Raw genomic sequence first — 144,179 nt, forward strand, 5'->3', positions numbered from 1 at the left:
GCAAAATGAAATGTCAGTTTCAGCTCTTGCTACTTGATTCATGACAACAAATCAATGAAATATTGTTACAACTCAGCCAATGAAAAGTCACCATACTTAGACCCTCCAGGTTTTCCCAGTGGACTTTCTGTTTATAAACAGTCCCTTCCAACTTCCCCTTCTCCGCTATAAAAGTTTTCTCTCTTTTGTTTTACTAGACTTACATGTAGTTCACCATAGTTGCATGCCCTGAATTGCAAGTCTTTGCTGCTCCCAATAAACTTGTTTTGTTGATCAAATAAAAAGCTGTTCTATTGTTTGAGGTTAACAAGAGTCAGTAGGGAAGCAGTATTTGTCGAAACCTGTAAGGACTGTATAAAAATGGAAAACTTCATAATTTAGCAATATAAGCCTTTATAAATACAAAACAGAATTTTTTCTATCTTATTCATCATTCCACAAAATGTTCATTTAATCAACGCAGAGTGGATTACTGACAACCAAAAACCTTTAATTATTGACTTTTCTTCTTTTTTTAAATTTTTTTTTTCCCTTTGAGTTTTCTTCTTGGAATGTTCCATTCTTCAATCCCACTGTTTATTTTTTTGACAGAGTGACTTTGCTGTGAGTGTTTATAAAAATTTCTTTCTTCTATTCCTATCATGAAAAACAGTTTAAGAGGCTGGTCATTACAGAATTGAGGCTCCCCTGGTGGCACAGTGATAAAAATCTGCCTGCCAAGCAGGAGACATGGTACATCCCTGACTTGGGAAGATCTCCTGGAGAAGGGAATGGCTACCCACTCCAGCATTCTTGCCTGGAAAATCCCATGGACAGAGGAGCCTAGCAAGCTACCGTCTATGGGATCGGAAAAGATTCAGATGCGACTTAGCAACTAAACAATACCAGCGTTACAGAATACAACATGGAAAGCACAGGTGCTTCTCTGGTTGGTTGGTTGCTTGTGTCCTGGCTTATTCCCAGACATCAGGTTTTCAGGGGTACCTGATGGTTTATCTAACACCGTGAGGTGGGTTGTCTTCCCTCCCCTCTGTGTGTCATTTCTGATTCTCTTCGGGAAGCTCCTGCACACTGAGTTCACAGCAGAGAAAACCCAGAAACACGGGTTTGCATTTCAGGGTTGAGCCAGCCACCTGGCCAGGCACTGGATCTCAATGTTTTTCCGCCTCAGATTATAGTACTATTCTGTCAGCTGCATTTCCTGGCTCTACAGCATGCAGACTGTGGGTAATGAGCCATTGTGCCCACCACGAGGCAGGGAAGAATGCCTCCAGCATGGAGAGTTGGCAGTAAATTATGCTGGAAATTCACTGCAGTACAGTGTGCTGAGATCCCTAAAAAAAGCCACTTCCTCATTGAAACTTTGCTTTCAGGTGTGTTATCTCTTTCCATATACATAGTACGTATTATTCTTAAGCCCCTGCAGATGAGCTTCCTAATTCGTTTTCTTTTTGGGACTTATGATGTCGGTATCTTTTATGATATCTGGCTATGTGTCATAGCAATGTAGCAAATGTTTTCTCTTACAATATTTGTACACACATCTTTCTTTAGTGTTTCAGGATGCTTAGAGCTATGCAACACCCACATTTCTTGGCTGGTGATACAAGTTCTAGACACTGTTAAATTTTATCCTTCACAGGGAGAAAAACAGAGCCCTGAGTCCTATGGATTAAAGCACTGATTCACAAAATTTTGGTGACATTAAGGATCATCTGAGTCCTTCTTTAACTATAAAAAAATTAAAAAAAAAAGAAAAACGCAAAACCCTGCTAACCCTGCATAAATTCCCAGGTCAACCCCGCTAGCCCCCTTAGAGATACTGATTTAGGTCCAGAAATTGGTCTTTTTTTTAAATTAGGGCCCCAGGTGATTTTAAGAAATGCTCACAGATCAGGCTCTGAGAAACCTTGGAATGGAGGAGAGCGGTCATAGGTTTACTCACCTCCTTATTAAGCTCTTATCTGAGGGTTCTCTAAGCTCAGAAAGAAACCCAGGAGGAGCGAAAAAAGTCCTTCTGGGAGTGAACTGCACATTCAACAGTGGGAAGTTTCTGGAGGCCTCGGAAGAGATACAGGCAAATGCTTTGTTTCAAAAAATGGTCTCGTTTCATTGCCTGGTTGCCTTCTTCTCCTTCCTGTTCTCCCCTCCCCCCTCTCCTCCTACTCCCCTTCTTCCTCTTCTCTCTCCTCCTTCTCCCCCACCCTCCTCCCTTTCCTCATCCCCCATTTCTCCTCTCGCTCCTCCTCCCCTTCCTTTTTTGGTGCATTTAGGCACTATATTCTTTTCTTCTTTCACTCTCCAACCCCTTTTCCCACAAGCTATTGCAGTCTGTCAGGTGACTGTTTCTAAGAAGATGGAGTAGGTAGAAATTATCAAATGCTAGCAGAACTGAAGGACTTCTGGGAAGCTAAAGAGCTGCTCTCCGCAGAATCTTGGCATTGGTTGGGAATAAATTACCTTTCTTATTTTTAGGGTGAATCAGATAGGTGTGTAAAGTGGTAGAGAAATTCAGCATCACTCCATTGCTCAGATCCTAGCAAGGGAGAATTCACCACCCCACCCCTCCCTACTCCACACAAACACACCCATTACCAGGAACAGGCAAACACAGAGCCCAAGTTCCTACCAAATTCAAAGCCATCACACAGAGGCACTAAGACTCTGCCACAAAGAAAACCTCCAGGAACTGATTATCAAGATTAGTCACCGGGGTGACTCACGGCCTAAGAATGGGCAGAGCATTTGAAGTAGCCCTTGGGGAATGCGAGGGTAGCAAGGCTAATTTAAGATGTTGCTAACACAGACAAAGCTATTTACAAGCAAGGCCTTTCATTCTTTTATCGGTGAAGCAAACCAGCTGCCCAGTTAGTCTTGACACTGTAATCTGACCAGTAAATGGCAGATGGTGAGCAACATCCTCTCCCACCAGGCCAGGATATGGCAAAAATAAATTGTCTCCATGGACCCTTTTAGGGATAAACAACAGATAATGCTTAATATCTTTTGATCATGTCTCTGTTGGGAAGATAGGCACTGCCAAAATGGGTGAACAATTGCCAGTGGGGTTTGAATGCTGGTGGGTTTGGATCTGTTTTACTTATGGTTGAAGAGCTGGCTCCAAAGACTGAGAGAAAGAGAGAGACAGAGACAGTGGAACTTTAAAAAGCCACTCTTTTTTTCCAAAAGCAGAATAGCTCTGTCCCCTACTGCTCCAACTAGGGGCCAGACCTCTGTCTTGGCTTGGCACATAGAGAATTAAGCCATCTTCCATCTGGGAAGAGAAAGGGGTAGAGAGGGGAAAGGCTGCCCACTTCAGTATTCTCGCCTGGGAAATTTCACGGACACAGGAGCCTAAAGGGGCATAGTCCATGGGGTCGCAAAGAGTTGGACACGACTGAGCATTAGCTCCGTAGCCATTATAGGTCTTACCAACTGCTTGTCTGACACCTTGCTTATCAAGATGAATAATCCGAGTTTGCAGATTTGTTCTGCTCTCATGTACTCACTATTGCCTGAGAATGCAGAAGAATAAACATGCTCTTCTTACTCAACTCTTTCAGTTACTTACCGATGGGCTGGTCTGTTGATATTGGCTCCTGACCAGGAGCTGAAATAGTTAACACAACTATTTTGGTTAATAACACTATGAGAGATCAGTTCTTCCATTGCTTTACCTCCAAGGCCACAAATCTAAATGGCAGGAAGTTCTGCTTTAATATATCTTAAACAAAATAAATTGGTTGAAACCTTTTTTCATCTGACATATTTTAATATTATAGAATGTATATCTTGTGATAAGAAGCTTGACCAAAACCATCATATCCATGTCCTGGAAAAGCATGAAACACTCTGAACAAAACAACAACTGAGCTAACAGGACTTAGAATTATAGAGTCGCGATCTAGAGATCTATCAGCTCTCCCATTATAGTGGGGGAAACAGACCTCATTTCAGTAATTCAGGGATGTGAATTAATTTGCCCAAGGTCACAGTTAGTGGTTGCTGCTGCTGCAAAGTTGCTTCAGTTGTGTCCGACTCTATGCTACCCCATAGACGGCAGCCCACCAGGCTCCCCCATCCCTGGGATTCTCCAGGCAAGAACACTGGAGTGGGTAGTTAGTGGCAGAACCAGGCGAAAATTATAGTCTCTGGACACTAAGCCAAAAGTTTTCATTACTATACCTCCTACATCAGCAATGTCGCTTCTCAAAAAAAATTTGTAAATTGATTACAGGTTGTATATGATGATAAGGCCTTCCCTGGTGGCTCAGATGATAAAGAATCTGTCTGCAATGTAGGAGACCCAGGTTTGATCCCTGGATTGGGAAGATCCCCTAGAGAAGCGAATGGCTACCCACTCTATTATTGCCTAGAAAATTTCAAGGACAGAGGAGCCTGGTGGGCTACAGTCCATGGGGTCATAAAGAGTAGGACATGACTGAGCAACTAATACTTTTACACGATGATGATACTGACCGTCTTTTTTGCCGAGCTAACACCTTTGAGCAACATGAAATGAAGTTAGTATTCCTAGCTCAGTTGGCTAATTCCACCGTGTTTAATTGGAGCTAGAAAAATTTCCCTCCTCCTTTGGTTGGTGGTCATTCCAACCAAAAGGTTTTCATCATCTAAGAGGTTGCTTACCCATTCACATTCATCTCAAAAGGGACTCAAGACTTGCCATCCATCTCTTGATCTGCTTCTTTGTGGGCTGCTAGAGCAAGGACGACCATAGCTGCCAAGTCTTTATCTACGGGGTTTTCCAAGTGTGAGGTCTAATCTCATGTTATACTCTCTCCACAAACCCCTGGATATATCAGTCTGAGGTTTCTCATTCATTCACAGACTTATCGAATAGCTGCTAAGGCCTGTATTTGCCACTGAAGTTTACAGCACATACATGGCATCTGCCACCAACAACGTGCTGAGAAGTACCTGAGTAAATGTTTTGATGATAAAACAAGTGGCTTATAATTAGAGACATTTTGTTTGAACAGAGTGCAAGCTACCACAAAACAATTAGGCCCTTAATATTCCTGTGTAATTTGCCAAATCACTTATTGTCTCCAAGAGTTATTATAAAGAGAAAATAATGAAATACCATAGAGGAGAGAGATTTCATATTGGTTAAGCAGAGGCAAGAAGTATGGCTGGTTAATTATAAAGGAAAAATAATACTATGATGGAGCTGTGTTAAAAGAGAAATAATGGCTTGAGGGAAGAAAGATGCAGGTGGGGGAATGCCATATTAAGGAGATATCCATGTGCTGAGAATATCCTAGTTGAGAAAATTTGGAAAAATACACACTCCAAATCTCAATCAATAATCAAAAACACGGCAGCAGCAGCATAATTTGTAATTTGTAAAGTTATAGAATCTATTATCTTTTTCTGGATCTTGAGTGTGTGTATGTAGTTATAACAGGAAAGGTGAAAAAGACAGGCAGAAACTGAATGTGACCATAAGGCAGGAAAAGGCAAGCATCTGGAGGACCGGTTTTGTAGGGTCACGTTCTGAACCAGCACAAACAAGGCGCTGTCAGCTTGCTGATAAAGCACTGATTACAACTGTGACCAAGTGGAAAAACCTTCCTGCTGCCAAATTAGTCATTGGAAACTTGATAAGAAAGTGACAATTTAGCAGTGGGTGCAAGTTCAGAGAAGCATGAACATTAAAAGGGGAAAACCCTAAAAAGGAGGAAAAGGTGGTAGCTTTGTCAGTCTCCTTAACACAAAAAAAAATGGCCCCCAGTCCCTATTTCCTCATATATTTCTAAGCTTCCCAAGTGAACATCACTCTCGACCTCTTGGCTCTAAATACAATGGCCATTTTTCAGATCTGAACTGAGTGTTCTATTGGCAGCACTTTATGTCGGTGACTCTCAAACCTATTTCTAGCCAAGATCTTCTAGCCCTGGAAAGTCAAATGTTCCCCGACTGCCTTTATGTCCATCAACACCAGGAATCTTCAAGTTGCTCGCTGGTCTCCCTCGCCTATGTTGCCGCTCATGTGATTGCTCAGCAAACAGCAAGGTTACCCAGGTCACCTAGTCAGACTTCTGAGTTCATCCTTGATTCTTTCCTCTTCTTTGCATGCATGCATGCTCAGTGGCTTCAGCTGTGACTCTTTGCAACCCCATGGGTTATAGTCTGCCAGGATCCTGTGTCCACGGGATTCTCCAGGTGAGAATACTGGAGGGGGTTGTCATGCCCTCCTTGATCTTCCCAACCAGGGATCAAACTCATCTCCCCTTTGTCTCCTGCACTGGCAAGCAGATTATTTACCACTGAGCCACTCGCTGCGGAAGTTCTCCTCTTCTTTAGATCACAAATATTCACTGAGCATCGGCATGTACCAGGAACCATGCTAGGTGGTCCCTGGAGTAGTAACAAAGGTCCTTGACCTCACAGAGCTTATAGTCATGAACATGCTTCATTCTCACTGATGCTGCTAACACTATCCTGTTGTTCTTGAGTCAGCCCCCTTCTCTCTAACCCAATCACTCTTTTCCCACTTCAGGGATCCATCATTTCTTGCCTTGATTGCTTCAACTGATTCCTAAATCATTTCTCTGATTCTAGGCTTGCCTCTTCAAATCATTTCCACAATACAGAGAGACAAACCTGCCTGAAGCCAATTTTATCCCAGCTTCTTTGCTTAACACACCCCAGTGGATCCTCACTGCTCTTAGGTAAGGGTAAAACTTCTCAAGAAACGGCTCATTAAGTGGCCTGTAGGACTCATAGGAAGGAAGATAACACGGTGTCTTTTCAAAGCTAAAGTCTTTAAATATTCATTCAACATTGTTAATCAGGAAAAGGTGGATTCTATTAATAAAACTTGAATATCCATTTTTATCTAAAGTCAGGAATTCGCCATATGCATTGACTATAACACAGCATCTTTTTTATGCGTATGTTCTTCATATATATACACACAGAAATAGATCTAGCGCTACATACTGATGTGTTATGCAACCTACTCTTTTTATTTTCATATTTCCCTATTATTAAACATTCTTCTACCACTGTGATGACCATACAGTATTTCATTGATTTGTTTATTTTTAAATTTGGTCTTTTCCAAAGTGATAAATGCACAAGTTAAAAAAATTAAATAGTATTAAAGGCTTTATAATAAAAAAGAAAACAAAACAAAATCAATAGCACCCTGTGCCAACAGTCCACCCTCCAGATCTGGTACCAAGGAGCTACTTAAGAATGTTTCAGCTGTTGCTTTTCCTAACTGATCTCTATATTTCCAAATAATATGGGTATGCCACTTTGTATTGATTTATTTTATCTGTTGTGATCAAGTCAATAATTCAGCTCAAACATGTTACTACTACGTGCCAGATACTGTTGCAGGCAATGAGCAAAACAGACAAGATTATTATATGCGTAAAACTTAATTCTAGGAGAAAGGCAATCAAAAAGCAAATAAGTAGGACTTTCCTGATGGTCCAGTGGTTAAGAATCCACCTGCCAATGCAGGGACATGGGTTCATTCCCTGGTCCAGGAATATCGCATGCATGTTCTATGTGCCGTGGGGGCAACTGAGCCCATGCACCACTGAGGCCTGCACCGGTGCTCTGCAGCAGGAGCAGCCACTGCAATGAGAAGCCCTCTCTCTGCAACGAGTAGCCCCTGCTCACCACAACCAGAGAAAGCCCAAGTACAGCAACAGAGACTCAGCGCAGCAAAACCTAATAATTAAAAATTTTTTTAAAGGAAATGTTCCTCTGAAATGACATTTGAGGTGAGCCTGTATTCTGAAGATCTAGAGTAAGAAAGAATGGTATTAATTAGGATCTGGGTAAGGTGCATGTAACAGGCCCTATGACAACAGTTTAAACATGTGAAGATTAGTTTTTGCCTTATATCGTAGCCTAAGGGTAGGCCAGCCAGTGGTCCAGGCTCCTTCTGTTTTCTTGCTTTTCATCTGTAAGGGCCAAGATATTTTCACTAATTCATGTTGCACACGGCAAGGTGGAAGAAAGAGCAGGGTACATCCTTTCTCTGTAAGAACACAACTCAGAAATTTCCCATCTCTTCTGCTCACACTCTTTTCGCCAGAACTTAGTCACAGAGACACAGCTAGCTTCAAGAGAAACTTGAAATGGGGTTTCTATTCTGGGCAGCCATGTGCTGAGCTAAAATTCTATTCCTGTGGGAGAAGAGAATGGGTAACAGGGATCAACTTATTCGTCAACAAAAGAATATTTTACATACAGGGAAGATCAAGGGCAAAGGCTCTGAGGTGGGAAAGACCTTGACTTGTTTAAGGAAGAGAAAGGCCAATGTCACTGAATGACGGTTCAAGAGCTGGGGAGAGAGGCTGTGGGTTCAGGGAGATAGACAGGGACCAGAGGATGTGAGGATTTTAAAACCACGGTGAGGATTTCACTCTAAGTGCAATTGGAACCCGCGGGAGGCTTTTCAGCAGGGAACTGATTTAACCATTCTCTCTCACATCCTCCTCTGTTCCATTCCTTAATACTGTTATAAAACTGACTTGGATGAAATCATCATCACCGTTCATATCATCATGCCCGTGTGCTTAATTGCTTGGTCATGTCTGACTCTTTGCGCACCTTTGGACTATAGCCCACCAGGCTCTTCTGTCCATGCGATTCTTCAGGCAAGAATACTGGAGGGGTTGCCATTTCCTCCTCCAGGGGATCTTTCTGATCTCCAGGGATTGAACCCACGACTTCTGTGTCTTCTGCATTGCAGGTGGATTCTTTACCCACTGAGCCATTGGTGAAGCCTGTCCTCATGATATACAAATATTGCTCATTGAAGAACCAAGTAGTATAACTGGGCTTCCATTTGATCTCTTGTATAGCTTTTGGTTTGCCTAATGCTAATAATATAATTTGGTTTTAGCTTACTTAATTATACACATATGTACACAAATACACAGTTTCAGCTCATTCCAAAGTATATATCATACCATCTGTCATCTATTCTGTCCAGCTGACTTTTTTCTGTCTGCCGAAAATTTCTTGTTGAAATCTTTCACCCACTGGTGGCATTATTCATTTTTTGTTGTTTTTAACTGGAGTGTGGTTGCACAATGTTGTGTTAGTTTCTGCCGTAGAGCAAAGTAAATCAGCTACATGTATACATAGTATACATATATCCCCATTTGTTTGGATTTCATTCCCATTTAGGTCACCAAGTGAGTAGAGTTCCCTGAACTATACAGTTGATTCTCCTTGGTTATATATTTTTTACATAGTACTGTATATATGTCAATCCCAATCTCCCAGTTGACCTCCACCATGGGATTACTCTTATGTATCTATTTCTTTTTAATACATTTACTACCATGTTAATGAATCTTGGGACAGAGAGGAGGAAAATATCCATCAATTTAACTGACACTCCATTAACATTTTACCTTAAGAATTATCTCCTTTTACAATAACTATTAACTTGGAAATACACATTGAAAATAAGACTCCCCTTTTGACACTTCTGTGAGTCTACAGGAAAGATTCAAAGTCTTCCAATATGTTTTTGTTTAATTGTTCCCTTGACTGTGTCTAGATACCAGGGGCTCAGCTTTAATGGGGCCATACTCCTCCTCTGTCAACCTCCAACTTGGACACTATCTCTGCCCCTACCATCTTATTTCCCAGATAATATATTTTTACTTCCTAAAAGGCAGGTATCTCTCTTTTTGACTGCTTTTGAACTGCTCTGTTTATTGCCTGAACTTTTGTGGACATTTAAATGTTTCTTGGATGTATGAATGCTGTTCACCTCTTCTTTGAGTGGAAACTTTTACTCACAACCAACTTTGATTTTTTTTTCCTTAAGATATAATTGTCACTCTGAGCTTTTATCTATTATCAGTATCCCAATGGTTGTTGTTCAGTTGCTAAGTCATGTCTGACTCCGAGATCCCATGGACTGTAGCACACCAGGCTCCTCTGTCTTCCACTGTCTCCGAGAGTTGGCTCAAATTCATGTCCATTAAGTCAGTGAGCTATCTAACCATCTCATCCTCTGCTGCCTCCTTCTCCTTTTGCCTTCAATCTTTCCAGCGTTAGGGTCTTTACCAATGAGCTGGCTCTTCACATTAGGTGGCCAAAGTATTGGAACTTCAGCTTCAGCATCAGTCCTTCCAATGAATATTCAAAGTTGATTTCCTTTAGGATTAATTGGTTTGATCTCCTTGCCATCCAAGGGACTCTTAAGAGTCTCTTCTAGCACAACAGTTCAAAAGCATCAATTCTTTGGCACTCAGTCTTCTTTATGTTCCAACTCTCACATTCGTACATGACTACTGGAAAAAACATAGCTGTTTAAAATCTACTTTAAATGCTACCTGGTCCCCGAAGACCTCCCTAAGGAATCCAAGCCCCTTCCCTTGCCCAACACAGTGTCTTACATATAATTAACATCCAGTAAATGACTCCTGAATGAATAAACTAAGCCAACCAATGAGGATTCAAATGAACTTTTTCATGCTATGTGTTAAAAAATTTTCAAGTTTCTGCCATTAAATATTGAACAGCTGGAAAAGCCAGCATTGTTAACGTCAAGCACCATTCCTAGCCTAGACACAGACATGTAGCAAAAGGATATTTAACATTTTCCTCAATTGTTTATTTGGCACAGCAAGGGTAATGTAACCAAACCCATCTGTTTCCTCTTGTCTGGGGATTTCATACGGTGACAAAAAGAACTTTATGCTGACCTTCTCATGACTCCTGACTCATCTCACCTGTTCTTTGTCACAAACTTGTTAAAAATTTTAATACATATGAATAAATTACTAGGACATAACCTGGGATAAGTAAAGAGTTCTTATATAAATGTCAACAGCTTCAAAACAAAAAGATAAGTTTCTTGGCTGATTATCTATTCTCATGACAAGTGAATAGCTGAACTGTGTAAAACACTGTGCTTTTATTATGTACTTAAAAAAAACCTGGATGTTAACCAGGAATTATATAATTAGAGGATTTAAGACTAAACAGGACCCAAGTAAGTTGTTTATTTCATTATCTAGCCTTCACAAAATATCTTAAATAGCATGCTGCAATTTTAGAGTTTAAAAATTGGATAAAGATTTACATTTATATATTCACATCAACTTGTTGGCCATTTCTATAAATTGCATTGCTTATTCAATATGATCTGCTGTTATTGACCACAGTATTTGAAAACTTCCTGTCTTCCTATCTCAAGTCTTCCTTTCCAACGTATAATTATGAAGATCATTTTGCTTCCTTTTTGCAAACTGAGGCAGGAAGTCTGTGATACCTGCGTTGCATATAACCACTTTATGGTATTCGGAATGCTGTTATGCATTTTAAATTTGTTATTAATTTAAGTAATTCTCATTGGACCAAAATTTTACACCTGTTTTTACTAAACATCATCATCTTCTAGCAAGTCAAAGCCACAGTCTATAAAACTATTTTACTTAGGCTTAACTAACACATTTTACAACAACCAGTTAAGTAATCTTCCTGAACAGTGTACTCTTTCAAGATAGAGTTAGTGAAAAATTGCTCAATATCATTAGTCATTAGGGAAATACAAATAAAAGGCACTACCAGACACCACTTCATATCTACTGGTAGTTCTCAAAACGGCAGACAATAAGTGTTGGTGAGAATGTTGGAGAGGTTGGAATCCTCATAGATTCCTGGTGGGAATGTAAAATGGTGAAGCACTTTGAAAAACAATTTGGAGTTCTTCAAGCAATGTAAACGGATTTGCCATATGACCCAGCAATTCCCTTCTAGGTACACATCCAAGAGAAAGATATAAAACCTTTCTCACAAAAACTTGGACAAAATGTTAGTTGCAGTTTGTTCATAATAGTCAAAAAGTAGATAACCCACATGTCCACTAGCTGATGATTGGATGAACAAAATGTATTTTCAAACACTGGACTATTATTTGGCCATAAAAAGGAATGGCATACAAATACATGCTATAATATGGATGAACCTTGAAAATATTAAATCAAAAAAGTCAATCACAAAAGACCATGTATTATATTTCATTTATATGAAATGTCCGGAATGGGTAAATCTACAGAGACAGAAAGATTAGCTGTTGCTTAGGAAGACAGGATGGTGGTAATCACTGGGTGGGGGGAGGGGAGCAGAGGCCTAGGGAGTTATTGCTAATGGGCATGGAGTTCTTTGGGGGGTGATAATATAAAATTCATTGGGGCAATGTTTGAACAACACTGTAAGTATACCAAAATCCATTGAATTGTACACTTTAAATGGGTAAATGATATGGTATGTGAATTATAACTCAATAAAGCTATTTAAAAAAAAAAAACAAAATAGAATTCAGCACTCTTTCCATGGATAAAAGACACTAATAAAAAAATTGGCTGATTTAACAAAACAAGGGTATTTGGCCTTTAATCCCCTTCCAGACACTGTTGCTTTTAGTTCATTTACAGTTTTATCTTCTTATCCTGTGTGATATGTAATCAGAGCCCGGAGCCTCGGAAGGAAGTCTACAACAGTTTTTCAAACAAACTTAAAAAAACAGCTTAATAACATTATCTGATAGTGTATTAAAGCATTGCTTTGAGCATTGCTTTATAATTTTAAGCTCCTTGCTTTCTATTTTGAAATAGCAGGAGTTATACAGATAATGTAATTTGACTTTTTGAAATTTCTTTTTTCATTGGAAAAAAATCTATCATATTTAGGACAGAGCAAATAGTGTTCTTAGCTGTTTTTAAATCCCTATGTAATCTACAATAGCTTGATAAGGATTTAAACCACACAATGCAGTCCAAATAGAAGAGCAGTACTTATATAAACCAAATTTGATTTAAATGAGCTTGTTAAGGATCGGTTCAATGGATCACTCATGAACTGTTTACATATTGTTTCTAAATTAGTTTCACGTGTATTCTATTTCATCAGCTAGCTCATATAACTCCAACCTACCCCAATCTCCTTTCTCAAGATATAAAGCTACATAAATTTATCTCTTAATAATTTCACATATGTTAGCTTTCTTTTCCAGCCCCCTGAGGACATGCTAAGCTCCTCAAAGACAGGGATTTTGTCTTAAATGTCAACATCTCAGATACCCCATAATTATAATGGTTCTCAAGATTAACGCTTAGCCCAGTTCTCCTGTCAAGCTGCATATATTATTCATATAGGTATTAATATATGTGTATATATATCAATATCTATCTCACTTTTACTTCATTTCCTACACATTAGTATATGCTGGTGACACCCAAATCCTCAAAAACTTTCAATTTTCTTCAGAATAACCTCCAAATTCCTCAGTAGGGATATCAGAGTTGTTTGCCATCTTCCCCACCTATTCTTTCTAGCCTGAGCTTCACGTGCCAACATACCAATTGCTCAAAGCTCCTCTTCCGCACCTTACATCTGCAGTTCCCAACCGTTTTGGCACCAGGGTTTGGTTTTGTGGAAGAAAATTTTTCCACACACTGAGGCAGGGGGAATGGTTTCAGGATGATTCAAGTGCATTACATTTATTGTATGCTTTATTTCTATTATTATTATATCAGCTCCACCTCGGATCACTGGGTATTTGATCTGGGAGGCTGGAGACCTCTGCCTTACACTGTCATACTTCCAGGATCCCACTGTCTCTTAGTTTTCTCTCCAGCCTGTGAGAACTCTGTTGATCTTTTAAGGGCTGTGTAAAAAGTCACGTTCTCTATGGACTCTTTCTTATCAGAATTAAGTTCTCCCTTTTAAGTGTTTGGTATTACATCAGTTATCACGGCTGGACTTACATGGTGCCTGGAGACATGTCTTTCTCTCCTAATACTATTTTTTGACATTGAAGACTGTTTTATTTATGTATGAGTTTCTGGACAAAGAACATATTTGTATCCCTTTCACCTTATACAAAATAATCGCTCAATAAATCTTTATTCAATTGAATTAGTCTCACTTTCCCCATGACACCAAAAACAGTGTGGGCACAAGCAGTTATCAATCAACAACAAATAATGTTGGTTGATAGAGTATAAGTTCTGGGAGGGAGGATTCAAATACTCAATGACTGATTTTAGTGACAAACTAAAGTGATAGAACTTGACAAAAAAAAAGTGTATTCTTTAAATTGATCATGTACTGAAGTAACAGACATTTTAATATACGAAAAAAAACAATCAACTGAACAGTTTCAATGTATTTTTATTTTTAGTGGTTCTTCTGGAATCAAACTATTTTCACCTGAGGAACGCACATAAAAGAGTTTTGGAAGTCAAATTCTTATAATATAGATGGATTTTTCACTGTTTATTCAAGATTCATTCCAGCATTTACCATCTGTTAGAAATGTCTCTGGACCAGACAAGACACTGAAAAAGGTACTAGATGATAAAATGAGTAAGATATGAGCCCTGCCCTGAAAGTGTTTATAATACCCCAGGTGAAGAATAGCAAACGAATCTGGGTTTTGGTGCTGGTATAATTAGCTCTATATCAGTGAATCTGGAAATTCTTGAAAATATACTCTTCTAAATTCAGATTACAGTATTTACATAGATATTAAAACAGTGTATATAAAAGTATATGTATATATGCTACTGCTAAGTCACTTCAGTCGTGTCCGACTCTGTGCGACCCCATAGACGGCAGCCCACCAGGCTCCCCCGTCCCTGGGATTCTCCAGGCAAGAACACTGGAGTGGGTTGCCATTTCCTTCTCCAATGCAGGAAAGTGAAAAGTGAAAGGGAAGTCGCTCAGTCGTGTCTGACTCTTAGCGACCCCATGGACTGCAGTCTACCAGGCTCCTTCGTACATAGGATTTTCCAGGCAAGAGTACTGGAGTGGGGTGCCATTGCCTTCTCCGATATATATATACATATAAATAGTATATATTAAAAACAAAGCTATAGTGATATGCTATTTAGAAAGCCATTTTGGATTTATCAAAACAGCAAAAAAATAAAAAAAACACAATTAGGGGCTTGCAATTAGGTCAGGAAGCAACAGTTAGAACTGGACATGGAACAACAGACTGGTTCCAAATAGGAAAAGGAGTACGTCAAGGCTGTATATTGTCATCCTGCTTATTTAACTTATATGCAGAGTACATCATGAGAAACGCTGGGCTGGAAGAAGCACAGCTGGAATCAAGATTGCTGGGAGAAATATCAATAACCTCAGATGATACCACCCTTATGGCAGAAAGTGAAGAGGAACTCAAAAGCCTCTTGATGAAAGTGAAAGAGGAGAGTAAAAAAGTTGGCTTAAAGCTCAACATTCAGAAAACGAAGATCATGGCATCTGGTCCCATCACTTCATGGGAAATAGATGGGGAAACAGTGGAAAAAGTGTCAGACTTCATTTTTTGGGCTCCAGAATCACTGTAGATGGTGACTGCAGCCATGAAATTAAAAGATGCTTATTCCTTGGAAGGAAAGTTATGACCAACCTAGATAGCATATTAAAAAGCAGAGATATTACTTTGCCAACAAAGGTCCGTCTAGTCAAGGCTATGGTTTTTCCTGTGGTCATGTATGGATGTGAGAGCTAGACTGGGAAGAAAGCTGAATGCTGAGGAATTGATGCTTTTGAACTGTGGTATTGGAGAAGACTCTTGGGAGTCCCTTGGACTGCAAGGAGATCCAACCAGTCCATCCTAAAGGAGATCAGTCCTGGGTGTTTATTGGAAGGAATGATGCTAAAGCTGAAACTCCAATACTTTGGCCACCTCATGCAAAGAGTTGACTCATTTGAAAAGACTCTGATGCTGGGAGGGATTGGGGGCAGGAGAAGGGGAGGACAGAGGATGAGATGGCTGGATGGCATCACTGACTCGATGCACATGAATTTGGGTGAACTCCGGGAGTTGGTGACGGACAGGGAGGCCTGGTGTGCTGCGATTCATGGGGTTGCAAAGAGTCCGACACGACTGAGTGACTGAACTGAACTGAACTGAATCAAGGCTTAGAACTAGTGTGAGGCAAGAGAGATTTACTAGTGTTGAGTTTAAGAAGATACTCTCAGGGTCATGTGAGCATGAGGACAGCCTTAAAATTAAGACTTTCAACTTTTGCCTTTTTAAATCTTATACCCTAGGCATCTCTCCTGCCTCACCCTAGTTCTGGCCCAGCTATGACTGTTTAACCAAAGAATAATTCTGTGTTATACTCGGTGTTGTATATTTGGTCTACTCCATAACAAGTGTTTTATAAATTATTTGTAGCTTACCAAAAATAGAAATGTGAAATCATGAAGGACTGAGTTCCTAAGAAAAGACAGTATGTCTACTTTCTGGAGAAGGGGTAGATACTAATGGAAAGATGAGATATAATTAGCATATAAAATGATTTCCAAGTTAAAAGCTTCTATCTAATCACATTAGAATGAATTCTCTTACTAGATCTTTCTATTATTATCTATAACCATTAACTTATAATTCTGCTGATTTCAAATAACTGCTTATTTGGAGTTTTTCTAATATCAATACCAAATGAACTGAATGAACAAGAATAAAACCAGCAGAAAAGTTACAAGGCAAAATCAATAGTCTTTCAAGACAGATAATTTTAGATATTAGTACTTGAAGCTCCCTGGTCCAGTATAGGTTGTTGTTGCTGTTGTTCAGTTGCTAAGTTGTGTCCAACTCTTTGCAACCCCATGGACAGCAGCATGCCAGGCCTCCCTGTCCCTCTCTATCTCCTGGAGTACAGATGGTTATTCAGGACCAAATAAGTAAATTCTTCATGTATTTGGTTCACAGGAATATAACTCAATAACTGAAGAAAGCCAATAATTTAGTTTTTCTGAAAACCAGTTTCATATTTAAGGACATTAAAAAATGCAGGGAAAGTGATAAATAACTTGGAAATAAAAGGCTCTGACATCAAGTAGAAAAGGTTTTCCTATTAAATCAAAGTCATGAGAACTTGCAAACAACCTGTCATGTATCACTGTATCTGGTAATTGAATATTCAGTGTCAGAGTATAAAGGAGCTTTCTGAAAAGTCCCAAATACATGAACTTGTAGTAAAGTATTTCCCCCTGCATTGGCTTAATTCTATTTCTCCCTCTCTATTCCTGTTAAAGAGCTGCTGTCCATTTAATTTTTTGCTTCTTTTGTTTTACTCTAAAACTGAAAATTTTTACCTACCAAATTAGGTTGTTAGGCTATTAGAACTAAGAATTTCATATACAGTTCTCAACAGCGCCTTGAAAAGTTTGGTTGTTGTGACTTATTTATAAAATAAATCCCATTTTTGGGATGGTCTCTAAATGAGGTTGTGCATATTCTACAATAATAATAGCAAAACAAAATCATTCTAAGCTGCCATAAATGGACTATTGTGTAGAAATATGTTTCTGCACTAGAAAATGAGACAGCTGAGGCTGCTCTTAAATAACACGCCTGGATTTCCAAAGTAAAACATTCAAAATAATGAAAAAATTTTTTTGCCAATGAAAAATACAATTCTAGGAAAAAACTATTACTCAAATAATAACCTTAAATAACTATACTGTCTCTCCCATGTTAAAAATTCCTTTATTTGTAGACTATAGTCTTTCTAATTATAACTCTTAATAACTTATAACAAGTTTAAAACACCAAGCCCAAACAAGTCAAAATATTTTAAATATGTAACTGAAGTCAACTAAGAACATACTTACACTGGATTTATTACTACTGGGCCCCCAAAGCTTTTCCTCCCTTAATGTGATCCCTGTTAACAATTACCTCCATAACAAAGTAAAATCCAAGCTTATGAAAACAAACTTCATTGGCAGTACCATCCTTCTAGTGACTAAAATTGTTATGGAAAATAATTTTCTATTCAAATATTTATTAAGAAATCCCTAAATTAATTTCATTGTTAGAGGAAATGCAAGAATTGTTGTTGTTGTTGAGTTGCTAACTTGTGTAGAACTGTTATGACCCCATGGACTGTAGCATGCCAGGCTCCTCTATCCATGGGATTTCCCAGGCAAGAATACTGAAGTGGGTTGCCATTTCCTCTTCCAGAGGATTTCCCCACCCAGGGATTGAACCCACGTTTCCTGCATTGGCAGGTGGATTCTTTACTGCTGAGCTACCAGGGAAGCCCAATTCAAAAATATATTTTCTTATTTAAACTCCATTAAAACATTTAAAACATGCATTACCCCAAATTTTCATTTTGGATCAGCTACTTCATCTCTGTTGGGGTGATCAAGATTCATAAATAAATTACATAATCTCACTTAAAAAATTGCAGTCTAAACTTTTAGTTCTCTAATGTCTTGAGCAAACCATCCAGATAAACATTATTCATGCAAGCTTTTCTCCATCCTTTATTGGGTAATTATCTAGGCTCTCTGAGTCATCTTCAGAGTCAAATGTTCAATTACTGTCACTGAAATTTTATAAAATTACATAAACATCAATTATAAATCCTAAAAAACAAATGACACTATAGGATATTTAAGATTAATTTATTTGAGTATGCATATCATATAAACTTATCATAAAAATATGCCCCATATTAAATAATTTTAAAGATATATGATTACTTATATATAATGCTTTCAATATAGTTCATTATCTTGAATTCTTTGGTTCCTGAATCTGCCTGTGTTTCCCCTCCTTCTGCTGGATGCAGAATACAATAGCCCCCAAAAGAAGGGGCAAAAAACAAAGGTACTAGGCTGACCAGTCTCAATTATCATGGACATGCTAAGATGCTCTCCATAGTCAGCACTATGAACATACTACTCAAATGTAAATGAGAGCTTAAGCAGAATGAGTGACCTTCATGAGGTTTCTCACACAAAGTGTACCTCATTATCACTGAAGATGTAACTACTAACAAGTGAGGTCTAAGTTATGTAACTATTTCTGAGCCCTTTGGGGTAATGTCAATATCCAGCTTCCAGTTTCCACTCTTGAAAATATTTTTCCATTGTGCGTCTAGATCTCAAGGTGCCCACATTCACGGTAGGTATGATTTTCTGCGGCTTCAGCCACTGAACAAAACGTTTCATCTCTAGGTAGCTGCTGTGTTCACTGTAAGGAATCCCTGCAACACAAAAGACAGTGCTTACTAAACGAACTACTAAAGAAAACTGCACACACCCAAAATAAAATAAAAGAGAAAAAGAAAGCAATCCAAGTAGTTTTGCCAAAAACTCCTTGGTGCTTTTTTTTTTCTGATAACAAAATTTGCTAGTATTTTTTACAAACTGTTTTTCCTTTGTTCAGTCGTTAAGTCGTGCTAGACTCTGTGCGACCCCATGGACTGTAGCATGCCAGGATCCTCTATTCATAGGATTCTCCAGGTAAGAATACTGCAGCGGGTTGCCATGCCCTGCTCCAGGGTATCTTCCCAGGTTAGGCATCGAACCCAGGTCTCCTGCCTTGGCAGTTGGATTCTTTACCACTGAGCCACCAGGGAAACCGTCTTTTACAAATAATAAAGATTAAAATTATATAAACACTTTTGAACATTAAAAAAATGCTATTACTTTTCTACGTGGGCTTCCCTGGTGGCTCAGATAGTAAAGATTCCGCCTGCCAAGGCAGGAGACCTGGGTTCAATCCCTGGGTCTTTTCTACTTTTCTATGTAGATACTTAATAATATGCATTTCTATAGATTCTTATTTGTAAACAGATTTTTTCTTTTTAAACAATTCTTCCCTTAAGCACTTTGCCCAGCTACTGATTTCACGAAAATTCTAGATGAAATATGAGTAAAACCTGAAGGGTAACAAGCAAAAGATTCTTGATTTCTAGAGCAAGTAAGCAGATTCCATCCCCAAGCTTTGTACACATAAAAAGGGGAAAAAAAAAAGATTAAGTATTCAAAATCTTATTATCTTCTTTACTGAAGATCAAATACCACAGAGAAAGGGTCCTGTTTAGAGTAAACTAGGGTCCAAAAAGCCAGTTATTCATAAGCCAGTTATTCATTGGCCATTATTCATAAGCCAGTTTCTAAGGACAGAAATGGTTAACGTACTCCAAAGATGAAAAAAATTAAAGTCAAGTTTGTAACTCTTGCTGCCACCACATCTGGCACTGTCTTCCTATTCTCAGTGCCACAGCATCATTTAAAACACAGTGGTACCACCCGTCTCTCCTTTCTAGTAGTACATTGGGTTGGCCAGGAAGTTCTACAATCTCCCCGACACGTCACTGATAACACACATGCGTTCCTCTGTATTAGTCATTGTCTACTAGCTGTACTGCTTTATGAGTTTGAAAGTGAAAGTGAAGTCGCTCAGTCATATCCAACTCTTTGCGACCCGTGGACTGTAGCCCACCAGGCTCCTCCGTCCATGGGATTCTCCAGGCAAGAACACTGGAGTGGGTTGCCATCTCCTTCTCCAGGGGATCTTCCCGACCCAGGGATTGAACCCAGGTCTCCCACATTGCAGGCAGACACTTTAACCTCTGCACCATCAGGGAAGCCCAAAGAGTACTGGAGTGGGTTGCCATTTCCTTCTCCAGGGGATCTTCCCGACCCAGAGATCGAACCCAGGTCTCCCGCATTCCAGGCAGACGCTTTAACCTCTGAGCCACCAGGGAAGCCAGGTTTAGAAAGTGAGGAGCAATTTTTACCTGTTAAATTCTTAAAGATACTTTGGTGCCTCTTTTTTGTTGAATCTTAATTTTACTGCTTTAAAAAAAAAAGTAAACTAATTACAAACATTAAGAGTAAAAGCAAAATGAATATACCATATATTGAAATGTTTCCTTTGGTCTGGGGAATAATATCTGCTAGACTAGTTAACTTGTTAGAATGCGTCCAACCTGTAGGTCGAAAAGCCAAAATCTGATTGTATTTCCCACCACATTTCTTCAAGTGATTCTGTAAACCCTGTTTGAAAAAAAAAAAAAAAGATATTTATTTAATGGTTGGTGAAGATGGGTAATGTGGAATAACATAGAATGATTAAAATGTTGCATCAGCACAGTTTGGGGGAGTTTTCAGTTGGTGAGCACTGGAAAACCTAGTGCTGTGCTCCCCACCAGAAAACAAAATAACTGAAAAACAAAAATTTTCCCCTTTGCTTATCTGAAGTTGTGTGTGTATGTGTGTGTGTCAGTAGCTCAGTCGTGTCTGACTTTTTGCAACCCTTATTAGAGGTCTGATACTAACACTGATAAATGTGAGTCCATACTCTCCATGCATTTACACCAACAGAGGACTGACGGGTGGATATAAAGATGGAAATAACTTTATAACAGCATCACACTCAGCACAGACATACATTTTAAGATGCACGGTAGCTCTTTTCAAATGTTCACTCCTTTTCACCCTTTATACATGAACCAGAATAACTGCAAAACTTCTCGGCTGCTTTCATTAGAAATAAAACGCTAATACATTTTGAGTAGAATAGAACTTTCCAAACTAAGGTTGTCACTAGTGAGGACATTGGGTAAGATTCTTAGAAAATCAGTGACCAAGGTTCAACCTTCGAAAGATAAGAAAAACCCAGATAAAGGCAAAATGGCATAAAGGATATGAAAAAAAAAAAAAAAACCAATACTTTTTGGCTAAAGACTAAACCCAGAGTGTCATAAGGCTTAGTGTAAATTTATAATAACATCCTAGTTTTATTTAAAACAATAAAAAAACCTAAATAGTATATAGTATCATCTTGGATTTCCAGAAATCTCCTTTTTCTTCTTTAACCATACATATAAATTACTGAATTTTAAAAAGATGCTGGCAGGAAGTTCTGAAGAAATCATAAAGACAAATCCACTCATCCACCTATTCATTCATTCATTCAGTATCTGTTCCAGGGGCTGATGTTCGAGTGGTCAATGAGACAGAGCCTTCACCTTCTGGAAGCCTACAGCATACTTCTATAAACACCACTTTCTGAATCCTTTTCTTTTTTTTAATGGAAACAATGTGTTCTTTCTTTTTAAAACTCTCATCATCTATTACACCATCAGCACCTCAGAATCTTAGACTGATCTCTTCAGAAAGGACTTATTTTTTTATAAACTCCTAGAAATGGAATAGCTAAGGACTTGCCCCTAATTTCCTTTATAAGTGGATGAAGAGTGCCACTTTCTCTGAATCTCAGCATAGGAATACTACCTTTTTAAAAAGTATGCCTATTTGGTAGAAGACAAACACATCACTGTGTTTCATTAAAAATTTTTTTTCTTCTTATTATCTAGAGGCTGATGATTTTATTGTGTTTATCAGACATTAATATTTCACTGGTGAATTAATAATAATCCTTTGATTTCTCTTTTATATCAAATAATGATCTTTTGCTAATTTGTACACCTACTATTAAACGGCCATATATCTTACCAACTACTATCCCTCCTCCAAAAAAAGAGTTTCAGTTACAGATATATAAGTTTTCATTATCATATCCCTGGCTCTGCAAATTTTCAGGGTTTTGTCTTGCTTAGTCTAGGATCTAGCTAATATAATACTGTTTGCTTAATTACGAATCCTCTTCTTTTCCTGTTCTCACAAAGAAAAGAACATGACAGGAGCCAGGTTGAGAACAATTATACATGTAATATCATAAACTAAGAGCCCAACTTTCAAAAAGAGGTCATCAAATTTATCCATTCTTATGTGTCTCTGTAAAAACACTCGGGAGAACTGAATCGGAAGTAATTTCGGCTTTTCATGAGACAAATTAGAGTTACCACAAAAACATCATTAACTTGTGCCAGAAACAAAAACACAGGACATCATCGCCTAAGCCAAGCACACAAGAAAGACTGCAACCACCGCCAGCCATTCACTAACCACCACTGGAGCACTGCTATCATGAGGGATTTTATTATGATTTAGTCAACAGAAAGTCCCTGATCTATGACTCGTTTCTCTGTTTATTGGTAACTAGCTTGTGATAAAAATGCCTTCAGTAGATGCTACTGAAGTTATTTTTCGGTATGTAAATTAATTATCTACAACTAATGTTTACCACATCCCATCAACAGGTTAAAATCCGGGGTGGTAGTCAATTAAGTTCTTACATATATGAACCTGGGATGTTGAACTAGGTAGCATGAGTGCTATTATTTATAGCAGAGGTCTCCAACCTCTGGGATCTAATGTTTGATGATCTGAGGTAGAGCTGATGTAATAATAATAGAAAGAAAGCACACAAGAAATGTAATGTGCTTGAATCATCCCTGAACCATTCCCCTCCCACCTCCCAATCTGTGGAAAAACTGTCTTCCATGAAACCAGTCTCTGGTGTCAAAAAGGTGGGGGAATCTCTGATTTACAGTCTTCTGTAAAGACTTCTTTCTAAGCCTTTCAAGCCTGCCTCAGAAACCCTGACAATTGTATCATGTTAACATTTTCACAAAAAAGTCATTATCTCTGATGCAATGAAACTATTTTGCCTAGTTTAAAAAATTGGTTTTATATACTAACTAAAGTGTAGCCTTATGGTAACCATCTGCTTCTGCTCCACCTGCATTTCGAAGATATGAAATTGTAAAAAGAATGTCATCATTATCTGGTCACTTTAATGGAAGAAGGGGAAAGGCTACAGAAAAATACCAAAAACATACAACAAATAATGGAAATAAGACAAAGATTTCAGATATTCTTTTTTTTTTTCTTCAAAGCAGGTAACTGACAGTTTTTTTTTAAGCATATAGTTCAGTGGTTGTTGGTATAGTCACAAAGTTGTGTGACTATCACTGCTGTCTAATTCTAGAACATTTTCATCAATACCTCCACCCATCCCCGCAAAGAAAACACTGTTCTCATTAGCAGTTGCTCCCTATTTCCTCTCCCTCAAGTCCTGGAAACCACTAACCTACTTACTCTCTCCAGATTTACCTATTCTGGACATTACATATAAATGAAATCACAAAATATGTAGCCTTTTGTGTCTCTTTCACTTGGCATGTTCTCAAGGCTTATTCATACAATAATGAAACAGTAATTTATTTCTTTTTACAGCTGAATATTTCTGTTTTATGTACATAACAGCTTTTTTTTAATCCATTCATCATTTAACGGACACCGGAGCTGTTTCCAGCTTTATGGCTACTATGAACTATGCTGCCATGAACACGTGTATAGAAGTTTTTGTGTGGACATTATGTTTTAATTCTCCTAGGCATATACCTAGGACTGGAATTACTGATCATATACTCACTCCATGTTTAACTTTTAAAGACATTAACAAATTGTTTTCTAAAGCAGCTGCACCACTTAACAGTCTTATTAGCAATACACGAAGGTCCAGTTTCTCCATATCCTCATCAACAATTGGCACTATCTTTCTTACTACAGCTATCCCTGTGAGTGTAAAGTGGTATCTCACTGTGGTTTTGATTTACAGCTCCCTGATGGCTAACAGTGCTGATCCTCTTTTTTTCATGTGCTTACTGGCTATCTGTATACCTTCTCATTCATTCCTTAGCCCTCTGCTGACTCTGGCTTCCTCCAACATTACTTCACTGAAATAGTCCTTGTGAACGTCATCCTTTCCTTATATGACCTCTCCACAGCACAAGGTACTCATAAACATTCTTTCCTGAAAACTCTAGCCCCTTCACTTCCATAATATTCTGACTCCCCTACCCGTTTTGTCCCCTTAAATGGATCATTTGTTCAAATGAAACAAACTAAGCAAGAAATAAGACAGTAAGATAAAAATCATAAACATATGTTATACCCTCCTCAGGATATCAGTGTTCATTTTTTGATTAAGCAACATTCTCATTAGCCTCCATGCAAACTGGATGCTTCTCAAATTTAACATATGTTTGCAAAGCTGGCTTAAATACTAATGGACAACACTATGACTTGATTATCCTTGATATTTTTATGAATTATACACTCACGGAAATAGGTGCCAAAAGGATTTATCATAATCTCAGGAAAAGAGGAAAATTTTCTTATTCAAGGGATAGAACTAAAATACTAATACTAAAATACACTGTATCAGTGTTCTTATTTATGACAGATATAGTAATCAATACATACTAAGCTATTTCAAAAGGCTCCATAATATTGTTTCATAAATATTATAACAAAATTAAAAATATATTTTTTGGTGTACATCATGTTCTTTATTGCTTTTAACACACAGGTTTGATGTATTCCTTTGCAAGGTGTCAAAATGTTAGAAAAAGGAATGAATCTTAGTATCTGAATAAATCTAACAAACAAACCCCCATAAATTACAGGGAGGTCACATCATACGTATCTTAATTTATACCTCAGAACTAACACTAGAACTTTCTTTTAAAATATACTTATTCTATTTCATTTAATCCTCACATATATATTTTCAACATATATCAATGGTATAGTGGCTTAATATTATACAGAATAGACCTGAAGAAACGTAAGAATGCCTTAGAATTCTTCATTCATTTCCCCACTCATCCAGGAAGAAATGGAAAATAATCTTACAAACAGAAGGTTTGAATGACCAGAGAGATGCATACTTTTTTCTATTTTTGTTTCTTCCTTCCCTAGCTCCTAAACTCCTGGTGAGCATATGAATCACTCTATACAGCTGCATCAGAAAAACTTAAAAACATTTCAAATTCCACTTAAAAGATTTTCTAGGGCAAACTTTGCTTTGACTCCATTGTAAATGAATTCCTCTACCTTAAATGCAAGTAAAACGGCATTCTAGTTTACAATCATCAGATTGCCTTTTCTAGTTCATCCTAAAGACGTATCTCTTGAATGCTTACCTTAAAATTAATTTGCATCATTGGGAGAAGGTGAACCAGTGACTTGCACATGTCTGTAGTGATGAGGGAACTGACTTCTGGTATATTGAAGCACTGTAATGTGTTATATTTTTCTTTGGACATGCCTACTTTTGAACCCAGAACGTCAGCAATGGCTACAGGAAAAGTTCAAAAATAGTAAGCTATAGTTCATGAAAAGATTCAACAACAACTTAATCAACTTTAAAATAAGAATTTACCAAATAGAAATTCAAAACTTTCACACTTTTGCAATAGTCTCAAAAAAGCTGAATAATTTTCTTGGTTAACCATAAGGAATAAATAGTGAGAAATCCAATAACTTATTTTTAAAGAACTAGTCTTTCAAAATTGCAAAAGATGGATGGAAAGGGGTTGAGGGAGGGGGAAAGATAAGTTTGCAGGCGTTAAAACCCTGACTTTATCATTTTACATCTTAGTATTCGACATTATGGGACCATAGTTAAGAAATGGAAAATACTTTGCAAAGTAGTACCATACTATCTAGAAAAATTACAGTTGCATTTCCAGAAATCATTTAGGAACAAACACTAAACCTGTCCTCTAAAATAATTAATTGATAGTTATCATCAAAAAATGCAGTGAAACTATGCTCTAGTCATCTCTCAGTCTGCTAAAATATTAATGTAGCATGGACTTTTGCTCTATCAACACTTTGTAGATATAAAGGCTACCATTAACACACTTATCAAATGTTTCCATTAAGTTTTTCAAAGTTTAAAGGAATTAAACTCTATCAAATTTTTCTTCAACTTCAAAGGTAATACTGAACTGTTTCAGGAAATAAATATCAAGCACAAGAACGATGCCTGAAAGGGCTTTATGCAAAAAGAATTTCGGATCCTTGTAATACAGCAATGTAAATTAGCTATAGCTATCACCCACCTAGGAAGATTTTCTCTTTTCCAATAGAGTAAGTGCCACAGACAACAAGAGCCTGTGGGTTTAGAGTTACAGTCTCAAAGGCAGTGTTGATGGCAAACTGGATAACCTCTTGCTGAGATGGAAACGAGTATTCTGGGCTGCAATATCTGTAATATGTAAATACAGTCTTATTAAAAGAACAACAAGAAAGCCATAGCATTAAGTCGGATGTTATTTTACAAAAGAAGCTTTATCAAAATTATATACAAGAGCAGTATAGTGTATTAACACCACCGCAGTTACCTCACCAGTGCCTGTTGTTAAAATATTTGTTAACAGCTATTGATTATTTATGATGGAATTACACATTTTCAATATACCTTTTTCATTATATTTCTTTTATCACTCTCAAATAAAGAAACTGCATTTTCTTCCTTCAAGAATATTTCTAGCTAGCTATTTTAGCTATGAATTGTAAACCTTAATATCTTCTTTTTTTAACCCCAACCCCTATCAAAGAAAATACTATTGATAGGGATTATTTTTATGGACTAAAGATTCTGCTTTATCAAAAACATATATTTTTAATAATGAAACTGAACATGAATTTGATGAATTATCACTAAATCAAGTAGTTAATATTCACATGGTTGTTATTCTCTCTTAGGAGATACAGAAATATATATATAGTATTATAAGAATATAGCAGATCTAGTTGTGTCTACCTCAATATAATAACAGCCAATGAAAAATACTACTATTAGTATTAACCCTAACACTACTAGTTATAGATATTTGACATGAAAGTTCAGCACTTTTTCACTAAAAAACTCATAAAGTATAAACATCAAAGAAATATACTCTTTGCTGGTCAGCTATAAGAGCAGACAAAAAACTCAGTCCTCTCTCCTATAAAAACCCACAAAGAAATTCAGAATGGTATGTAGACTAAAGTAACAACAAAAAGGTTTATTTTAAAACATTATTTTCTTAATTCACCTAGTATTTAAGTACATATAGAAGAATGGAAAAGTTAGCTATAGTGTTAGAAAACTGGATATGGAAGATCATCTCTTACTAAATATGCAATCCAAACTCAGGCCTTATTGAGACAGACTGAAATAGTTAACATCATTTCTGAAAAACTGATGAGAGGTATTTCAGTAATAATAAAAAGACAAGGGATTAGATCTGACCGAGTGCCTGAAGAACTATGTACGGAGGTTCATGACACTGTACAGGAGACAGGGATCAAGATCATTCCCAAGAAAAAGAAATGCAAAAAGGCAAAATGGTTGTCTGAGGAGGCCTTACAAATAGCTGTGAAAAGAAGAGAAGCGAAAAGCAAAGGAGAAAAGGAAAGGTATACCCATTTGAATGCAGAGTTCCAAAGAACAGCAAGGAGAGATAAGAATGCCTTTCTCAGCAATCAATTCGAAGAAATAGAGGAAAACAATAGAATGGGGGAAAACTAGAGATCTCTTCAAGAAAATTAGAGATACCAAGGGAACATTTCATGCAAAGATGGGTGCAATAAAGGACAGAAATGGTATGGACCTAACAGAAGCAGAAGATAGTAAGAAGAGGTGGCAAGAATACACAGAAGAACTATACAAAAAAGATCTTTATGACCCAGATAACCACGATGGTATGATCACTCACCTAGAGCCAGACATCCTGGAATGCAAAGTTAAATGGGCCATCACTACAAACAAAGCTAGTGGAGGTGATGGAATTCCAGCTGAGCTATTTTAATCCCCAAAGATGATGCTGTGAAAGTGCTACACTCAATATGCCAGCAAATTTGGAAAACTCAGCAGTGGCCACAGGACTAGAAAAGGTCAGTTTTCATTCTAATCCCAAAGAAAGGCAATGCCAAAGAATGCTCAAACTACCACACAACTGTACTCATTTCACATGCTAGCAAAAACAGACTGGTTCCAAATAGGAAAAGGAGTACGTCAGGCTGTATATTGTCATCCTGCTTATTTAACTTATATGCAGAGTACATCATGAGAAACGCTGGGCTGGAAGAAGCACAAGCTGGAATCAAGATTGCCAAGAGAAATATCAATAACCTCAGATATGCAGATGACACCACCCTTATGGCAGAAAGTGAAGAAGAACTAAAAAGCCTCTTGATGAAAGTGAAAGAGGAGAGTGAAAAAGTTGGCTTAAAACTCAACATTCAGAAAAGTAAGATCATGGCACCTGGTCCGATCACTTCATGGCAATAGATGGGGAAACGATGGAAACAGTGAGAGACTTCATTTTTTCTGGCTCCAAAATCACTGCAGATGGTGACTTCAGCCATGAAATTAAAAGATGCTTATTCCTTGGAAGAAAAGTTATGACCAACCTAGACAGCATATTAAAAAGCAGAGATATTACTTTGCCAACAAAGGTCCATCTAGTCAAAGCTATAGTTTTTGCAGTGGTCATGTATGGATATGAGAGTTGGACTATAAAGAAATCTGAGCACAGAAGAATTGATGCTTTTGAACTGTGGTGTTAGAGAAGACTCTTTAGAGTCCCTTGGACAGCAAGGAGATCCAACCAGTGCATCCTAAAGGAAATCAGTCCTGAATATTCACTGGAAGGACTGATGCTGAAGCTGAAACTCCAATACTTTGGCCACCTGATAGGAAGAACTGACTCATTTGAAAAGACCCTGATGCTGGGAAAGATTGAAGGTGGGAGGAGAAAGGGACAACAGAGGATGAGATGGTTGGATGGCATCACTGACTCAATGGACATGAGTTTGAATAAACTCCGGGAGTTGGTGATGGACAAGGAGGCCTGGTGTGCTGCAGTCAATGGGGTCGCAAAGAGTCAGACACGACTGAGGGACTGAACTGAACTGAAAAAGACAATGGGGCTTCCCAGGTGGCGCTAGTAGTCAATAACCCCCCTCCAAGGCAGGAGACACAAGAGACATGGGTTCTATCCTGGGTAGGGAAGATCTCCCTGGAGGAAGAAATGGCAACCCACTCCAGCATTCTTGCCTGGAGAATCCTATTAGTCAGAGGAGCCTGGTGGGCTACTGTCTGTGGAGTCGCAAACAGAAAGACACAGCTGAAGCAACTTAGCATGCATGCACTCAAAAAAAACAATGGCTTATACTATTATGTTGATAGCACTTGGGAATTCAAGACTGTTGCTTATAGGTTACCTTTTGGAGAAAGGAACAACGTAATTCTGAATATTCAGACATAGACCTCATTCTCTGTTTCCTTTTCTTCATAATCACACTTAATTGTTACACAGATACTTTAAGAGGATAAACTTAAAGGATGTTTTCCTAAAGTTTGCTCCCAAATTTCAAATTTTCCTTCCTTTTTTCAGCAACAAGATTCTCATATAAATCGTATTTTCAAAGGGATATTACAAAAAAAAAAAAAAAAACTGAGCTGGAGTCAATTAAGACATGTAATCCCAGATCTGTCCTAAGTAAGTATATGTTTTTTCAACCATCTTTCTGATAAATACTTAAAATGATAATTGACAATAAGTCATCGCTTTGATTACCTAAGCACAAGCTCAAATTATTCATAATATAAAGCGAAATGCTGTCAGTGGAAAAAAGAAGCACAGAAACAAAGCTTCTCTTACGTTGTATCTAAGTAAAGTGTGTGGACTTTCTGGCAAGCAAGTAGAGAACGTTCCATGCTGGGGTCTGCTCTGAAGTCTCCCGTGTGTAGTATGACATGGCCGTTAGGAAGATAAAAAAGGATCATGACAGCACCTGGACAGCTGAACACAAACATTTCAAAGGAATATTATTTACACAAAGCATCTAAAGAAAGAGTATTCATTTCCATATCAACAAGTTAACATACTTTATTAACTGACCACAATGATACAGCATTATACTACAGAGAAGTCTAGCATTTTAACTTAAGGGAATTTATCTCACACACACAAAAAAAATGGTGTGCAGGAAAAGGTTAATTCAGCAGGCCAAGACTGGTAAAATTCCACACATCCTCAAGAAAGGCCTGTCTTTGGGACTGGTCCTTGGGAGATGAGTTTTGAGTCCTTGGAGCATTCTGCCTGCTATGAGTGTTTTGGATGCTGCACCCAATTGGCCACATGTTACCAGTTTGATCAGATAGTTACTAACAGCGGTGAATACTTGTTTTTTGCTTTAGCAGAACTGGAGTCTGAGTACTGAGGTCAGTCATAGGGGTGCTAGAATTATACATTGCTGTTGCTGCTGCTAAATCGCTTCAGTCGTGTCTGACTCCGTGAGACCCCATTGATGGCAGCCCACCAGGCTCTGCCATCTCTGGGATTCTCCAGGCAAGAACACTGGAGTGGGTTGTCATTTCCTCCTCCAATGCATGAAAGTGAAAAGGGAAAGTGAAGTCACCCAGTCGAGTCTGACTTGTAGGACCCCATGGGCTGCAGCCCACCAGGCTCCTCTGTCCATGGGATTTTCCAGGCAAGAGTACTCGAGTGGGGTGCCATCGCCTTCTCCAGAATTATACACTACTGACTTTCAATAAAATCCCTGGATACTAAGGCTCAGCTGAGCTTCCCTGGTTGGTCACAGGTCCCATGTGTGGTTAGGGCTTCCCTGGTGGCTCAGATGGTAAAAAATCTGCCTGCAATGCAGAAGACCCTGGTTTGATCCCTGGGTCAGAAAGATCCCCTAGACAAGGGAATGGCAACCCACTCCAGTATTCTTGCCTGGAAAATCCCATGGACGGAGGAGGCTGGTGGGCTGCAGCCCATGGGGTTGCTATGAGTCAGACTCTTAAATTCTAGGAAAACACAGGAAATAACTGGAGAAGGCAATGGCAAGGCAATCCAAGGGGTCACAAAGAGACAGACATGACTGAGCGACTTCACTTTCACTTTTCACTTTCACGCATTGGAGAAAGAAATGGCAGCCCACTCCAGTGTTCTTGCCTGGAGAATCCCAGAGATGGCGGAGCCTGGTGGGCTGCCGTCTATGGGGTTGCACAGAGTCGGACACAACTGAAGCGACTTAGCAGCAGGAGCAGGAAATAATTACAAACTTCCCTTTCCCTGAACCCAAAATCCACACCTCAGTGACTTCACTGGGGAATTATATGAAAGACTTAGGGAAGAAATAATAACAATTACTATATGAAATATTTCAGAAAATAGAGAAGGGAATACTTCATGAGGTCAGTATTACTCTGATATCAAAGTAAGACAAAAGTTATTTTAAAAAACCTGTAGACCAATAGACATTGTATAAAAGACAAAATTCTTTAACAAAATATTAGCATATTAAACCCACCTATAAATTTTCAAAAAGGGTAATACATGAAGACTAAGTGGCGTTTATCTCAGTAATATAAGCCTGGTTTAAATCCATCTTTGTCATTTACCACGTTAACATTATAGAGGAGAAAAATTATGTTATAATTTCAATAGATGCCAAAGAAACATTTGATAAAATTCAACACCCTTTCATCATCACAAACTTCCAGCAGAGGGGATTTTCCTCAAAACTGATAAAAGGCATCTATGAAATACCTATTGCTAACATCATACTTAATGGAGAAAGACTGAATACATCCTTCTTAAGATTAAGAACATGGGAACATGTCTGGTCTCACCACTTAGATTTGACATTATCTGAAGGTCTAATCCAGTACAACAAATAAGAGAAAAAAAATACCACTCTAAATGGAAAGAAGTAAAACGAAATCATCTTTATTTTTAGATGTACGTGGAAAATTTTCAAGAATCTATTAATACAAAAAAACCTACAACAACTAATGATCAGGTTTAGCAAAGTCTCAGGATGCAAAGTCAAAGAACAAAAATCAGTTGTCCATCAAGAACTGAATGGATAAAATAACTGTATTATGTCATCAGTAGACACTACGTAGTAACAAAAAGGAACACATAACAGCATGGATGAATCTCAAAAATACAACCCGGAACAGAAGCCAGATACAAAACAGGGGTTACCATATGATTTCATTCAGATGAACCCCTAGCAAAGACAGATCTAATCCACAGTCACAGAAGACAAGGTTTTCTGAGTCCAGGTTGGGGTTTGGGATTGACTGGGAAGGAACACAAGGAAAACTCCTGTGGTAGGGAATATTTTCCATATTTTTATTGTGGTGGGAATTACATGGGTGTGTAGTTTTGTCAAAATTCAACAAAGACTTAAAATAGGTCCATTTTATTTATGTAAATTACACCTCAATAAAGTTCACCCAAAAAAAAAAATCAGAACTGGAGTTGTTATAATTGGTGATTAAAAAAATAAACAGCAGCAAAGTTAGCAGATAAAATCTCACAGGCAATCTGAAAAAAACAGCTCTGACCTGAAATTTAGGAGACCTTGGTTTAGTCTTAATTTTAATTCTCTAGGTATCTATGATCTCTAAGGTACATAAGGATAACATTCCACGGAAAGTGTAAAGATGCGCAGCTGACTGATGGTTGTATTTTGGCACTGTGAATCCTGACAGTACTTAACATTTTAAAAAATGAGGCAAAAAAGAAAAAATTCTTTCAAGAAAAAAATCTTCCAAGTCTTTAGTATCAAAAACCTAAAGGATTTCTTAAAGGAAAAAAAGAAATCCTCTAGAATCTGAATGGAGTACCAGTTGTTAATTTATATGTGATATTAAAGAAAATGGCAAAAGGTTATCTCTTAAAGAACAGCAGCAATATGTTAAAAGATTAAAAAAAAATAAGCTAGAGTCTCATATGTAAAGCACAGTAATTAAACTGTATTAAAAAAGGGCTAGAGAACACTTAGAGAATCTCTCTACATTTAATCTTTGTTTCTGTATCGGGTACATTTTGTTTTTCCAAAAGAAGAAACACATTTTACTTGTTTTAAGAAATATCAAACATAATAGTTTCAATAAAAAGTTCTTAAATAACCATGCAATGTGTTTTCCTTTTGAATATTTAAAAACAGGTTGTCAATAAAGTAACTTTAATACTTACTGATTGGCATCTAGCAAAATAACCTTGATACCATTCACTATACATTCAGTGTCTACTGGCAATGGATGGATATATTGTTCTTGTACGTGAAGTTTGCTCTTCAACAAATTGCCAGTTATCTGCAAAACAGGATGTGCTTATTGCTGATACATTAAAACACTAAATAAGTCTTTTATTTCATATCACTTAAGAACTCAAGCATCTTAATAATTTCCTTGTTCTTTCACTTATATATTCATGTAAACCTACCAGAATGCCAGGAAGAACTTTCTCAAACGACTGCATCACAGCTTTGCTTAAACACTATCTCTGACTTCTCCCTCACCTGTAAAAAGTCTATCACCTCAGCATGACACACAGAATCCTTCATGATTTGGTCCCTACCCATTTCTGCGGGTTTATCTACTGTCATTCCTTAGTTTGTTTTTAGCAGCTGAAGTTCTTGGAATGGCTATACTTCTCAGGTGTCTGTTCCTTTACACAAACTCTTCTCTACCCGGAAAGCTCTCTACTCTTTCTTTTGCCTGGATCTGGAATCAGACAGACTTGTATTCAAATTTTGTGTCTGTCATTACTAGCTCTGTGACTTGGGGCATGCTACTTAAGCCTCCAAGCCTCAGCTGCTTCACTAATAAAAAGAGGATAATTCAAGAATACTTGAGGATTAAATCAAATTCTAGCCAAAGTCCTTAGCAGTACACATTAAGATGCTCACCTTTTAATAATTAATTCGAGGTGTCTCCTTCACCATGAAACTTTTTCTAACCTTAGCCTAGGACACAGTAAAGCCCCCGACTTCCTACTTCTAGGTATTCCGTTTACTTTTCTACTACAAATAGAGCACCCACTGGAGTACTGGTGAATGTGTAGGCTGTAAACTCCCTGAAGTTAGGTATTTTGCCATGAGTATCTTTTTAGGCATTCAGTAAATATTTACTGAATGAAACATGTTTCAGTACATCATGAACTAGCTTATCTGTTGTCTCCATAAAATAAAGCATATTTTTAAAAATCTATTGTAACTATCAACAATAACTCATTTGATTTTAGAGTCCAAAATGTGGAATCTGCTTTTTCATATATTTTCCAGAAATATGATCTTACAATTTTAATTATTTTTTAACCAGACTGCTTAGAAATTCACTGCATTCCACAAATTCAGAATTTAGAATACTAGAACTTACCTCACTACAATAAATGGGAAACATGCAGTTTTTAGACAATCCAGCATAATGATCAGAATGGAAATGAGTGAGAAAATAGGCAGTGCAACCTTCAACCCATCCATACTGAAAGGCATCAACCGTAAAGCCAGTTCCTACAACGAAAACACCAAAGCAGCTGCTTTAGCAAGAGTGAAGTAAAAGTTACCCATTTGCTTATATAGCAAACTCTTACACCTTTACATCTCATGTCCAACTTAACTTTACAATTTAATTTAAAAATCTACACCGCACAAATTCATCAAAGGATGATCCTAGAGATGAAAATGAGTCTTGCAAGTTTACACTAAATATACCCAGTATAGTCTTTTTAAAGAATAACTTTGCCAAAAAACGAAAAAGTACTAATCTACAAACCAGTTATTTGGCTAGCTGAATATTTTCATGATACTTACTAGGCACCTAAAAATCCTTTACTTCTGTGAAACAGCAAAAGGAGAATGCTATCTTTCTTCTAAAACATGAAATCTCAATAGGGGTGACATTGACCTGCTTCTGGCAGGAGAAAGATGGTTGATGACCCAAATGATCTCACTGGCCCTCCAAAGAGTCACAGAACAACAGGTAAATAGATATCCATAGTATTTGAATTTCATTGTGGGAGGTGGGGAGGAGAAAGGAAAACGAGAAAAAAAAAAAAAAGCCTAAAAAGGTTCCAGAGAGCAGCAATTATGAAAAAAGAAAAAGATTGAGCTGTTCTAAAACATGCAGGTAAATAAGCATACCTCCACAATTCTACAGAGGCCTATCCACACATGGCCCACTAGTTCTGGGCTCACTTTAAATATAGAAATTTAATCAAAATGTGCATACTTTTCTTTACATAAATATTTTGAGCAAATTATACATTTATAGTATCAAAAAAGCACATTAAATAATCTTCCTGAAACCAAGTGCATTTTGGCAGTTTTATATTCTTTTCAGAAGGATGCCTGGTTTCTTCAATAATAAACTTCATTTTACTACACATTTTTCTATTAGCTCTTCTATGAAGGCACAAAAAATTACAAAATATGAAAAGATTATAAAACTAAGTTATGATATGGTTTAAAAATGTTTAGCATTTATTATGACCTGGGTAACCCATGACATTTCCCTTCTTTGAAGCTTTTTAGTACTTTGCATTTTTCTTAAGTTCTTAGAGGCTGTCTGTTACTATGGTTACTTACAGAAATCCTTTCCTTCCTCCGTATTAAGCTGATCTATACTAATTTTTGTCAAATCTGTAATATCTATATAACTAGTACAGTATCTTGTATATAGTGGTGGTGTTAGTCACTCAGTTGTGTCCAACTCTTTGCGACTCCATGGACTGTAGCCTGCCAGGCTCCTCTGTCCATGGCATTCTCCAGGCAAGAATACTGGAGTGGGTTCCCATTCCCTTCTCCAGGGGATCTTCCCCATCCAGGGATGGAACCTGGGTCTCCCGCATTGAAGGCAGATTCTTTACTGTCTGAGCCACCAGGGAAGCCCCATTTTGTATATAGAATATGTTTAGTAGAAGTTTGCTGAACTAAATGGAGCAAAAAAAGAGTAAATAGGCAAAAAAAAAAAAATCTGTTACATAAAAAAATAAGGGAAACAGAAAAAATTGTTTCACATGCACACATAAGCAATGAAGTTTAAAGAAGTTGCATCTTTGTAGATATATTAAGCATTGATACTTTGACTTACCAGGTATTTTCTTATAGAATGGACATGTCCTTTTCCTTAATTCTCCTGCATTAGATGACTCTGAGATTTTCGTGTTCTCTCTCTGCACTCTGCCATGAGCTGATTTTACAAAGGCTTTGTCTTTACTTAAATTGACTGTTCCAGGTACTGTCTTCTTAAGGTGACCTGGATTCTTCTGATGTCCTCCTTCCTGCAATGAATCTGACTTTTTAAGTCTCTTTCTTTGACGCTGTGACCCCCTATCAGAAAGCTCCACAGAGGGCTGACTTTCACTTAAATTCTTTACCTCTAATTCTAAATCACTTAAAGATTTTTCTGCTTTCCTCTTGCGCTGCTGGGACCTCTTTTCATTAGGACTTACAGCTGTATTGAAGTTCATCCCTTCTAATGAACTTTCCTCCAGCAATTTCTCTTTTCTTTTGGGTGGCAGTCCAAAATACACACCTATATCCATCTGCTTCATTACCTTAGTAGAAGGCTGTGTTGCATGACACTTAGGGCCAGAGGGCAACATTTTCGAAGGCTTAGCAACAGTAGGTGTACTAGAAAATGTTTCTGAATTTAAAACTGGAACTTTATTGTCCAGCATACCATCTAATGCCTTTCTGCAGAAACATGTTGAGTTTGCGTTGTTCTTAGCTTTGGAATTCTTATTTGATAATTCTCTAGTTTTACTTTGGGTTGGGTGGAAAGAATGACATCCTCCTCCCTGGTTTTCAAAATGTTTTGACATTTTACTGTTAAGTAATGGAAGGGAATTTTGATTGTAAACAGCTGATTCTTCAATCACCTGTTTCTCTTTATTTGATTGAGATGAGCGAAATTCTGGTTCATCAGGTTTTGCTTTAGAGCCTTGGTAACTAGGAGACGTAAACCTCTCTGCTAATGCAGGTGGAAGCAACATAAAATCATCATCAGTATATGCTGGATGACCATGTGAACCAATTCTCTTATTTTGGAAGGTAAGTTGAGACGAATCATTAAGAGAGTTGCATTCATACAATTCTTCATTGTATTTATCCTGCGTTAAGAAGCTATCCACTTTGGGGCAGGCCTCCTGGTTCTCCAGTAAGGGGTCATATAGTTTTTTAAACAAAGTGGAGTTGCTGCCATCTTCTTCCAGACTGCCATCTTTAGAACTTTCCATGAAAAATCGTTCCTGTTGTGAGTCATCCAGTTTATCATTTGTATCGTAAGTTTCTTCATCACTTTGAAGTGGAGAATAGGAGATTTCACAGTTGCTAAAGTCATTTTCTGGCAATGGCAAATTTCTGTGTTCTGGGTTGTTTTGGCTGTCTAATTCTTCAGCAAGAGGCAAACCAACTCCTACCAGTTTGTCACTGTTAACATGTCCTGTAAATTGTGGGACTTGTTGGGAAGTTTGGCTATTTGTCGAAGAGGAAATCTTTTTATCGGTTTCAGTTGGAGACTGAGAGCTTTTTAGATACTGGGTCACTAACAAGGGATCAGTTGAAACATTTTTTAAGTTTTCTGTTTGTTTCTGATGTGGAGACCATCTTTCCTTAAGGCTACAAAGAAAGTCTGAATTAGTCTCACTGAAACTCTGCCCTGACCCATGGGAAGGATCCCTGAGAGGACTATTACCAGCCCTGCTTTGAGCTAGCAGAAGATGAGTGTATCTCTGGTAATGAGAAGGAATTGTTGAGGAACACTGAAGGCCATCAGGACACTCTGAAAATTTTAATAAAGAAAAAAGTATTACTGGATCAAAGCACAGAGTAAGCTCTGACAGTATTAGCACTATAAATTAACAGGTAAGTGGTTTAACAGGTAAATAATCAGCCCTACTTCGCAGTCTTAGGACAATAGCTATCTTTATACCAACAAAAAATCAACACACAATTATCAGTAATCAAGTATGGTTTTACAAGGTGCTAGTTATTATTTCTAAGTCAAATATTCTTTTAAGTTTCCTTTCAAATACTCTTTTCTTGGAAAAAAAGTTAAGACTAACACCTTTTTCTTCCCACTAAAAACTTTCAGAAGGATGAGCTCCTCCAAAATGCATGTCATGTTTGCACGAGAAATCGATCCCATCAGTTTCACTACATCTCTATTGCTCAGGCAAAAAAAAAAAAAGGAATAGAGAAAGCTGGTATGTCTGTATCATAAGTTTAAAATTCCACAGACTAAAATTCTACTCCAATTTTTGTCTTATCAGGCAACACAGATGTATGACAATTGCAGTGCCAAATTAGGTTCCATTATTTAATATTCACAATGTATACAAAAACAATAATAGCAATCTTAATCAGAGCTGTCCATATACTAAACATTTTAGATTGCAATTTAATTCGATAAATTGGTTAATAAGGCTTAAGTAATCTGGAAACTTCTCTGGCATACTATTATGATTGAGAAACATGGAAACCGTCTTGGCATAACCTCCCCCTTGTATGTCACTTTCCCGGCCTATCAAAAAATGACTCCCTCCACCTCCAAAGGGCCAGCCTTGTGGCTCAGCTGGTAAAGAATCCACCTGCAATGTGGGAGACCTGGGTTTCCATCCCTGGGTTAGGAAAGGCTACCCACTCCAGTATTCTGGCCTGGAGAATTCCATGGACTGTATAGTCCATGGGGCCGCAAAGAGTCAGACATGACTTAGCGACTTTCACTTTCACCTCCAAAAAAGATATTACATTAAATTGGAAGACTTCATTGCTTAAAACTACCTCATAAAAGTATATGTTAAAAACTCAAGAACAATCCATCTGAGATTCTGTTCAAAAGAGTTTATCAGTGAAAAGCAAAGAGAAAAATCTCTTTGAGGTGGCTTCATCTGTAAGACATTTCACCGAGGGGATCATTATGGGACTTCGATTTCTGATTTTCAAGCCACTGAAAACCAAATTACTAGCATTTGTTGAGGCTTCCACTTTTACAGGAAAGGCTAGTGCCAGTTTTTTTTTTGTTTGTTGTTGTTGTTATTTTGCATCTTTGCAGTACTTTAAAATGAGAGCTAGAGGTTAATAATGTCTTTTGAATCATAGTTAACATGAAAGCCATACTGAATATTACTTTTATGTTATTGAATTTCAATTCTTTGAGATTTAAAATTTTATATATGGTATATAAGTTTAAAATATACAAAACAAATCATCAATAACAACTTATTCTCCATATACTATAGGTAGGATTTTCTACACATTAAACATGACATTTACTATATAGTTTAAAAGATAACAAAAATGTAATATTACTTCAGTTCTCATTTGGCACAATTATTTACTAGAATCTTAATAAACTAACACTCCTTCCTAGTTCTTCTCTCTGTACCTTAAGAAGAATGTACGGCATTCTTGACTTCAAGACTCCTGTGGACTACATTCATGCTTCTCTAAAAGTCTGTTTCATAAAAGATAAAATGGGCAAATCGTTCAACTTTTAAGAACACTAAGTGCTCAGAGTCTGCCTGCAATGAGGAAGACCTGGGTTCTATCCCTGGGTCAGGAAGATCTTCTGGCCAAGGAAATGGCAACCCACTCCAGTATTCTTGCCTGGGAAATGCCATGGACAGAGGAGCCTGGCAGGCTACATCCATGGGGCCGCAGAGTTGGACATGACTGAGCGACTTCACTTCACCCCTATTGGATATCAATTGCTGTTATTTAGTCACTAAGTCGAGAAGGGCATGGCAACCCACTCCAGTATTCTTGCCCGAAGAATCCCTATGGACAGAGGAGCCTGGAGGGCTGCAGTGTCTGGGGTTGCAAAGGTTTGGACATGACTGAGCGACTAAGCACAGCACAGTTGCTAAGTCATGTCTGACTCTTTTCGACCCTAGGGACTGTAGCCCCCCCAGGCTCCTCTGTCCATGGGATTTCCCAGGCAAGAATACCAGAGTGGATTGCCATTTCCTTCTCCAGGAGACCTTTCCAACCCAGGGATTGAAGCCATGGCTTCTGCACCAGCAGGTGGATTCTTTACCTCTGTGCCACCTGGGAAGCCCATTAGATGTCAACACCACCTACCTTATGCAGGTAAAAGTAGCCTAATATGTGCTCAATTAACATTTATGAAAAACCACAGATGTTTTGGAACTCTTATGAAATAATAAAATGCATCGAAACTCTTTTTTGGCCATGCAGCTTCTAGGATCTTAGTTCTTGAACCAGGGATTGAACCCATTCCACCTGCAGTGGAGGAAAGGAGCCCAAACCACTTACCACCAGGGAATTCCCCATTCAAAGTGTTTTCAGGTTTCCAACACTCTCTACAGCTATACCAATGACTAGTATCTTTTTAGCCTCACAAGAAGGGTCACAATGCATTATCTTGTTTCCTTCAAAGATGAGTCATTCTTACTTAAGAGTATCTCATCTCACTTCCGGTTTACTACTTATCTGGTTTCCTTCCTTCCTTCCAGATTGGTAAGTCTGGCCTCATTCAGGTCTTGTTGACTATTTCAAGCCCACTGTCTTTTTTGGAATCTTACCTGTTCCGGAGACTGGTGTGGAATCCAAACACTCAAAAACATGCCATCGAGGTGTTTGACCTAGCAAGCAGGAAAAAGGCATCTGGCAGTTGGGACAGTACCCATCATAAACCGGTCGTGTCTTTGGAGACACGTGTTTGTTTTTGTGAGTCCTACAGCGCTTTTCTGGAGTGACCTCTGTGTCTTGGCACTGTTGAATACCATCTCCACAAATGGAGTTCTGACTGGAAGCGACAGAAGTCTGACTGTCTGTTTCTCTAAGGCACGTTTCTGGGGTCTTGACCTTCTTTTTAGTTTCTACAGTCCTTTTTTTATTTCTGTTTCGTTTTGACTGGTGTTGTCCATCTGTTGCTTTTTCAACAAAATCTGGAATATTCTCAGAGCAATTATTTGGATGTACTCGTTTTGGTTTTCTTTTGGATTTGTATTCCCAAATGTCTTCTTCCAAAAAAGCATCTTCTAACATGGCAAAATGATTCTGATCATTAAAAAAGCACTAATCTTAAGTAAGTTGACAGTCTGTTTCTTGTTACAAAATTATTAAAGGGAATTATTTTGCTGAGGGAAAAAAAAAGTGACAAAAAACTTACTAACTTGATGGGACTCTAAAGCTCTGGTATTGAATATATTGGGAAACCACAAACCTTTTACCTAAGAACACTTGCTGTTTCATTTATGGCATCTGAGTTTTCCATTGTGTATACTTCATTCAGGTCTCTTGGCTTTTTCCAGGACTTGATTCATAAAAATAAGAATCAGTAATACTTTGAATACCAAGTCCTAATGGAAATCATAGGTTTAACAGACTAATTTTAGAAGGAGCTTTGTAAAATCCTTATAAAGCTCCTGTCAATTCTTTTTCAGCTGGACAAGTGTCCAAATCACAAATCCAACCACAGTCCCTAGGCAACTGACTCAGCAGGTGCTCCAAACACTTAAAAGGCTACTTCAGCTTGCTAGCAACTCTAGTCATACCATAATCTAATGTGTGTGATTGGCAAAAGAAAAGTAATAGCCCTTATCCGTGACTCCAGGACATTCAACAACTTCGGTTTCCTGGGTCAGTCCAGTATCTTCCTCCAGCGGCAGTGAACAAGGGCTGCACAATGAACAAACAAAATTCAAGTATGTGAAGTTGGACCTGCACCGAGGACACCCCCACGCCTAACTTCAGATCGCAGAGGTGATCTGCCTGCGAGTGATCAGCTTTCTTTCCCACCAGCCTCAAAAACCAAGGTTCACCTGCCTGATGACACCCACCGGCTCGATCTCCTGTTTGGGCATTAGAGGCGGCAAGGCCAGTGGAGGGGGCCCTCATTCCCCTCCCCACTCCCAGGGCTGGGAGCCAACACAGCCCGCTCCGCAAAAGCCACCGGTGCCCCCACCCCTCTTCTGAGGGCAGACGCCCACCTGGCACCCTCACCACCCCCACCCCGCTGCGAGGAGCTCCAGCTGCGTCCGCTCCCCCCCGACACCCCTCGTCCGCCTGGTCCCCGTGTTCGCTCCTGCACTTTCACTGCACCGCCTGGTAATAAAACGCGGCGTTGGTGTATAAGCCAAGCCATTGGCTAGTCCCTCCCAACTTAAAAAAGCCTGCTCCTTTACCTTTCATGTCGTGGCGGGAACAGCTTCCCGTGACCAACGCTGTGTCGAATCGGCTGTTCCCGGTCTAAAACGGGAACTTTGAAAAGAAAAAAAAAAAGTTTGGGCCCTTTAAGTTCTACAGATTTATTTTATTTTAGTTCTAAAACCTGCTAATTTCCAAACTGAAGGGCGGGAATTGTTCTCTTGGAGCTTCTAGAACGCCGGCCCAGGGGCCTTTTCCTTGTTGAATCTGGCGTTCCGAATGTCCAGGCTCCCCTGGGGCGAGAAGACTTAGGAGGGGCGGGGTACCTTGGGAAGGTAGTTTAATTACGTGCCTGGGAATCGCGCCGATTTACACTTTAGCCTTTGAACAAAGTGCCGTTAGCGTGGAGTGGGGCTGGTGGAAAGGGAGGCGAATGTGCGGTTTGGAAACCAAAGAACAATAAAGCGCTTCCTCTCTCTCCACACGAGACCGTCCCGCGGGCTGGGCGGCCCCTGGACCATCCGGAGAGAACATGGCGGCGCCCGGAGCCCGGAGCTGCAACCTCTCGGGCCTGCTCCCGGCTCAGACTTCGCTGGAGTACGCCCTGCTCGACGCCGTGACCCAGGAGGAGAAGGACGGCCTGGTCTACCAGTATCTGCAGAAGGTGGACGGCTGGGAGCAGGACTTGTCGGTGCCGGAGTTTCCGGAAGGTGAGGGGCTGGCTTCGGGGTGGGGACCCCTCCGGAACCTCCCCTTTCTCGCGGACCGCGCCCTCCCCTAAAGCGGTGGGCGAGGCTGCTGTACAGCCGAGCCGCGGAGAGACGCCTCGCCCAGCCGACTCTGTCCCCAGGCGGCAGCGAACGAGGGTTTGTGGAGGACGGGAACCTGCACCTTCGTCTCTGTCCTCCGGCTCTGCCCGGGCCTTGGGTTAACTCAGTTCACTGAGTTAAAGTTTCGTGGCCCCCGTTGGCAGTGATTCCAGTGTCCACGCCACCCTGTCCTCTCAGTCTGGTTGCCCATCGTCATCATCATCTTTGTGCATCATCCAGGCTAACGGTTACGGATCACTTGTGGGCCACACAGAGTCCTAAACACAAAGTATTTGTAATTTAATCTTTGCAAACCACCTAGGTGGTCTTATTGCGTGGGTGCTTAGTCGCTCTGCCATGTCCAACTCTGCAGCCTCATGGACTGCAGCCTGCTGCTCTGTCCATGGGGATTCTCCAGGCAAGAATGCTGGAGTGGGCTGTCATGCCCTCCTCCAGGGGATGGTCCCAACACAGGGATCGAACACAGGTCTCCTGCATTGCAGGCGAATTCTGAGCCACCAGAGAATCCCAAGGTGGTCTTGTCAGCTCTGTTTTACAGTTGGGAAACTGAGGCACAGGAACAGAGTCGTTTGCCTAGGGCCTGGCAACTAAGAAATGCTGAAGTTGGATTATACAGACACTGCCTCCCACATTGGGCCGGTTTCTTAACTGGGCCACACTCCTTTCAAAGTTGTGAAACTTGTCATTTTAAAAACCTGAATCAATTATGGCCCATCTCCAGGTTTGAATCCTGTTGCTGTCAATGTTTGGAGCATGAGAGAACTGATATTCCCAGCAGTGCTATTTGTGAAGCTCATCTTGCTATGATAAACGAAACTGAACGTTACCTTCTTTGGTTGGGCCTGGCATTGTTTTGCCTGGTGGTGTTGGCGTGTCTCCTGGCATGACACTGAAACCACATGTATAGTTAATTGGTTGGCTGTGGCAGGGTTCAGTGTCTCATGGGAGGTCTGTTGGAACCCTGTGCCTGATGACAGCCCCGTGTCCTTCCAAGCCTTTTGCTCTGGCCTTCAGAAGTGCTTATTTTTTTCTGTTATTAATCCTATACTGGACTTGAATTATTGTAGAATTCTGTCTAAAGAATTGGGTGCATTAGTGCTTATCCTATCCAAGAAACTTTAAAAGTTTATATACGTGTTGTTCTTTGGTTGCTAATTCTTGTCCAACTCTTTGCGACCCTATGAACTGCAGCATGCCAGGCTTCCCTGTCCTTCACTATCTCCTGAGTTTGCTCAGACTCATAACTGTTGAGTTGGTGATGCTATCTAACCATCTCATCTTCTACCACCTGCTTCTCCTTTTGCCTTCAGTCTTTCCCAGCATCAGGGTCTTTTGTAACGAGTCAGCTTTTCGCATCAGATGGCCAAAGTATTGGAGCTTCAGTTTCAGTATCAGTCCTCCCAATGAATATTCATGGTTGATTTCCTTTAGGACTGACTGGTTTGATCTCTTTGCAGTCCAAGGGTCTCTGTGTTCGATACAGGATACAGGATGCTTGGGGCTGGTGCACGGGGATGATCCAGAGAGATGATATGGGGTGGGAGGGAGGTTCAGGATTGGGAACTCATGTACACCCATGGCTGATTCATGTCAATGTATGGCAAAACCAATACAGTATTGTAAAGCAAAATAAAGTAAAAATAAAAATTAAAAAAAAAAAGGGTCTTCTACAGCACCACAGTTCTGAAACATCAATTCTCTTAGCCTTCTTTATGGTTCAGCTCTCACATCCATACTTGAGTACTGGAAAAACCATAGCTTTGTCTGTACAGACCTTTGTTGGCAAAGTGATGTCTTTGCTTTTAATACACTGTCTAGGTTTGTCATAGCATTCCTTCCAGGGAGCCTGCATCTTTAAATTTCATGGCTTCAGTCACTCTCCGCAGTGATTTTGGAGACCAAGAAAAGAAAATCTGTCACTGCTTCCACTTTCCCCCCTTCTATTTGCCATAAAGTGATGGGCCTGGATGCCATGATGTTAGTTTTCTGAATATTGAGTTTTAGGCCAACTTTTTCACTCTTCTTTTTCACCCTCATCAAGAGACTCTTTAATTCCTCTTCATTTTCTGCCTTTAGAGTGTTATCACCTGCGTATCTGAGGTTGGTACTTCTCTGAGCAGTCTTGATTCCAGCTTGTGCTTCATCCAGCCCAGCATTTGAAAAGATGTACTCTGCATATAAGATACGTAAACAGGATGAGAGTATACAGTCTTGTCACACTCTTTTCCTGATTTTGAACCCATCAGTTGTTCCATATAAGGTTCTAACTGTTGCTTCTTGACCTACATAGAGGTTTCTCAGGAGACAGGTAAGGTGGTCTAGTATTCCCGTCTCTTTAAGAATTTTCCACAGTTTGTTTTGATCCACATAATCAAAGACTTTCACATAGTCAACGAAGCAGAAGTACATGTTTTTCTGGAATTCCCTTGCTTTCTCTACAATCCAACAATTTGATTAGCAATTTGATCTCTGGTTCCTCTGCCTTTTCTAACTGTGTTTGTACATGTGGAAGTTCTTGGTTCATGTACAATTGTATGGTAGTTTGAACATTCTTTACCACTGCTCTTCTTTGGAGTTGGAATGAAAACTGTTCTTTTCCAGTCCTGTGGCCACTACTGAGTTTCCAAATTTGCTGACGTATTGAGTACAGCACTTTAATAGCATCATCTTCTAGAATTTTAAGTGGCTTAGCTGGAATTCTATCACCTCCACTAGCTTTGTTTGTAGTAATGCTTCCTAAGGCCCACTCGACTTCACACTCCAAGATGTCTGGCTCTAGGTGAGTGACCACATCATCGTGGTTTTCCCAATGAACATGAACAGTATGAAAAAGCAAAAAGATTTGACACTGGAAGATGACACCGGCCCCCCCTCCCCCCCTGCAACCCCTGTCAGAAGGTGTCTACTATGCTACTAGGAAATAGCAGAGGGCAATTACTAATAGTTCCAGAAAGAATAAAGCCGCTGAGCCAAAGTGAAAACAGCACTCAGTTGTGGACTTCTCTGGTGGTGGAAGTAAAGTCTGGTGCTGTAAAGAACAATATTGCATAGGAACCTGGAATGTTAGGCCCATGAATGAAGGTAAATTGGAAGTGGGCAAACTCCAGGAGATGGCAAGAGTGAATGAACATCAACATTTTAGGAATCAGTGAACTAAAATGGACCGGAATGGGTGAATTTAATTCAGATGACCATTATATCTGCCACTGTGGGCAAGAATCTCTTAGAAGAAATGGGGTAGCCCTCATAGTCAACAAGAGTCCGAAATGCAGTACTTGAGTGCAGTCTCAAAAATGACAGAATGATACTGGCTTGTTTCCAAGGCAAGCCATTCAACATCACAGTAATACATGTCTAGGCCCCAAACACTTATGCCAAAGAAGATGAAGTTGACCGATTCTATGAAGACCCACAAGACCTAGAAATAAAATTTTAAAAAGATGTCTTTTTCATCGTAAGGGATTGGAATGCAAAAGTAGGAAGTCAAGAGATACCTGGAGTAACAGATAAGTTTGGCTTTGGAATACAAAATGAATTAGGGCAAAAGCTAACAAACTTTTGTCAAGAGAACACAGCAATCATAACAAACACCTTTTTCCAACAACACAAGACATGATTGTATGAATAGACATCACCAAGTTGTTAGTACCAAAATCAGCTATATATAGTACACTGTCATAAACCAGCATGCCAGCAGCTAGGCTTTTGCCCAGTGCTTTTATTTTCTTGTTGGTATTTACAATGAGTGTATTTTATTACCATGAGATTTGATCTCCATGACTCATACATAATATAATAACAAAATACTCAGTCTTTGTTTTTAACATAATTACTGAGGACAGATTACTGGATATGAGTTTTTTCTTGGTTTATCAATTATGGTAATGAAGAGTCATAACTCTCTCAAAAACACTTTGCTTTGTTCATTTCTTAAAAGAAACATGTTTTATGGGAAGCAGCATGATATAAATGAAGGATTCAGACAGACCTGGAATTAAATCCCAGTTATTCCATTTGTTAGTTATATGATCTTGAGCAAGTTACTTAACTTCTCCAAGCCTTACTTTCCTCACTTATAAAATGGAACCAGTATTTACTTTTCAGGTTTATTATGCAGTTTGGAAGTAATATAGCTAAAGTTCTTACTTCATATGAGAGCTCACTAAATGTTAGCAGCTTTTAAAATTGTATTCATTGTTATTTTTATTATAAAATGCATTATTATTATTAAGTCTGCTAAGCACCTAGCACAATAACTGACATATATAATAATACTTTCCCTACTTCCCTAATCTAAATCGCTGATTATTTATAAAAAATATATTTGAGACTCATAAATATTTTAAAATTAGGGACTATGAAATACACATCAATTAGTTTGAAGTTTTATATGGTCATTTGATATATAATTTGATATATAATCAGGTATATAATTAACACTTTATTAAAGTGGATAATTAAGACCTTACTGTACTCTGAAACCTCACTGTTGTGCTTAGTCTTTCAGTTGTGTTTGACTCTTTGTGACCCTGTAGACTGTAGCCCACCGGGCTTCTCTGTCCATGGGGATTCTCCAGACAAGAATATTAGAGTGGGTTGCCATGCCCTCCTCCAGGGGATCTTCCCAACCCAGGAATCAAACGCAGGTCTCCTACGTTGCAGGCAGATTATTTACTGTCTGAGCCACCAGGGAAACCAAAACCTCACTAGGTTGGACTATTGACAGAAATACTAGTTTGATTTGCAGGGTTGTTTTTTTTTTTTTTTTAAATTTTGTTTTGAGTAACTCCAGTTGCTGTTATTAGTTGTTAACTGTTATTATTCACTTGTTCCACCCAACTTTGGTTTTCAGTTTCTATAAATTATTTATTTCCAAGCTTCAAGGTATAATTAATGGTTTTAGTAGGTACATTTATTTACTTATAAGCAACAAACTCATTTTTTTTTAAGCAACAAACTCATTATCTTTGTTTCTTAAATTGGTAACAGAGATGCTGCACTTCTAATCTACTTTTGTTTGACAAAATTTTTCTTCATAGTGTGTAAAGTTGTAAATCATGGTCTAGTAATTATAAATTCTGATTTATGAAAGCATAGATTAATGAGATTTTATTTTTCTTTTCTTTGGAGAGAAGGGAACATGCTCTTCATTGATATTAATATTGCTTTCATGAAATCTTAAACTGTGTTTTGCTTAGCTTTTCATTTAAAATATTTTGTATTTAAGGTCTCATTTGAATCCAGAGCATTTTAGCTCTTTCTCTTATGAAATTGGCTTAGGTATTTTATATGTTTATCCTTTGCTAACAAAGGTCCATATAGTCAAAGCTATGGTTTTTCCAGTAGTCATGTACAGATATGATAGCTGAATCATAAAGAAGGCTGAGTGCCTAAGGATTGATGCTTTTGAACTGTGGTGTTGGAGAAGACTCTTGAGAGTCCCCTGGCAACAAGGAGATCAAACCAGTTGATCCTAAAGGAAATCAACCCTGAATATTCATTGGAAGGACTGATGCTAAAGCTGAAGCTCCAATACTTTGGTCACCTGATGCGAAGAGCCGACTCATTGGAAAAGACACTGATGTTAGGAGAGATAGAAGGCAGGAGGAGAAGGGTACGACAAAGGACGAGACTTTTGGATGGCATCAACGACTCAATAGACACGAGTTTGAGCAAACTCTGGGAGATGGTGAAGGACAGGGAAGCCTGATGTACTACAGTCCGTGGGGTCACAAGGAGTTGGACATGACTGAAGGACTTCACAACAGCATGTTTATCCTTAAAGTTTAACACTGTTCCTTTTTGATATTTATTCTATTCTTAAGGTTGATTTTCAATAGCTCATTTGTACCTAATCATGTACTTAAGTCCTTTTAATATTGATTCTTCCTCCCTATATTTTGCCCAAATATGTTGATCTTCCTTTCACACACAGACTAATGTGCTATTTCTGAGAGAATTTAGTAGCTTTTTCTTAACTGTATTTACAGACTGCCTCATAATAGTAGCTATCTATGTATTAACTCCCCTCTCCCTTCCTGTCCCCCCATCTTTTCTTAAAAATGATAATGGTTCACATTTTAATGGAAAGTTTTAGATAAATTATCTTCACTGTTTCCTTTAATCATTATTTATTTTGTGTAAATTTCAGGATTAGAATGGCTGAATACGGAAGAACCTATTTCTGTCTATAAGGATCTATGTGGAAAAGTGGTCGTCCTTGATTTCTTCACCTACTGCTGCATAAACTGTATTCACCTGTTGCCTGATCTTCATGCATTAGAACACACATACTCTGATAAAGGTATCTGCTCTTTTTAATTGGTTTCTAACAGACTGTCCTGGCATAGTCACTGGAGAGTGGCTGACTCATTTTGCTCATAGGAGAATGAACATTTGGCAAGACTTCAGTGATTCTGAAAGTAATTTCTAATCTGTGAATTAAGGACTCCATGTACCTTTTTGTGAAGAGTTAAGCTTAGTGATAATGGTTTGCTTTCCTAAAGAACCAGCATTTAGTATATGATTTTTCTTTAAAAATAAGGATATAGTTTTCTTTTTTCATTATCAAGTATTTTAAAAACGTTATTTTGTACATCTGGACTTACCTAAATTTGTTCCATGAAAAAAAGAGAAAATAAAATGCATGACTAATTTTATACTTTTCTCACTATGATAAAAAGGTTTAAAGTTCTTTTTAGGAAATATAACTAGGCTTCTTTTAATTTCAAATGACCTAAAACTACTACTAATATTTTAGAAGGCAGAATATTATAACAGATACTTTTTCTTTGACCCTGCTTTATTTATTTATAAAGGTTAAGGCTTTCCAGAGCACACTAGGAAATCCTTTTTTATGGTATTACAAATTTTGAAATTTTAACAGGAGATTATGCTAAGTATTTTCTGTAAAACTTTGACATTTTTCAGATTTTGTTTCTTGTTTACTTCTTTCTATAAAAAGAGAACATGTGGAGTAAATGAAATAAAGGCTCCATTTGATTAGGCTTAAATTAGTTGAAGCTGTCCTCTTTGCAGTGACTAAAAAGTGGTCACTGATCTTGTGAGAGTAAAAATGAGAATAGAGTATGCATGTACAAAAATGAAGGGTATCTGGAAACTTAGTTGTAAAAAAAAAAAAAAGGAAATGTTGAATAAAATCTTCAGTGCAAGTGAAACTTCTGATGTTTTTAATTTGGAATAGACTATATTGGAATTGCCTGTTAATGAGATTTATCAAAAACCCACATATTCCCAATAATTAAATCATGTTTTAAAAAATTCATCCATATTTAAGAAATAAGAGTATTTCATTGTCTCCTAGGTTTTAGATGCTTGTGTGTCTTGTTCAGGTCCATGTAATAAATGTATTTATTGAGTATGTATTATGTGCAGGACACTCGAACTGCTAAGGAAATATATAACAAAGTTGAATTAAAGCAGTGGGGAAAGGAGTGACTCACTTTGCCTAAAAGCTTTGGAAGATGTTTCTCAGAGGAGACAATTAGGTTGAAACTTGAAAATGAGCAGAAGTGTAGCTGAAAATGACGGGGGCAGGAGGGACACTCCTGGCTGAGGAAATGACAGGTAAACAAGCAAGGAAGCAAAGAAGGACTAAAGTTGAAGGAGGAAGACTTGTTTTACATTTTATATTTCTGTTTGAATTTTTGCTATATGGTTACCTGTATATAAAATGCTTTTATAAAAATTTTAAAAGAAAAAGATTAGGCATCTTAAAAATTATTTAAGTTAGATTTATAGCTAATATAAGAGGCAGTTAATTCCCCTGATCCATTTACTCAAATTAGCAAGTTTTACAATAAAACAATTAAACATGATACTCTATTCATATAGTCGAAGATTAGAAATGTCCATGAAATGCTTTACTTACAATCCTCCTAGGAAATTGCAAACATTTTCATCTCTCTTAGATACCAAATGGAAGGAGTAGATTTGGGGAGTGAAAAATAGTTTACTGTGGCAAGACTACAGGGGCTTCTTAGAAAAGTGAAAGGAGAGGAAGGTAGATTAGGTTCAGACTCACTATGAAGAGCTTTGTATAACCTTCTTAATAGTTAAGTTAATATGCTTTTTCATCCATTGAAAATACAGAGACGTTTGAGGTTGTTTTATTTGCATAATAGGAAAATGACAATATGATTTGTGTTTCAGGATGGTATTTACAGACTGGGTTAAGAATCCCGAAGTTAACCATTTCCTGCTTCATATCACTGCTAATAAACTCTTAGGTTAACTCAGTTGTTTAACCTTTATCTGAAGCAAATTCTGTGGCTTCTTAGAATGGATCCTTATAATCTCTTTACCAGTTTACTGAAAATATTTTAAAACACATTGTGACAAAAAATAATAACAATTTTTGCATATAAATACACTTCTGAAAAGTAAAATACTTTGTAACTGGTTTCAACATTGTAATTTCAAAGAAACAATGCTTCAGTAATATGCTACTGTATTAAAATTCTGGTAACTTAGAATTTTATATTGCTTAGAAGATAAGTTCAATTCATATTCACAAAAGCAGGCATAATCAGAATTATCATATGAAAGTTCAATAAGCTGGCACTAAATTAATTTGCTTTCTTGCTGCTAAGAGTCTTTTAAAAAATTATTGGAATATAGTTGATTTACAACATTGTGTTAGTTTCAGGTACAGCAAAGTGAATCAGCTGTACACACACACAGGTATATATATATCCTTTTTCAGATTCCTTTCTCATATAGATTGTTATTACAGAATATTGAGTAGAATTTGCTGTGTTTTATAGTAGGTTCTTGTTATTTATAGATGTTAATTCTAGTCTCCTAATTAATCACGCTGCTGTGTCTTATCTCAGTACTATCTGATATATTTATGAATGTATCTGCAGCCATGTTATTTATGTCCTTGAAGAGGCATTCAGTAGCCTGTTTTTATTTCATGGAATTTGAGTTCGTTTATCAGTAAGCCAGAAATGCTCAGCTGAGTAAGTAAGTGGATTTTAATTTAAAAACACTCTGAAAGAGGGCCAATTTAATACTTAGTCTCCTTCCTCTTTAAAACAGCTTTTAGAATCAGGTTTGTAATGGTGACCAGTATCACTTTCACAGTAGCATACAAGAAATTATAAATGTCAAAGATCTAAAGCAAAAGTAAAGATACTTAATAGTAGCGAATGGTTCTGATGTTCAAATAGTTTTTAAGAATGTAGCTGGGCCCTGAGCTTGTTATTAATTTGTAATGAGTTAGCATATATTTGTATTACATTGACAGGTACCTCTGGTTTTTTTCCCTTTTCTCCTTGAGGGTTTCTAGTTTTTTTTTAACCTCTTTATACTGGATATGTTAATAGCATATTTTTATATAACATGCAAATTTAGCACAGTGGCTATCTAAGGAAAAGCACTGATTTTATAAGAAAACATCTGGTAGGAAAATTTGGCATACTTTTAAATGTGCTTACTAGGTGAATGTTAATATATAGTTAAATCAGACTCTAAAAATCTAAATTCCATAATACTTCTGAGTAACCACTGGTATTCTTATTATGTAGTATATGCTATTTTTCTGTTTCATACTTTTTAAACATTAGAAGAATATATTTCTGATTTTACAGTGAAAGTAAACTTTAAAAAAATTTATTTTTAGTTGAAGGATAATTGCTTATAATATTGTGTTGGTTTTTGCCATATATCAACATGAATCAGCCATAGTTATACACACGTCCCCTCCCTGTTAAACCTCCCTCCCACCTCCTACCCCACCCCTCTAGGTTGTCACAGAGCACCAGTTTGAGCTTCCTGAGTCATAGAACGAATCCCCAATGCCTGCCTGTTTTACATATGGTAATATGTATATCTCCATGCTGCTCTCTCCATTCATCCCACCCTCTCCTTCCCCGACTATGTCCATAAGTCTGTTCTCTATATCTACATCTCCATTGTTGGCCTGCAGATAGCTTCATCAGTACCATCATTCTAGATTCCATGTATATGTGTTAATATACAAGATTTGCTTTTTTCTTTCTGACTTCATTTTGTATAATAGGCTCTAGGTCCGTCCACCTCATTAGAACCGACTCAAATGCATTCCTTTTTATAGCTGAGTAATATTCCACTGTGTGTATGTAACACAACCTCTTTATCCATTCATTTGTCAATCAACAGCTAGGTTGCTTTCATGTCCTAGCATTGTAAATACTGTTGCAGTGAACACTGGGGTACATGTGTCATTTTCAATTAAGTTCCCTCAGGGTATATGCCCAGTAGTGGGATTGCTGGGTTATATGGTAGTTTTATTCCTAGTTTTTAAAGGAATCTCCATACTGTTCTCCACTGTGGCTATATCAGTTTTCTTTCCTACCAACAGTGCAAGAGGGTTCCCTTTTCTCCACACTGCCTCCAGCATTTATTGTTTGTAGACTTTTTGATGATGGCTATTCTGACCGGTGTGAAGTGATACTTCATTATAGTTTTGATATGCATTTCTCTAATAATGAGCGATGCTGAGCATCTTTTCATGTGTCTGTTAGCCATCTTGAAAGTCCCTTGGACTGCAAGGAGATCAAACCAGTCACTCCTAAAGGAAATCAATCCTGAATATTCATTGGAAGGACTGATGCTGAAGCGCCAATACTTTGGCCACCTGATGTGAAAAGCTGACTCATTAGAAAAGACCCTGATGCTCGGCAGGGGGAAAATATTGAAGACAGGAGGAGAAGAGGGTGGCAGGGGATGAGATGGATGGCATCACCGACTCAATGGACATGAGTTTGAGCAAACTCCAGGAGATGGTGAAGGATGGGGGAGTCTGGCGTGCTACAGTCCATGAGGTCACAAGGAGTCAGTTGGAATACCACCAAACACTGGAAAACAACAAGAACAGAGTAGCCATCTGTATGTCTTCTTTGGGAAATGAAACTTTTAATGAGTCATTATTTGATGAGTTTACTCTGTCAGGGTTCCCAAAACCACCCCCAGGTCAATTCTTTAGGAGGACTCATAGGACTCAGCATGCAGTTGTACTCCTCGTGGCTACAGTTTTTTACAACAAAAGAATACAAAGCAAAATCAGCTAAGGGAGAAGACACATGCGGCTGAGTCCAGGGGAGACCAGGAGCAAGTTTCCAGAGTCGCCTCTTGATGGAATCACATAAGGTACGCTTAATTCCCCCAGCAAGGAGTTGTTAGGATAAGTTTGAGATGTTGCCAACCAGGGAAGGTCATTAGAGACAGCACCCGAGGTTTTTGTTGGGGGCTGGCCACAGAGGCATCTTCTGCCTGGCGCCATGTACCAAATTTCCAAACTCCCAGAAGGAAAGCAAGTGTTCACCATAAACCATAGTGTTTGTACAAACAGTTTAGGTCTTGTGTGCCACTCTTATCAGTTCTGGGAATGATGGGAACACTCCCAAAATCCCGGCAAGGACCAGCCCTGTAAGCAGACCTTTGAGAGAATAGCAGTGGGGCCTGCTGTTAACTCTTTTTTTGTACACACTTCATATTTTCTTTTTGCAGCAGCCCATATGTTTATTATTCTTTGTTCCTAAAGTATGATGAAAATATTGGCCAATTTATGGTAAACTTTCAGAGTGTTTAATGTGGACACAGGGACATGTCAGTTTTTGAAATTTAAAAAACATACAAATTTGCTCCTGGCCTCTGCTTTAATTTAGTAGTCAGTGATTGTGATTTTTTTTTTTTTACCTCATGTTTTCAGTGCTCTTGTTATAAAACCTAAAATCCTCTCTCTCCACACCTTTCTTGCTTTCCCTCAGGGTCTTCTAACCTCCCTTGTCTGCCTTCATCCTTTCTTGAGTATGCATTCTCAGTCGCTAAGTTGTGTCCGACTTTTTGCGGCCCCGTGGACTACAGCCTGCCAGGCTCCTCTCCATGGAATTTCCCAGGCAAGAATACTGGAGTGGGTTGCTATTTCCTGCTCCATTGGATCCTTTCTTGCCTAGATCTCAAGATGTGTCCGTTTACAGTTTTTGTAACAGTAAAACTCCCCATTATTTTTAGTTTTTGCATTGAACTAAGTTATTATACTGCCTGTGATCAAACTTTACTGTCTGCTGTATACTATATAATATATGAGGCTTTTCAGTGCAGTGGTAAAGAATCTGCCCACCAATACAGGAGGCACAAGTGATACGGGTTTGATTCCTGGGTCAGGAAGATCCCCTGGAATAGGAAATGGCAACCCACTCCAGTATTCTTGCCTGGAAAATTCCATGGACGGAGGAGCCTTGTGGAATACAGTTCATGCGGTTGCAGAGTCAGACGTAGCTGAGTAACTGAACACGCACACATATATATATATATACTACTATATATACTTGTAATCTGTATATCTGTACATTTCACAAAAATAAGACCTTAAAAGTTTTTTTAAAGTCCTAACACATTATTGACTGCTTCTGCGAAAATCCTCCAGTCAATGATGAGTTAAAAACTTAAATTTATTTCTAACATTTTAGAAGCTGTTACTCTCTATTTGGTTTCACCTTCCTTTTTTCCCTTTCTTCTTCCTCTCTCTTCTCACTTTCTTCCTTTTCCCTCTCTTCCTTTTCTTCCTTCCATATTTTATTTTAAATGCAGTAGTTTTGATCCATGTGATGGCAAAAAATCCAAAAGGGAAGAGTCTTTTACGTCCTGTTTTATTTTTTGTGTATGATTAACAGAACAAGCGAAATATTTTAAGAAAAATCTCTGTATATGTACTTCAAGGTTGTTGACACTGAAAAAAATTAGAAGCAGTTATTTGGCAGTTGTTCTTGTATATAGATCAATATAGATATCCTCTTTTGTCAATATAATATGGCTTATTGCACACATAAAAGTTTCTTTAGCATTTATACCCTGTCCATTCATTACCTACTTTGTACTAGGCATTGTGTTGGTAAATAATAAAACAGTGTATGGTCCCTAATTAATAGGAATTACAGTCTAACAAGGAGAAAAGTTAAATAACTACATAAATATTTTTATAATTTCTCATTAGTGCTAAGAAGGAAATTACAGTAATCTGGAAGAATAGAAAGTTTTTTCTTTTTTATTGGAGTATATTTGCTTTACAATGTGTTGTTTAGTTTCTTCTGTACAGTGACGTGAATCAACCATATATCCCCTCTGTCTTGGATCTCCTTTCCCGGACTCCCAAACCCACCCATCTAGGTCATCATAGAATACCCAGCTGAGCTTCTGTGCTATCTATAGTAGCTAGATATCTAGCTACCAGATCCCTGCTATCTATCTATCTTACTAGCTATGTATAGTATGGAGATTCCTTAAAACACTAAAAATAGAACTGCCATATGACCTAGCAGTCCCACTGCTGGGCACATACCCTGAGAAAGCTGTAATTCAAAAGGACGCATGTACCTCACAAAAACAAGAAAGCCAAGAGAAAAAATGGAGCTTGAGATCGGAAAGACAGGTATGACTTTACTAGGTGAGAGCATTCCAGACGTAGAGACGCTCTGTAGCAAAGCTTTAAAGTAAGAGAAATAACGAATGATATTCTTGAGGTGCAGAAAGTCCTGGTTGCTATAGCACTGAGAGAGGGAGAGGCGGATGTGGAAGAACTTGCTGAGGACAAGACATGTGGTTTTTGTGTGTAGAACAATGGAACGCCCATGGAGGGTTTTCTGCCAGAGGGTGATGTGATCAGATTTGTGTTTTGTGAAGATCCATTCCTCTCCTGGGCGGGTAACTGTTAATTAGTGAAGAGTGGACCTGTGACAAGGCGGTTGTGTTCCCCCTGAGACATGATGATAGCTTGAAGTCGGTTTTAGGTAATAAAATCGTGGCTTAACGTTGGGTGATGATAGAGAGCTGGTTGGTCATGCCGGAGGTATCCTAGGTAGTTTTCTGGCTTGTATAATTGGACAGATGGTGGAGCCGTTCTGTGACAGGAAATGCCGTAGAAAGGACAAGTTTGGAGGGGACGTTCATGAGCTTAGTTTGAAGTACCTTTGAGACTTGCACTTCTTTCTTCATCTGACTTCCGTTGTTTTTAAGAATGAAGATCTCAGTCCTTAATACGACTCACGAGATTTGTCTCTGTCTGTAGGTTTATTCTCATTTTGTCCAGTGCGCCCCTTTGTTCCGTGTGCTTAGTCACTGACCTTCAGGCTCTTTCGTGTGTGTTACTTTCTCTCCCTGGAATCTCCTTCATTGCTCTCTTAACACAGTTAACATCTTCTCGTCTTTCGAATCTCACCCTGACTCATCACTTTTTTGAAGAAGTATTGGGGTATATTGATCAGAAGAAAAAAAAATACATATTTTGAAGTAATATAATATCATTTCAGTTGCTCAGTCGTGTCTGACTCTTTGCGACCCCATGGACTACAGCATGCCAGGCTTCCCTGTCCTTCACCCTCTCCTTGAGCTTGTTCAAACTTAGGTCCTTTGAGAGGTCCTTAGGTTGGTGATGCCATCCAACCATCTCATGTAATATATATATGATATATAATATATTTGGACTCAACTCATGAATTCTTATTTGTTTTTATAAAGCATCACTGTCATTATTTATTTTGATTTTCACAGTTTTCCTATTTGACTAATAGGATCATCTTCAAGCTATTCTATCACCTGTGTCCTTTTGTCCTTAATCATTCTCTGAGCACTTCTTGTCAATAACAAAATGTTTCCAGGTTCGTCTTGTACTTTCCCAGCCCCATCTCTGAATCAGCCATTTTTCCAAGGAGCCTCTGATTCCTTTGAGTATTGAATATTGAGAATGATTTTGAGAAAATAAGATCTGGACACTAGATGTGCTTGTTGCTACTGGGGTGTCTTTGCTTCCAGTCCCTTTCAACTAAATTTTAAAATTATTTAAATTAGTTCCTCCCACTCCCCACCCCCATGAGATTATGTTATTAATTTGAAGTACAGCTAGATTCATTTGTTTTTATTTGTATTTTTAGCCCCCCTTCCCCCATTTTTGTTTGATATTGTTTGGTTTTCAGTATGCAAAACTATGGGCTTCCCTGGTGGCTTAGACAGCAAAGAATCTGCCTGCAATGCAGGAGCCCCAAGTCAGGAAGATTCCTTGGAAAAGGGAATGGCTACCCTCTCCAGTATTCTTGCTTGGAGAACCCCATGGACAGAGGAGCCTGGGAGGCTACAGTTCATGGAGTCACAAAGAGTTGGACACGACTGAGTGACTAACACTTTCACTATTTCGTGAAGAATTATAACTTGATCCGAAAGTCAGAACCACACAGAAAATATAGTTCCATCCACCCATCTCTCCTGCTTATTCTTACCTTCTCATTCTTTTTGTCCTGTTCTTTTTCTTTTTTAAATTTCTTTTTTTAATATTTTATATTATTTTAAGTGACATGCCATTGACATTTTTATGCACTTTACTTTTTATCATGTAAGTTTTCCTGGCAGTCACTCCATATAAATTTATAGAAAACTTCCCGGTTATTTTCAATAGCTGCGTAGTAGTGTGTGCGTGTGCGCACGCACGCGCATGTGCCATAATTTATTCAGCTACTCTCCTGTCCTGTGTAGTGACCCTTGTTGTTCACTGGCTAAGTTGTGTCTGATTCCTTGCGACCCCAGGGACTGCAGCACCAGGCTGATACATTGTTTCTAATATTTAGCAGTCCCAAACAGTGAATAATCTTGTGGATACATTTTGTGCTGATAAGTTAGTCTACCTGTAGCTGTTGCCTGTATGTCTGATGGCTCTACCCGAAGTCAGGAGGTCAGGCAGTTGAAAAGGAAAGATGGATCTGAAGGAGGGGAGAAGAAGGGCAAACTACAACCTAATGCCTAAACTGGAATCCCCTTAAGGATGAGCTGGAGCCCATGTAAGCGTGCAGCATAAGTAATGAGTTGGCCAGCAGAATATGTTTGTTCACTTCATCACGGAGCTAACAGCTCAACCTGGCCCAGGAGTTGGACACGCCGAGGGAGGAGATCTGGCTAAAGCTGGTGCAGCTGCTGGGTGCCCCGCCGCTCCCCCACAGCCCTCCGGGTGAGCCCGCAGAGGAGGAGAGTGTGTACACTGGTGCCCTGGTGCCTGGTGCCCTGCACCAGCCTTCCCACAGAGAGGATCGGGCTGCTGCTGCCTTTTACACCTTCCGGTTCTCTCACAAAATATCTCGTGGTCCAGGATAAGTCAGAACTAGACAAGGAATACGACTGCTGGAAGAGTTCCAACCTAGCTAAATCAGCAGAATACAACCCAAGAGATGAAGAATAATATAAAATCATATATTCTGACAGAATTAGAAAGAATGCAAATAAAGAAAAATGGAAATAAAAGGCAAAGTGGGGAAACAGACTACTGATAATTGTATAGGTAATCAGTTAAAAGATACCGTTTAAAGATGATAGACCAGATCATAAAAGATTATAAAAATGGGAGTTAATACTTTTATAATATGATAAAAAATATTACTAGAAAATAGCCACTGGAACAAAAATACAGACCTTCCTAAAATCCCCAAAAAATCTTAAAAAAGAAGGAAAAATGGGCACACCAAATAGAGAAAACACACTGTAACATAATATACAGTAATTACAGTATAGAGAAATACAAAAGGTTTGATCAACAAACCACATCAATAAATGTGATTAAGGTTAACTTTCCCACTGAAAGAAAATACCCATCAGTTCCTATTTTCGGTTTTTCAGTTTTTTATATTTTTTTGTCAGGAGTGAATGCTGAATTAAAAAAAAAATTTTGTGTCTCCTAAATTTCTTGTTTATCTTTATTACTTACTTTCTTTTGATTTATTTTCTTTTCCTGGCCATGATTAGAAGCTTGATTAGTTCAGGCCCCTACCCCCCCACCTCCCATCCCTCTTCTCCAGAGAGGGGAAGAGGCTGGAAATGGAGTTAATGATGGACCATGCCTCTGTGATGAAGCCTTTTTAAAATTTCCAAGGGTATAGAGCTCAAAGAACTTAAGTTGGTGAACACAGCTGGGGTAGTGGCAGGCTGGGAGTGCACGTGGAAGCTCTATACCCCTTCCCACGTACCTCGCCTTGTGTTCACTCCTCCATCCGGATGTTTGGCTGTATGTTTTATCATACTCTTGTACAATAAACCAGTAAAGCATAAGTGTTTCTCTGGATTCCCTTATTGTAGCAAATAATCTAATCCAAGGGAAGGGTCATGGAAATCTGATTTGTAGCCAAGTTGAACAGAAGTGTGGGTAGCTTGGGGACCTGTGACTTGCTGTTGTCATCAGAAGTGGGAGGGCAGGCTTGTGAGTGACTGTCCCTGTGTTAGAATTGAGAACACCCAAAAGTTGTCGCAAACCGTTGCCTAGTGTGGGGGAAACACCCACCCATCTGGTGTCGGCAGTGTTGTAAGTGGCATTGGTGTAGGAGTAAAGGAGAAACATGCCAGAAGAGTGGAGTTTCTGTGAAACAAAAGACAATTTTTTTGTTAATAATACCAGTTTTACTGTATTGTGGTTTAGAACGTAACCTTTATAATCCTTTCTTTGTGATCAGTATTTATAAATATCCCATGTACACTTGAGAGGAAAGTCTATTTTTTATTATCAGAGTGTCTCTGCTTTATCAAGTTGCTTCCTTCATTGCTTGGGGGTCTTCCTAGTTGTTTTATCTTTGTTGTAAACGCTTTTCACGTGAAAAAATTTCTTCCTTTGTTTAATGCTGTGAGGATTGACATCTACCTTGTCAGAGATATCCTACTGCTGCTGCTAAGTCATTTCAGTCGTGTCCGACTCTGTGCGACCCCATAGACAGCAGTCCACCAGGCTTCTCTGTCCCTGGGATTCTCCAGGCAAGAACACTAGAGTGGGTTGCCATTTCTTTCTCCAAAGCGTGTATGCATGCTAAGGTGCTTCAGTCGTGTCCGACTCTGTGTGACCCCATGGACAGCAGCCCACCAGGCTCCTCTGTCCACGGGATTCTCTAGGCAAGAATACTGGAGTGGTTGCCATTGCCTTCTCCCAAGATATATCCTGCTTACCAGAATTACACTCTTCTGTTCCTATCCTTTCATTTGCCCACATATGTTTTCCCATATCTTTATTTTTTGCTTTTCTGGTTCACTTTGTTTTCGATGTGTCTCTGATGTACAGAATGTGTCCAAATCTTTTTAATAGATGAATTAAACCCATTCACATTTATTTTTAAGTATTATATGTATAGTTATGTGTTATTTTGTATATTATGTTTTATTTGTTGTTTCTCAACATATGCTTTTTTTCTATTTTACATTACTAATTTCTTTTGATACATAGAAAACGTTATAGTTCTCTTTTATTGGTTATCTTTGTACTTATAACTTAAAAAAATAATAATAGTGCACATTTGTTGAGGTTTTACAGTTTTGCAGTGTACTAGGTACTATGCTAAATGTCTTATACAGATTGTCTTTATATCCTCAAAGCTGACCTGTGAGGCTATTGACTGTCATTTTCCCATTTTACAAATAAGAAAACTGGTACACAGAGAGATTTAGTGCCATGCCCGAGGTAACTCAGCGAGTAGTAAAGCCAGAATGTGACTTCAGGGAGCTTATTCTGTTTTTTTAAGAACTTTATTGCTGCATATTTGGCATACAGTGTATTTTAAGTGTACAGGCCTTCCCACTCCTCCCCACTGCCCTTCTACCTGGTTCTTCAAGGTGTCCCTCATCACTGTGTCTTTTTCTCTGCCGCTGCTTTCAAGACGTTTGTGGGTTTTTTCTTTAATCCTTGGTTTTCAGAACTTAATGATGTGTGTAGGGATGGTTTTCTTTTAGTTTACCTTCTTTACAGTATACTGACCTTCTTGAATTCTGTGCATTTATATCTTTAGTCACATTTTGAAAGCTCTGGTGTTATGTATTTTTCCTGCCCCAGTCTCTAGCGCCTCTCTAAGATTCCTGTTGCATGTATAGTAGACCTTCTGAAACTGTTCCACGGGCTCACTGGGGCCCATTCTCAATGCAAAGCTGTGAAAGGGGAAACAAAATACAGCTGAAAACTCGCCCTCCTGTAATTTGCTTTTCCAAGTTCTGACCCCTCTCTAACAGTCTGCCTGCCTTTGTTTACTATTCTCAGTCATCAGGCATGTGTTTGTGTGTGTGTTTTGATTTGGAGTTACTAGTTGTAATGGAAGGATGGCCTGTCTGGTACTTAGACCTCCCAATTTGTGTGGTTTTATTTTTTCTTCATACTGGTTTGTATAGTTTTTAATGAATATGTTGAGAGATTCTAATTTACATGGCTATTATTACCTCTATCACTTTGGTAGTCAGTACTGAGTTTTTCTCTGAATCTAGCCTAAAACTTTATACTTTTTTTTCTGTATTATTTTCTTGACATGCTGTATTGATTAAGTAAAAGAAATAGGTTGTTTTTAGTTTTCAGCAATTCTGCTGTCTATAATATGGTCTGTTCTAAGAGCTATACAGTAGGAATTTTAAATAAGTCAAGGACCTTATCTTGTTCCTGTTCATTCTGTTAATCTATGATGTAGTTAGATGAGAAAAATTTAAGAAGATAATGTGACAATCAATACCAGCAGAAAGCAATCATAGTCTTTGTGAATTTTAAAGGGGCTTAAAATAGGTGGGAAAAGGTTACAAAATGTCAACGTCTTTTTAATAAAATAAATTATTTTAAAGCTTTATCTAGAAAAAGGACGCAGGGTTTTAAACTTAAAGTTGCTACATGATTTTGATCACGTGGTTTTTATGTAGTTATCAAGATTGAATTTAGATATAAATGTTAATTTTTTATTCATGAGTTTAAATACAGTTGAAGGTACTAATTTAGTCCTATCTTTTCTCTTTTTTATCTGTTTATACTTATTTATGACCCTAACCCTAATATATGGATGGTGATAGTCAAATTTTAATACTTAATAATGTTCAACTTTTAATTTTTCGCATTTAGATGGTCTTCTGATTGTTGGTGTTCACTCGGCTAAGTTTCCAAATGAAAAAGTCCTGGATAACCTTAGGAGTGCCGTTCTTCGATACAACATCACCCACCCTGTGGTTAATGATGTAGATGCCAGCCTTTGGCAAGAACTAGAAGTTTCCTGCTGGCCAACTCTGATCATACTCGGACCCCGTGGAAACATGTTGTTTTCTTTGATTGGAGAAGGACATAAAGAGAACTTATTTTTATATACTTCAATAGCTTTAAAGTATTACAAAGACAGGGGGCAGATCAGAGCTAATAAAATTGGAATAAAGCTCTATAAAGACTCCTTGCCACCTTCACCACTGCTGTTTCCTGGCAAAATAGCAGTGGACCATGTGTCTAACAGATTGGTAATAGCAGACACTGGACACCATAGAATTTTGGTCGTCTGGAAGAATGGACAAACTCAGCACAGCATTGGAGGTAAAGTCTGCTGATTGTGGAATATAACGTATTTTACATTACATATGTGAAAATTATTCAGAGAGGTATTAAAATGGAAATCTGTAAACAACTATATACGGGCAATATACACTGTTAACTTCATCAGAAATTACTTTGTTAATTAATGTGGGGTATCTGAATTAATGCCTTCTCACTTCCTGAAAAACAACCAAAATTACCCCCCAAAAATTCCATTAAGATCAAAAGGTGGAAATCTTTTGTATAATTTTCAAGTATATCTGTATATCCCATCTTGTTTTTTCAAAAAACTGCCACTTGATTGTACCTTATGAAAATATTGTATACATTTTAGATTTGGGGCATTTTATATGGAAGTATTATATTTCCCTTTCCATCAAAGTACAGCCATATCTTTTTTAAGACCAAGATTATACCCTAAGAACTCGAGACTTAGATTATAAAGTAAATAACCTAGGATTTGTATAACATTATACCTTTGTCTCCTTCCATAAGAACTTAAGCATACTTTTGAATCCAATGCCTTTGGTTGTGGCAAAATAAAAGTATCATGTAGGCATAGGTCATTTTCTTCCGTATCTCCCTGGTCTGTATCTAAAAAGGGCTCTTATTGACATCTTACATAATTAATAAAATCTACTAAGTACACTGTTAATCCTGCTCCTCCAGGCTGAAATGACATCCAACAAAATATTAGTCAAAGAGAAAAGTAATTCATCTCCTTGCAGTCTTCACTTAGTCACATGTGCACTGTTAGTACATAAGGGGCTGTTCTTATTATGCCAAGATAATATTCCCTTAGCCCTTGAAGGTATTTGTTGTTTCTGTTAGAGTATGTGTGTGTTCTGTGTTGTTTATTTTGCTTTGGCAACTTTGTATTTTAATTTGTAACAGGCAGAGAATTGTGACTCAAAAACATGTGTTATAGCAAGTTACATTTAAATAATTAAAAGTTTTTTTAATAGCTTCTAAAATTTTTTAAATAGTTTAGATGGATATTCTCCTTTGTTAAACAGAGAAACCAGCAGCAAACTGCCTTTTCCAAACATGTTTCTAGAAATACTATTATCTTGTGATAGATTTATAGTTATTCTGCAGATATTAAAAGAGAATTTTGTGGTCAGATACACTCAGGAGATACTGATCAGGTGTGCTTTAAAAGATTCTTGGTGGTAGTGGTCTCATCCTACTAGATCTTTTACTCTGCTAATGTCGCTCAAGAATATATGCGAAGGGGTTATAGAGTACATAGTACTCTCCAATCTGAAGTGACCACAGTATTCTCCCTCTTTTTTCCCTCAGAGAGGTCTCATCATCAACAATAATAGTGTTATTAATAATAACAAACAAAAAATATGCCTGGCATTATTCTGAGCACTTTACCTGTATTAATGTAAACAGTGCTATAAGTTAGATATATTATTAGTTCGGTTTTACAGAAGAGAAACTTTTGTAAACGTTTGTCACACAGAACTTGCCTGGATCAACAGCTAAGTAGAGCTGGGGTTTAAACCAAGTCTGTTAAGTTGGGATTCATGGGCTATTAAGAAATGCTTGAATGATCCTCATGACCTGTGAACCCCTTGAAATTGTGACATTTAAAGCTGTTGCTAAGGTGCTTCAGTCGTGTCCGACTCTGTGCGACCTCCATGGACAGCAGCCCACCAGGCTCCGCCGTCACTGGGACTCTAGGCAAGAACACTAGAGTGGTTGCCATTTCCTTCTCCAATGCATGAAAGTGAGAGGTGAAAGTGAAGTCGCTCAGTCGTGACCGACTCTTAGCGACCCCATGGACTGTAGCCTACCAGGCTCCTCCATCCATGGGATCCTCCAGGCAAGAGTACTGGAGTGGGTTGCCATTTCCTTCTCCAGACATTTAATGGGCATGTGTATTTTTGTAAGGGAACGGCTCATAATTTTCACTGTTATCATCAAAAGAGTTTATCTTCCAAAATTGTTAAGAATCATTCATCTAGATGCTGAAAGATTTAAATTATTTTTAATTCTTTCTAGTCTAGGTAATAGATGCCTTTTGAATTAATTTCTACTGATACAAACTACCGAAGTGTTCTAGTAACCCTTATCTAGTAAGTCCTTTCACTTGCAAAACTTATTCCTGAGAAAAACAGGTATCTTGGGAAGCAGTTTAGTTTTTAGGTTGTTGCTGTTGTTCAGTGGCTCAGTCATGTCTGAGTCTCTGTGACCCCGTGGACTGCAGAAGTATCATTTATATTAAAATCCCAGCTTTAAATATAAGTTTTTGTTTGGGGGTTTTTGTTTGTTTGTTTTACTTTGAGATAAGAAAAATTTTCTCTTACGGTTGTTTTGTCTTTTAGGACCCAACCCTGGAAGAAAAGATGGAATCTTTTCAGAGTCAAGTTTTAACTCACCACAAGGTGTAGCCATAATGAATAATATCATATATGTGGCAGATACAGAAAATCACCTTATAAGAAAGGTAATTTTCCATTTTAAATAAAGTTTTAGTACTTCTAATCAGAAAAACATATATACTTGCTACATAAATATTTGAAATGAGAGGGTGTTGCTTGAATATTTCAGATCATCCTCATTCAGTTTTTCTCAGAGGTACTTGCTTTAACTTTATTCTTACGTAACTTGTTTTTCGGTGTGTCAGTATCTTGTCACAGAGGGCAAATCAAGTCCTTTTTTTAATCCTTTATTTCAAACTCATGTGCCTAATCACCCTAAGGCTCCTCAATTTGAGGTGTTTTCTTAATCAGTTTGTAAAGTGATGCTTTGTCCCTTTTCAGTTAAATTTTCTCAAATCTAGGAAAAAAGCAAACAAACACTCCTGCCTCCGTTCAGCTCTTATGTTTTCTCTGGGAATACTTATGTGTCAATTAGACGTACATTTTTTTTTAGTCTCATTATAGTAGTAATATATGATCTAATTTTTTTTAATGATGTAATACTTAAAGATTTAAAAAGTCCCCAGTGATCTATTTGGGCTCCCTAGTGGTAACCAACCACTGTTAAAATTTGTGTCTCCAGAAGTTTTCTACTCATACGCAAATTAATTTTGTCTTTAGAGAATCTTCTTTTTTAAACAAATGGAATCATAATGAATATACATAATTTTTACATTCTTCTTTTTTTCCCATATTAGTCATATTCATATGACTGCATAGTATTACCTAGTTATTTTAAGCATTTCTTACTGATGAGTATTTTGGCTGTAATTTATTGGTTTTTTACTTGCCATCTATTTGGAAAATAAGTTCATCTAACCCATTCTGTCTGAACATACTATTTCAGGCACTTCCCTTGCTTTTCTCACTATTTCTCTCTCTTGATGTTTTTGCCTATTTATATTGACAAAATTGTTAACTAATATACTTAGTTGATGCTACTGCTACTGCTCAGTCACTTCAGTCGTGTCCGACTCTGTGCGACCCCATAGATGGCAGCCCACCAGTCTCCCCCGTCCCTGGGATTCTCCAGGCAAGAACACTGGAGTAGGTTGCCGTTTCCTTCTCCAGTGCATGAAAGTGAAAAGTGAAAGTGAAGTTGCTCAGTCGTATCCCACTCTTCACGACCTCATGGACTGCAGCCTACCAGGCTCCTCTTTCCATGGGATTTTCCAGGCAGGAGTACTGGAGTGGGGTGCTATTGCCTTCTCCCACTTGGTTGATAATTATACATAAAATAGGAAAAAACATGTAGAACGTATAATAATCACTGTAATGTAAATCCCCACACAGGCGTGAAATTTGTTTTCTTTACTACTGAAATCCTAAGCACCTAAAACAGAGCCTGGCCCACAGCAGGTGTATTTAATAGATATTTATTGAATAAGTTTATCAGCAAGTAACATCTGTTGAATGAAGCATTTTCTAAAGTGTATATTCATCCTAATATGAAAAGATGTTACATGAGAAAAAGATTTTGTGGCTTTGTAAATTAAAGCAGATTTGTTTTTTAAATATCTTAGAGAATTTCTAAGATTTTAGTATGCCAGTATATTGTGCATACATTAGTGGGGGGATATGTGTGCAGTATTTTTAAACTTACTTGACCAAGAAGCTCTGTTTAACAGAACTTGTCATAGGACTAATAACTTAACGTTGGTACTTCGGGCAAACGTGGTTTTACGTTGCTCCTTAAAGGTCAGTATTTCTTTATCATTATCTTTTTTGGGTCTGTGCTTCTAAAATTCATCATAGTATCATAGATATCAAAGAGAATAATGAGGTAGTAAGGTATTTAGCCCACAAGGTAGAGGGAATACTTGTCCTTTTTTGATTACACGTTAATTTCTCTTCCTTTAGAACTTAGTGGGTTTTAGAGTATTGACAGCATAATCATCATAACAAATATAGGTGACTTGGAGTCATTTTTAATATTTTATGACAGTTTAGTATCTTCAAAAAATGGAAATGATGTAGAATTTTTCTTCCTCTCTTTTTAAATATATAAAGATGTTTATTTTACATTTTTAAGATCTCATTTGCAGAGGGTGGACCATACTCCTATATTTATACCTCATGAGCATCATTGTTCCATGTCAGCCTGTTTCTTGTTAGAAATAATTTACTTACTTTTGTAAATTCCTCTTCATCTCCATTTCCGTCACCTCTGCCATTCCCTGTACATAAGTACACCTATAGGCAGTCTTTCTGATGTGTTTAATTCACATCTTTTTGTTTGTGACCTTATAAAATCTGTAGTATTTTATTTGTATGTGACCTTATAAAATCTGTAGTATTTTAAGAACTTTATTGTGATATATTTTCCATAGAATAAAGGTCACCCATTTCAAGTATATAATTTAGGAATTTTTAGTAAATTTAACAAATTGTGAAACCATTATCATAAATCATTTTTAGAACATTTTCATCTTCCTAGTAAGAACCCTCATACCCAGTTATAATTAATCCCCATTTGCATCCCCCAGTTCCTATCTCTATAGATTTGCCTCTTTTGAACATTTATATAAATAGAATCATATAATGTATGGTCTGTGTGTCTGGCTTCTTTCATTCTGTGTAATGTTTTTGAGGTTCACTGATGATGTAACATGTCAGGAGTTCATTTATACTGCTGAAGAGCATTCCATTGCATGTATAAACCACATTTTATCCAGTAACCAGTTGGTGACATTTAGGGTGTTTCCAATTTTTGGCTGTTACAAATAATTCACATAGAAGTTTTGTGTGGGCATACATTTTTATTTCTTTTGGGTTGTTGTTGTTGTTCAGTCACTCTGTCTGACTCTTTGTGATCCCATGGACTGCAGAGCGCCAGGCTTCCCTGTCCTTCACCATCTCCCGGAGCTCACTCAGACTCATGTCCATTGAGTCAGGGATGCCATCCAACCATCTCATCCTCTGTTGTCCCCTTCTCCTCCTGCCTTCAATCTTTCCCAGCATCAGGGTCTTCTCTAATGAGTCAGTTCTTTGCATCAGGTGGCCAAAGGGTTGGAGTTTCAGCTTCAGCATCAGCCCTTCCAATGAATATTTAGGACTGATTTCCTTTAGGATGGCCTGGTTTGATCTCCTTGCAGTCCAAGGGACTCTCAATAGTCTTCTCCAACACCACAGTTCAAAAGCATCAGTTCTTCAGTGCTCAGCCTTCTTTATGGTCCAACTTTTATATCCATACGTGACTACTGGGAAAACCATACCTTCGACTAGATGGACCTTTGTCTCTGCTTTTTAATATGCTGTCTAGATTTGTCATAGCTAAGGGTTCAACTTCATTCTTTTACATGTGGACATCCAGTTATCCCAGAACCATTTATGGAAGAGACTGTTCTTTCTCCTTTGAGTAGTCTTGGCAGCCTTTAGAAAATCAGTTATTCATACATGCATGGGTTTATTTCCAGACTTTCATGTCTATTCCATTGGTCTGTTTATCTGTCTTTGTGGTAATAACACACTGTTTTGATTGCCATAACTTAATAAGTTGTGCAGTCAGAAAGTATGAGTCTTCCTACTTACTTCTTTGTCAACATTTTTTTTTACCGTTCCTGAATCCCTCTCAATTCTGTAAGAATTTTAGGATCAACTTATCCATTTCTGCAGAAACTTCTGTTTCTTTCTCATGTGAATATATTGTTTGAAAAAAACACACAACAGTTTTATCTTTTCCCTTTTCATTTTTATCCTTCATTACCTTTTATTATATTGCTCTTAAGCATTATGGTAATAGTAGGTATCTTGTCATGCTCATAGTCTTAAATAGAATGCAAGTAAACTTTCTCCAGAAGTTTACATGCATTTTCTGTAGCTTTGGGAAATAAAATATTTATGAAGTTAAGAAATTTTCTCTTAGTTACTAAGAATTATTATATAATTTTATTAAATGCATTTTCTGTATTTATGGAAATAATTGTATAGTTTTTTGCCCTTAGTTTACTGATGTGACTTCCCTGGTGGCTCAGATGGTAAAGCGTCTGCCTACAATGCAGGAGACCTGGGTTCAGTCCCTGGGTCGGGAAGATCTGGAGAAGGAAATGGTGACCCACTGTAGTATTCTTGCCTGGAAAATCCCATGGATGGAGGAGCCTGGTAGGCTACAGTCCATGGGGTCACAAAGAGTTGGACATGACTGAGTGACTTCACTCACTTCACTCAACATCCATACATGTGACTGGAAAAACTATATGTATACTGATGTGATGAATTACATTATTAGGTGTATTTGATGTTGAATCATCTTTTTATCCCTGGAATAAAACTTACCTAATCCATGATTTTTTTTAAAGCCAAATTAGATTTGATTATCCAAAATTACATTCAATGTTATGAAATTCATATTCATAAATTCTATATTTTCTTGTACTGTTCTTACCTGATTTTGGAATCAAGGTCATACTGATCTCATCAAATGAGTTTTTTTCTTTTTTGGGGGAATAATTTGTCTCACATAGGAATTAATGGTTTTTGAATATTTATTAAAATTCCTATAACATTACCTAGGCCCAGGCTTTCTCCAAGAGGAATTTTTAAACTATCCTATCCGTTTCTGTGAGAAGAAAGTGAAAGTGAAGTCACTCAATCGTGTCCGACTCTTTGCAACCCCATGGACTGTAACCTACCACGCTGCTCTGTCCATGGGATTTTCCAGGCAAGAGTACTGGAGTGGGGTGCCATTTCCTCCTCCAGGGGATCTTCCTAACCCAGGGATTGAACCCAGGTCATCTGTGTCTCTTTTGCTGTCTCATGTATAGGGTCATCGTTACTATCTTTCTAAATTCCATATATATGCGTTTTATACTGTATTGGTGTTTTTCTTTCTGGCTTACTTCACTCTGTATAATAGGCTCCAGTTTCATCCACCTCATTAGAACTGATTCAAATGTATTCTTTTTAATGGCTGAGTAATACTCCATTGTGTATATGTACCACAGCTTTCTTATCCATTCGTCTGCTGATGGACATCTAAGTTGCTTCCATGTTCTGGCTATTGTAAACAGTGCTGTGATGAACATTGGGGCAAACATGTCTTTCAGTTCTGGTTTCCTTGGTGTGTATGCCCAGCAGTGGGATTGCTGGGTCATAAGGCAGTTCTATTTCCAGTTCTTTAAGGAATCTCCACACTGTTCTCCATAGTGGCTGTACTAGTTTGCATTCCCACCAACAGTGTAAGAGGGTTCCATTTTCTCCACACCCTCTCCAGTACTTACTGTTTGTAGATTTTTGGATAGAAGCCATTCTGACTGGCATGAGATGGTACCTCATTGTGGTTTTGATTTGCATTTCTCTGATAATGAGTGATGTTGAGCATCTTTTCATGTGTGTGTTAGCCATCTGTATGTCTTCTTTGGAGAAATGTCTGTTTAGTTCTTTGGCCCTTTTATGATTGGGTCTGTAATTTTTCTGGAATTGAGCTGCAGGAGTTGCTTGTATATTTTTGAAATTAATTCTTTGTCAGTTGCTTTGTTTGCTATTATTTTCTCCCATCCTGAAGGCTGTCTTTTCACCTTGCTTATATAGTTTCCTTTGTTGTACAGAAGCTTTTAAGTTTAATTAGGTCCCATTTGTTTATTTTTGCTTTTATTTCCAATATTCTGGGAGGTGGGTCATAGAGGAGCCTGTTGTGATGTATGTCGGAGAGTGTTTTGCCTATGTTCTCCTCTAGGAGTTTTATAGTTTCTGGTCTTATGTTTAGATCTTTAATCCATTTTGAGTTTATTTTGTGTATGGTGTTAGAAAGTGTTCTTGTTTCATTCTTTTACAAGTGGTTGACCAGTTTTCCCAGCACCACTTGTTAAAGAGATTGTCTTTTCTCCATTGTATATTCTTGCCTCCTTTGTTGAAGATAAAGTGTCCATAGGTGCGTGGATTTGTCTCTGGGCTTTCTGTTTTGTTCCATTGATCTGTATTTCTGTCTTTGGAGTGAACTCTTGAGTGTCCCCTTGGACTGCAAGGAGATCAAACCAGGCAATCCTAAAGGAAATCAGTCCTGAATATTCATTGGAAGGACTGATGCTGAAGCCGAAGCTCCAATTATTTGGCCACCTGATGCAAAGAACTGACTCATTTGAAAAGGCCCTGATGCTGGGAAAGGTCGAAGGCAGGAGGAGAAGGGTATGACCGAGAATGAGATGGTTGGATGGCATCACTGACTCAAAGGACATGAGTTTGATTGAGCAAGCTCTCAGAGCTGATGGTGGACAGGGAGGCCTGGGGTGCTGCAGTCCATGGGGTCACAAGGAGTCCAACATGCGCAACTGAACTGAACTGACAAAAATTAACTCAGTATTGGACTGCAAAACTCAGTATTCGAATTCATTTTGTTCTAAATTGATCTATAGACTTAATGCAGTCCCAATCCAAACACCCTCAGACATTTTGGGTAGATATTAACAAAAGGGTTCTAAAATTTATGTGGAAATGCAAGCCAGGGATTATTACATCTAAAACAGTGTTGAAAAAGAACAAAGTTAAAAGACTCGTACTACCTGATTTCAAGACCCTATAATGCTATGCAGTATACTAATGCTATACTATATACTAATCAAGACAATGTGATAGTTTCATAAGGATAGATATATAGATCAGTTAAAAAAAAACAACAACAGCACCCAGAGGTAACCATACACCTATGCAATTACTTGATTTTCTAAAAAGCATCAAAGCAATCAGGAGAAAGGAGAGTCATTTCTGTACATTGTGCTTGAACAACTAAATACCCACATGGGGAAAAAAATAAACATGACCCCTACTTCACACACCATGTGCAAGCATCAATTCAAGATGCATCACAGACCTAAATGTAAATGCTAAAACTATGAAGCTTTTAGAAGAAAACGTACAGGAATATCTTTGTGACTTGCATGTAGGCAGAGGTCTCTCAAAGACAGGACACAGCAACAAAAATCAGAAAAGAAAAAAACCTGTAGATTCAAATTTATTTAACTATAAAACTTCTGCTTATTATTATATACTGTTAAAGTGAAAAGCCGTGGGAATTCCCTGGCGGCCCTGTGGCTAGGACTCTATGCTTTCACTTCTGAGGGCCCAGTTCAACTCCTAGTTGGGGAACTAGGATCCCACAAACCACATGGTGTGGCCACAAAATAATTAAAATAAGGTGAAAGGCCACAGTCTATCAGAAAATAGTCACAAAAATACATCTATGAAGAGGATTAGTATCCGTGTAATATAAAGGTTTCTACAGCTGAAAAATGGGATGACAACCCAATAAAAAATGAGCCAAAGATTTTAACATTTTTCAAAAGAAGATATGACAATAACCACAGAAAAATGGTCAACATTGTAAGTTGAGAGGAAATGTGAGTTCAAACCACAGTAAATGTCACTGTATATCCACTGTAATGATTAAAATTAAAAAGACTGGGAGATTGGAGGGAAGTTCAAAACAGAGAGGATGTATGTATACCTATGGCTGATTCATGTTGAGGTTGACAACATTTTTGTTGACAAAAATCAACAAAATTCTGTAAAGTAATTATCCTTCAATTTAAAAAATAGATTAAAAAAAAAAGACAATACAAGAGGTTGGCGAGGATGTGGAGCAGTTTGAACTCTCATACATTATTGATAGAAATAGAAAATGATAGACCATTGGAGATAGCCTTCTGGAAGTTTTTATATCAAGCTGGATTATTGATAGAAATAGAAAATGATAGACCATTGGAGATAGCCTTCTGGAAGTTTTTATATCAAGCTGCTAATACACCCGCCCTATAACATAGCAGTTATTGTCCTGTGTACATACCCAAGAAAAGTGAAAGCATGTCCACAAAAAGGCTTATATAAGAATATTAATGGCATCCCTACTTAAAGGTCCCCAAGCTGGAAATAGCCCAGGTGTCCATCAGTAAGAAAATATATAAATGAGGGACTTGGTAGTCCATTGGCTAAGAACCTGAGTGCCCAAGGCAGGGGGCCCAGGTTCAATCCCTGGTCAGGAAGCTACTTCTCATATGCTGTAACTAAAGATCCTATATGCCTCAACTAAGACCCAGTGCAGCCAAATAAATAATAATACATTTTTTAAAAATATGTAAATGAGCTGGGATATATTCCTTTGATGGAATACTATTCAGCAATCAAAAGGAACATGAATAAATTTCAAACATGTTAAATGAGAGAAGCCTCACAAAAAGAGTTCATTACTGTATCATTTCATCTGTCTGAAGAGTTACAGCTAATCTATGATGGGGAAAAAAAATTAATACTGTTTGCCACTGGGGTTGGGGATGACTGGAAAGAAGTGTGAGGGAACTTTCTGGAGTGACGGTACCATTCTGGATCTTTATGTATGTTGGGGCTGCATAAGTTTATGTATCTTTGAGAATTTATCAGATGGTACACTTAAGATTTGTACATTTTGTTGTAAGTTTTGCCTCAAAGAAAGGAAAATGGAGGTCTGAAAAAATGAAGCACTCGAATTAAATTCTTTCAGCTTTTCTCTGTGTTTGAAAATTTTCATAAGATGTTGAAAAGTCTCAGGAGATGAAACCAGAGTATTTTTTTTTTTTTCAGTAGAATGCATTAGTTTTTTGGTTTATGAAGCAGAGGCATGTAGTAGAGCTGGAAGTGGTTCAGATCCAAGATCCTGGACTTACTGGCTGTGGGTGTTGGGATCTTACTTACTGATCGGTGCCTCAGTTTCCTCTGCAATAATCAAAATCACAGTTGTAGGGATATGTGAGTTTGGATGGATAGATGAGGTCAGTGCTTGCCACATGTTAAACTTTAAATGTGTTAATTACTAACCAAGCACAATTGAAATATACATTTAATTTTAAGACGTGTTTTTCTTGATGCTGCTTTACATTTTCAAATGTCACCTTCTTTTAAAATATAATTGAGATGAGTTCAATACTAGTTTTGATAGAGGCATGATGAAGGCGAGTGTGTAAGAGGAAAGTTAGGGAATGGATGGATGATGTGATAGAGAAGTGAAAAGGACTAAGTTTTATGCATTTTAACAGCAAGGTCACCATGTACTTGATAAGCCTTTTTTTAAAGCTTTTTTTAAAGTATTCATGTTGCACATTTCCTTTTTTATTTTACATACTAAAACCACTCAGTTTTTTTTAATATATAATAAGTTCACACATAGTATATAAATAAAGCACATGTTTTCTATATGTTCTATTGGAAATAGATATATTATATAAAACCTGTATTAATTTCTGTAGATTGACCTAGAAGCTGAGATGGTGAGCACTGTGGCTGGCATTGGAATTCAAGGTACAGATAAAGAAGGTGGAGCTAAAGGAGATGAACAGCCCATTAGTTCTCCTTGGGATGTAGTTTTTGGAAGGTCAGGTATGTAAACTTGATATTAAATAAGTAAATTTTGCTCAGTTAAAGTAAGATTTTAAAAATATTATAGGAACATTCATTTGGATTAATCGTTACTAGTTATTTTATGCTTTTATATCCATGACTTGGGATTTGTTAATTGTATAAAAGCAAAGCTACCAATAACATATAGAAGGTAGGATAACTATATCATTATATATAACATGTGACATTACATGTGTGTTTTATATACGAGATAGATTATATATTTCTCTAATGTTAAAGAATTTCATCTTAGTTGCAGTTTTCAGGTAAGATAGTTTTGAATATTCTTAAATTGGAAGGATTATAGTTTCAAAATTTCAAAAGGTTATTCATGCATTGTCCTTTTTATTTACTGCCATGTGAAAACCGAATCAAGAAATAACTGGGGATTTTTTTAGATTATTAAAATTTTAATTTAAAAATTATAGCTTATTTAGAGTAGTTTAAAAAATAATAATACTTATATATAATGGAATATTACTCAGTCATAGAAAAGAATGAAATCTTGCCATTTGTGACAACATGGATGGACCTAGAAGGTGTTATACTACGTGAAGTATATCAGAGAAAGACAAATACTGTCTAATTTCGCCTATAATCAGAATTTATGTTGTTTAAAAATAGGGTGTACTTTACCAGATGCTTTACTATGTTGGATTCATTTAGTAGAGTACTTACATATTTTTCTAGGCTAAAAATTTTTCAGTCCTACTTTATGGCATGGAATTTCTGGTTGTTTATCTCATATTGAGAGTATACCCAAATTGCTTTCCAAGGAAAATATTGGCTCTGTTGACAAGTACTCTCTCAGCTTCCAACTGGAGTGATGTGCTGAGGCTTATATCTTTATTAGGCTCAGTTTTTAGAAAGGAAATGAGTGCTACCTTAGCCCAATAGATCATTAAAAGCATGCGTGCATGCCAAGTTGTTTCAGTCATGTCCAACTCTGTACGACCCTATGGAGTACAGCCTGCCAGGCTCCTCTGTCCATGGGATTCTCCAGGCAAGAATACTAGTGAGGTTTGCCGTGCGCTCCTCCAGGGGATCTTCCTGACCAAGGGATCAAACCCACATCTCTTGCATCCCCTCCACTGGCAGGCAGTTTCTTTACCTCTGGTGCCACCTGGGAAGCACCATTAAAAGCATGTGGGTTTGCATTTAACTTAACAGTTTAAAGAGATGGGAATACCAAACCACCTTACCTGTCTCCTAAGAAATATGTATGCAGGTCAAGAAGCAAGTTAGAACTGGACATGGAACAACGGACTGGTTCCAAATTGAGAAAGGAGTATGTCAAGGCTATATATTATCACCCTGCTTATTTAACGTATATGCAGAGGACATCATGCGAAATGCCCATCTGGAATCAAGATTGCCAGGAGAAACATTAATAACCTCAGGTACGCAGATGACACTACCCTTATGGGAGAAAACAAAGAACTAAAGAGCCTACTAATGATGAAAGTGGTGAAAGAGGAGAGTGAAAAAGTTCACTTAAAACTCAGCATTCCAAAAACTAAGATCATGGCATCCAGTCCAATCACTTCATGGCAAATAGATGGGGAAACAATGAAAACAGTGAGAGACTTTATATTTTTGGGCTCCAAAATCACTGCCGATGGTGACTGCAGCCATGAAATTCAAAGACGCTTGCTCCTTGGAAGAGAAGCTATGACCAAGCATATTAAAAAGCAGAGACATTACTTTGCCAACAAAGGTCCATCTAGTCAAAGCTGTGGTTTTTCCAGTAGTCATGTATGGATGTGAGAGTTGGACTATAAAGAAAACTGAGCACCGAAAAATTGATGCTTTTGAACTGTGGTGTTGGAGAAAACTCTTGAGAGTCCCTTGGACTACAAGGAGATCCAGCCAGTGCATCCTAAAGGAAATCAGTCCTGAATATTCATTCGAAGGACTGGTGCTGAAGCTGAAGCTCCAATCCTTTGGCCACTTGATGTGAAGAACTGACTCATTGGAAAAGACCCTGATGCTGGGAAAGATCAAAGGCAGGAGGAGGAGATGACAGAGGATGAGATGGTTGGATAGCATCACTGACTCGATAGACATGAGTTTGAGCAAGCTCTGGGGGCTGATGATGGACAGGGAAGTCTGGTGTGCTGCGGTCCTTGGGGTCGCAAAGAGTCAGACACAATTGAGTGACCGAACTGAACTGAACTTAAAGTGACTTCTCTTCCAGATAATTGGCAAGAGAAATAATCTTGAATTTAAATAACCTTAAATAAGCTCAGCACCTTTCAAATGCTAAGAGTAAATGGTTTTCAAATACTGTAGGAATGTCCTGTAATCACAATGGCTACAAGAGTTTTCATTTTTTTTTAACCACAAGAGTTTTTAACCTTCACTTAATATACCCAAGGCATTTGTGGTTAGACTTTGTGAAGTACTTAAATTTCCCAGAAATTCTACTTAAGGTTTGGGGGGAATTGGTCAGATTCTCATCAGAGTTTCAAAGTGGTATGTTACCCAAAATCATTTTTAGAACCACTGCTTTAAACCACTCTGAAATATAATCCTGGATTAATATATTTTGTCAGGGTATGGGGAAATTGGATCATAGACTACTTCCTCTCCTTACAATTGTTTTTACTAAACTATATCTTGGCATCATATCATTCATTTAAAAATATTTTAACATATCAATGTATCTTACATTCATTTTTATTTATATGTTTCATATTTATATTTCATCAAAACACAGTCCTATGGGACTGTTAACTGTTTTTACTGTAAGGGCTTGCTGCTAATTTTAGTTACTGTCTTAACCTCTCTGAATATCTACTAGAGAATTTCTTTTCTGTGTTATAGATAATTATACTTTTTTCTCAGTATCAAGTTTATTTTTAAGCTCTTGGATAATTTAAATATCTTAACTGATTGTGTTTGCATTGTTATATTGATTTCTAGGAAACTTAGGTTTGTCTTTAGCAAAGTATAATGGAAACATGACATTCATATTTTAATATTAGTATGGCTACATCTTTTTTTTCTTCTCTCTTTACCTATTGCTTCAATTTTATTATTTTAAATTTATTTATCTCACTAGGGTTTATTTCTTTGTGAACTACCTAATACTTTGTAAAATAAAAGTGGAAGTGAATAAATCCAGTAGAATCCTTTATTGAAGTGATTGGTTATGATAAGTGATCCATAGAGAAAAAAATTGTTAAATCTGAGAATCATAAAACTAAAAATGCCTTAAGAACTATAAATATACATTGTATCCTCTGACAGTCTTATGCCACTCAAAATGTATTATTTTGGTTTCCTTAAACCATGATGCGAGTTTTTTAAACACCTGCAAGATAAACTGAGGGCTGAAATTTTTAAAAGCTATTCTTTCCAGTTATCTTTCCACATCTAGTTCACTAATAATTTGACTTAGCTACTTGCCTTTATTGAGTCTTTCCAAACGATTAACTTTGTTTTCAGAGAAATAGCTTCCCTTTTGCATTCATGTTGAATTGATTCATATATATTTAAGTTATATAATTGTAGAACTGGTTTAAGCAGATGTGGGATTAAATGCAATTTGACAGGGATTATGGTTAAGAAAAATTGTTTTTGTAAACACTTAAATTCTTTAATACTTTAAAAATTATATAGAATATTTCTGAATTTTTACCATAGTTAGGAATATGAAAGAGGATGGAATTATCAGAAGGAAAACGTGAAAAATAGGTTGTATTTATTGTAATATCTTCATATATTAAGCTATTGTGCAGTACAAACAAGAGCCCACAGCTATACCTAGTAGCATGGATGAGTATTAGGAAATCTGTTGAGCAGAAAAATGTTCAGTTTTTGTAGAATGTTCAGTAGCAAGCAAGACTAATTATACAATGAGAGAGCCATTCAAACATGGTAATTTTTAAAAGCTGAAGAATATAATAAAACATTTTTAGACTGGTAGAGAGGAGGAGGATATATTCATAAAGGGTTACAGGAAGCTTTCAAATAATACTGCCTTTTGCTGAGCTGGTGGTATGCACATGGATATTTACTTACTGTTTAAACTTTATAATGAACACTTATCTATTCATATGCATATTTAAAGAAGATCTTAAAAGGAAATAAAATAGGTCAGAGAATGGAAAATAAAAGATAAATACACAGTGGAATATATATTCCCCTAAGAGACTCAGGTAATGAACAACATACTTAAAGAAGACATTAAGGAAAGGGATTTGAAATACCTCTGATTATTTTAAATATATATGTAATATGTAAATGTGTGTGTTTGTATTTTAAATAGTACCTGAATATTTAACCCAATTATGCTGTTACAGTGATAAAAGCATGGAAATAATTAACATTTATGCCAAAGTTTTTTCATCTTTATTTTTGATTATCACTCTAAATATGGTCAGAACTTTGTCATCCACTAAAAATAATTAAAAATAACTCCAATAAAATCATTTTTCAGCAGAAACATTGCCATGTTTCTAATGTGCATATTAAGTCTGTGCTGACTCTTACTCATACAAGACAATAACCCAAGAATTATTTTTTATCATAAAAAAATTTTTTTTCAGTAACCCTTGCTAGTCTGTAAGTAATTCAGACTTTACCTGATTTAAAATCACTTAAGGAAAGATAGTATGCCTGAATCCCATTAACCTTCCTTGGCCCTTTAATCAGCATTTCCCTAGATAGAAATTTAGCTGTACTTATTTGACCTTTAATGATTGAAATCCAACTATTTAGTATGCTTGTCTGGTAATTTACAGCTTAGATAATATGCTTCTCTGACTTCCATTAATATGCTCTAAAATAACATTTATCTTCTAATCAGGTGAAACAGAATTGTTTTTTGAGGAATGAATCTTATATAATGTGACTAGAGTGTTTTTATTTTAATAAAATAAAACAGTTGTGTTTTTGCATCTGAATATTATCACATTGACTTGGTGTTTACAAAGCACAAGCTCACTTCTGCAGTTCTTCATTCTGATCGGAACACTAATAATCTGGATTGGCCTCACTGCTATGTGCTGCTGTGTTAGTCACTCAGTCCTGTCCAACTCTTTGTGACCCCAGGGGCTGTAGCCTGCCAGGCTCCTCTGTCAGTAGAATTCTACAGGCAAGAATACTGACTGCTGCTGCTGCTAAGTCGCTTCAGTCGTGTCCAACTCTGTGCGACCCCATAGACGGCAGCCCACCAGGCTCCCCCGTCCCTGGGATTCTCCAGGCAAGAACACTGGAGTGGGTTGCCATTTCCTTCTCCAGTGCATGAAAGTGAAAAGTGAAAGTGCAGTCACTCAGTTGTGTCTGACTCTTTGCGACCCCAGGGACCACAGCCTACCAGGCTCCTCTGTCCACGGGATTTTCCAGGCAAGAGTACTGGAGTGGGGTGCCATTGCCTTCTCTAAGAATACTGGAGTGTGTAGCCATTCCCATATCCCGGGGATCTTCCCAACCCAGTCATTGAAGCTGGGTCTTCTGCATTACAGACAGATTCTTTACCATCTGAGCCACCAGGGAGTTGAGCTCACTAAGATATTATTATTCCAGGTTTAGCTTTGTGAATACCAACAAATTATTTAACCCCTTTGAATTTCAGTTTTTTTATAAAATAGAGATGATAATAACAAGACTTGCTAATGTTGTCAAATTAAACGAAATAATCCATGTAAAGGGCTTATTATTAGCTCAGTGCCTTAAAATAGGAAGTGTTCTGAATAGTTATCCTTTTCACCACCACACCCCCCATCATTATCCTCATCAGTTGGTGTGTAGAATCATAAACTCCTGAATCCCAATCTGACACAGCCTCTGCTTCTGCACTCTTTTTCATACCCCCAGCTTCTAATGGAAATAAGTACACAGAAACCAAGAACAGAGGCTCACACTAATATTACTTTGAAGCTTTGGCCTCTTACAGTCAACCCTAGTTGAACTAGACTGGCCTGTTTGGAGAAGTTGGACACCTGATTTGATCTTTTACTCGTGCATAAACCAGACAGTTCTTTGGCCAAGTTAGGCTTTAAACTCATGTCATCTTCTAATGATTACAGTTTTATTTCTAATCTTTATGCTTTTTGCTGCTTTTTCTTACTTGTATGAATTAGAACCTTCATATGATGCTAAAGAAGTGTTGATAGCAGATCTCCTTGTCTCATTTCTATTCTCAGAGTGATATCTTAGCTCGGGCTGCCATAACAAAATGCCACAGACTGGGTGGCTTAAACAACAGAATTTTATTTTATCACAGTTCTGGAGGCTAGAAGTCCAAGGTCAAGGTGCCAGCATGATTGGTTTCTGGTGAGAGCTCTCTTCTGGCTTATAGAAGGTCACCTTTAAGCTTTGTCTTCACATGGCAGGGGTAAAATAAAATAAGAATATAATAATGAAGAGCTTTTGATCTAGTTTTAAAGTGATTAAGCAGAAACTGAGTCCCCAGAGCATATGGACACCATTGTCACTTTTAATACAGTTTTTGTTTATAAAAGTATTTGACTATGAAAAATTAAATTGAAATAAAGTATCATCCTTTAGATTTCTATGATAGCAATTAACAGAGAAAGGAGCAACATGTTAAATAGAATTTTCTGTTGGATTGCCTGGCTTCAGATTCCAGTTCCTTCATTTATTAGCTCTGTGAGCCTGTTAAGTTACATGACCTCTCTGAGCCTCAGTTTCTTCTGTAAGGGGCCTGTAAAAATGACCTTCTCTAAAGGGCCTGTAAAAATGACCTAATAACACCACTGTCTTCTAGGGCTTTTGAGAAGATTTGGGTAATATTCTCTATAATGTGCTTGGCATACAGTGCCACAATTTGTTGATCATCACCATTATTTTTGTTGCTGTGAAAGACACTTGAAAACAGTACAGGTTAATGAAGAAAAATTTCTTCTGGACACAACTACTTAAAGAAAGTAAAAAGAAAATAATCTTACCAAGATATTTCTTTTAGCATAAGATATGTCTGACCAAATTATTTTAGTGAAAATATCTCAACTACATGTAAAAGTAGACTCAGAATTCAGTTTAAATTAAAATAATTAAATATTTTACCAATAGAATTAATTTTCAAAATGGAGCCTTGTCACATTGTAATAAGTGATAATATCAGTCTTAAAAAACAATTCTTTATTAATTTTAGAAAACAGGTATAATATATTGTACTCTTAGCTTTATTACATGTCAACTATATCTTTTTGAGAAAGGTTCACAACAATTAAACAGTAGGTTTTTAAATAGCAGTAGTGATGTGAGTCTAAGCCTAAAAGCTAATATGTGGTAGAAATATACATTTCTTGAACTCTTAAAAGGTACAATTCTTCCATGAGAAATTGTTCAAAGAACTATTCCTGTATTCTTAAAGCATGTAATTTAGGTTCTTGACTGCCAATGTTTCTTTGGAGCGTGTGCGTCAAGCCATTTCTTGTCACATAAAATAAGAAATCAAATGTTTAAAAACATTGTGCCCAGAGATGTAAAGGGACATTTTGCTATTGAGAATACTTTGGATTTCTGTGAATGTATATTTTTATTTTTAAGTCTAAAGAAGTAAACCTTTTGCAAGGAAAATGGAAAAATTTCCAAAACGACTTAAAACATTGCAAATGTTTTTACTTCCTTCTATCAGATGATTTATAAACATACTGTTGTCTCCCTTAATTTAAATTTCTGAAACAACTGGGGGTGTTTGTTAATCAGATGCATATATGATAATAACTGTTTCTTTTCATAAAGGTTCAGAGGTCCAAAGAGATAACATTCTGTGGATAGCCATGGCAGGGACTCATCAAATATGGGCACTCTTGTTGGACTGTGGCAGATTACCAAAGAAAAAGTAAGTGGTAACATCTCAGTTTGGGTAAACATGGAGTTCACAGAATTCCTTTTCCGAAAGTCTCTGTCCTTGTAACACCCAATGTACTAGACAGGCTATGCAGGGCTATGCTGCCATAAGGAACAGCTCTGGTTCTTGGTGGCTTCAGACAAGGTTTGTTTGCAGGGGGAGCACTACTCTGCCACCCAAGCTGATGCAGCATCAGAAGCTTTGCCAGTTGTCCTGGCAGAGAGAGAGAGAGGTGGTGAGGTGTTCACTGGCTCTTAAAACTGTTCTTCAGAAGTGATGTATCACTTCTACTTAACGTTTCATCAGCCCAAGTATGTCTTAGGACCACACCCAACCTTGAGTAGCTTAGGAAGAGCAGTTTCAGCAAGCATTCACAAAGAGAACTGGAAACATCTTTTAACACATATTTCTAATATCCCTGATCAATTCAGATATTTGAAGACTGCATGGGAGAATGGTTAATAGTTCTGGTTTTGTTGTCAGGCCTGAAATTGAGCCTGGCTCCGCCACTTCTTACCCACATGACCTTAGGAGAGTCACTTTAACTTTCTAAGCCTCAGTTTTCCTTATTTATATCTACCTCATAGGTTTTGTTTTGAGAATTAATATGTGTGAAAAGCTCAGCCTAGTGCCTGGTCTGTGCAGTGAATGTAAGTAGCATTGCTGCCACTGTCAGGGGTATAAAGATGGAAAAGTAGTGTCTCTACAAAGTTTCTTGTATTTTTCCTGTAAAGCCTTTCCTCTTCCTCTCACACTCCAGCCTTTCTCTTCCCCTCCCCTCCCATGTCTCCCTTCTTCCCTCCCTCTCACCCTTCACCCCACTATCCTCCCCTCTTCTCTTAACCTCTGTATTTTTGTTTGCACTTATTTGTTTACAAAGCTGTTTTCTCCCACTAGACTGCCTCTTTAAGGAAAGGACCCTTTCTCATTCACTTCTTGTCCCCTGCACCTAGCACAGTATCTGGTACATGACAGGAACTCAGTGAAGGTCTGTGGAAGTAAATGAATGAAATTTGTAGACCATAAAGACTATCAAATCACTGTAGAAAGTAAGTGCCAGTCACTTCAGTTACCTTTATCAGAAGAGAGGATATCCAGAATATCAGATATTCTGAATTGGGTGTGTGTTGCTTTATAAGATGTTTAGCAGCATTTAATCATCCATTGAAAAATATTTTTTAAGCAAACAAGGCACTATGCTTTGCAGTAGGGATGAAATGGTATGGTCTCTTACATAAATCAGAGGAACATCCAATATAAATAAAATTTAAGGTATTAAAGGAAGGCTTCCTGGAAGAAGCTCTCCTTTTTAGCTACTAACTGAACCTGACAGAGGGTAGGAAGGAGTTCAGAAGAGTAGAGGTTTCCCAGGCAAGAAATGACCCTTGTGATGTCAGTAGAAGCCAGATCCTTAGAATCTTTCTAAGAGATTTGAAAGTTATGCTACATGACATTATGGGAAGTTTTAAGCTGGGAAGTGATATCATAAGATTTGTGTTTTTGAAAGAACACTGGTAGCATTTGGAGTGTGGCGATACTACAGACAGGTTCAAGGAGGCCACTGCTGTTATCCAGGCCAGAGCTGACAGAAGCTGAATAGTGAGGTCACCAACAACATAGATGAGGAAAAAAGCAGCAGCAGAGATGACCAGACTACCTTGTTCTCAATGATGACTGTTTTGGACCTAGACGGTCAAGAGTGGTCTAAATTTCACTAAGTAGAGTTGTCACTCATTCACAATAGAAAAGTGTCCAGTCTGATCACACTGACTTGTATTACAATTTCAAGGATGCGTTATTTGTCACTGACCTTCAAGTGGTAATAACTCCTGAACTTTTAGAAGTTACTGTTTCTCCCCACTATTTCTAGCTTTTATTAAGAGAGCTCCTTTGTAAAATTGTTGTAACTCCTTTGTTTGGCATATTTGTTATTACATATAAATAGGCCTTGAATAAATGGCTGTATTTATACATTTTCTATCCCTTTGCTTCCACTCCTTGTTCCCTACATACGTTAGCATTGGGATGATATTAACCAGTAAGTGACTGATGGTTATTTTAGACTTTTTTTTGCATGTTTTACAGTATTAGAAAATGATACAGAGTCTCTCATTGTTTTGTATCCCAAGTTAGCTTCTTCCCTCCCCTCAATACAAGACACTAGCATGTCTTCCTTACAGTTCCTCTGACATAAACTTAGAAACCAAGGTATAAAACTTTCTCCATATTACAAATTATTACAAGTCATTACAATAGTCCTCTAAATAGAAATTTCCCTAGTATGCATAGGAAATGGATTTGTGCAATTGATTAAAGCAGCGAAATCATATTATTACTTTAAAATGAGCACCCATCTTTCACAAATGATTCTTTTAATTCTTTTTGCTAGTCTCTTCTTATATCTTTTGTTGTTTAGTCACAAAGTCATGTCCAACTCTTTTGCAACCCTGTAGACTGTAGCTACTCAGGATCCTCTGTCCATGGAATTTTCCAGGCAAGAATACTGGAGTTGGTTGCCATTTCCTACTCCAGGGGCTCTTTCCAGCCCAAGGATTGAGTCCACGTCTCCTGGTTGGCAGGTGGATTCTTTACCACTTAGCCACCAGGAAAGCCTGGTCTCTACTTATGTACAAGAAAATAAAACATTTTTAATAAAAATTTAAGCTCAGAACTATCAAGAGCTGGAAGAGATTACCTAGATCTTTTTAATCCCTTTCAGAATCTAATATTGCATGAAACTAAGAAGAGACCAGGATGTAAAGGTGGGATCTAGCTGTACCTGCCTCTGATCATTTGGAGGAAAACTATCCCATCAGTGATGTGATCTTTATTCATGTATTTTTAACTTTGTCGGGGATCTCCTGTTTAATCATTGAGAATAGTTTCACTTTTGTGTATGTTTTAAAAACAGAAAGATAGAAAGGTCCCTATACAGTGGGTGAACAAGTTAATGATTAGAAAAACTACAATGAAAGCTTATTTGCACAATTTAACTAGGTCAGGATTAGCAGATTTAAAAAATATATATATAATGCTATCACCATTGGCTTCATTTACATTCATTTGTTTAGTAATTAAATTGGGTCAGTGTAACAGTGTTGACACTTCACCTGTGAATTTGTCGTCTTTAGTGAGTTAAAAAAAGGAACCTGCCTTCGGTTTGCTGGAAGTGGAAATGAAGAGAATCGGAATAATGCATACCCTCATAAGGCAGGCTTTGCTCAGCCTTCAGGCCTGTCTCTGGCCGCAGAGGACCCCTGGAGCTGCCTGTTCGTGGCAGACAGCGAGAGCAGCACGGTGAGAGCCGTCTCGCTGAAAGACGGAGCAGTGAGACCCCTCGTGGGAGGAGAGAGAGACCCCACGGTAATGAAGAGCGCCTCTGCGCCGTGTGCCTGCTGAGCGAGCATGCGATTTGCTGAATTGTGACGTTAGTAAGACATAAAAAAAAAAATGAAGTCGCTCAGTCGTGTCCGACTCTTTGCGGCCCCGTGGACGGTAGCCCACCAGGTTGCTCCGTCCATGGGATTCTCCAGGCAAGAATACTGGAGTGGGTTGCCATTTCCTTCTCCAGGGGATCTTCCCTACCCAGAGATCGAACCCAGGTCTCCCACATTGCAGGCAGACACTTTAACCTCTGAGCCACCAGGGAAGCCCTAGTAAGACATAGGAAGGAGAAAATTCTTGGACTTATCCATGTTAAAATGGAAGTCAAACCAAAGGAAATGTGACTATAAAGAAGCACAAGTAACAAAACCACCTTTGAAAAGTTAACTGATCTGATTTGATTCTGTATGAATGTCAAGGCTTCCGAGAGAAAGGAAGGATAAAACTGATTACTGAGCAAGGGGAAAGATGAAGAGTAGATAATTTAGCATGAGGGTGGAAAGAGCTCCAGGGTAGTAGAACTGAATCAGATGTGTCATTTTTGTGAATAAGATTCCTTAGAACCACAAATTAAAAATCAGGTTCAGAATTCTGTCATTTTTTTCTAGTTTCAGTCAAATGCCCAACCCTATTTATATGAAATCAGACTTTTCCCCCTTTAACTTAAGTAGCATGTACAGCCATCTGAATTTTCACTTTATACCCTAACAAAGTTCTGTGAAAAAATTTTAATACATGCTGTTTTTTTTTTCTTTTCAAAAAAAAAAAAGAATTTATTTGCTTTTGGTGATGTTGATGGAGTAGGAATCGATGCGAGGCTACAGCACCCACTTGGAGTAACTTGGGACAAGAAAAGGAATTTACTGTACGTGGCAGACTCTTACAATCACAAGGTGAGTCTTGACAGAATTATATAATACCCTGCTTTTCACTTGTGGTATTTAAAATGCTGAAAGATCTGTGAGCCTCCTACAACTGCCACTCTAAAATGTAGAGAGGAATAACAGTCTTTGACAACTGTACATAAGCCTTTCTGTTCCTTTTTTGGTCCTTTCTTTGCAGAAATGATGTGATAGTACTCTGAGCTGGGGAAAGGACTAAACAAATTCCCAATGACGATAGCCCAAAATTGGGAATTGCAAGCCACTAAAGCTGTTTAGTAAGATCTTCAGGAAATAAGGAGAGGGCAGGTAACAGGGAAATTAATATGCCAGTTAACAAATGAACATTTTTGAGCCTTTGCATAATTGCCATGCCTGTTAGCAGATAATTCGTTTTCATCAACATTTCTGTTTTCTTTGTCTATTTTATTTTTACTTTGCATTTTAAAAATAAAATCATTGGAACATAAATATTAGTATTTTGTGATGAGAAGCTTATGAATCTAACGTAATTGAAACACAGGAATCACAGCGTCTAACATAAGTAGCCAATCCTCAGCTGGTATTAGATATCCCTAAGAAGGAAGTCAGTTCAACTGTGTCTCATTGTGAGGGAAAAGAATAACATGAAATCATTTTTTTTTCCCCAAAGATTTCTTCTAGAAGACAGGCTGTAACTAGGGATTTTATAGTGTTTAGTTCTCAGGATGGACTATCTCCCCTTAGACTAATTTGATTTGGCTGTTCAAGAAAATATGAAAGTGTCTGTCCTTTCTCTGATGTTTATTAAGAATACTCATAGCAATCAGGAATTCTCTGCCTTCCCTATTAATATGTTACTCTTCCATACCACAAATGTGAAACTGAGCTTCAGATAAATAAATTTTTGTTCTGTCCTTTTTAGATTAAAGTTGTGGATCCAAAAACAAAAAACTGTACAACATTGGCAGGAACTGGTAATGCAAGTAATATTATTGGTTCCAGTTTTACCGACTCAACTTTTAATGAACCAGGAGGCTTGTGTATTGGAGAGAATGGTCAATTATTATATGTGGCAGACACCAATAACCATCAAATTAAAGTATTGGATTTAGAAACCAAAACAGTGTCCGTGGTAAGTAATCTTTAAGTTAAGTGGCATCATTTTAAGAAAGATTCTGAAATCCCTAGCAACAGCTGAGGCACTTTTGATTAGGCCAACACTAGTGGCGAAAGTGAAGCATATAGACAGAGTAACGAGTGGGTGCCTTTTCCAAGGATATCCTGTTATTTTTAAAGTAAAAATTCCATCTGTGCCAAGAGTGTTTGAGAAAAACACTAGAAGTTGGAGAGAATTTGATGAACTTTCAGAAAAGGAGAAAAAAAGACTCATCTGTTTTTAAATGTATGGGCATACTGATACACACAAACTATGTGGGTTGTTTAACCGAGTGTTTTTTGTTTTTTTAATTTTTAAACAATCCTCAGACTAATGTGTAATCTTTGTTTCCTATGGTGAATCCATTACCAAATAATCTTTAAAGAAAGGTCTAGAAGCCACATTTCTCAGGACTTAAAAATAAGATGAGAGGAAACTTAAATACATTCTAATTTTAAAGAAATGGACATGGTCTCTAATAAAATTTCAAGTTATCCCTTTCTATGTCACATTTGTCCAGAAAATGCAGGAGTTCTTTGTCTAAAATTATAGGAATTTCCAAGATATTTTAAAATAAAAACACAGATTGCCATTGTAGCATAAGTTCGTTTCTCCTGACATAGATCTCTGATGTGAGATGAATGATGTCTTATAGTTGGCAGTGAAAAGTATAAGAGGGTGTGTATTACATCCACTGTATTTAAATTGATAAAGTTTTATTTTAATTTCCTGCTATCTATAAACATATTGAACAATTAATTTCATTCCATTTCATTCATAAATGTTGATAGTCTTTTGGCCAGGATGAAGTTTTTTTTGAACCACAAAATAATCATGAGGAAGTCTAAGTAAATGCATTCTGATTCAGAAGAAAATGGCAATCAAGTTTCCTTGACATTGAACCTCACTTTTGTACTGAAGTCTGAAAATAAGCTCTCTCAGTCTACAGTGCTGTAAAGTACCTGTGCTTTAGAAAACAGATTTTCTTGTTTTTAGTTCCCAGTCTTCAGATCTGAAAATGCTGTGGTGGATGGTCCAAGTCTAGCAGAAAAACCAAAGACCTTACCCAAGCTACCCAGGTCTGCTCCAGGCATTAGACTCTCCCCCGTGGCTGCGTCTCCCGGACAGACTCTTCAGTTCAAGCTGAGATTAGACCTCCCGTCGGGAACAAAGCTAACTGAGGGAGCTTCCAGTTGCTGGTTTCTGTCTGCTGAAGGTATGACAATAACCTTTGCAAATGGAAATATTTCATGAATTCTTGTTGTTTGATCTAGAAATGTTTCTTATTTGTTATGTGATCCTTTACAGTTAGGCTGGATTTGAAGGGGGTCTTATAACACAAAAAGATCCAGATCTAACCCTACTTTAGCAGTTTTCTTTAGTCTTTGAGATTCTTTCTCTCTCTTTATTAAATAACTGTGTAACTCACCCAAAGTTAATCATAATTGCTGCCATTTACTCCTAGGCAGGTTCATCACATGAGGCAGACTGTTGCGGTCTTAGAATGGTAGGTCTTTGAATATTAGAACTGAAAGGCATCCGAAGACACCCTCTGTTCTAAGCCTCTTATAAATGAGGAGGCTAGTGGCTGAAAGAGATACAATTATTTGCTTAAGGGCATATATTTAATTAGGTCAAAAGATGGGATTTGAACCCAGCTCTGCTTGTTCTTAATTTAGTGTCTTTTTCTTTGTGCTGCGTGTGCGTGCTCAGTCGCTCAATCGTGTTCGACTCTTTGCAGCCCCCTGGACTATAGCCGGTGAGGCTCCTTTGTCCATGGAATTTTCCAAGCAAGACTTTTGGAATGGGGTACCATTTTCTCCTCCAGGGAATCTTCCCAACCCAGGGATCAAACCTACATCTCTTGCGTCTCCTGCATTGACAGGCAGATTTTTTACTGCTAGCGCCACTTGGGAAGCCCTTCCACTGTGCCACTCCATCTCAAGCTAGCTCTAGGCTTACTAGTGCTTGAAATGAACTTAATTTTCTAAAGACATATAAAATTCAAGGCCACCAGTTACACATTTGGATTTTACGGAAGTTTCCAAACGTGACTCTCTATTTCTGCACTTAACTCATCACTGTGTTGAGTTAACACATTGTGTTGTGGACCAACAGGCTTCCATAGGCTCTACTTTGGTGGCTGTGTTCTGGCACATTACAGCATAGAGATCAAGGAGGGGAAGAGGGCCCCTCCCAGGAGACTGAGAATGAATAAGCAAGCAAGTACAGGCAAAACTCAGAGAGGGTGGTTTTCTAGAGCAGGTGTTTTTAGGAGAGAGTGATCAGCTGTGTCAAGTGCTGTTGATGGATGAGCTAATATAAGGGCTAAGAATTGATCTTTGATTCAACATTATAGTTAATTTATATCCTCGACCAGAGCTATTTCAGAATGATGAAAGAGGTGCCTGATGAGAGCAGATTAAAAAAGAAGAAAGGAACTGGAGAAAGCAAATGTAGATGGCTCTTTGAGGAGTTTAGTTAGAGAGATAACAGGAAAGAGCAGTTGCTTGAAGGGGAAAGCAGAGTTGGGAGAGCAGTGTGTTGGCTGTTATTGATGGCAAAGATCAGTAGAGAAAAGATGATGTGTGGTAGCCGTGAATATCCTTTAGGAAGATACGAGAGGGGACAGGCTCGAGTGCACAGGTGGAAAACTGGTCTTTGCCAGGGAAGTGGGCAGCATTTCCACGGTGAGGAGGGAAGGCTCCAGGTGTGACCCAGAGATCTGGATAGGAAGTTGTGGAGATGAATACTTGCAGAAGTGTTTTTCTGTATGCTTGTTTTCTTAGTATTAATATGTTGGGGAGTATGACCATCAGCTGAGAGTGAGAAGGGGATGGGGAGGTTTTGGAGGTTTGAAGAAAGAGGGTCTGAAGGGTGAAAGGGTAACCACGTGAGGGAAATATAGTATGACTGCTGAACGGCTGAAAGGCTGCATTTGAGGCTGGCTGTCATGAATTGAAAGTCAGTCTAGTCCACAAGGAAGTGGTTTTTCTCCAGCCAAGGTTATGCACAAGGGAGCAGCTCTGTGACAGCCTAGAGGGGTGGGGTGGGGGGCTTGGGAGGGAGGTTCAAGAGGGAGGAAATATGTGTTTACTTACGGCTGATTCACATTGCACAGCACAGACCAACACATTGTGAAGCAGTTGTCCTCCAGTGAAAAATAAATTAAAAAGAAAGAAGTGTAGTTACTAAGTAGTTTAATCAGAAGTTTTCTGAAGTCCTGATCCAGTATTAATTGTGATCACCACTAATGTGATTACCATTAAATCTCACAGATTCTAAAGAATTAGATTTCCCCCTTGAGTATGATTTTTAAAAAATTTTTCATTCTTGTTTTTAACTGAAATAACTTGACAGATTCTAATTCAGTTCTTTGGTTGTTGTATCATCTTTCACTTTTCCGGATAGTTTCTTGTCAAATACTTTAGAGCTTTCAGTTGCTGCTCATTTTATTTCAGTAGTATCATTAAGACTTGACTTGTTCAGTTGCTCAGTCATGTCTGACTCTTTGTGACCTCACGGACTACAGCACACCAGGCTTCTCTGTCCTTCACTGTCTCCCAGAGTTTGCTCAGATTCCTGTCCATTGAGACCAGTTATTAAGCCTGAATCTGTGTTTTCTTCTCCAGAGATTCCCAAAGTAGCACTTGAGCCCCATTAACTTGCTTGCTACAAGAAAATGAATGCCAAAGCCATTGCTTAAAAGTATGCCATTCGAGTAGAAGAAAAAACATTTTTGGAGGAGGATGTGTAATTGAATACAAATGAATTACTGTGATTAGAATCCAGGCAGAGCCTTTGTCCTGTCTAATTTGTGATCTTTTAGCCTAAGAACACTTCTTGTTTGAGCCTATTCTCAAAGTATTCAGTTACTGTCAATTATGTTAAGATTTGGGTGTGTATTTGAATCAGTGTGAACTTATTTCATGAATTTATAGGTAATCAGTATACTGCTTATCTTATAGCAGTGCTTTCCAGCCTCTCTAACTGAGTAGGCCGTAATTCCAAAGTGAAATAGTTGTTGTCCATAATTGAATCCTGACTTCTTGTCTCTAGTGATCTTCTTCTGTCCGAGCCTCCCACGCTCTTGCACATGTCCTCACTCAGGTTTCGGTTTCCTGGCCTACTCCGCCTCCCTCATGCCCTCTCACACACTTTTCTTTTGTACATTACCCAGATCCAGGCTATGTGCCTTCTTACCTTGGTACATTCTCAGGGTAGCAGCTATTGTCCTGCAACTGCCCGCTTGGAATCCATGCAAGAGAGCAGAGAGCTCGTGGTAGGCTAGCCAGAAGAAATTGTGTGCTGGCTCTGGAGGGACCGACTGAGCTTGTGAGAAGATCACCAGCGTCCACTCCCTGCAGAGGAGGGTTCTGAGCCGTGCAGCACTAGCGGATGTTTGGAGCTAGCTTTGTGGGCAGAAGAGAGCTCAGACCCTGGCCATTCATTCCTCAGTAAGTTTAGAGCAAGTCTTCGACTGCCAGTTCAGCTGTTCTGCCTAGGTCCATTAGTCTGAAAGCATTGCATCACTGGGAGATCATGTTAATTTAATTTCTCTCTGTGAAATTAAATATTATTTTTAAGTAGGATATTGGTAAATTAACATGCTTATTTTAACTCTACTTTGTCAGTTACACAAGTTAATGATATTAATATTGAGTTATTAGAATACAAAATATAGGTAGTGTTAAAGGAAAATGAAATAATCTATAGAGAAAATTCTTAGTTATCTTAACACTTATCCAAGGCATTGGTTCTGTTTTTATTGTATTGTTATGCATTACTTGCCAACTCATGTCCAACTCTTTGTGACCCTATGGACTGTAGCCTGCCAGGCCTCTCTGTCCGTGGGATTTCCCAAGCAATGGAAAATGGGTTGCCATTTCCTTCTTCAGGGGATCTTCCCCACCCAAGCATTAAACCCGCATCTCCTGCACTGCAGGCAGATTCTTTACCACTGAGCCACCAGGGAAACAATTTTTTTTTTTTTTTTTTGGTATAGGGACAAACTTTCAAGCAAGAATCCTAATAATTTAAGTCTTTGAGTATATTATTTTATAGGATACATTTGTAAACTTGTGATTAAAGGACACTTCTTGGCCTGTTATTTAGAGACCGTAACACTGATTTTTAACTAAATTTTGGTGGGTCTAATCTTAAAGCTGCCAGCATTTATGGGAAGGTTTTAAGCCAATAAATTAATTAATAAATGGCAGTATAAAAGCCCCAAGGGCATATTGTGCTTCACAAATCCTTCATGTGAAGTATCTGAAAATTGTCTACAGAAACACTTTAAAATAGCATAATTTATTATTTTCCTGTTTTCATTTAAAATATAAGAAGTTCCCTTACTAATCTGCTGTATACCAAAATCAAACATATTCCTCAGTCCAGAAATAAGCCAAGAAGGCCAGAGACTTTAAAAAGAATTATGTTTAAAAGCTCTGCATTTAACTCTTTAGAGTCTCACCTTTCACAGTTTCCTTACTCTTACTTGATATATTTTTCTCAAATTTAATTTTTCAATCAACAGAATATTAGAAGCAATAAACTAAAGGAGAGATGAAGAGGACAGGTAGAGACAGGTGCTGTAGTCTGTTGACTCATCCTGAGGTCAAAAAAGAAAGAGAAGCTAAAAAACAGACATAGAGTTTCATCACTGCTCAGTAGATGGTCCAGTTGTTGTACAGATAGCCCTGAGTTGTTGGTAAGTCATTAGATTTTGTTCAGTGTATTCTATTTCAGATGGCTGGAAAGCATGCCCTGCATTTCCCAAACACTGGCTCTTAGTAGCTAAGCCCCTCTAATGCTGTCAGCCTAGGTATGTGCTTCCTCAGGGTGACATACACTTTCCTTTGGAGAGAAGGCACTGGGCGAATGAAGACGTTTTAAAAACTTTAATACTAGAAGACAGATTTTTAGTGATTTTTAAATGTTTGTTGTATAGATGATCTATATATTTAAGTCTCAGGAGTCTTATGTATTAAAATGAAGTAAACAAAGATTTGTCTTTCACAGTGAGTCCATTGGAATAATGTATGCAGTGTTACTTGTTTCTGAAAGAAAATCAATTTTTTTTATTACCTTTGGATAATCAATAATTCATCACTGTCTTTAATGGAAAGTCACTGCAGAGTTGTACATACGTTTGTATTCCCTAGCTTGTTTTGTAGTTTGCATATTATATTTCTAGATACTTTTATCTGGTAAAAATTAACTATTTTCTGAAGTGTCTTATGTTTATTTCTAGGACTTATTAATAGGTTTCATTTCTACATTTCCATTTTAATTTTACCACATTTAAAATCTATAACCATACTTGTAATATTCATCTTGATTTCAATAAAAATTAATTTATGTTTGCAGTGTTCAAAGAAAGAATTTTAATTTGATATCAAGATGACTAAATTAGGGACTTCTTATATCTTGTGTTCCTCACACAGAGCAAAATGCCTGGCATTTAGAGGCTTTCAATAAATATTGTTGGAGAAGGCAATGACACCCTACTCCAGTACTCTTGCTTGGAAAATCCCATGGACGGAGGAGCCGGGTAGGCTGCAGTCCATGGGGTCGCGAAGAGTCGGACACGACTGAATGACTTCACTTTCACTTTTCACCTTCATGCCTTGGAGAAGGAAATGGCAACCCACTCCAGTGTCCTTGCCTGGAGAATCCCAGGGATGGAGGAGCCTGGTGGGCTGCCATCCATGGGGTCACACGGAGTCGGACACGACTGAAGTGACTTAGCAGCAGCAGCAGTAAATATTGTTAATTGAGTAAATCTGGTGTTTGTAAAGTTTGTCTGATTTCCTACTCAATTTCTTATGCAATCTTAATAATTTATCTCTATTTTCTAGGCAATGAATGGCTTCTTCAAGGACAGATACCATCTGGAGAGATAGAGAGCATTTCCAATCAACCAACGATCTCACTGCAGATTCCTGGAGATTGTTTATCACTTGAGGCCGTTCTGTCTATCAGTGTGTTTCTCTGTTACTGTAGCGCAGACAGTAGTGCCTGTATGATGAAGGGAGTTTTGTTCAGTCAGCCTTTACAAATAACTGATACACAGCAAGACTGCATACCTCCAGTAGAACTCAAGTATGTATTTTAGCAAGCTGGCTAGCAACCCAGTGCCACCTCTTCTTGATCCTCACGTCACTGTAATTTATGAAAAGAAACTTTATTTCTGCCTCTGGGTACCTAGAAACCCATTGTTCAGTTCTAGCAACTGATATTAAAATAAAGTATGCTCCTTATTTAATTATTTATTATAGACAAATTCCTTCATTCTGGCTGTGTACCAGCAAAGTCACTGTCCATGATCTGAACCATGATTCTGTAATCTGTGCTGTTACTTGGCACAAGACTTAAGTCCATGTTATAGGAAAGAATATTATTGTGAGATAATTTTCAATGAATACTGATAACAATAATGATACCAAATATTTTAACTAACTTTTACCTTTTATGAAGCAGCACACCTGAATGTATAAATTTCACAGGTAACTTTAAATAGAGCTTAAGATCCACGTGTTGGTATAAGGACACCTGCCATTCAAGGTGTAAGGTCTGTTTTAGATCAAGAAAAAAAATGTCTTCATCACAGTAGTGGATTAAAGAGCATGTAGGTGGTAAAAATATTCCTTGTTCTCTTCTGTGATTTTCTCATTTGAGATATATTTATGGTTATAAATTATTTGCTATTTTAGCATACCATTATTAATGGTATGTTAAATATTCTGTATATTTCTATATACAGAAAATATATTTCTATATTTCTCAAAGTTAGAGTCTCTAAGGACATATCCTTTTAAAGTTTTTCTGAATGAACAGTTTTAGTAATGAATGAACAGTCTTTAGTAATGAATGAACAGTCTTTAGTAATGAATGACTCCTTAGAAATATTAGGACTTTCAAAGAGAATGGAACTTCAGAACACATTACTGCATGTGACACCACTTAATGGTAAAGAATTAATTGTTACAGCTAAGTCCAATGCAAATGGGTATGTATGTCGTATTAGAAATTTACATTTCAGTTGAAGCATTACATGCAGATTTGCTCTGTTTGGGGGTTTTTTGGTTCGCATATTGAGAATTTATCATTATTGTAATTTTTAAAAAATAGCTGTTAAGCCTTCAAGGTGAAAATTTCAATATGAAGCACTTTTATGCTTTCATTATGTAAAGTATATCTTAATATATTACTTTACAATATTAGGGTTGAAACATACAGTGACTTGATGATCCTGTTTTTGGTGTATTTTTTCTAACCTTAAAAGAAATAGTCACCAGAAGATATTGGAAAGGTTTTTCTTTTCAGTGATGCTTTCTCTTTATAACTATTTTAAAAGACTCTGCTTGTTTTTACTAAGACTGATTCCACATGTTTGTGGTTTAATCAGCTTACAAGATTTTAAAAACAACAGGTGAATCATACTTATTCAGTAAATATTTATAGACACCTTGTCGCTTAAAAACCAGTGCTCAGTTTGAATTGTAATTTTTTAAGCATAATCATCTGCTCATATCTTTATATTCTTTTGAGATATAGTTTTGAACATACTATTTCAGATTACCTAAATATGAAGTAAAGGAATGCATAGATCATGACTATTTAATTTGTAGCCTCCTAAAGCTATTTTTAAAGAGAAGAATAAATGTAAAGTTAAAAGAAGTTCTGTTTCAAATTATATATATATATAAGTACCTCATAAACCTTTTCTCTCCATAAAAAAAAATGTTCTCTAATAAAAGAATGTATAATATTGACATTCTTTTTTATGGAGAATAGGCCATAGTCATTTTTAAAATCTCATTTTATTACTATACTTCTCATTTCCAGCTGGACAGAATAAAAATAGTTTGGCTTAATTTTTTTCCTATTTAAGGACATAAACAATTTCACTCTGTGAAGAAAATATATACACTTTTAACTTGCTAATTCAGGAATGCTTGATAATTATTTTTTCAGTATTGTGCATGAACTTACACACAGTATATATTTTCATGTACATTAAAATCCAAAAATATTTCTAGAATATATTAATGTTCATTTTGTCTGTATAGAGTTTTCTGTTAGTATTAAGCTTAAGCTCTTCTTGATTTTTAACTACAGTTCTATTGAATATTCTTATTCCTACCCAGCCAGTAATCTACATTGTTTTTCAGATATAAAATATTATGTATACAGATTACATGATTTTTTTGTAAATCATGCTAAGCAATATAAATAGGTTCTTAGAATTTAGGACTAACATAATAAACCTCTTACATAAGAGGAGGCACTAGAAAGTTCATTTTTAAAAACTTTCGTGATTCCTGACTCTGTTTTTAAATTTATGGCATGAAGAAAAGCAAAAGTTATTGTTCAGTGATAGTTTGAAAAGCAGTTTTAGTGTTAGTCACCATAATCAAAATACCAGTAACATGGCATTACATACACTTAGACACAATACCTGGAATATTTGCCGTAAATTATTCTGCTTCTTTGTCACTGTTTTTTTTTTTTTTTCCACCATTCTTTATATCACTTCACAAATGGTAAAATTTTCTTTTCTGAATTTATAGTCAGGATTGATATCTCTGAAAAGAATTTTGGTTATCTTGGAAATGCTCAAGCAAATATTTAACCTGTCCACAAGGGAAAACTTTACAGTTTAATCACCCATAAGTGTAATTTTGGCAAAGTTCAATGACTAAGCAACTTTCTCCTAAACTATTGTAATAATATATTTACCTATAGTATTATGGTATTATCAGGCCTGCAGAAAGCTATAAATCTTACTACAGCCCCCCAAAATCTTAGTATATGTTGATGAATGTATGTGTCTATATACTTAAACAGATACAAAGATCAACTAAATTTCTCACATGGCCAGTATACTCTGGAGATAGTACCACTGAGATAAGTTGCTCTCTACTTGCTTTTTCATAGTTGGAAAATTTGGGAAGACATTAACAATACATACCTCTTTAATCAAGTAATTTTCTACTTGCCCAACATTTAGTATTAGTTTATATCTGCCGATTAGAAACAGTCTAACCATTATATTTGACATAAGAACAGTCATCAAAAACTAAATTTCTTAACTCATAAATTGCATGAAAATATATGCAGAGGGACTATGTCATATGGTGGACTAGGAATGGTGGAGTTGTGAATATTTTCTACTTTTTCTGTTTTTTTTTTTTTTAAATTGTGGAGTTGTGAATATTTTCTACTTTTTTCTGTTTTTCTTTTAATTGAGCAATGGGTTATTTTAAAAAATGGGAATATGCTTTTAAAGACTTAAAAATGAACAGAACAGTAAGCACTTGTTATATAATAACTTTTTCTGAAGTCACTTTTATCACGAAAGATCAGAACTCAGTTTAGAGCTCTTTGATCTACCAGTTCTCTTCAGTTTGTGATTTGGTGGAGACAAAAATAATTGTGGCTTTTGCTGCTAGTGTTTTTATTGTGTGATGTAGTGTAGTGTTTATGAACACAGACTTTTCAGTCACTTGGATTCTGTCCTATAAAATGGGGTCACTATACCTGCCTTATGGGGTTGCTGTAAGGGCTCAGTGAAATAGTATTTGTATAGCAATTAGTAGATACTGAAACTGCCAGTTATTGGTCTAGTAATAATAATGATAATAATTTATGACCATGAAACACATGGCTTCACACTTTTCTTTGCAACTGCAGTTTCTAAAGGAAACTATTCTCTACCAGCTGTGTGGTATGTTAATACTCTCTGCATTGCTGGGATTCAAGAAGAGAAATAGTTTTATAATAAATATATTACTGGTTTATAAACGATGTTATAAAGAAACAAACCTACAGTTTTAAGAACTTTTTCAAGACCTGTAATGATTACTGATGAACTTCCTTTGAGAGAGTCCAGACATACCCTAAACCATGTTCCTAGAATATCCACTGATGGTGCTTTCCCAAGCCTTCCAAGTGCCTTCATGCATTTTGCCTTGCGAATCAGACAGGTAGATATTATGTCCATTTTACAGATGAGGAAGCAGCTTCAGAATGTTGGCTTCATGTCTCAAGTTCAGCACTCCCCGAATAATGCCTGATGCTGGAGAGGTGCCCGGTGCAGGTAGTTGCTCAGCCAGTTTTGTTGAATGGTTAAGAGTGACTAGTGGGTGATGGATCTTTTATTTAAACACAGATCTCCTACTAATTTCTAGCTCTACTCCTAGACGTAGAGTGAAAACAAACTGGGATTAAGAATATTTATTTCTGTGAATGCTTTCTTAAGCCTTTGCAGTATTTGAATAAAGTTATAAGAATAATAGCTAAATCTATTCAGTGCTAACTGCGTGCCTGGCACTTTTCTAAGTGCTTTCTGTGTATTAACTAATTTAATCCTCACAACCACCTTATTAGGGAGGTTCTAGTTTTCCTTATTTCTCTGATGAGGAAACAGACACAAAGAAGCGGTAAGCAGTTAGACCAGCGTAACTGAGATCAGACATTTAGGACTGGCTGAACCTGGGTGCCGAACTCCACTACCATGCTTGGATGCCTGCCTTTAAAAGTGTGTGTGTTTTTTTTAAGCATAAATCTTCCATAGTTATATATAGTAACTAATCAACCCAAAGAACTTCAAAAGTCCCAGTAGTGATTGTTTTTGAAGTTTAAAGTAAATCCATTTAATTAATATCAGCTTTTTGGACTTTTCATTATACATAGTTATCCTTCAGGGTTTGGAACAGTCTGTATAATTGTTTCTCCCAGAAGATTTTATGTACCATTCTTTCTTAAATTCAGATATTATCAAGAGTTTTTCTTGGCAGATGGATGTATTAAAGAATTAACTAGCCATTCAGTATTAGTTCCAACAATGTTATTTTAATTGGTCTTCAGAAGGTAATTATAAGACCTTGTCACAAGTATAACTGGATTCTTAGTACAGGACTGTCTCAAACCTCTGAAAGCTTGTTCATATTTAAGAAAATAACTGTTTTAATGACCAAAGTGAGCTATAGAAACATAATACTCGGCCTATCTGTTAACACACAGAATTATCTGCCTACTTGATTCATAACTACTGCAGTATATAGACCTCATCCTACCCTGCCCCCCAAGACTCAAGATCTATGCAATTCTATTCTAGTAAAGTTTTCACCAGATCACCCTATTATTCCAGCTTTTGTTTCTATTAAAAGATATGACATAGAATGCTGCCTACTGGTGATTATGATTCAGGAGCATCCAGGTACAAGAATGTAAATGGCTTTCATTTATCATCTGCTAATTTAAATATTAGAATTTTTTAACATTGTTATAAAATTCCAAATCAGAAATCTATCAGGAAATGTACATCAACTTTAAGAGATGGGAGTGTTAGCCTTTACAAGTAGAATTAACTGTTAATCACCAAGATTTTCTCCTTTTTCCTCCTCCAGTGGCACACAGTTTATTTAAATGAATTCATAGTAACCATAAATCATGATTTAGTCCTGAATATTTAAAAGTGTGTCTCCACCCCCTCTTTTCCTTGCAGTAGCATAATAGAAAGCATGGCATTAAGAGCTAGAGGCTGGGCTAACCTCCTGTGTGTAGTCCATGCCCTGCACAGCTTGGCCCTTTCATATATTATTAGACTGTGGGTCAGCCTAGCTGCTTTGGGCCAAGGCTGCCGGTCTGCTCACAGCCTGGGAAAAGCAGAACAGGGGGCAACGTGGTCGGCTTCTCTGACCGCATCCCCTTTGTTTCTCAGTGTGCTGATTTGGTTTAGTTTTTGTCAAAAGTTGGAGTTGGAAAGTGGAACCCTAGATACCTGTGGACTCTTAGCCTGGCTATAGTTATTCCTTGTTTGGGATGTCCCTTTTCCACACTGGCGTGTCACTCTCAAGTGGCCCAAAGGACATTTTATTCTGTTGAAAGCCCCGTGACCAAAAGGAAAGAATTGTAAGTACTTCCTGGCCTGTACCAACCGTATCCTGAAAAGCCCTGAACAAGCATCGTGAAGCACTAGACAGCCACACTTGCAGGCATTTTTGGAACATGTCAGTGCTTGGTACAAATGCCTTCCCCTTAAAGGAGCAACTTTCAGACCTGGTGTTTTTCAGTAATACAGAACTAAGCAAAATTGTCAGATTTTTTTATGAGTTAAAGGGACAGTGGAATTTATTGCCTTTTGCTTTTAATATACTGGGTTGCATATTTATGTTTGAAATGAGGCCTCATAATACTGAGAGGGGGAAAAAAGGCAAATTTGACTCAAATTTGACTAGAACCAGTTTAAATAGTATTTTTGATTATCTAGTGTGCTATGCTCATAAATATGTGTTAAGGTATATAGGGCAAAACAGTTGATAAATTATGGTTCAGTTCAGTCGCTCAGTCATGTCTGACTCTTTGCGACCATATGAATTGCAGCACGCCAGGCCTCCCTGTCCATCACCAACTCCCGGAGTTCACTCAGACTCATGTCCATCGAGTCCGTGATGCCTTCCAGCTATGTCATCCTGTCGTCCCCTTCTCCTGCCCCCAATCCCTCCCAGCATCAGAGTCTTTTCCAATGAGTCAACTCTTCACATGAGGTGGCCAAAGTACTGGAGTTTCAGCTTTAGCATCATTCCTTCCAAAGAAATCCCAGGGCTGATCTCCTTCAGAATGGATTGGTTGGATCTCCTTGCAGTCCAAGGGACTCTCAAGAGTCTTCTCCAACACCACAGTTCAAAAGCATCAATTCTTCAGCGCTCAGCCTTCTTCACAGTCCAACTCTCGCATCCATACATGACAACAGGAAAAACAACAGTCTTTACTAGACAGACCTTAGTCGGCAAAGTAATGTCTCTGCTTTGGAATATGCTGTCTAGGTTGGTCATAACTTTTCTTCCAAGGAGTAAGCGTCTTTTAATTTCAGGGCTGCAATCACCATCTGCAGTGATTTTGGAGCCCCCCAAAATAAAGTCTGACACTGTTTCCCCATCTATTTCCCATGGAGTGGTGGGACCAGATGCCATGATCTTCGTTTTCTGAATGTTGAGCTTTAAGCCAACCTTTTCACTCTCCTCTTTCACTTTCATCAAGAGGCTTTTTAGTTCCTCTTCACTTTCTGCCATAAGGGTGGTGTCATCTGCATATCTGAGGTGATTGATATTTCTCCCAGCAATCTTGATTCCAGCTTGTGTTTCTTCCAGTCCAGCATTTCTCATGATGTACTCTGCATAGAAGTTAAATAAGCAGGGTGACAATATACAGCCTTGATGTACTCCTTTTCCTATTTGGAACCAGTCTGTTGTTCCATGTCCAGTTCTAACTGTTGCTTCCTGACCTATATACAGATTTCTCAAGAGGCAGGTCAGGTGGTCTGGTATTCCCATCTCAGAATTTTCCACAGTTTCTTGTGATCCATACAGTCAAAGGCTTTGGCATAGTCAGTAAAGCAGAAATAGAGGTTTTTCTGGAACTCTCTTGCTTTTTCCATGATCCAGTGGATGTTGGCAATTTGATCTCTGGTTCCTCTGCCTTTTCTAAAACCAGCTTGAACATCAGGAAGTTCCCGGTTCACGTATTGCTGAAGCCTAGCTTGGAGAATTTTGAGCATTACTTTACTAGCATGTGAGATGAGTACCATAGTGTGGTAGTTTGAGTATTCTTTGGCATTGCCTTTCTTTGGGATTGGAATGAAAACTGACCTTTTCCAGTCCTGTGGCCACTGCTGAGTTTTCCAAATTTGCTGGCATATTGAGTGCAGCACTTTCACAGCATCAGGATTTCACATCCTTCAGGATTTGAAATAGCTCTACTGGAATTCCATCACCTCCACTAGCTTTGTTTGTAGTGATGCTTTCTAAGGCCCAATTGACTTCACATTCCAGGATGTCTGGCTCTAGATGAGTGATCACACCATCGTGATTATCTGGGTCATGAAGATCTTTTTTGTACAGTTCTTCTGTGTATTCTTGCCACCTCCTCTTAATATCTTCTGCTTCTGTTAGGTCCAGACCGTTTCTGTCCTTTATTGTGCCTATCTTTGCATGAAATGTTCCCTTGGTATCTCTAATTTTCTTGAAGAGATCTCTAGCCTTTCCCATTCTGTTCTTTTCCTCTATTTCTTTACATTGATCGCTGAAGAAGGCTTTCTTACCTCTCCTTGCTATTCTCTGGAACTCTGCATTCAGATGCTTATATCTTTCCTTTTCTCCTTTGTTTTTCACCTTCTTTTCACAGCTATTTGTAAGGCCTCCCCAGGCAGCCATTTTGCTTTTTTGCATTTTTTTCCGTGGGGATGATCTTGATCCCTGTCTCCCGTACAATGTCATGAACCTCATTCCATGGTTCATCAGGCACTCTATCTATCAGATCTAATCCCTTAAATCTATTTCTCACTTCCACTGTATAATCATAAGGGATTTGATTTAGGTCATACCTGAATGGTCTAGCGGTTTTCCCTACTTGCTTCAATTTGAGTCTGAATTTGGTAATAAGGAATTCATGATCTGAGCCACAGTCAGCTCCCGGTCTTGTTTTTGTTGACTGTATAGAGTTTCTCCATCTTTGGCTGCAAAGAATATAATCAATCTGATTTCGGTGTTGACCATCTGGTGATGTCCATGTGTAGAGTCTTCTCTTGTGTTGTTGGAAGAGGGTGTTTGCTATGACCAGTGCATTTTCCTGGCAAGACTCTATTAGTCTTTGCCCTGCTTCATTCTGCATTCCAAGGCCAAATTTGCCTGTTACTCCAGATGTTTCTTGACTTCCTACTTTTGCATTCCAGTCCCCTATAATGAAAAGGACATCATTTTTGGGTGTTAGTTCTAAAAGGTCTTGTAGGTCCTCATGGAACCATTCAGCTTCTTCAGCATTACTGGTTGGGGCATAGACTTGGATTACTGTGATACTGAATGGCTTGCCCAATTCATTCTGTCGTTTTTGAGATTGCATCCAGTACTGCATTTTGGACTCTTGTTGACTATGAGGGCTATTCCATTTCTTCTGAGGGATTCCTGCCCGCAGTAGTAGATATAATGGTCATCTGAGTTAAATTCACCCATTCCAGTCCATTTTAGTTCGCTGATTTCTAGAATGTTGACGTTCACTCTTGCCATGTCCTGTTTGACCAGTTCCAATTTGCCTTGATTCATAGACCTGACATTCCAGGTTCCTATGCAATATTGCTCTTTACAGCATTGGACCTTGCTTCTATCATCAGTCATATCCACAGCTGTGTATTGTTTTTGCTTTGGCTCCATCCCTTCATTCTTTCTGGAGTTATTTCTCCACTGATCTCCAGTAGCGTGTTGGGCACCTACTGACCTGGGGAGTTCCTCTTTCAGTATCCTATCATTTTGCCTTTTCTTACTGTTCATGTGGCTCTCAAGGCAAGAATACTGAAGTGGTTTGCCATTCCCTTCTTCAGTGGACCACATTCTGTCAGACCTCTCCACCATGACCCGCCCGTCTTGGGTTGCCCCACGGGCAAGGCTTAGTTTCTTTGAGGTAGACAAGGCTGTGGTCCTAGTGTGATTAAATTGACTAGTTTTCTGTGAGTATGGTTTCCTCTAGGCCCTCCTGCGCCGGCGCAGCCACCGCTCCTTGGACGTGGGGTTGCTCCTCCCAGCCGCTGCCCCTGACCTCAGAAGCGGGGTAGCTTCTCTTGGCCGCCACCCCTGGCCTCAGACAGGCGGTAGCTCCTCCTGGCAGCCGTCCCTGGCCTTGGGCGCAGGGTGGCTCCTCCCGGCCGCCCCTGGCCTCGGACGTGGGGTAGCTCCTCTCGGCTGTTCCTGTGCTGTTGCAGCCTGGCACTCAGCCACTGCCCCTGACCTTGGACGTGGGGTAACTCCTCTTGGCCTCCGCCCTTCGAGCATGGCGCCCTCCCGGCTTCTGCCCCTGACCTCGGACGTGGGGTAGCTCATCTCCACCGTGCTTAGCGCGCCAGTCGCAGCTGCCTGCGCTTATGGTAGTGAAGGGTAGAAGTCGACACATTAATTGCTGAAAATGAAGAAGGGCTCAGTCTAGGAACTATCTTCTATTTTTAGATTTTTGTCATCATCATTCTTAGTCCCTCTTGAAATGTGTTCATTCTGTGAGCATGTGCAGAATGGGCTACCTGTTGTGTTCATTACATGTTCAGATGCTAACAAGTGTGTGCGTGTGTGTGTGGAGTTGGAATGTACTTTCTCTGTGTGCCTCTAATGTTCATCACCCAAATTTACCTGTAGAAATACACAACCACATCCTCTCCACACCTTAGACTTCCCTCTCTTTGAAAACAGTAGTGTCTGTAGAAGTTTCAATGAGGAACTATATGGTTCCACAAATGACAGGTAAAGCAGATTGGTTTTGTTGTGGTAAAATTTTTTTCTAAAATTCTTAATATGTCAGTTTCTGAAGAAGGAGAACATTGTGCTACATGACTTTAAAATCAATTTTACTCTACTTGGAGGTATATGTTTCTAATTATGTTATACATAGGTTAATATTTTGTAAAAGTTTGAAGTTTTCACTGTTAGGATGCATTGAGAGCCAGTTTAGAAATGCTTTAATTGCTGTCATTACTTTATATATGGATTATGGATTAATCAAGTGTGCTGTGATACATATATATCGCATACATACACATATACATACATATATATACACACAATCACTTTCAAATTGTAACATTTCATAAATTTGTCAAGTTTCAAAAACTCAGACTCTTCCCCTCTTGTGTGTTTATAAAGTTGTGGTTTTATCTTTGAGAATAGAGTTGGTCTGCTGTGCTGACTTCATCTCTGTCATTCTAAGAATTTGATTATATCTATTTTTTCTTCAAAGATAAAAAATGCAATTGAAATCCAGTTTACAGGATCATGTATTAGACTTAGTTGAGTTCTAGAAGAATTGACTTGGTCTGCATTTGTAAGCATTTCATGTAGATAGAGTAATATATTTTTGTACAACACTGTATTTCTACATTTATTTCAAGTCTGTTTTCAGTGACTTTTTAAGTACATGTGTTAAGAGAAGATGGTTTGGAATGAGAGCACAGTGGCCTTCATTACCAACTCAAAAGAAGTGTATAATACATGTGATTATAGAAAACCAGAATGTGTTTATACTGTACACTGAAACCTAATGCCTCTTTTCTAAAGCTTTGTACATTTTTTTTCATGAAATAGATTAAATATTTTCCCTCTAAAGCTATGTTTCTCTTTTTTATGCTGTTTTAAGTATACCGCGAGATCGTCTTACTGCTTGGAATCCTATCATCCAGATTAAAAATGGTGCTTAGTTTGGGTGGGAGGAGGCAGGGAGGCAAGATGAGGGTGACCAACAGATGTGAGTCATATGATCCTAGCTTTTGTGTTAAGTGATTCAGGAGTTTTAGGGAGAGGGGTTAAAACCAGGGGTTTTGGATAATGCAGCTGCATGTACTTCATTCCATTAAAAAAGAGAAGGCAGTGAGGCTGGTACAAACTTGCTGCACCAGATGGGAGTCAGGAGGATGGGGACAATGTCGAGAGGGTAGGGGGCAGCCAAAACTGAGTGGTGTGCATCCTCTAGCATTTCAATAAGCTAGAAGCCATTAAGGAATTTTTAACAGGGAGTCCTGTAAGCTAGTTTGTTTTTAAAGATCTCTGTGCCTGCTATGTGAAAAACGGCTTATGAGAAATGGGGCCAAGAGAGAGGAAGCAGTTAGCATGCTATTAGTCCAAGCAATAAAGAGTTAATTATGCAAGACACTATGGTCCTGGCATAAAAACAAAAATACAGATCAGTGGAACAGAAGAGAAAGCCCAGAGATAAATCCACACACCTGTGATCACCTAATCTATGACAAAGGAGGCCAGAACATACAATGGAGCAAAGACTGCCTCCTTCAATAAGTAGTGCTGGAAAAACTGGACAGCTACATGTAAAAGAATGAAATTAGAACACTCCCTAACACCATACATAAAAATAAATTCAAAATAGATTAAAGACCTATATGTAAGGCCAGACACTATAAAATTCTTAAAGGAAAGCATAGAATACTCTTGGACATAAATCACAGCAAGATCTTTCTTTGATCTTTCTCCTATAGTAATGAGAATAAAAAAGGACCTAATTAAACTTAAAAACTTGTTTTTAAGCAAAGGAAACCATAAACAGCAAAGGAAAGGAAACCATAAACAAGGCAAAAAGACAGTCCTCAGAATGGGAGGAAATATTTGCAAATGAAAAAGATGAGTTTCCAAAATATACAAACATGCAGCTCAGTATCACAAAAACAACCCAATAAAAAAGGGTGGAAGGTCCAAATAGACATTTCTCTGAAACAGATGTACAGATGGCCAAGAGACACATGAAAAGATGCTCACTATCACTTAGGGAAATGCAAGTCAAAACTACAGTGAGGTATCACCTCACACCTGTCAGAGTGACCATCGTCACAAAATTCTACAAACATTAAATGTTGGAGAGGGTGTGGAGAAAAGGGGACCCTCTTGTACTGTTGGTGGGAATGTAAATTGATACAGTCACAATGGTAAACAGTCTCAAGGTTCCTTTCAAAACTAAAAATAGAACTACCATGTGACCCAGCGATCACACTACCGGACATGTACCCAAGAGAAAACCATAACTCGAAAAGATACTCACCCCAGTGTTCATTGCAGCACTATTTCCAATAGCCAGGACGTGGAAACGACCTAAATGTCCATCAGCAGAGGAGTGGATGAAGAAGATGTGGTGCATAAATGCAGGGGCTTCCCCAGCAGCTCAGCGGCAGAGAATCTGCCTGCAACACGAGAGATGTGGGTTCTATCCGCGGGTGGGGAAGATCCCCTGGAGAGGAAAATGGCATCCAACTCCAGTATTCTTGCCTGGGAAATTCCATGGACAGAGGAGCCTGGTGGGCTACAGTCTGCTGCATTGCAAAAATCTAACACGACTTAGCAACTAATCAACAACAACATATATACAGTGGAATAGTAATATTAAACAAAAAAAGGAATGAAATTGGGTCATTTGTAGAGATGTGGGTGGACCTAGAGACTCATACAGAGTAAAGTAAGTCAGGGAAAAACAAATATTGTATTTTAACAGATACATGTGGAATCTGAACAGATCGGTATAGACAATCTTATTAACAAAGCAGAAATAGAGATCCAGACATCGAGAACAAACATACAGATATGAAGTGGGGAAAGGGGGAATGGAATGAATTGGGAAGTTGCGGTTGATGTATACACACTACTATGTATAAATTAGACAGCTAATGAGAACCTCCTGTATAGCACGGGGCACTCTACTCAGTGCTCTGTGGTGACCTAAATGGGAAGGAAATCCCAAAACAATTGGCTTCCCTGGTGGCTCAGAGGTTAAAGCCTCTACCTCCAATGTGGGAGACCCAGGTTCGATTCCTGGGTCGGGAAGATCCCCTGGAGAAGGAAATGGTAACCCACTCCAGTACTCTTGCCTGGAGAATCCCATGCACTGAGAAGCCTGGTAGGCTATATATAGTCCATGGGGTTGCAAAGAGTCAGACACGACTGAGCGACTTCACTTTCACTTATAGCTGATTAACTTTGCAGTGCAGTAGAAACTAAAGCAACTATACTCCAATAAATATTTTAAAACTTTTTTGAAAAGTTAATTATGAGTTGGGTTAGTTTGGGAGAACTGGATAGAACTGACACATGGAGGTAAACCCATTAAGATTTGCTGGTAGATTTGACTTTTTTGCTCATGAAATTGGCAAGATTTAAGACTTGGTGAGGTCACATGGAAATGGGCACTTTTATAATGGCTTAAAGGAATATAAATTATACATCTCTTTCAAGGGCTATTTGGCAATGTCTATCAAAGTTTTAAATGCATAAATGTCTTGACCCAGTAGTTGCACTTACAGAAATTCATTCATTAGAGTACTTGCCTATGTGGACAAAAGAATGTCAGCAACCCTACTAGTGAAAAACTTAAAACAACCTAAATGTCTGTCAACAGAATGTGGTAATGTAAATATCCTATTATGTTTTTTTAACTACATATATTACCAAAAAGACAAAAACAAAAAACTGTTGGTGACAATGTAGCAAAAGGGAACCCTTGTGTGTGTACTGTTGGTGAGGATGTAAATTGGTGCAGCCATTATGGAATCATGGAAAACATTATGTGCTTGGTTGTTCCGTCGTGTCCAACTCTTTGTGACCCCATGGACTATATAGCCCACCAGGCGCCTCTGTCCATGGGGATTCGCCAGACAAGAATACTGCAGTGGGTTGCCCTGCCCTCCTCCAGAGGATCTTCCCAACCCAGGGATCAAACCCAGGTCTCCCGAATTGCAGGTGGATTCTTTACTGTCTGAGCCACCAGGGAAGCCAAGAATACTGGAGTGGGTAGCCTATCCCTTCTCCAGGAGAACTTCAGAGCCAGGAATCAAACTGGTGTCTCCTGCATTGCAGGGAGATTCTTTACCAGTTGAGCTACCTGGGAAGCCCTGAAAAACAGCATGGAAGTTTCTAAAAAACACTAAAAATAGACCTATCATATGATTTAGTCTTTTCATTTCTGGGTATTTATCTGAAGAAACTGAAAACACTAACTTGAAAAGATACATACACCCTCATGTTCATTGCAGCATTATTTACAACAGCCAAGATATGAGGGGAAAAAAAACCCTGTGTCCAATTATGGATGAGTGGATTAAGAAAATGTGATACATGGATGTGTGCATAGTATATGTATATATGTGTGTATATATGAATATATGCAGTAGAATATTATTTAGCCATAAAAAAGGAGATCTTGCCATTTGCACCAACTTGAATGGACCTTGAGGGCATTAGAATAAGCAAAATTAAGTCAGATAGACAAATACCATATAATCTCACTTTCATGTGAATCTAAGAACAAACAGAACACAAACCAAAAATCTGAGCTCATAGATGTAGAGAACGGATAGGCGGTGGGGAGGTGAGGAAGAGGCAAAATGGGTGAAGGGTCAAAGGTACTAAGTTCTACTTAAAAATAAACAACTAGCTCTATAGAAGCATACATTTGTTTCAGTTCAGTTCAGTTCAGTCGCTCAGTCGTGTCCGACTCTTTGCGACTCCATGAATCGCAGCACGCCAGGCCTCCCTGTCCATCACCAACTCCCGGAGTTCACTCAGACTCACGTCCATCGAGTCAGTGATGCCATCCAGCCATCTCATCCTCTGTCGTCCCCTTCTCCTCCTGCCCCCAATCCCTCCCAGCATCAGAATTTTTTCCAGTGAGTCAACTCTTCGCATGAGGTGGCCAAAGTACTGGAGTTTCAGCTTTAGCATCATTCCTTCCAAAGAAATCCCAGGGCTGATCTCCTTCAGAATGGACTGGCTGGATCTCCTTGCAGTCCAAGGGACTCTCAAGAGTCTTCTCCAACACCACAGTTCAAAAGCATCAATTCTTCAGCATTCAGCCTTCTTCACAGTCCAACTCTCGCATCCATACATGACCACAGGAAACACCATAGCCTTGACTAGACGAACCTTAGTCAGCAAAGTAATGCCTCTGCTTTTGAATGTGCTATCTAGGTTGGTCATAACTTTTTGTTTACACACACACAAATTACATAAAGGGTCATTGCTATGTACAGCAATGCAAGATTATAAAAATGACCATGCATGCAAGCTGGAACTACAAAGCAATCTTGATAATCAATGCAAGAAAGTGTTATTTGTCCACGATCTTTAAAACTATTTGTTAATTAAAATATTAAAAACGTTCATGTTGATTATACATGTATGGGGAAAATTTTTAAAAGAAGCTAAATTTATTTTTTATTTATTTAGCACACTGTAATTTAAAACTTTACAAATATTGAGAGTTAAACTTTTTATTTCTTCATGCAGAAAACTTACCAAGACTATTTGAACAGTGTTTGCTTTCTTCTCATCACAAATTTATGAGACAGAGTAGGTGTCCTTTCTCTGCCCTGGCAAATCATCACGCTCCTTTCTAAGTTTGGATCAGCTACCAGCATTTTAACCTTTGTGCTTTCAGTGCGGTGTTATCTCTCAGAGTTCCTTTAACATGGTATGTATGTGTGTGTGGTGGGTTTTTTTTTTTTTGGCCAGAGTCACTTCCTCTGAGACAGTGAATTCTTTTCATTACATTCACTTTCCTCACTTATGTTAAATTCACCCTCACGAAGCTTCTCTGGTTGTGTACCTAGAGTCCATCAGACATTCTCCTGGGCAGCGATTTTCTCTGAAACTGTATTTACATTCCATTCAAATTTCACTTCCACTGTTTTCACTTTTCGTTCCGTTGCTGTACATATTTAAGGCCAATTCCCTCTTTTGATTTTCCACTTTTGTAAAATGTCACATGGCTCTGTGACTAGAAACCCAGAGGGCAGCACAACTGTGTGGTTTGCTGTCTATGCATGAACTAAAAACATGGACAGTGACCAGTCACTAATAGGCTTTGAAGCTGGCATTATGAGTCACTGGTCATGGGATGCATCTGTCTATAGGTAAATTACTCACAGCTAATATACCATGATAACTGACGCTGAAGTTGTGCTGTTGGGCAACTGATGTTATTTAAACTGTAGTCCCTGAAACTGTGCACACCAGAACTGTTCAAAGCAAGGGCTGCCTTAAATATAGAAAGAAACAAGAAATAGATAATAGAAGGGACACAATAATTTCCTAATTAACTATACAGAGTTAAGACCCTGATGCTGGGAAAGACTAAAGGCAGGAGGAGAAGGAGATGACAGAGGATGAGATGGTTGGACGGTATCACCAAATCAATACACATAAGTTTGAGCAAACTCTGGGAGATGGTGAAGGAAAGGGAAGCCTGGCATACTGCACTCCATGGGGTCACAAAGAGTTGGACATGACTGAGTGATTTAACAACAGCAACAAAATATAGAGTTAAATACAGGGGATAGGTAAGGACTAGTATTTATTGACCTGAAATATTTTTCTATTGTTTGATCTTTTGCAAATTAATATTTATAGCTTTGAGGGCAAATGAAAGTGGGAAAAAGATCACTTCTGTCTCCCAAAATCTCATTCTGTCTCCCACAATCAGCATCCTGTTAAAGGTAACCAGAAGAACATTGAGAAGTATTAATAATCTGAGAAACAGTGCTGAATAAGAAACTCTTTGTTGGAGGCGTAGAGGTCAGGAAAGCCTCTGATGGTTATCTTAGAATATGTGAAGAGAAATCACGTAGAGTGAGAATGAGTTTGTCAACAGCATAGTGGCATGTCTAAAACACTGAATTTGTGTCAACTGACCTGACACTATAACTAAATAACAGAATAGCCTTGAGCAAGTAACTTCACCTTTGACATTGCTTCTTCATCTGTCAAACTATTAATACCTCACAGAATTATTTTATGATAACATTAGAAAAGAACTTAGCCCAGTGACTAACAACTAGTCCATGCTCCAACATTGAGTCATTCATGTGCCAAGAGCACTGAGTTCTCTGCCCATGAATGTCTTCAGATAGAGGTTGTAAGATCCAGTATTTATCACAGTGGGTGGTAAATGAAACCAGATGACCTGAAGTTCTGAATCACTCGAAGAGTCTGTGATTTGGAATACATATGGAAAATTCTGCTAACTTTTACTTCAAAATAATAATAATTCATTATTTATGCCTTAGGACTTTAAAACATTTTTTAGAATGAAATACACACACTACAAATACTAGTACATTTAAAGATACACATATTTTTAATAGAACTCAGAAAATTACTTAAAACACTTATAGATAACCCAATGCAATGTTATTAGTATAAATAATTTTGTATAACTTCCCTTTTGCTTTATGAATATGCCACAATAAATATTTTAAGTATCCTTTATGTACATAAAACCTTACTTAGAGTATTTTTAAAATACATTAAAATGAAGGTTTACAGAAAGTCATGGGCTAATTGTGCTCTTTTACAGATTTGTGACCTTGATCTTAACCACTTTCCAAAAAATTTCTCTTTATTTTGTGATTATTTTTTTCACGATACATGGGATACATCAAGACATTCATAATGTTTTTTGCTCAATTCTTATCTAGTCAGCTGTTTAGGAGCAGATAAAATCAAGGAACTTGGATACTGAAATGACAACAAATTTATTTCCAAGCTCCTGCAATCTGAAATTTGCCTTTCAGTAGGTGAAAGGTAAAGGCAAAGGAGAAAGGAAAGATATAAGCATCTGAATGCAGAGTTCCAAAGAACAGCAAGGAGAGATAAGAAAGCCTTCCTCAGTTATCAATGCAAAGAATAGAGGAAAACAATAGAATAGGAAAGACTAGAGATCTCTTCAAGAAAATTAGAGATACCAAGGGAACATTTCATGCAAAGATGGGCACAATAAAGGACAGAAATGGTCTGTACCTAACAGAAGCAAAAGATATTAAGAAGAGAAGGCAAGAATACACAGAAGAACAATACAAAAAAGATCTTTATGACCCAGATAACCACGATGGTGTGATCATTCACCTAGAGCCAGACATCCTGGAATGCAAAGTCAAGTGGGCCTTGGAAAGCATCACTACGAACAAAGCTAGTGGAGGTGATGGAACTCCAGTTGAGCTATTTCAAATCCTGAAGGATGATGCTGTGAAAGTGCTGCACTCAATATGCCAGCAAATTTGGAAAACTCAGCAGTGGCCACAGGACTGGAAAAGGTCAGTTTTCATTCCAATCTCAAAGAAAGGCAATGTCAAAGAATGCTCAAACTACCTCACAATTGCACACATCTCACACGCTATCACAGTAAAGCTCAAAATTATTTAAGCCAGGCTTTAACAATATGTGAACCAAGAACTTTCAAATGTACAAGTTAGATTTAGAAAAGGCAGAGGAACCAGAGATCAAATTGCCAACATCTTCTGGATCATCAAAAAAGCACAAGAGTTCCAGAAAAACATCTACTTCTGCTTTATTGACTATACCAAAGCCTTTGACTGTGTGGCTCACAACAAACTGTGGCAAAGTCTTAAAGAGATGGGAATACCAGACTACCTGACCTGCCTCCTGAGAAATCTGTATGCAGGTCAGGAAGCAACAGTTAGAATTGGACATGGAACAACAGACTGGTTCCAAATAGGGAAAGGAGTACATCAAGGCTGTATATTATCACCCTGCTTATTTAACTTATTTATAGAGTACATCATACGAAATGCTGGGCTGGAAGAAGCACAAGCTGGAATCAAGATTGCTGGGAGAAATATCAATAACCTCAGATATGCAGATGACACCACCCTTACGACAGAAAGTGAAGAAATAAAGAGCCTCTTGATGAACGTGAAAGAGGAGAGTGAAAAAGTTGACTTAAAACTCAACATTCAGAAAACTAAGATCATGGCACCTGGTCCCATCACTTCATGGCAAATAGATGAGGAAACAATAGAAACAGTGGAGACTTGATTTTGGGGACTCCAAAATCACTGCAGATGGTGACTGCAGCCATGAAATTAAAAGACACTTGCTCCTTGGAAGAAAAGCTATTACCAACCTAGACAGCATATTAAAAAGCAGACATTACTTTACCAACAAAGGTCCATCTAGTCAAAGCTATGGTTTTTCCAGTAGTCATGTATGGATGTGAGAGTTGGACTATAAAGAAAACTGACCACCAAAGAATTGATGCTTTTGAACTATGGTGTTGGGAAAGACTCTTGAGGGTCACTTGGACTGCAAGGAGATCCAACCAGTCCATCCTAAAGGAGATCAGTCCTGAATATTCATTGGAAGGACTGATGCTGAAACTGAAGCTCCAATACTTTGGCCACCTGATGCAAAGAACCGACTCATTGGAAAAGACCCTGATGCTGGAAACAATTGAAGGCAGGAGGGGAAGGGAACAACAGAGGATGAGATGGTTGGATGGCATCACCGACGCAATGGGCATGAGTTTGAGTAGGCTCCAGGAGTTGGTGATGGAGGGGAAAGCCTGGCATGTTGCAGTCTATGGGGTCTCAAAAAGTTGGACACGACTGAGTGACTGAACTAAACTGAAATGAGGTGAACAACACTTTGTCAGCATCCATGAGGTGTCGGTGCAGCTATTTTCCAAGGAGGGTAAACCCCTCAAAATAAACAAACAGGATTGCTTCAAATCAGGTTTTAAATCGATTGTTGCTGTTGTTTAGTCGATATGTCATGTCTGACTCTTTTGCAACCCCATGGACTCTAGCCCGCCAGGCTCCTCTGTCCATGGGATTTCCCAGGCAATAATACTGAAGTGGGTTACCATTTCCTTCTCCAGGGGATCTTCCCGATAACAGGGTGGGAACTCGTGTCTCCTGCATTGCAGGCAGATTCTTTACCACTGAACCACCAAGGGAAGCCCTTTTATTATTTTTTTTAATTTATTTATTTTAATTGGAGGTTAATTACTTTACAATATTGTATTGGTTTTGCCATACATCAACATGTATCCGCCACAGGTATACACGTGTTCCGCATCCTGAACCCCCCTCCCTCCTCCTTCCCCGTACCATCCCTCTGGGTCATCCCAGTGCACCAGCCTCAAGCATCGAGTATCATGCATTGAACCTGGGCTGGCGACTCGTTTTGTATATGATATTGTACGTTTCAATGCCATTCTCCCAAATCATCCCACACTCTCCCTCTCCCACAGAGTCTAAAAGACTGTTCTATACATCTGTGTCTCTTTTGCTGTCTCGTATACAGGGTTATCGTTACTATCTTTATAAATTCCATATATATGCGTTAGTATACTGTACTGGTGTTTTTCTTTCTGGCTTACTTCATTCTGTATAATAGGTTCCAGTTTCATCTACCTCATTAGAACTGATTCAAATGTATTCTTTTTAATGGCTGAGTAATACTCCATTGTGTATATGTACCACAGCTTTCTTATCCATTCATCTGCTGATGGACATCTAGGTTGCTTCCATGTCCTGGCTATTATAAACAGTGCTGCGATGAACACTGGGGTACACATGTCTCTTTCAATTCTGGTTTCCTCTGTGTGTATGCCCAGGAGTGGGATTGCTGGGTCATAAGGCAGTTCTATTTCCAGTTTTTTAAGGAAGAAAGCAGGGTAAACTGCTATACCATTAAGGTATGACCTAAATCAAATCCCTTATGATTATACAGTGGAAGTGAAAAATAGATTTAAGGGCCTAGATCTGATAGATAGAGTGCCTGATGAACTATCGAATGAGGTTTGTGACATTGTACAGGAGACAGGGATCAAGACCATCCCCATGGAAAAGAAATGCAAAAAAGCAAAATGGCTGTCTGGGGAGGCCTTACAAATAGCTGTGAAAAGAAGAGAAGTGAAAAGCCAATGAGAAAAGGAAAGATATAAGCATCTGAATGCAGAGTTCCAAAGAATAGCAAGAAGAGATAAGAAAGCCTTCTTTAGCGATCAATGCAAAGAAATAGAGGAAAACAACAGAATGGGAAAGACTAGAAATCTCTTCAAGAAAATTAGAGATACCAAGGGAACATTTCATGCAAAGATGGGCTTGATAAAGGACAGAAATGGTCTGGACCTAACAGAAGCAGAAGATATTAAGAGGAGGTGGCAAGAATACACAGAAGAACTGTACAAAAAGGATCTTCATGACCCGGATAATCACGATGGTGTGATCACTCATCTAGGACCAGACATCTTGGAATGTGAAGTCAAGTGGGCCTTGGAAAGCATCACTACGAACAAAGCTAGTGGAGGTGATGGAACTCCAGTTGAGCTATTTCAAATCCTGAAGGATGATGCTGTGAAAGTGCTGCACTCAATATGCCAGCAAATTTGGAAAACTCAGCAGTGGCCACAGGACTGGAAAAGGTCAGTTTTCATTCCAATCCCAAAGAAAGGCAATGCCAAAGAATGCTCAAACTACTGCACAATTGTACTCATCTCACATGCTAGTAAAGTAATGCTCAAAATTCTCCAAGCTAGGCTTCAGCAATACGTGAACCGTGAACTTCCTGATGTTCAAGCTGGTTTTAGAAAAGGCAGAGGAACCAGAGATCAAATTGCCAGCATCCACTGGATCATGGAAAAAGCAAGAGAGTTCCAGAAAAACCTCTATTTCTGCTTTATTGACTATGCCAAAGCCTTTGACTGTATGGATCACAAGAAACTGTGGAAAATTCTGAGAGAGATGAGAATACCAGACCACCTGACCTGCCTCTTGAGAAATCTGTATGCAGGTCAGGAAGCAACAGTTAGAACTGGACATGGAACAACAGACTGGTTCCAAATAGGAAAAGGAGTATGTCAAGGCTGTATATTGTCACCCTGCTTATTTAGCTTCTATGCAGAGCACATCATGAGAAACGCTGGGCTGGAGAAACACAAGCTGGAATCAAGATTGCCGGGAGAAATATCAATAACCTCAGATATGCAGATGACACCACCCTTATGGCAGAAAGTGAAGAGGAACTAAAAAGCCTCTTGATTAAAGTGAAAGAGGAGAGTGAAAAAGTTGGCTTAAAGCTCAACATTCAGAAAACAAAGATCATGGTATCCGGTCCCATCACTCCATGGGAAATAGGTGGGGAAATAGTGGAAACAGTGTCAGACTATTTTGGGGGGGCTCCAAAATCACTGCAGATGGTGACTGCAGCCATGAAATTAAAAGACGCTTACTCCTTGAAAGAAAAGTTATGACCAACCTAGATATCATTTTCAAAAGAAGAGACATTACTTTGCCGACTAAGGTCCATCTAGTCAAGGCTATGGTTTTTCTTGTGGTCATGTATGTATGTGAGAGTTGGACTGTGAAGAAGGCTGAGCACCGAAGAATTGATGTTTTTGAAGTGTGGTGTTGGAGAAGACTCTTGAGAGTCCCTTGGACTGCAAGGAGATCCAACCAATCCATTCTGAAGGAGATCAGCCCTGGGATTTCTTTGGAAGGAATGATGCTAAAGCTGAAACTCCAGTACTTTGGCCACCTCATGTGAAGAGTTGACTCATTGGAAAAGACTCTGATGCTGGGAGGGATTGGGGGAGGAGGAGAAGGGGACGACAGAGGATGAGATGGCTGGATGTCATCACTGACTCGATGGACGCGAGTCTGAGTGAACTCCGGGAGTTGATGATGGACAGGGAGGCCTGGTGTGCTGCGATTCATGGGGTCGCAAAGAGTCGGACACAACTGAGTGACTGAATTGAACTGAACTGAAGGAATCTCCACACTGTTCTCCATAGTGGCTGTACTAGTTTGCATTCTCACCAACAGTGTAAGAAGGTTCCCTTTTCTCCACATCCTCTCCAGCATTTATTGCTTGTAGTCTTTTGGATTGCAGCCATTCTGACTGGCGTGAAATGGTACCTCATTGTGGTTTTGATTTGCATTTCTCTGATAATGAGTGATGCTGAGCATCTTTTCATGTGTTTGTTAGCCATCTGTATGTCTTCTTTGGAGAAATGTCTATTTAGTTCTTTGGCCCATTTTTTGATTGGGTCGTTTATTTTTCTGGAATTAAGCTGCAGGAGTTGCTTGTATGTTTTTGAGATTAGTTGTTTGTCAGTTGCTTCATTTGCTATTATTTTCTCCCATTCTGAAGGCTGTCTTTTCACCTTGCTTATAGTTTCCTTTGTTTTGAAGAAGCTTTTAAGTTTAATTAGGTCCCATTTGTTTATTTTTGCTTTTATTTCCAATATTCTGAGAGGTGGGTCATAGAGGATCCTGCTGTGATGTATGTTGGAGAGTGTTTTTCCTATGTTCTCTTCTAGGAGTTTTATAGTTTCTGGTCTTACATTTAGATCTTCAATCCATTTTGAGTTTACTTTTGTGTATGGTGTTAGAAAGTGTTCTAGTTTCATTCTTTTACAAGTGGTTGACCAAGTTTCCCAGCACCACTTGTTAAAGAGGTTGTCTTTAATCCTCCTTTGTCAAAGATAAGGTGTCCATAAGTGCATGGATTTATCTCTGGGCTTTCTATTTTGTTCCATTGATCTATATTTCTGTCTTTGTGCCAGTACCATACTGTCTTGATGACTGTGGCTTTGTAGTAGAGCCTGAAGTCAGGCAGGTTGATTCCTCCAGTTCCATTCTTCTTTCTCAAGATTGCTTTGGCTATTCGAGATTTTTTTGTATTTCCATACAAATTGTGAATTATTTGTTCTAGCTCTGTGCAAAATACCATTGGTAGCTTGATAGGAATTGCATTGAATCTATAAATTGCTTTGGGTACTATACTCATTTTCACTATATTGATTCTTCTAATCCATGAACATGATATATTTCTCCATCTATTAGTGTCCTCTTTGATTTCTTTCACCAGTGTTTTATAGTTTTCTATATATAGGTCCTTAGTATCTTTAGGTAGATATATTCCTAAGTATTTTATTCTTTTCATGGCAATAGTGAATGGAATTGTTTCCTTAATTTCTCTATTTTCTCATTATTAGTGTATAGAAATGCAAGGGATTTCTGTGTGTTGATTTTATATCCTGAAACTTTACTATATTCATTGATTAGCTCTAGTAATTTTCTGGTGGAGTCTTTAGGGTTTTCTATGTAGAGGATCATGTCATCTGCAAACAGTGAGAGTTTTACTTCTTTTTGAATTTGGGTCCCTTTTATTTCTTCTTCTGCTCTGATTGCTGTGGCCAAAACTTCCAAAACTATGTTGAATAGTAATGGTGAAAGTGAGCACCCTTGTCTTGTTCCTGACTTTAGGGGAAATGCTTTCAATTTTTCACCATTGAGGATAATGTTTGCTGTGGGTTTGTCATATATAGCTTTTATTATGTTGAGGTATGTTCCTTCTATTCCTGCTTTCTGGAGAGTTTTTATCATAAATGGATGTTGAATTTTGTCAAAGGCCTTCTCTGCATCTATTAGAGATAATCATATGGCTTTTATTGTTAATGTGGTGTATTACATTGATTGATTTGCGGATATTGAAGAATCCTTGCATCCCTGGGATAAAGCCCACTTGGTCTTGGTGTATGATCTTTTTAATGTGTTGTTGGATCCTGACTGCTACAATTTTGTTAAGGATTTTTGCATCTATGTTCATCAGTGATATTGGCCTATAGTCTTCTTTTTTTGTGGCATCTTTGTCAGGTTTTGGTATTAGGGTGATGGTGGCCTCATAGAATGAGTTTGAGAGTTTACCTTCCTCTGCAATTTTCTGGAAGAGTTTGAGGGAAGCCCTTTTAAATCATTAGGTTTTAGTGAACTAGGATGAGAATTTTTTTCACATTAATGAGTATTATACGTATTATACTTCATTTTGCTATTCATCAAAGCACTTTAAGTTGACTTTCTTTTAGCTCAGATAGAATTTAGCTTTTTAGCTCTATGAGTTGAAAGTGAAAGGCTTACTTGCTCAGTTGTGTCCAACTCTTTGCCACCCTATGGACTACTGTAGCCTACCAGACTCCTCTGTCCATAGAATTCTCCAGGCAAGAATAGGGAAGTGGGTTGCCATTTCCTTCTCCAAGGGATCTTACTGACCCAGGGAGAGAACCCGGATCACCTGCATTTCAGGCAAATTCTTTAACATCTGAGCCACCAGGGAGCTATAATACTCAGTATAAATATATATTGATCACTATATCTATTTATATATCTATATGAATATAATCATAACATACATATGAAATTACATATATAATTCATAGTTTACATATAATTTTTGTGTATTTCACCAACTGTAGTTCCTAGTTTTTCCTTTTTGACTCAACAGTCAAATTCTAGTATCCCAGAGCACAACTTTAATAAGTAGTCATTTTAACCATACTGTGCAAATGATCATTTAAATATATGTTCAGAATACTTTGTGTTGCTAAGAGAAGTTGTCAGATAGCATCACTGTATCTGCTACTTCTTCCTCTTATTGAAGAAATTACCTAACTGCCACTGGAAGACTGGGAGGATCCCAAAGAAAGACCAAGTTCTATAATCTTGCCAACACGTGAGAACATGCATTTCCTTTAAGATTTTTAGATTTTAACTTGCAAAAAAGGCATCTCATTAAATAATATGTATATATTTTTAACTTGAAATCATTCTATATTTGGCATTTCATTTGAAATGACAGCACAACCAAGTGCCTTACTAGAGTAAGCAAGATATGGAGGATAAATATTTGGAGTATGATTTATCTCATCCTGGAAAGGGAAAAACAATAGCTTACCCATGTTCCGGAAGCTGACATGCCCTAAGAACCCAAGCATTGCCAGGCATCTAACGAGGTTGTTTACCCTGTGCACAAGTCTGGGCAGCAACATAGCTAACATCCTTGCCAGAAGTCAAGAAGGAAAGATAGCTGTTTTTATTTGTTGAACTTCCTGGTGAAGTGGTCACTCAATCATGTCTGACTCTTTGTAACCCCATGGACTGTAGCCTACCACGCTCCTCCGTCCGTGGGATTTTCCAGGCAAGAGTACCGGAGTGGGTTGCCATTTCCTTCTCCAGAGGATCTTCCCGACCCAGGGATTGAACCCAGGTCTCCTGCATTGTAGGCAGACGCTTTACCATCTGAGCCACCAGGGAAATCCTTAACTTCCTGGAGGAAGAACAAAATACTCATCTGTCTGGCCCAGAACATCATTTGGTTTAATTGCACTTTGCTATTAAAAACTTTGGTGGCTCAAGTCGTAAGGAATCTGCCTGCAATGCAGGAGACCCAGGTTTGATCCCTGGGTAGGGAAGATCCCTTGGAATAAGGGAGTGGCTACCCACTCGAGTATTTTTGTATAGAGAATCCCATTGACAAAGGAGCGTGGTGGGCTGCAATCCCTGGAGTCTCAAATAGTCAGACACAACTGAGCATACACACATATTAAAATTTTTTAAATATTTTTATTTTGCTCCGACTGAATGTTGCAGGTAAAATGTACGACACTGTTGCTATTTTTATAATTTATGTTAATAAAGTACTTCTGTCAAATTCTTCCGTAATGAATGTGGTGATAGGGAAGCTGCGTTTTACTTACTCAGGAGATCAATTATCTAATTTTGAGGATCCAGTTTGTTTTAAAGTGCTATTCTACAAGATTTATGGGCAGCACACTCTGCTATTTAACAACCTTATAAAGAGATTATTTGTGCCTAAGTTATGTGTCTTGCTCTCCATTGCAAGCATTCCACTTTTTTTGTTGCTCAATGAACATGTCCTAAGCTCTTCACAACTTTAAACTTTACTTTTCAAAGGTAATTATTTCATATTTTAACATTTTCTCCAATTCAATATTAATTCCCTACATATACGTCTCCTATGTGGTCTTTGTGTCCTATTTTCTGTCAGCCTTCCCTGAACTGTTCACAGCCACCTAAAGTTACAAAGCCAAGACTTGAAGTGCATTGTGGCAAGGCTGGAGATTGGGCATACTTCTAGAAGTTCATGTGAGGAGTCCTGAGGACCCTCTTTCCAGTGAACAACCTTAACTGGTGGAATTATCTATAAATAACCATCTCTGTAAATTGTCCAATTGCATACAGCAAAGGCAGAAATACTGAACCAAGAAAATCTACTTAAATGTCAAGAATCTGTGGCACTAGAACTATGACCCATACTCTTGCAGCCTTTGCCCCAGATCAGTGTGACAGAAGGCTCACTCTGGCAGTCCATGAGGACTGAACCACCTCTCCCTAGTTCCCAAAAAGACCTGCAGCGGTTCTGCAGGCAGGCAGGCTGCCTGCATGTCTATCTTGCCTACCCCACCGGCCTCTGTTGAAATTCCAGGTTAGTGTAGCCAAGAGATCATGGACTTCTTTCCTTTACCCAGCCTCACTTATACAGTGATGGCTCTACTCCAGGTACAGCAAGCCAAGAACCCTGGGGCCTGAGCCCCTCATCCCACCTCACTCATTTGGCAGAGGTTCTATAGCATAAAACTCAAGCCAAGAAGACCAAAGGCTACCACCCTGCCCACCGCCATGCTCATGAACCATGAGTGTCACTCCAAAAACAAAGGGCAGTATCCTCATTACCAAACAGTGGTACAAAGAAGCAGAAATGGAAGAGAGGTGTTACTACTGGCCTTACAAATACAAAAATTTTTTTAAAAAAGGATTATGAATGAAAAATACAAATAATTCAACTTAGATAAAATGGACACATTTCCATAAAGACAAAACTGACTGAAACTGACTCAAGAAGAAATAGAAAGTCTTAAAAGATTTAAGAAAATCAATAGATTGAATTATTAATTGCAAAACTGCTCACAAAAATTTTTCCAAGAATAGATGACTTCACTGGTAAATTCTACCAAATGTTGAAAGAGGAATTAACATTAATTCTTCAAAAACTCTTCCAAAAAATAACAGAATACTCCCCAGTTCATCCTATGAGCCTGATACCAAAAACAAGACAAAGACATCTATAAAAGAAATATATAAACCAATATCTCTTTTGAATACAAATGCAAATATTCTCAATTAAAAATACCAACAAACTGAATGTAGGAACATATTAATATAAAAAGAATGGCACATGATGATTGTTGTATAATAAATGATCTGTCTGTTCTTTGCCCAGGGTTCCTGGCGTGGAATTTCCAAAATCCTTGGAATTTCCTGAGTGATGAAGTACCTTTGTTATTTGTGAACCTCTTGTATTACACCTAAATTTGTGCCAATGAGTTGACTCACAGTGAACCCCTGATTAGCATCAGGATGGAGACTGGTCATGTTGGAAAGAACCCTGTGATTAGAGAGTTGGAACTTTGAGCCACATGATATCAGCCTGACCTCCTGATCTCCAGGGAAGAGAGAGGAGGAAAGGGCTGGAGACAAGAGTTCACATGGCCAATGTTCAATGCAATGCTGCTGCTACTGCTGCTAAGTCGCTTCAGTCGTGTCCGACTCTGTGCGACCCCATAGACGGCGGCCCACCAGGCTCCCCCATCCCTGGGATTCTCCAGGCAAGAACACTGGAGTGGGTTGCCATTTCCTTCTCCAATGCATGAAAGTGAAAAGTGAAAGTGAAGTCGCTCAGTCGTGTCCGACTCTTCGCGACCCCATGGACTGCAGCCTACCAAGCTCCTCCGTCCATGGGATTTTCCAGGCAAGAGTACTGGAGTGGGGTGCCATTGCCTTCTCCTCAATGCAATGGTAACCTAATAAAAACTCTAGGCATGACTGATGGAGCCTCTTGGTTAGCAAACACATCAGTGTGCCCAAAGGGGGACATGCACTGATTCCCTGGGGAGAAGGCATTGAAGTTCTGTGTTTGGGATCCTCCCAGACCCCGCACTACCTCTATCTTCATTTGCAGGTTAACTGTGGTGTTGTCCTGAGTTCTGCAGCTTGTTCTGGTAAGTTATTGAACCCTTCTGGCTTGTAGTCAGTTGATCTGACATAGGCTCAATCTTGTTGTGGGCCATACCCTTCAACTTGAGGTCTATAGCAACTCTGTCTGGTTGACATATTTTATCTTTGAGCACCTTGAATATGTTATTCCCCAACCTCAGGCCTCTACTATTTCTGCTGAGAAGTCAGATGTTAATCCTATTGAGATGCCCTTGAATGTTTTTTCCCTTGTCTTTCACCATTTTTACCATGATATGTCTATTTGTGAATCTCTCTGTATTTATCCTACTTGAAATTCATTGAATTTCTGAGTTGTGTAGATTATTCTTCATTACTGTTTGTTCTTAGGACCATTTCCAGAAGTTTTAATGGCTGCTTTCTTATAATTTTAACTGGTTTCATCAGAGAGTGAGTCAGCTGAGCTCTACGGACCATCACGCCACAGGGTAACCTCCTCTCCCCCATCCTCTTGGGTTGTATTCCAGGCAAGGACTATCATTCCCTGCCTTGCACTCATGAGACTGTTCTTCCATTATAATTGTCAACAGCAGCCATCTCCAAAGTCATCGTGAATCTTTTAAAAGATTTTAAAAAAATGCCTTTACTCAAAAGTTCATGAAAATGTTATACAGTACTTGTAGAAATTCCAAAACAGTCTCCTAAAACCAAAAGCTCAAAGTGGCATTCAGTGGTTCAATGTGTGTGTTTGTGTGAAGGATTAGGACTTGAAGATATGAAGAACTAAAGAGCCTCTTGATGAAAGTGAAAGAGGAGAGTGAAAAAGTTGGCTTGAAGCTCAACATTCAGAAAACTAATATATCATGGCATCGGGTCCCATCACTTCATGAGAAATAGATGGGGAAACAGTGGGAACAGTGGCTGACTTTATTTTTCTGGGCTCCAAAATCACTGCAGATGGTGATTGCAGCCATGAAATTAAAAGATGCTTACTTCTTGGAAGGAAAGTTATGATCAACCTAGATAGCATATTCAAAACCAGAGACATTACTTTGCCAACAAAGGTCCCTCTAGTCAAGGTTATGGTTTTTCCAGTGGTCATGTATGGATGTGAGAGTTGGACTGTGAAGAAAGCTGAGCACCAAAGAGTTGATGCTTTTGAACTGTGGTGTTGGAGAAGACTCTTGAGAGTCCCTTGGACTGCAAGGAGATCCAAGCAGTCCATCCTAAAGGAGATCAGTCCTGGGTGTCCATTGGAAGGACAATGTTGAAGCTGAAACTCCAACACTTTGGCCACCTGATGCAAAGAGCTGACTCATTGGAAAAGACCTTGATGCTGGGAAAGATTGAGGGCAGGAGGAGAAGGGAATGACAGAGGATGAGATGGTTGGATGGCATCACCGACTCAATGGACATGGGTTTGGGTGGACTCCAGGAGTTGGTGATGGACAGGGAGGCCTGGAGTGCTGTGGTTCATGGGGTTGCAAAGAGTTGGACATGGCTGAGCGACTGAACTGAACTGAAATTAATCTGTTTAGTCTGCTTACAACAAAACATCATATCCTAGGTGGCTTGTAGACAGTATCAACTTCTCCAAGCTCTGGAGTCTGAAAGTCCAAGATCAGGGTGCCAGCATGCTTGGGTTCAAGTGAAAGCCTTCTCCTAGTTTTTGGATTGTCAGTGTCTCACATGTCCTCACATGATGCAATGGAGGAGCTAACTCTCTGGGTCTCTTTTATTAGAGCATTAATCCATTTCACCAGGGCTCCACCATCACGACCTCAGCAACTTTCAACAGCTCTACCTCCTAATACTGTCACCTTGGGGGTTAGGATTTCAACATATGAATGAGGGGTGTTGGGAAAGACATAAACATGAAGACCACATCCCTACATCTCTAGTTTTATTCCTTTAACTGGACAAAATTCTTAAATTGATCTTCCTCAAGGTGTGTTCTAGGAAATCCAAGTCTGAAGAGTTTACATGAGAAGAGACTCCTCGCTTAATAATTTTCATGTTCCATGAAAATAATTCCACAGGAAGTTTGGCTTCCCATCTTACCAGACCTCAGGAGTAAGACTCAAAGAATAGATCTTATTGGAGAATGGTTAATAATACATCCACTGCCCTAAAACCAAACACGAACCAGAAATATGACTCCCACTATATGGATGGAAACTCGGAGACAATGAAATGGTAACTGTCAGAACGTGACCTTATTTGATAAGGAGATCTTTGCTAATGTTAGTTAAGATGCAGTTATAATGTATTAGGGTGGCCCTAATCCCTTGGAATCAGTGAACTAAAATGGACTGGAATGGGTGAATTTAACTCAGATGACCATTATATCTATTACTGTGGGCAAGAATCCCTCAGAAGAAATGGAGTAGCCATCATGGTCAACAAAAGAGTCCGAAATGCAGTACTTGGATGCAGTCTCAAAAACGACAGAATGATCTCTGTTTGTCTCCAAGGCAAACCATTCAATATCACAGTGATCCAGGTTTATGCCCCAACCAGTAATGCTGAAGAAGCTGAAGTTGAATGGTTTTATGAAGACCTACAAGACCTTTTAGAACTAACACCCAAAAACGATGTCCTTTTCATTATAGGGGACTGGAATGCAAAAGTAGGAAGTCAAGAAACACCTGGAGTAACAGGCAAATTTGGCCTTGAAATACGGAATGAAGCAGGGAAAAGACTAATAGAGTTTTGCCAAGAAAATGCACTGGTCATGGCAAACACCATCTGCCAACAACACAAGAGAAGACTCTACACATGGACATCACCAGATGGTCAACACCGAAATCAGATTGATTATATTCTTTGCCGCCAAAGATGGAGAAGCTCTATACAGCCAGCAAAAACAAGACCGGGAGCTGACTGTGGCTCAGATCGTGAACTCCTTATTACCAAATTCAGACTCAAATTGAAGAAAGTAGGGAAAACCGCTGGATCATTCAGGTATGACCTAAATCAAATCCCTTATGATTATACAGTAGAAGTGAAAAATAGATTTAAGGGCCTAGATCTGATAGATAGAGTGCCTGATGAACTATGGAATGAGGTTTGTGACATTGTACAGGAGACAGGGATCAAGATCATCCCCATGGAAAAGAAATGCAAAAAAGCAAAATGGCTGTCTGGGGAGGCCTTTCAAATAGCTGTAAAAAGAAGAGAGGCGAAAAGCAAAGGAGAAAAGGAAAGATACAAGCATCTGAATGCAGAGTTCCAGAGAATAGCAAGGAGAGATAAGAAAGCCTTCTTCAGTGTTCAATGCAAAGAAATAGAGGTAAAGAACAGAATGGGAAAGGCTAGAGATCTCTTCAAGAAAATTAGAGATACCAAGGGAACATTTCATGCAAAGATGGGCACAATAAAGGACAGAAATGGTCTGGACCTAACAGGAGCAGAAGATATTAAGAAGAGGTGGCAAGAATACACAGAAGAACTGTACAAAAAAGATCTTCATGACCCAGATAATCACGATGGTGTAATCACTCATCTAGAACCAGACATCCTGGAATGTGAAGTCAAGTGGGCCTTGGAAAGCATTACTATGAACAAAGCTAGTGGAGGTGATGGAATTCCAGTAGAGCTATTTCAAATCCTAAAGGATGATGCTGTGAAAGTGCTGCACTCAATATGCCAGCAAATTTGGAAAACTCAGCAGTGGTCACAGGACTGGAAAAGGTCAGTTTTCATTCCAATCCCAAAGAAAGGCAATGCCAAAGAATACTCAAACTACCACACAATTATACTCATCTCACATGCTAGTAAAGTAATGCTCAAAATTCTCCAAGCTAGGCTTCAGCAATATGTGAACCGTGAACTTCCTGATGTTCAAGCTGGTTTTAGAAAAGGCAGAGGAACCAGAGATCAAATTGCCAACATCCGCTGGATCATGGAAAAAGCAAGAGAGTTCCAGAAAAACCTCTATTTCTGCTTTATTGACTATGCCAAAGCCTTTGACTGTATGGATCACAAGAAACTGTGGAAAATTCTGAGAGAGATGGGAATACCAGACCACCTGACCTGCCTCTTGAGAAATCTGTATGTAGGTCAGGAAGCAACAGTTAGAACTGGACATGGAACAACAGACTGGTTCCAAATAGGAAAAGGAGTACGTCAAGGCTGTATATTGTCACCCTGCTTTTTTAACTTCTATGCAGAGTACATCATGAGAAACGCTGGACTGGAAGAAACACAAGCTGGAATCAAGATTGCTGGGAGAAATATCAATCACCTCAGATATGCAGATGACACCACCCTTATGGCAGAAAGTGAAGAGGAACTAAAAAGCCTGTTGATGAAAGTGAAAGAGGAGAATGAAAAAGTTGGCTTAAAGCTCAACATTCAGAAAACAAAGATCATGGCATCTGGTCCCATCACTTCATGGAAAATAGGTGGGGAAACAGTGGAAACAGTGTCAGACTTTATTTTTCTGGGCTCCAAAATCACTGCAAATGGTGACTGCAGCCCTGAAATTAAAAGACGCTTACTCCCTGGAACAAAAGTTATGACCAACCTAGATAGTATATTCAGAAGCAGAGACATTATTTTGTCAACTAAGGTCCGTCTAGTTAAGGCTATGGTTTTTCCTGTGGTCATGTATGGATGTGATAGTTGGATGGTGAAGAAGGCTGAGCGCCGAAGAATTGATGTTTTTGAAGTGTGGTGTTGGAGAAGACTCTTGAGAGTCCCTTGGAGTGCAAGAAGATCCAACCAGTCCATTCTGAAGGAGATCAGTCCTGGGATTTCTTTGGAAGGAATGATGCTAAGGCTGAAACTCCAGTACTTTAGCCACCTCATGCAGAGAGTTGACTCATTGGAAAGGACTCTGATGCTGGTAGGGATTGGGGGCAGGAGGAGAAGGGGACAATAGAGGATGAGATGGCTGGATGTCATCACTGACTTGATGGACATGAGTCTGAGTGAACTCCGGGAGTTGGTGATGGACAGGGAGGCCTGGTGTGCTGCGATTCATGGGGTCGCGAGGAGTCGGACACGACTGAGCGACTGAACTGAACTGAATCCCTTGGACTGCAAGGAGATCCAACCAGTCCATTTTAGAGGAGATCAGTCCTGGTGTTCTTTGGAAGGAATGATGCTAAAACTGAAACTCCAGTACTTTGGCCACCTCATGCAAAGAGTTGACTCATTGGAAAAGACTCTGATGCTTGGAAGGATAGAGGGCAGGAGGAGAAGGGGATGACAGAGGATGAGATGGTTGGACGGCATCACTGATTTAATGGACGTGAGTCTGAGTGAACTGTGGAGTTGCTGATGGACAGGGAGGCCTGGCGTGCTGCGATTCATGGGGTCTCAAAGAGTCGGACACGACTGAGCAACTGAACTGAACTGAATCCAACAACCAGGGCTTCTCTGATAGCTCAGCTGGTAAAGAATCTGCCTGCAATGTAGGAGATACAAGTTTGATTCCTGGGTTGGAAAGATCCACTGGAGAAGGGATAGGCTAGCCACTCCAGTATTCATGGGTTTCCCTGGTGGCTCAGATGGTAAAGAATCTGCTTGCAATGCCGGAGACCTGGGTTCTATTCCTGGGTTGGGAAGATCCCCTGGAGGAGGGCATGGGAATCCACTCCAGTATTCTTGCCTGGAGAATCCCCATGGACAGAGGATGCTGGTGGGGTATGGGCCATGAGGTCACAAAGAATCAATCAAGACTGAGCAACTAAGCATATCACAACACAATCCAACAACCAGTGTCCTTTTAAAAAGAAGGAAATTTGGACACAGACGCATGAGAGAGACCATGTGAAGACATAGAGATCCAGAGATACACAGAGATAAGGCTACACAAAGACAGAGACTGGAGTAATGTACCTACCAACTAAAGACCACGAAGAGTTGCCAGAAGCCCTCAGAGGCTAGGGAGAGAGGAATGAGTTAGATCATTCCCTGAACTCAGAGGAAGCATGGTCCTTTCAATACCTTGGACTGTCAACATCTTGAGTTTGGACTTACAGCCTCCAGAACTGGGAGAGAAAATTTTCTCTTGTTTTACACCACCAAGTTTGTGGTACTTTGCTATAGCAGCCTTAGGAAACTGATACAAATTAATTCTATACAAATATTTACTATTGTATAAAAAAATAACAACAAAGCAATATTGAATTCTAACAAGGTAGAATTCTTACTGGTTTAAATCTTACCTCATAGATATAGTTAATTTAGAGGTGTCTCTACCCCATGGGCACTGTCAAATTACTATTATCAGTTGACGTTTAATTGTGTGTTTTAAAAGAATCGTGGACATTTGTTTCTTGTGAGTTAAAAGCTCAAGAATTTGGAACAAAATCTATGTTCTCTGTCCAGGTCAGCTTAAGTTTTCAAAAATTTTATTAATAAAAGAAATCATTAGGCATTTTTGCAGACATTTCTGAAATTTTTTTTTCCAGCATATTGCCACTGCCAATCCAGCTTGTCCTCAAAATAAGGTCTTTTAATTAACTAATTCTTCAGAAACAACATATGGTGACCAGATTAAAGATTAAAGCAAGGGCATAAAATTGGTCTTTGTCAAAGAATGATTAGCTTGCTTGATGTACCAGCATCAGTCTGGGTGGAAAGCATTCACTGATTTGTGGATGGTTTCTCAAGTTCATCGCTTTCTTTATTCACCAACATCCTACCCTTCTCTTCACCCAGTATATCAGTGTGCCCCTCATAACCACACATTCGACCCTGAGTCTCAGTACCAGTCTTTGCTTTTAAAATATGATTGATTAAATAAGCCCTTCTTTCTTTAAACTTGACTCACTCATTTATGTCATGAATGAAAATAAAAAATAATTAAGCAAACAGCAAGAGTGTCAACTCACTTTGTGGAAAGCAAGCCCACCCATCATGGCAGCAAAGCCTGTTTCATGATACCCTTACTATGGATGTCACTGTAACTGATCGGTTGATGGAAAGTAAACAACTTACTCAGGGACTGAATTATGGGAAACAAGGCATTCTTTGTGTGAATTCTGCTTTTATGCTGCTTATGTTATCTCTTGAAAAGGATATCTATACTTTGACAAGTTATGAGCAATTAAACCAGACACATGACTGAACTAGTGGCCCATTGTCCAACAAAAGGCTGCTCCCCGCATCTATGAACCACAGAGATCTGTGTTGGATTTTCCAGCTCTTCTGGTAAGGGCCAGTGGACTCTGCCTTCAAACAGAGCAAGCACGACAGTGTCAAGCAAACCCACGTCAGGAAGAAACAGCAGCACGCACTCCCACTGAGAGACAGCTGGCCGGCTTGCAGAATGGTGACAAGGACATGCAGTTTGGAACTAAATATGGAAAGTCCTAAAACTCCCTGTGAAGACCTTCCATCACACTGGTGGAGACTGGGTAGATTTTTTTGGCCATCTGGTTAATCATTGCCGGCTTCAGTTAAAGGTGTTTCTTCTCCAAATGGAGATGCCTCTGTTTAACTATGGCTCCCACCAGCCTCATCTTGGGGGGTGACTCTGAAAGGACCCCCCAAGTAGACCCCCATGAGAGGTGTTGGCTGGGCTGCCTTGTGTCACTCCAGAGCATAGTGAGGCAGGGGGAGGAGTCTCTTTCCCTGGACTCATTTATCTGGGAAGGAAAACACATCTTGCATTGAGCCTTTTTCTATGGCTCTATAGAGTGCCTTTATTGACCCCCCGAGTGGGAAGTGACACCCTGGGAGAGCTGATGAGGACTCAGAAGTTCACAGGGCCATGGAGACCCACTAGCTGAGCCATCATATTCTCAGGGAATATCAGACCCACGGAGCTTGTGACTTAACACAGTCCTACTGTTAGTGGCAGAACTGGGCTTAGAACCTAGGCATCTAGCAAGGCCATTACACTTAACACCATCATGGTCTTATTTACCATACCCCAGATGCCCCAAATGCTGCTGAGACTCTCATAATGGTATTTTCTCACTCTATACATCAGAAAACTTGGAAAAAATGATGCCCTTTCATCTCCTGTTTACTTTGTCTGAAAACTGATAAAATATTTCTGTACCCATAACAAAATGCTCTTGCTCCCTGTGAGATTATATCTGATATTTACTTAGGGTTTAAACCTGGGCACAACCAGGAGGTTCTGGCTGTCTGGTTTGGTCCTAGGAAGGGTGGCAGAGAGCAGAGATGTTTACAGATGCAAGAATTTGCCTGATGAGTCATAAACTCTCAGTCCCATTCTCCCCTGAAATCCCTGGATACAAGTTAATGTTCTTGACATCAGGTGCCCAGCCCTGGTATCAGTGACTATGTACAGTATGTCATCCTATCCTTCACAGCACCTCCAGGAAGTGAGGCTGTTTTTACCCCCCATTTACTGTTTGGAGCCTCAGAGTCACGCCCCCAACATCACCTGGGCAACGCTGCCAAACCAGGATTCAAACCTAGGTCTGTGCAACTCTGCAGCTGCTGATACAGCTTCATAGTGGGCAACAAAACCCTTTTTATTGAAACATTGTCAATTTAGCATCTGACACATTTTAGATAGGTAAATGAAAGTATAAAAAGATTTTAGGAGGTAGCGTTAAAATTATATCCGAGAATAAATTCCAAAACACAAAGTCCATAAAAAGGACAAATGACAGTAATTATCTTTCTTTTTCTTTGGCTGCACCACATGGCATGTTCCCCAACCAGGGATCAAACCCCTGCCCTCTCTGTGCAGTGGAAGCACAGAGTGGAAACCTTTGGGCCCCTAGGGAAGTCCCTAATTACAAATATTTGTTATTCTTTCATTTGAGCAATTCCCCTAAAGACCTCCCTCTCCCAAGTGATTTGCTGTTTCTCTAGGTTGAGTGTAAGGAAGTTGTATTTCCTTGATAATAACCTGATCCTGACTTTGTATGCATTCTTCAGGAGAACCTTGACTTCTCATCTGAAAGATTACTTTCCTTGTTCAGGTACAAGAATAAGTTTTAAAGAGTAACAAAATAAGACAATTGATACATCCTTGGTGCCCAGAAAAAAAGGTTTCAGAAAGAGGCTTACAGTAAAATTAGAGGATATTACAAAGCCACACCCAGCTCTCACAAAAAGTCCCTAATTGTCTTCACTGGTGCCTCAGATGGTAAAGAATCTGCCTGCAGTGCAGGAGACCAGGGATCAGTCCCTGGATTGGGAAGATCCCTTGGAGAAGGGACTGGCTACCCACTCTAGTATTCTTGCCTGGATAATTCCACGGACAGAGGAGCCTGGTGGGTCCATGGGGCCACAAAGAATCAGACACGACTAAGCGACTAACACTTTCACTTTCAAGAAATAAACATCAGGCTCCAGAAAAGCCAGATGTCTTCAGTGTCTACACCCGGCACATATTTCTTTCTGTTTCCTATCCAAATCCACTCTTTCTTTGATGTCCCTTTCCTTTGCACGTGCAGATATAACTTAATTCCAGGCATCATCAGCCTGGCTTTGAAACCACCTCCAATAATACTGCTCTAGTCTACCCTTAGAAAAAGGACTATTAGCTCAGTTGGTAAAGCATCTGCCTGCAGTGCAGGAGATCTGGGTTTGATCCCTGGGTCTGGAAGATCCCCAGGAGAAGGAGATGGCAACCCACTCCAGTATCCTTGCTTGGAAAATCTCATGGACAGAAGAACCTGGTGGGCTGCAGTCCATGGGGTCGCAAAGAGTCGGGCATGACTGAGTGACTAACACTTACTTATTACCCTTAGGGTTACCCTTAGGGTTAGGGTACTGGATAGCGTTCTTACAAATGAAATTGGTATCTGCATCGCTTGTTCATAATCCTCATTACAATCACTCCTGGGAACTTAAAAGAGTGGGATTGCTGTCTTTGGAGGAAAGGGTAAGCAGATTTTCATGATGCTGTTTTGGGGGCTGGGCATTCTAGCCATGTCTGAATGAGATGCCCTCATTTAACCTGGCTGCATGAAGAAGGAGGGGGAAGTTCTCTGGAGAACTAGATAGAAATATGCCACTGGAGCAGTCTGAGAACTGCGAGGTTTCCTGCTGTTGACTTCTCATTCAGGGCAAGGCATGTCAGAGCAGTGGGCTCATGAGAAAGTGGAAAGCACATGTTAAAACTAGGCAGAGTTCTGAAATCTTATTCCTGCTGAGGCATTGCCGAGTGCCTGGGAGATTCAGCTTTGGAAGCTGAGGGAAGGATGCAGGAATGTCCATGGAAAAGCCTGACAGACACAGAGGAGCCCATGCACCAGCTCAGTCACATGCCCCTTCTCAGTTGGCGTTGCTCCTGTAACAACCGTACAAGGTGGCGCTGTGTCTACACCAGCCCTCAAAACAACTAGGTACATAGGCCAGAGAGGAATCCATTTGGGATTTAGAAACCCTGGCTGATACCCACAGGACCTCAAAGAAGCAGCCCCCCAAAATGAAGAAAATTAGAACAGCTTCTGTTGATCACTTCATGGCATATATAAAGGGAAAGGTGGAAACAGGGACAGATTTTATTTTCTTGGGCTCTAAAATCACTGCAGATGACGACTGCAGCCATTTAATCAAAAGATGTTTGTTCCTTGGGGGAAAAGCTATGACAAATCTAGGCAGCGTATTAAAAAGCAGAGACATCACTTTGCAAACAAAGTCTGTAAAATGAATGCTATGATTTTCCCAGTAGTCATGTATGAATGTGACAACTGGACGGTTAAGAAGGCTGAGTGCTGAAACACTGCTCCTTTTGAATTACAGTGCTAGATTTGGAATTACGGTGCTGGAGAAGACTTTTGAGAGTCCCTTGGACAGCAAGGAGATCAAATCAGTTAATCCTAAAGGAAATCAACCCTAAATATTTATTGGAAGGATGCTGAAGCTAAAGCTCCAATACTTTGACCACCTGATGCAAAGAGCCAACTCATTGGAAAAGATCCTGATGCTGGGAAAGACTGAAGGCAAAAGGAGAAGGTGGCAGAAGATGAGGTGGTTAGATAGCATCATCAACTCAATGGACACAAATCTGAGCAAACTCCAGGAGATAGTGGAGGACAGAGAATCTTGGTGTGCTGAGGTCCAGAGAAGCCTCAAAGAGTCAGACATGCTTAGTTACTGAACAACAACCACTGATCCCATCTACAGAACCCAGAAAGATCTGAACTGTTCTCCCTTCATGTTGTGATGTAAATCCAAATGGCCTAACAAGGAAAGCTTTAAATCTTTTTAAAGAAATCCTTAGAGCCCATCACCCTCTGGCATCATGATGTGAAATGCGACTAATAATAAGAATCATTTGAACAGGGCGTTACTTAAGGAAACCCAAGTGTGTATTCAGTGGCTGCCCTCTGGTCTATTCCTGGCAGTACCACAGGTTTGCATCTGAATGAGTGAAACTGATCACTTGGTTCTTTCTCCTCACCTGCTTCCTCCCTAGGTTAAAAGAACAGAGATGTCAAGACCAATTACCTGCACAACACAGAGCTTTCATTTTTTTCTCTTCTAGGAATCCTCTGCAATATCATGAATCCAGGTGAAGCTTGCTACATTGCAGCTATGCAAATCTGTCATAAAATTATTTGGTCCTTGATTTGTTCCTCTTTGTTCCTTTCCAGTTAACTTAAAAAAAATTCCACCCTCCAACATCTCCCACTTCAGCAAAGACTTTGACAACCTCTCATAAGCCTGCACATTTGGTGACAGATCTATGATTATATTTAAGCAGGCTTGTCAGGGGAAGCACATGCAAGCTTTTAGTTGTTGTTGCCCAATTTTAAAGACTGCAGTGAACTCATTCATGTTCTAATGAGAGCCTTCTGCACTTCAGAAAGGAATGGAAAATGGGTGGGACTTCTCGAAGGTAATGGTTATCATTAATACATAAAAGCAAAATAAATAAACATACTAAGCTACACTAAAGGAAGTCTCTTTGGACCTAACCCTCATTGGAAACTAAGGCAGGGCAAGCTTAGCAGTCAAATCAGTAAAGGGATTCGTTGGGAGGTGGGGGGTGAAGAGGGAGGTTGGAGGCAGGGAGGGAGGGTAACTGCCCTGGGACACAGAAAGCTCCGGGTTTTGTTCTGGTGGCTCTGGAAGCAGCTGTCAGCAGACACAGCAGGAAAGTAGATGCCCTCTGATTACAGAGAAGGGCGAGACAACAATTAAACACGTCTGTGAATGGAATGGACAGGGAAAATCGTGTCGCCCCACAGCCAGACGTGTTCAAGCAGAGGCTGAGTGATCACCTGGCAAAGAGTGTGTGGAAAGTGTTTCTCCTTTGGGTGAGAGATGAAGCTAGATCACAAAAGACCAAAGGTGTCTTCCATCTCTAAAAGCATCTGATTCCACGGAGACACAGATATAGGGGAATGGACTTAAGGACACAGCGGGGGAAGAAGAGGGTGGGATGAATTGAGAAAGTAGCTTTGACATATATACACTACCATGCGTAAAAAAGAGTTAGTGGGAAGCTGCTCTGTAACACAGGAAGTCCAGCCTGGTGCTCTGTGACGACCTAAAGGGGCAGGATGGTGGGGGGTAGGGTAGGAGGGAGGCTCAGTAGAGAGGCTTAATAAGCAGGATAGTGGGGGTGGGTGGGAGGGAGACTTACTAGGGAGGAGGGTTCAGTTATGACTGATCTGTGATGCTGTATGGCAGAAACCAACACAACATTATAAAGCAATTATCCTCCAATTAAAAACAATGAAAGTGAATGAAAGCATAAGGTTCCATGGCTTTGAACAATACGTAGCCCACACTGGTCTCAGTTTCCATATCTGAAAAGTGAGAGCTTTGACACATAGTGAGAGTTTTTGACCACATAGCTATGACTACAACGTCTAAGGTCCTTCCCAGCCAGAGGTGAGATAAACATATGGCCTGGTAAACTGGTTTATGTGAGAGGCCGTGCCTGGTAGCCTCACTCTCTGTCTAACCAGACGAGGTCCTGAGCTTCTCTGAGCTTTGCTCCAAGGTCTTTCCTGTAATCCACAGTCAAATGGCAGACTGGGCAGACAGACGCAAGCTCACCACCGAGGGAGAAAGAGACAGGTCAGATGACTGAAATCAAAACATTGTAAAACAGGGGATAAGAGGAAGGCCCAGGAGGGAGTGGATACATGTATACATATAGCTGATTCATGTTGTTATATAGCAGAAACTAACACAACATTGTAAAGCAATTTTACTCCAATAATCAAATAAAATTTAAATGTAAAATATCATTGATAAATCAGAGGTTTTCTGAACTTTGTTTCAGACAATATCGATGGCGAGGAACGTTGGGTCAACACCTCAGATTCCTTGTCATGGATTTAAGGGAGTCTCTCGGGCGGCTTGCATTGATGGCGTGTCTTATAGAGCATTTTGAGGTCTAAAGAAGGAACGCCCCCCAGCAGGGACAAGTCACCAGTCCTGCTTGTTCCCAGAAGGCACAACTCACCCACACTGGTGACTCTTGCCTTCTCAGCCACATTCGTGTTTGGTAAACAGTTGGTGCCCAAAATATATTTAAATGAACAAAATAGGTTTTCTCGAGGGAAAATGTTTATAACAAGCCTATTCTAAGCATGTGCATCCACTTCAGCTATGCATGCTATGGAGCATATTTGAAAATTACCTTGACAACTGGAGTTGAATCCCCAGGAAGCAAGGTCTCTGGGGGGAAAGGGGCCACTGTGACGTCACAGGGACATGGGTCAGGGCTGCCAGGCTGGAGGAAGCTCTGATGCCTTGAGGCCATTCCCTGGCATGCTCCCTGATTTCTGGTTACGTGTTTCCATGATTGAGTGAATTTTTGCCTCTCAGGGAGCTATTTGTCCCTATACAAAGAGAAAAGGTGTTTTCACTCACCTAAAAAGCAATGCTGATATATTTTTCTTTCTAAACTGTTAGGGAAAGAGAGAGCTATGTTGTGCTTAGTTGCTCAGTTGTGTCCAACACTTTGCAACCCCATGGACTGTAGCCTTCGGGGCTCCTTTGTCCATGGGGATTCTCCAGGCAAGAATACTGGAGTGGGTTGCCATGCCTTCCTCCAGGGCATTCTCCCAACCCAGGGATGGAATCCAGATCTCCCACATAGCAGGCGGATTCTTTATCGTCTGAGGCACCAGGGAAGCCCTAGAGAGCAGGGTGCACTTTATCTATAAAACTGAAGTGCAAAGACTTGGAAGACGCTCCCTTGTAACATTTTGTCTCCATGCCCCGAGCCTGTGAGCTGTCCAACAGAGCTGAGGTGGGACAAAGTGATGAAATGGCCAGAAGAATCTCTGATTCTCTTTCACTTCCTATAGTCTCTCTCAGTGCCTTCCCAGTCATCCCCAATACTTGTTCCAAGTCCCAGGGATAATATCCCACAAGTGTTCAGTTGGTGCCTATTTCTTGATATTTATAAGATTCCATCCTATTCAGCCCAATAGCCCAGTACTCCTGGACACACTTAAGCACCTTAAGCTCCATCCAGAGCAGGGCTTCAGGTGACTGATGAACGTGCTCCTGATATTAATATATGGTTTAGGGTGTTACCCTTCCAAGGACATATACGTTGTAACAAGATTGAAGTTCAAAGAATTAATCTGTCTGAGGTAGAGAAGATAGGTAGAGAAAACTCTAGACTACATGACCTCCAGATTTTCCTGACCAATAGTTAAGACACATGAACTGAAAAGATAATAATACACTTAAAATCAGAGCTACTTTGAAAAATTGAAACATAAATACACATTCCACCAACTTTCATATAATATAGGTTAATAGAAGACCATGTCCTCTAGTTATCATGTCCTCTATTTCTTCTCCACTTCTTCAAATGATTTGATAGATGGGGAGCTAGTCTGTATTTCATTGTAGGAGTCTTGCTGGAGGTCTAGCTACTTGCATACAAGTTTCCTCTCTCTGATGAGACTATAAGCTTGTTAGGCAAGACTCTTGCCCTAATAATCTCCACATCCACGGTTCATAGTGGAAGACTTACAGCAGTTTGTTCAACTGTTACGTGATGGGTGGACGAATGGATGATGGAAGGCTGGTTACACCCACTGGAGCCCACAGCTTAAACTGTAGGTGCTATAGGAATGGAGATTAGATTTAAGAAGACAGCAGAGAGGCAAGTACTACAAGAAACAGAGCAGAGCCCTTGGTGCATCTGGTTCGGGGGTAGGACAGGAAATGTTGAGAAGGCTGAAAAGGGTCTCTGGGCCTTCACTATTCTGTCACCAAATGAGTAGGTTTAGATCCCTGTAAGGTCCCTTGCAGCCTGAGAGTCTTTTGGATCACAGATTGTGAATTACTAGCCACTGGGCCCTTGTGGATGCAAATGGCCCAGCTTCTCTCACCAGAGGATGCACTGGAGAGCGGCAATCATTTCTGAGCATTATTTTAAGGACAACCTTTAAGCCTTAATCATAATTCTCATGATGAGCTATTTGTCCTCCTTTGAAATTTTTGCAGTTCAAGACTCTGCAAACATGAACATGAGCCCCTCGCATGGCATTGAATCTGAAGAACATCCTTTCAGCCTCCCTCTCCTTTGCACAATGCTGCCGATTCCTCTGTGTGAACCTGCCAACTTGGATGCACAGAACGTGTCGCACAGCCACTCCCCTCCTCACAGCCACCTCTGTTCCCACTGAACCCTGACCTCTGCTGCTTATTATAAACTGGCATGATTATGAGGCAGCTGAGCCAACCAAAAACTCTACACTCACATATACAAGAGCTGCTGTGAATAAACTGCTTCAAGTCCATCCAAGTTCAAGAACCTGATGGGGAGAAGGGCAGAGGGATTTTAATCTTGGCCTATCACATGGAAGAAAGGAGACAATCTCACGTACCCATGCTTGTGTCCTGTGATGTTCACCAGCTGAGATCACAGGCAAAGAACCTATTTACTGTGTCCCCTCTCCTCCCCAACCCTGGGTGAGGGCCGCTGGCCTGGAGTTAGAGAGGACAGGAGGCCCCTCCCCAGAGAGGAACCAGGAGACTGAACGCTAGATGGAGCCTCCAGGGGCTTGGTAAATGGGGCCTAAACCAAGGCAGCTGTGCACCTTGACTCACTGTCAGAAACCCCTTGGACTTACAGCAGACACTGGGGAGGTTTGGCTGGAATCTTTTTCCAAGGAGATAATACTGCTTCTAGGGTCTGCAGTGTGAGAGGTACTTTGTTGCAATAGCAGCCTCCAAGGCCACCACCAGGCTGGCTAAACCAGAAGCCACAGAACTCTAGGTGATAGGCAGCTTCTAGGTTAGTCCCCAGGAATTCCTGCCTCCTGGAATTCAGATCCTTGTGTAATCCCCTCCCCTTGTGTAGTGGCTGGACCTGTGACTTCCTTCTAATGGATCTTGCAAGAGATGGGATGTGAATCCTGAGATTAGGTTATGAAGAGGCTCTGGCTTCTGTCTTGCTTACTCTCTCTTGCTTTTATACACCCTCCCTGTGATGGAAGGCAGATCCACATTGTAAGCTGCCCTACAGAGAGGCCCATGTGGCAAGAAACTGAAGGTGGCTTCTCTCCAGCCTGTGAGAAATTGGAGCATCCTGCCAATACCACTTAGGCAGCCTTAGAAATAAATTCTCCCCAGTTATCCTTGGGAGGGCTTCGACCAGGCCAACACCTTGATTACAGCCTATGAGAGACCCTGAGAAGAGGACTATATCCAGATTCCTGACCTACAGAAATTATGAAATAATATTTATTTAAAGTCACTAATTTGGGGGTAACTTGTTATACAACCTTAGATAACAAATTACTGTGGGCTGAATGTTTTTGTCTTCCCCCAAAATTCATGTTAAAACCTAATCCCCAGTGAGATATATTTAGGAAGTGGAGCCTTTGGAGGTGATTAGGTCATAAGGGTGAAACCCTCATGAATGAGATTAGTGCCTTTTTAAAAGGGACCCCAGGCTGCTCCCTCATCCCTCTACCACATGAGGACATAACCAAGAAGACAGTCATCTATGAACCAGAAGGCAGGCCTTCATCAGACATTGAATCGGCCAGCATTTTGTTCCTGGAATTCTAAAGCTCTAGAATTGTGAGAAATTTCTGTTTACAAGCCACCCAACCTATGATATTATGTTATCGCAGCCAGAACGGACCGACTCATCAATGCAGCTGATTAAAGCAATTAACAAACAAGAAACAAGAGGAAGGAGATGGGGTGGGGTCCAAGCAAAATGAAAGACCACAGAACTGAAACCCTCCCCAACGGAAGACCCATTTTTGCATATTAATTTTTAAAAATTACAATTAAAAACTCTTTAAAAGGTGGGTATAGAGGGAACATACCTCAATATAATAAAGGCCAGATATAACAAGTCCACAGCTAATGTACTCAACAATGAAAAGCTGAAAGCTTTCCCTCGAAGATCAAGAACAAGACAAAGATGCCCACCCTTGCCACTTTTATTCAACAAAGTATTGAAAGTCCTAGCCACGACAACTAGATAAGAAAAAGGAAGAAAATGCATCCAAACTTTAAAGGAAGAAGTAAAACTGTCTCTATTTTCAGATGGCATGTTACATACAGAAAACCCTAAAAACTCCACCAAAAAAAAAAAGAAAGAAAGAAAAACCGTTAGAATAAATAGATAAGGTAAAACTATAGGATACAAAATCAATTTTACAAAAATATAACAAATCAATATACAAAAATCAGTTGCATTTCTATACACTATAGAAAGAAAGAAATTAAGAGACCAATCCCATTTAGAACTGCATCAAAAGAATAAAGTTCCCAGGAATGAATTTAACTAAGGAAGTGACCACTCCAGTATTCTTGGGCTTCCCTTGTGGTTCAGCTGATAAAGAATCTGCCTGCAATGTGGGAAACCTGGGTTCAATACCTGAGTTGGGAGGATCCCTTGGAGAAGGGAAAGGCTACCCAATCCAGTATTCTGGCTAAAGAATTCCACAGGCTGTATAGTCCATGGGATTGCAAAGAGTCAGACACGAATGAGTGACTGTCACTTCACTTCAAAAAGGTGAAACTATAAGACATTGGTGAAAGAAATCAAAGAAGACACAGATAAACAAATATATTCCATCCTCATAGATTGTAAGAATATTGTTAAAATGTCCGTACTCCCCAAAGAAATCTACAGAGTCAATGCAATCCCTACCAAAATTCCAATAACATTTTTCACAGAAATAGAACAAACAAGCTTAAAATTTGTGTGGAACCACAAAAGGCTCCAAATAACCAAAGCAATCTTGAGAAAGAACAGAGCTGATGATATCATGTGTCCTGATTTCAAACTGTATTATAAAGCTATAGAAATCAAGACAGTATAGTATTTTCATAAAAGACACATACACCAATGGAACAGCATAGAGAGAGCCCAGAAATAAATATACATTCCTATATATACACACACACTCACATACACATGACAAATTTATGACAAACGAGTCAAGAATATACAATGGGGGAAAGGACAGTCTCTTCAATCAAAAATGTTGGGAAAACTGGACAGCCACATGCAGGAGAATGAAACTGGACCACTATCTTCCACCATACACAAAAACTAACTCAAAATCAGTTAAAGACTTTCATATAAGACCTGAATCCATAAAGAAGAGAACGTAGACAGTAAACTCTTTGGCGCTGATGTTGGAAATGGTTTTGGTTTTGGATTTGACACAAAAAGCAACGGCAACAAAAGCAAAGTAAACGATTGGGACTATATCAAACTGGAAACAGATGAACGGATAAAGAAGATGCAACACTTACACGCAATGGAATATCAACCAGCCATCAAAAAGAATGATGCTTTTGAACTGTGATGTTGGAGAAGACTCTTGAGAGCCCCTTGGACTGCAAGGAGATCCAACCAGTCCATCCTAAAGGAAATCAGTCCTGAATATTCACTGGAAGGACTGATGCTGAATCTGAAACTCCAATACTTTGGCCACCTGATGAGAAGAACTGACTCATTTGAAAAGACCCTGATGCTGGGAAAGATTGGAGGCAGGAGGAGAAGGGGATGACAGAGGATGAGATGGTTGAATGGCATCACTGACTTTATGGACATGAGTGTGAGTAAGCTCCGGGAGTTGGTGATGGACAGGGAGGCCTGGCATGCTGCAGTCCATGGGGTCGCAAAGAGTCGGACACGACTGAGTGACTGAACTGAACTGAAAAAGACTGAGATAATGCTATTTGCAGGAACAAGGAAGTATCTAGAGATTGTCATGTTAAGCAAAGTCAGATAAAGACAAATATATATTGCTAACATGTGGAATCTAAAAACAGGTTACAAATGAACTTCTGTTTCTACAAAACAGAAATAGAATAATGCGTGTATACTACAAACTTATAAGAGGGTAAGATGGGAGGGATAAATTGAGAGACTGGGATTGATATACACACCACTAGATACAAAACAGGTAACTAATGATGACCTATAATTGGCACAGGGAGCTCTGCTCAATGCTCTGTAATGACCTATATGGGAAAATGATCCAAA

General features: G+C 38.8%; 2 protein-coding genes across 2 annotated transcripts; one reads left to right on the plus strand and one right to left on the minus strand.

Moving 5' to 3' along the window:
• Window positions 1-18,436: 18,436 nt before the first annotated feature.
• DCLRE1A (DNA cross-link repair 1A) lies at window positions 18,437-43,202 on the minus strand. The gene is made up of 10 exons (XM_069567640.1): window positions 42,489-43,202; window positions 40,884-41,982; window positions 36,428-38,119; window positions 34,715-34,848; window positions 33,531-33,649; window positions 30,192-30,332; window positions 26,601-26,746; window positions 25,677-25,831; window positions 20,694-20,835; window positions 18,437-19,034 (listed from the first exon to the last, which is right to left on the minus strand). The coding sequence occupies exons 2-10, from the start codon at window positions 41,347-41,349 to the stop codon at window positions 18,874-18,876; spliced, it is 3,156 nt and encodes a 1,051-aa protein (XP_069423741.1). The 5' UTR covers window positions 41,350-41,982; window positions 42,489-43,202; the 3' UTR covers window positions 18,437-18,873.
• NHLRC2 (NHL repeat containing 2) lies at window positions 42,606-96,287 on the plus strand. Its single transcript, XM_069567641.1, has 11 exons — window positions 42,606-43,160; window positions 49,432-49,584; window positions 63,166-63,621; window positions 65,958-66,079; window positions 75,263-75,392; window positions 83,130-83,229; window positions 86,370-86,601; window positions 87,393-87,515; window positions 88,408-88,617; window positions 89,638-89,857; window positions 95,502-96,287. The coding sequence occupies exons 1-11, from the start codon at window positions 42,983-42,985 to the stop codon at window positions 95,756-95,758; spliced, it is 2,181 nt and encodes a 726-aa protein (XP_069423742.1). The 5' UTR covers window positions 42,606-42,982; the 3' UTR covers window positions 95,759-96,287.
• The last annotated feature ends 47,892 nt before the right edge of the window (window positions 96,288-144,179 follow it).

The sequence above is a fragment of the Ovis canadensis genome, chromosome 22 (genome assembly GCF_042477335.2).
Source record: "Ovis canadensis isolate MfBH-ARS-UI-01 breed Bighorn chromosome 22, ARS-UI_OviCan_v2, whole genome shotgun sequence".
Classification (NCBI taxonomy): Eukaryota; Metazoa; Chordata; class Mammalia; order Artiodactyla; family Bovidae; genus Ovis; species Ovis canadensis.

What these genes read in the sequence shown, in the direction of transcription:
- NHLRC2 (XM_069567641.1), top strand. Translation starts at nt 42,983, where the DNA reads ATGGCGGCGCCCGGAGCCCGGAGCTGCAACCTCTCGGGCCTGCTCCCG. An exon ending in ACACACATACTCTGATAAAG is followed by an intron (nt 49,585 to 63,165) that starts GTATCTGCTCTT and finishes TTTCGCATTTAG; the next exon opens with ATGGTCTTCTGATTGTTGGT. An exon ending in CAGACTCTTACAATCACAAG is followed by an intron (nt 87,516 to 88,407) that starts GTGAGTCTTGAC and finishes TGTCCTTTTTAG; the next exon opens with ATTAAAGTTGTGGATCCAAA.
- DCLRE1A (XM_069567640.1), bottom strand. Translation starts at nt 41,349, where the DNA reads ATGTTAGAAGATGCTTTTTTGGAAGAAGACATTTGGGAATACAAATCC. An exon ending in TTCCCATTTATTGTAGTGAG is followed by an intron (nt 33,650 to 34,714) that starts GTAAGTTCTAGT and finishes CCTGTTTTGCAG; the next exon opens with ATAACTGGCAATTTGTTGAA. An exon ending in AGGAAACATTTCAATATATG is followed by an intron (nt 19,035 to 20,693) that starts GTATATTCATTT and finishes TTTGTGTTGCAG; the next exon opens with GGATTCCTTACAGTGAACAC.